At 36.2% G+C, this 144179-nt stretch overlaps 2 protein-coding genes, 1 long non-coding RNA gene and 3 other non-coding genes across 6 annotated transcripts; 1 reads left to right on the plus strand and 5 right to left on the minus strand.

The window, feature by feature from the left end:
• Positions 1 to 24227: 24227 nt before the first annotated feature.
• On the minus strand, positions 24228 to 64435 carry LOC133815916 (uncharacterized). Its single transcript, XR_009884904.1, has 4 exons — positions 64175 to 64435; positions 63645 to 64110; positions 24426 to 24497; positions 24228 to 24293 (listed from the first exon to the last, which is right to left on the minus strand). It is a non-coding gene; the product is annotated as an uncharacterized LOC133815916 (long non-coding RNA).
• On the minus strand, positions 45185 to 45291 carry LOC133820067 (small nucleolar RNA R71). The gene has a single exon (XR_009886501.1). It is a non-coding gene; the product is annotated as a small nucleolar RNA R71 (small nucleolar RNA).
• On the minus strand, positions 56093 to 56199 carry LOC133820757 (small nucleolar RNA R71). The gene has a single exon (XR_009887157.1). It is a non-coding gene; the product is annotated as a small nucleolar RNA R71 (small nucleolar RNA).
• A 16437-nt stretch (positions 64436 to 80872) lies between the features above and the next one.
• LOC133814057 (uncharacterized) lies at positions 80873 to 81535 on the minus strand. Its single transcript, XM_062247071.1, has 2 exons — positions 81460 to 81535; positions 80873 to 81342 (listed from the first exon to the last, which is right to left on the minus strand). The coding sequence occupies exons 1-2, from the start codon at positions 81533 to 81535 to the stop codon at positions 80873 to 80875; spliced, it is 546 nt and encodes a 181-aa protein (XP_062103055.1).
• A 144-nt stretch (positions 81536 to 81679) lies between these two features.
• On the minus strand, positions 81680 to 82750 carry LOC133814058 (uncharacterized). The gene has a single exon (XM_062247072.1). It carries the CDS (start codon positions 82748 to 82750, stop codon positions 81680 to 81682), a length of 1071 nt encoding a protein of 356 aa, XP_062103056.1.
• On the plus strand, positions 82416 to 82522 carry LOC133820427 (small nucleolar RNA R71). The gene has a single exon (XR_009886837.1). It is a non-coding gene; the product is annotated as a small nucleolar RNA R71 (small nucleolar RNA).
• Positions 82751 to 144179: the final 61429 nt, after the last annotated feature.

Genomic DNA, 144179 nt, shown 5'->3' on the forward strand with positions numbered 1-144179 from the left:
TTTTATATCTACAATATGTGTATGTGCCTGGTTATTTTTGTTGGTTTTTATTGATAGGATAGCTCGGGGTTGGCAATGAGAAATGTGGGTTTTTTTCGATATTTTCATGAAACTCGATAGGAATCGATAGGTATTGATAGAGATCGATGGGGAGTCGATGATACAGACTTTCGGACTTTCATAGCATACCTCGATAGGCATCGATATAGATCGATGGGCCTCGATGGCACAAGCTTTTGGGTAGTTTAGGGAATACCTCGATAGGCATCGATAGGGATCGATGGGGCTCGATGGTACAGGCTTTTGGGTGTTTTTAGGGAATACCTCGATAGGCATCGATATAGATCGATGGGGCCTCGATGGCACATGCTTGTGGGTAGTTTAGGGAATACCTCGATATGCATCGATATAGATCGTTGGGGCTCGATGGTACATGCTTTTGGGTAGTTTAGGGAATACCTCGATAGGCATCGATATAGATCGATGGGGCCTCGATGGTACAGGCTTTTGGGTGTTTTTAGGGAATACCTCGATAGGCATCGATATAGATCGATGGGGCCTCGATGGCACATGCTTGTGGGTAGTTTAGGGAATACCTCGATAGGCATCGATATAGATCGATGGGGCTCGATGGTACATGCTTTTGGGTAGTTTAGGGAATACCTCGATAGGCATTGATATAGATCGATGGGCCTCGATGGTACAGGCTTTTGGGTAGTTTAGGGAGTACCTCGATAGGCATCGATAGGGATCGATGGGGCTTGATGGTACAGGCTTTTGGGTGTTTTTAGGGAATACCTTGATAGGCATCGATATAGATCGATGGGGCTCGATGGTACATGCTTTTGGGTATTTTAGGGAATACCTCGATAGGCATTGATATAGATCGATGGGGCCTCGATAGTACGTATTTTTGGGTAGTTTAGGGAGTACCTCGATAGGCATCGATAGAGATCGATTGGGGCCTCGATGGCACAGGCTTTTGGGTAGTTTAGGGAATATCTCGATAGGCATCGATATAGATCGATGGGGCCTCGATGGTACAGCTTTTTGGGTAGTTTAGGGAATACCTCGATAGGCATCGATATAGATCGATGGGGCCTCGATGGTACAACTTTTTGGGTAGTTTAGGGAATACCTCGATAGGCATCGATATAGATCGATGGGGCTCGATGGTACAGGCTTTTGGGTAGCTAAGGGCATACCTCGATATGGATCGATAGATATCGATAGAAATCGATGCGAAAAGGTTTGGGAATTTTAGAATAGTGTATTAATTTTTAATAGACTGATTAATTATTTACACGTTGTTTTCAAAATCAAGCGGTTAATTAATGGTTATTGATTTTTAAGCAGTTAATTAAGTGGTTAATTAATGCAAAAATATAAATTGTAAAATATATATATAAAGGCGTGTTTTATTGATTTTTAATGCATGCTTTTCTCAAATCCAGCTTCTTCGTCTTCCACAAACAACACCAACCAGGGCAGCCAAAGGTCGGACTTCACGATCGGAGAAGGGGAAGGACAAACGTCTAGAAAGCCAACCAGATTTTTAGGAAACGTCGAGAAGGTGAGGGATTTCTTTTTATATCTACAATATGTGTATGTGCCTGGTTATTTTTGTTGGTTTTTATTGATAGGATAGCTCGAGGTTGGCAATGAGAAATGTGGGTTTTTTTTCGATATTTTCATGAAACTCGATAGGAATCGATAGGTATCGATGGGGAGTCGATGATACTGTAATGCCCCAACTCCAGGGACCGTTACGGTGTGCCTTGTAAACAGTGCTAAACTCGCTAATCGAGTCATTTGGCCAAAATCGTGAACTAAGTATGATTAGCGGTTTAGGGATTAAACATTTTGGATAAGTTGTAACGTTTCACTAGAACCTTTAATATATATACATTGGGATCCCGAAAATAAAGTTTCAGAGTTTATTACAGAAAATATATACAACAGGCCGTTCTAAGCGGCAAAACAGGGTTCAACCCTAGTTCCACTTTAAAACCTCGGCTGTGGCGGACGAGCAGCTGCATATGTACACGTCATCACCTAAGCTCTCCAACTCAAGGATGGTCCAACTTCCTCTTGCCTTTACCTGCACCACGTAGCACCCGTGAGCCGAAGCCCAGCAAGAAAACACAGAATAACATGATATAATATCAACAATAACCATAATAACCACTCAAGACTATCAGTCCAAGCAAATAGGTGACAATAGCCAAAAGTCACAATAATGAGCATCGCTCCTTCTAGCCATGTGACGATAGGGTCACCAGGGCTTAGCTGATAAGTGATCTTTTCATAAGTTTGATTAGGACAGGTGCATGATGAATGGTCACCAACATAACCTTCCTCCCGACCCTAGAGTCGTGCAATGGAAAGCGTCCCCTGGCCATGTGACAAACAGTCAGCGGGGTCATATACCTTGGCCATAAACATCTGGTCATAGACCAGGCAAGCGCTTATAAGTTCTCATTGACCTTCCGGTCGGTCCAGCACTAATACCCCATATGAGTCATTCAGTGCCTACCTCGATTAGATCTAATCTTTAATTGGCCCGGCGTTCACAACGTACTGCCACTTCAGACTCCTGGGTCGGTAAAACACGACCAGTGCTCAGCCCGTGGTGAACGTAACTAATAAGTCACAGCTTCACAGACGGATCTGGCACCATTGTCGATTCTGACTAATAAGTCAGCGCCATACACAGGTAAGCCATGCCACCAACATATACCACATGTCCAATATCCAATAACAAGTATTCAGCATGCTTACACAACATATATTAGTACAATTAGGACTATGCATTAACACAGAGGCTCAAGCTCTGAATGGTATCACACCCAATATACAAAGCATGTCCTAATCACATGTTTCTCATGCATCATATGCAATATATCCAGCAATCCAACATGCACCAATAACAGCCATGCATGTCACATTTAACAGTCAACCAACATGCATCAAGAATAGCCATGCATGTCATACATAATAATCAACCAACATGCATCAATAATAACCATGCATGTCCCATATACACAGGGTGCAGTTTTCTTACCTCAAAGCCGAGCTAGAACGATTAAGAGAGCGACCCTTGAGAACGATCAACTTTTAGTCCTTTAGCGGTCACCTAGTCATAACCAAATATAAGGTATCATTAATAAAAATGATAACTGAGTGTTCCCAAACCAAAACCCAGCCCCCGAGACCTCAAATACTACCCAACCGGGTACTAGGTCCAACCCCGAGGCCTATGGTTTGAATCCCTAAGCTAAAAACCACTTTTAGCAAAATTTGGCCTTAAGGGCCGCGGCCCCCAAAAGCTGTGCCGCGGCACGCCCCCAAACAGAGAGGCCCCCATCTGCCATACGCGCATGGGCCGCGGCACGCAAAAGCTGTGCCGCGGCACCCAGCCCAGTTCAGCCTAAAACCAGCACGCGAACTCAGAATTTTCCCCTGCGTTTTCCCTTAGAACCAGCCCCTCAAATTAGCCAAAAACCCCTTCCAAACACTCATTCAAACCTCTAGACACCACCCATAACCTCCCCTCATCAAAACCCAATCTAATCACCCATCAAAACCCCTTTGAATCCAAACTTCCAACAAGAAATTAAAGCTGTAAAACCAAAGAAGAAAACAGAGTATCACCTGAGTTCAAAGACTAAAACTCACCTCAAACACAACTTTGAATCCCCTTTGATGGTTGTTACAGGTTCCCTAGCTGCCACCTTTAATCCCCTAGCTCAACACCTCCATTTGAGCTCTCAAAATCCAAGGAAAGGTGAGGAAGGATGCTTGTACGGGATGGAAGGGAGAAAGAGATGATATGCTCTGTTTTACTCTGCCTTCTACAGCCTACTAAATCTCATGTATATCCAAGCCAAATTACCTAAATGCCCCTAGGTCTTTTAAAGGCTTCTAAACACTCCCAAGGGTAAAATCGTCCTTTACAACCTATACCGTTAATCATAATTAACGCTCTCCAATTCCCGCTATTCTCAATATTCTCAATCATCAATAAATCGTATCTCATTACCCTTTAATTCCCGGTAATGCTCTAATCATTAAATTCACCCCGAGACTCACCCCGAGCCCCGAACTTAAACCCGTTATGACTAGACCGAACGCTTACACTCCATGATCGTCTCATGTCGATAAGCTCGAACCAATCCACCTTATAATGTGGCTATACTAGTCAATCACAATCATGCACCCAAAATATACAATTACGCCCACAGTGGCCAAATTACCAAATTACCCTCATAATTAACATATGAGCCCATATGCATGCATTCACCATCATATAATAATATAATTCACGTAAACATGCATATAATCATTAAATATTATAATAAATCAATTATGGCCCTCCAGCCTCCTAATCAAGGTCCTAAACCTTATTAGGAAATTTGAGGCATTACAGATACAGACTTTCGGACTTTCATAGCATACCTCGATAGGCATCGATATAGATCGATGGGGCCTCGACGGTACGAATTTTTAGGTAGTTTGGGGAATACCTCGATAGGCATCGATATAGATCGATGGGCCTCAATGGCACAGGCTTTTGGGTAGTTTAGGGAATACCTCGATAGGCATCGATAGGGATCGATGGGGCTCGATGGTACAGGCTTTTGGGTGTTTTTAGGGAATACCTCGATAGGCATCGATATAGATCGATGGGGCCTCGATGGCACAGGCTTTTGGGTAGTTTAGGGAATACCTCGATAGGCATCGATATAGATCGATGGGGCCTCGATAGTACGTATTTTTGGGTAGTTTAGGGAGTACCTCGATAGGCATCGATAGAGATCGATTGGGGCCTCGATGGCACAGGCTTTTGGGTAGTTTAGGGAATACCTCGATAGGCATCGATATAGATCGATGGGGCCTCGATGGTACAAATTTTTGGGTAGTTTAGGGAATACCTCGATAGGCATTGATATAGATCGATGGGGCCTCGATGGTACAGCTTTTTGGGTAGTTTAGGGAATACCTCGATAGGCATCGATATAGATCGATGGGGCCTCGATGGTATAGGCTTTTGGGTAGTTTAGGGAATACCTCGATAGGCATCGATATAGATCGATGGGGCCTCGATAGTACGACTTTTTGGGTAGTTTAGGGAGTACCTCGATAGGCATCGACCGAGATCGATTCGGGCCTCGATGGCACAGGCTTTTGGGTAGTTTAGGGAATACCTCGATAGGCATCGATAGGACTCGATAAGGGGCCTCGATGACACTCTGGGAATTTTAGAACATATCTCGATTGGAATCGATAGGACTCGATGATACAAGACTTTTTTTAATTTGATAACACACCTCGATAGGACTCGATAGGGACTTCATAAGACTCGAGCTTACATGGCTTTGGGATTTTTAGGACCCACATCGATAGGACTCGATATGACTAAACTTGGGTTTTTTGCCTTTCCTCGATAGAACTCGATTGTTTCTGCCTCGATAGTAACTGCCTTAGCAGATTGTATTTTTTGTTTTTTTTAACTTTTATTTTGTTTTTTTTAACATATTCTTTGTTATTTATTTTTTTCAGATGCGTGAACTTATTGTGCCTTTGGAGAAGCACTTTCTTGGCCGTGTCACTTACAGGGGTAGTGCATACTTGGATACCCTTGTAGAGCAATTTAAGAGGAATGGTCTTATTGAAAGGGCACAGGCATGCCCGTTGGGGCAATTCTTTAAGGCAAAACAGTTTGGTTTTTCTGGGGTTCTGCTGCATCAGCTAATGTTGCGCAAGGTACAAAGTAAGAAGCCTGAAGAGGGTCAGTTCTACTTGGGCAACACTCTTTGTAGATTTGGTATTGCAGAGTTTGCCCTAGTTACTGGGGTAAATTTTGGGAAATCACTGTCCTCGGATGAATTGAAAGAGCATCTTTCAAGTGATCGGATTATCCAGGAATATTTTAATGGTCATTCGAAGGTTAGTTTTGGTCAATTGGAAGATGCACTGAAGGCCTCCACAAACCCAGAAGATGCATTTAAGCTGGGTTTGTGCTATTTGATAGAGGGGGTACTAAATGCCCCAGAGAAGACAACAATGATATGGGGAGATTCCCTAAGGATGGTTGAGGATATTGATTACTTTTTCAAGTATCCTTGGGGGAAGTTGTCATTTAAGAAGGTTATCAAAGGCCTTCAAAAGGACATGAAGAAGCAATTGAAACACTACGAGGAGAAAACGAAAGAGGGGTCAAGCAAAAAGCAGAAGGAGACGAAGTATACTTTCAATTGCTATGCACCCGCAGTTCTTTACTGGGCTTTTGAGGCCATGCCTTCTTTCGGGAGTAAGTTCGGTGAGAACAGTGGGAATCAGATTCCCAGGATGCTCAGCTGGGCTACGAAGACTGATATCACTTTTTCGACAGCTCTGTTGGCTCCTATATTCGCCAATCGTCGAGTAAGTTCCATTTTCTCTTGTTAAATATCACAAATTAATTGATTAACGATTTACTTTATTAAAGTTTTTCTGACACATGTTATTCAACTATGCAGTTAGTGGTATTTTCCATGCTGAAGCCACGTCCCAATGAGGTAGTCTACTACAATAGCCTCCCAGAAGTTGATTCTAGGTTATTCCCGGAGTTGGAGGCTGGGACTGCAGTGGATGAAGTAGTGGTACCTGAGAAGGAGGCAGCCAAGCTAGCAGAAGTCGCAAAGGAAGCCTCCATTTTTGATGAGGATGTCGAGAGGGTTGATGAGCGCACTTCACAGGCCTGTGCAGCTTCATCTAGTCAGGTTGCCCAGCCTGATTATGAGCAACTTTTGCAGAGGCTGAAGAGGGTTGAGGAGGGCCAGGCAACCTTACTACAGAATCAGACCATGATCCTGGCTCATCAGACCACGATCATGGCTCAGTTGGCGCAGGTGCTCTCACTGGTCTCAGGTCGATCAACCGACGTCAAATCAGATACAGAGTCTGATATGTTGCCTTCAGACTACGAGCGCGGTGATCAACCCTCCACTCCACAGGCCCAGACATCTGTAGCTCACAGTGATGCTGACAGTCTCAGTGTCCGAGTACTGCAGCCCGAGGAGGCAGCTGGCCTTGAAGTTGTCAATAAGAAACGCAGGCCCAAGCGTATTGATGACTTCACCGACCCAACAAAGAAGCTCAGACTAGATAAACAGGGTCTAGTTCCTGAACCACTGAGGAAGTGTGACCCATGACAGGAGAAAACCTTCCATAGGTGGATGGTCGGGAAGATCGACAATAGGAGAGACCGCAACGTGTATACTGGGACGCACGGTGTGGCATGGCTCTTACAGTTGAACACACTCCAGACTTGGCTTTGGGATTCGGTATGTAAATTACATTCATGTTTTCACTTCAATCTTATAATATTTTGATGCTGATAACGATTTTTTATGTTTTTTTAGCATATTGATGCCGCTTTGCACATGCTACGCCGCCGACGCCATTTTTACCGTGATGCATTTCGGCAGGATGCTGCGATAATGAACACCACCTTCCCCCCAGGTGTGCCTAGGTCGTTGGAATCATTTCACAGAGAACAGCTATAAGTATACATGGGACGACAATGTGGTGAGAATGTTGAAGGGCGATGATAATCAATACCTTATATCATGGCAAAATGTGAGTGAAGTATATTTTTCCTTGCACGTCGAGAAAGCCGCACATTGGATCGCCGTTGAAGTCTGCATTCCAACGTGGTGCATCAATGTTTATGATTCCAGCCATAGCACCGTCAGTCCCGCTCTCCTGGAGGAAGCGATCAAGCCTTGGTGCTTACTGATGCCTTCATTGTTATGGTGTTCTGGCTTGTTTGACGACCATGAGGACCTCCAGGTCATACCTGAGCAGAATGCAAGGCCTTTCTCATATTGTCGTATTCCTCCAGAGGAGTGTCCTCAGACTAAGACAAGGTATTCCCCTATTTAATTAGTGCATATTGAAATCTGAAAATTAAAGTTATTTTTATCTTCTATTGACACAAAATTGATTCTATGCAGTGGGGATTGTGGTATGTTTTCCATCAAACATATCGAGCATCTAGTATCCGGGCTACCACTCGATACTGTTATCGACGAGAACATCCAGCATTTCAGGACCAAGTGGTGTGTGGACCTGTTCTATCAGAATTTGGCCCCGTGATGATCAATACATTTTTGTCTTACACATCTTGTCTAAAAAAAGTCAAATGGTACTAACTTGAATTTAAATTAAACTTAGGAACTAGAAGTATGTATGAGTGCTACTTATATAAGCATATATTTTGGTGTTTAACCATCTCAATTTTTCTTGCCTTTACATCTTTCTTATTATTTAAGAAAAAAAATATGAAGTGTTAAAAAGTTTTAAAATTATACTATAACCCCTTAGTCATGTGTAATCTTTATTGATCAGTAATAGTTTTCCTTTGAAAAATATTTATAATTTTTCATTAAGAAAAGTTGTATATAATTTTATCAAGATAACTAAATCAAAATAAACTAATTGGTTCAAAGATGAACTATTATTGGACTCAAACACCAAGACTCTAGTTTCAAGAAGCTAAACAACAAGAGTAGATTAAGCTTCTGTAAAAACTCTTGGATTTCCGTCTACTTCATCAATTTTGTCTATACCAACATTATAAGGTTTCAAACCAATAAAAAACTTTTCTTTAAGAATTAACATTTAAAAGTTAATATGTTTTACGGTAACCTTCTCCTTTCAAAAAAAATAATAAATTATTTTTTTAACTTCTACTTCAAAATTCTTCTAATACCAAGTTTTTACCCAACCATAATATATAAACAAAAAAATTAATCATAAAACAAATATAATCTCACTCCAAAATATGTTGCTCCTAATTATTCTCCAAAATATGATCCCACTCTTCTTCTTCTGTCAGTCACTATCTTCTGTCACTCTCTTATGTCAGTCCAGGTCTGCAAAAGTGCCTCCTTTTCTCTCAGTCTAGGCCGCAAAATTCTTTTACTGCACACGCAGAAAGTAGCCTGAAACACAAATTTCCCCCAACTTTTGTTCATTTGTTCCACAGCTAAGTCACATAATCTCTTGGACACCTGAAACACATAAAAACAAGCGTAAAATAGAACAAAACAAAACTAAACCCCTAACACTTAACCTAAAAACACATAGATAAATGAGTATAAGACTCACTTAACATTTGCTCACCCTCGTGCAGAGAAGAGAAGACTGAAGACAAACTTAACAAATAGGACATACAAATAGGCATGACGACTTGCCAATTTCAGCAATGTCACTTCAATTTCACCAAATATTATATACCCTCTCTGTCAAAATCTCCTTTTTCACTGCACCTGCCCCTATTCTACTCTACTCGACTTTACTATCCTATACTACACTTAATAAATCCAAAAAATCCAATTGTTTTTTATTTTATATATATTTCCCCCTATAATTAATTATAAGGTGGTTTGTTCAAGGATGTCTTTAGCTAAAAAATCATGATGGTATCTACAGGAAGTTACTGTTTATCGACACTTTTTTCGCAGAGACATTAATTCGAGAGTAAACAAATAAAAACCCAGTTTGACTTTGTACAGCGTATCTAAAGATTACTCAATATATAAGCGTGTGTCAGTCGGCTAAAAGTCACAGTAACTATAAAAAAAAAATAATGCCAATAAAGAACTCCATCCGTTCCTCCTCAGACACACTCTATTTTGAGTTGACCATCTTTTAATTTGTATCTCATCATCTTATTTCCAAGCAATGGGTCGAAAAAAAATTTATGTCGTATTTGTGGGCAGATCAACTGGTATTTTTGAGTCATGGGCTGATTGCAGCAAAGAGGTGCTTGGATTTAGTGACAGCTGTTTTAGAGGATAAAACACCATAGAAGAAGCTATAGAAGAATATGAGTCATATTTTGGTCGTATCACAGTGACACCTCACAAGGTAAACCATGATGATGAAGAAACCAAGAATAAAATTCAGTATCAAACAAATGGACCAAAGGCAACTGCCGAAGAAACCTCAACTGCACTTGATGGGAACGAAAAAACCTCAGCAAATGAAGTAAGTTCAGCTTTCGCTGTGGGTTTCCTACTCGGTTCTATGTCCAACCTTCGCATCCGACATGCGTAGTCGATGAACAGGGTCTCCACAAATCCACTTATCCTTAAAGAGTTATTTCTTCCATCAATTTTAATTTTCTTTTCAGTAAGCTTGTACACCTCCTTAACTATGTTTGTATTTTAGCTTTTTACCTTCTCTGTTCTGTCATCTACCTTCTCAAAAGTGTGGTTCTCTGTTCCGATAGTCAAAAAATTACTGTTGAACTTGTAAGGGCAATAGTTAAAAGTGAAGATAACCTTTATTATCCTTTATAATATATAAAGATAAAATTTAATAGTTACATATTAAAGGTGAAGATGTCACCTTGCAGTTACATATTTTAGTGAAGATGTCACCTTGCAGTTACATATTTTAGTAAAAGTATTAATCTCATAGCTACTTCACGCATCAACTGATTTACTAGTGGAGTAGGTGTATATATTGTCACTATTAATCAAAAAAATTTCATCATATTTTCTTATTCTTTTTAATAATCAAAAACCCGACTTTTTTTGCTTGGTTACGGAAAATCTCCACAAAATATATCACAAATATTTAATTATATATAAATTAAATGAATTATAAAAACAGTAAAATAAATATTATGCTCTTATAATAATATCACTTAATTGATGCACTAGTTATGACTTATTTTATTTATTTATATGAGATTAATAATTTCATAGTTTTTTTTTAATATATATAAAAAAGACCCGGTATCATGTAATTTTACTTTTTATTTTTTTAATGTTTTTTTAAAGCTATATAAATTTTGTTATTAAGTTGAACAAAATACGATGTTTAGGTCTTGATTTTAAATAAAAAAAAATAGTTTAATTAACATTTTTATTCTAAATGAATTAGTATTAATTATATTTTTTAAATTAGTATTTATTCTAAATGAATTAGTATTGAGTTTAATGAAGATTTTTATTCTAAATGAGGTTAATCGAGTGAGATATAGCCTTTTATTTGTAATTCTCATACTATACTATGTTTGGTTGGAAGAATGAAAATTTAGACAGTGGATTCAACATTTAATTTCAAAATTATTATAAAATATTTATGTAATTTTTGTAATATTTATTTTTTAGAATTGTGAGAAAAACTTTATCCTTTCATCTGTTTTCTCCCACCATACATTCTTTGTTATGTTAGATATTCATGCAACATCTTATTAATAATTTTGCATACAATTTATAACACTATAAAAATTTAAAGAATACAAAAAATATACCTGATTCACCTATAGAGAAAACGTGAATTGTTAGTGCAATACTGACCAATTAAGCATTCCTCTCTAGGATCAGATTATCAGACTACATAATAGCGATGAGACTTAGCTTATATTAACCTAGTTGGACCAGACCTCCTCATCAAATACTTCAATTAACTAAAAAGTACACACTCATGCGGTTTGAGGTCAATGCGGTGCGGGTTGCGGTTTGGAAAATTATTCAAACTGCATATGCGGTGGGGTCCACAAAATTAGCGAAAACCCCCACCAACCGCACCAGTAGTTACAATATACAGTTAATGATAATCACAATATTATTATTCGTTATAAAAATATTATATATATTTTTTTAAATCATAGCTAGTCAAATCTCAACACTCAACGTTAAACCAAAACCATATTGTAGTCCAAGTTTAAAGTTTTGTTACAAAACCGGAGTTGTCGTCATAAGATCATACCTCCTTAGCTCGAGGTAACCCAAGGGTTCGCCAATATTGCCTAAGAACTGAGTCCGGACTCTGAAGGCCGAAGGTCGAGTTAAGTATCCACCTCCTGGTACGAGGTAGAGTTGTAGGCTATGAACCTTTGTAAAGTCAACACACGCAAGGTAAACGTGCATATATCAGACATCATGTGTCTCATATGCCCCTGACTTCTCCGACATGCAGCAGGAACGTGCGTATTCAGAGACCCACGACTGGGTTCGGCCGTGCGGCCCATTATCTCCTTACCTATTGATTTGACCACACTTATGTATCAGGTTTATGAATTAATCATGAATGTCACAGAGTTGATACGATAGGTAAGAAGGTCATCCCGTCACCTTCTTACCAACTCCCAGGTGCCTTCTCCTATAAATATGCAGACCCTGGGAGTAAATAGGGGTTGGATTCTCTCTTGTAAGAAATACACTGTAATCAAATATCCAGTATATAGCAATAATACTTACTAGTGGAGTAGAAGGATTTTAACTTTTCAACCACTTCAAAAAAGTGTCTTCAGTCACATTTTCATTTCTAAGATCATATATCTGTTTCGGGTCAACATTAGCACTAGTCCCTTTATCTTCTTTTCTTAATTACCTGTTGGCGAAGAACCGCGTCAACAAAATTATTTACAAATTCTTTGATGAAATATATTATTATATTAATTTTACGAGAATATGAAAACTTAACCGATTCCTATGCACAACCAAACACAGAAAGTGACAGATTACCCTCTTCAACTTTCCCACTAATATGAAAACTGTAAACTCCTCATACCAAACGACCCCTAAGAGCACTCCCATCCGGTGCTCTACTCCACCCTTTAAAAAACCTCCTGAAAACACACATTTTTCTATTTTACCTCTAAGTTTTACATTTTACCATACATCTGATTTTCTAATTTTTTTTTCTCTATATCATTTAAATATTATATTTTCACAAATTTTTTATTCATTTCAAATATATGTTTTAATTATCAATAATATCATTATATATTATAATGTTATACAAATTAATAAAATATTCTTTTGCTACATGAATAATTCTCCCTAAATATGGCTTAACACTGTAGATTTATGTAAAATATTTGTAAAGTACAGTAGTAATACAACATCCAATGGATGTTGTTTTAAGAATTTTTATGTATACTTTATAGATATTAGCTATTTTGGTTCTTCCAATGTGAGTGCTCTAATATCTATTGGCATATCGTCTAACAATAATCACAAATCTACTAGCTCATTTAACAACAACAAATGAGGAATATAATTATGCAGTAGATTTGGTGAACATTACTGTTATCCCAAAAAATTGCTCCTCGATGATGTGACAATAGAGGTGACAAGTGGCAGTACATGGTCCGTAAAAGACACATTAATAAGTCAATAAATGTATTGGCTCCTCAGAGTTGTGATAAAGTGACTTGGCTTAGGAGTAGAGCAGTCTACCATGTTAGACCAGATTGTCATGTTAGACCAGAGTGCCATGTTAGACGAGATGTGCCATGTTAGACCAGTGTCCCATGTTAGACAAGATGCGGCATGTTAGACCAGAGTGCCATGTTGGACGAGATGTGGCATGTTAGACCAGAGTGCCATGTTGGACGAGATGTGGCATGTTAGACCAGAGTGCCATGTTGGACGAGATGTGGCATGTTAGACCAGAGTGCCATGTTAGACGAGATGTGGCTTGTTACACCAGTGTGCCATGTTAGACGAGATGTGCCATGTTAGACCAGTGTGCCATGTTAGACCAGAAAGATGACATGCTAGGCCAGAGTGCCATGGTAGACCAGAAGGTGATACTCACCAACTAGCTTGAAGGAGATATGGGTCGACCAGATAGAGGAGGACTAAGTCAAGATTCCCAAAAACGGCTTCAAGAAGAATTGGTCTTGGCATACGCGGGAATATCTCATTCTTCCCACAATTTGGGTGTTCTGTTACATTTTAAATATTTTTGTAATTTAAATATAATAAATATAATGGAATATCCCGATTCTAGGGGATATCAGATGTATGATCCTAAGCCTATAAATATATGGCTTATGGGATTAGAAAATGGGCTTCTTTTTAGACATTCGGGGAAATTTTGGGTCTGAGTTTTCTACAGAGACAAAGTGCTTGTATATGAAAAAATTCTTGTATTCTTGTAATCTGTACTGCAGAAACTCAGTTGGGTCAGTTCATCTGATCTTTAGTACATATCAATAATCATAACTCTAAGTGAATTAGGCTCTTACCAACATATTGGGGCTGAACCACTATAAAAATTGTGTGTGCTATTTACTTTCTGTTCAAAACCGGGTGTGTCGTTTTATTTCTCTTGAAGGTTTCATCGTTTTTGACGTTCTCACGTCGTTGGCCAAAAACGCGCTGAACAATTGCCTTCACTTTAATTTACTAATACATATAAAAATTGATAATTCAATTTTTTTGCATATTTTCCTAAGAGATTTTTTTTAAAACGCCGTAAAAATATATATTGGAATCACTTACTAATATATATAATAAAAATACATGGATAAGATAAATAAAAAATATATGTTCAATTATTTTAATTTATTCAAAATTGTAAAACCTACTCACTATATGAGGGAAAAAAAATCACTACACAATAAAATGTAGCCATTAAATATACCATCACAAATTTTACCACAAATAATATAAAAAAATCTTATTTTTTCCTTTAAGTTTATAATCACAAATTGTGGCCTCGTTAGCTAATGACACAATTCTTTAAGTATATGGTAGAAAAAAGAATTAACTAATTTAATAGAGATATATTTAAGTATCATTACTAACAAGATAATTTTTTTTATAAAAATATTATTATAATTAAAATTAAATGTGCATGCATAAATAAATGAGTTTATACTTTTTTGGACACTGTGTTTTATCTCATTAGCTGTTTGGCGCATGTGTTTTGACAAATTACGTGTTCGACCGTATGTTTTGTAAAATAGTTAAAATAGAATCCTAAATATAACAACACTGTTTTTAAGCAGAATTATTTTATTTTTGTTCTGAATTGTTAGTTTACTAAATTATTTGTGATTTTAGTTGAGAAAACATTGACCAAAATGGAGTTTAGGGTTCTATTTTAATCATTTTACGAAATATAGGGTCCAAAAAGTAATTTTTCAAAACACAGCGTCCAACCAGGTAATGGGGAAAAATCCAAGCTCCAAACAAGTATAAACCCTAAATAAATATATATAAACCCTAAATAAATATATATTTAAATGATTCAAGATATGTTGTGTAGGTTATGTTTACCTTTAAGTTGAGTTGGGATGAATTCAGTGAGCATATTTTTATATAATTAATAATTTATCAAAATTACTCTTTATTTTAATTTATTATTATTTCTTCAATTTGGGTATAAGAAATGTTACACCTACAATTTCGACACATTTTTCGGAATGGATTGCTTGAATAAGAACATCATGTTTATCCTATAATATGTATCAACTAGTAATAAAGGGCATGGAGCAGAGGTCACTTCGTTGAATTTAATAGTACGACATTGATATTGGTATAGTTTGGCCAAGTAGAATCTTATTTCCATAGTATACATTCACATAGAACACATAATTTTGTTTTTGTAAGAAAGTGACATTTAAAACCGTATTATTGATGCTTGGGATTGTCAAAGTATTCAAATAATATATAAATTCATTTAATCAGGGCATTTCACAACCAAGTGGCTATTATTTTCGGTGGGTTCTACAAATTTATAACAATAAAAAATATTAGTTTATTTTAAAATAAAAATATACTATTATTTATTTCTTTGTGAAAATTAATAGAAAATACTGTTATGATGAAACAACTTATCCATCTATACGTGAAAATTAAACGTGGGTCAATAAACTGCACCGAAACCAATGTTGTTTTGTCATATCTTTTAAAAAATCATAATTATCTCTAGCAAATTTGTGAAAAGGTGAGACAGGATTGACTGCGTTTGTCATTGTGTCAGGATACAAAGCATGATACAAAGCAATTAATTGCTGGTAATTAATTGTGCTGGAGAGGAAGATTGATGAAATATTTTGATGGGTTCAATGGGATAATTATATTTAAAGTAGAATCTAAATATTATTAAAAATGGTCCATTGATTTTTAACCATTGAATAACATAACAAAACGCCGTTGGTTAAAACTGGATTGGAGGAGGTGGAGTGAGCGTTTTCTTTGTTGCTTATTCGACGACTGTTTTGTATGCACTGCAAGATCGCCTACGCCTACAGCAGGAGTTCATTTCAATTATAGGTCACAGTTGATGATGCACAATGGAGTACCGGTAAATGAAAAATACTATATGTTATGTTATTATACATGAAGTAGTTGTTAAAGTTAGTTAGGGTTTCATGAGTAATGTCAAAAATACGTGATGGCTATATATTTAGGGTGGGTTGGACAGTAACTAATTTTATATCTGGCGAAATGTTGAGTGAGTGTAAAAATGCATCAGATTCATAAGAATTGTAAAGTTTTGGCTTGGCCCTGTCTGAAATCCTCATGGAGGCCTTAAGTTTGTCACGGATCAAGACGGCGACCCTGTCCTCAAGCTTATTAGAAGAAAAACGATACTGAATGTAATATTGGGCCAAGTAGCATTAAGTGTCAGTCCATTATTTGGCCCAGTACGACGATAGGCCTATACAAATGAACTAGCACATAAGGTGTAACTATTTTATTTTATGGCAGACCTTACACTTCTACAGTAGTATAGTAATAGGGTCACTTGATTGAAACACTGTTACTGAAACAATATTATAACCGAATGTAACGAACACATATTATATAGCAAATATTTCTACCTCAATTAATATGTGAGTTATTTTATGAATTCGTTTTCAACTTTTCGAGTCAAAATGAGACTGAAATTATGATTATGGGGAATAGAAAATATCATAGGAATTAACAGTTAATGAAGACAAATGTCAAGACTGGGATAGTTTGATTTTAATGTAGATTTGCATATGAATATTTGGCTAAAAAATACCATTTAATTTCTAACTGTTGGAGAATTTTATGTTTCAAAAGTCCGAAACAGACATTATCCAAGACAATGATTTGGATTGGTTTGGCTTACGCTTTTGTGAAGAATATGAGGAAGAAGAAGGTGGGGGAGATGACATGGGGAATACGGTTGATGAAGGTGGTGGAGATGCCATGGAGAATACAGTTGATGAAGGTGGGACATCAAGTTTGGAAAAGACGGAAATGGAAACTGACGAAATGAAGGACACCAACCAATTTTCTAAGTATGATTTAAACGAAAACCCATTGTTGTTGAGTAGAGATGGCATGGTTGGGCATGTTTTTCAATCACTGGACATGGCTGAAGAATTCATTCATGAATATGCAAGATTCATTGGGTTCATCCTACGTAAAAGTATCATGCGAAAAAATACTACAGGTGATGTACGTCAACGTCAGTGGGTATGCTCCCGCGAGGGCTGGCGATCTGAAATGCATGTGGGAAGGCTTGATAGAACTAGGGAGCCTAAGCCAATTAGTCGAGTGGGATGCAAGGTTTGCTTTCGAGTGAACTTGGTGAAGGGTAGTACGCATTGGACATGCAAAGAATTCATCCCAATTCATTCTCACAACATTGTAGCAGACAACCATAAACAATTCCTTCGGTCTAATCGGATAATGACACAAGAAACCTTGACGACTGCACAAATAATGAAGGAGTCAGGCATAAGAACTTGCCACATCATGTCATACATGGCAAAGCAAATGGGTGGTTATGAGAAGATTCCATTCACACCAAAAGATCTTTACAATCGAATATCCCATGCTTCAAAAGTTGAGTTTATCGGTTCCAATGCAGGGCGGGCAATCAGATATTTAGAGCATAAAGCTGATGAAGACCCTGGTTTTTTTGGACAGTTTTCGTACAATGAGGATAATCGTCTTCTTAATCTATTTTGGGCAGATGGGAGATGTAGATCAGACTATGAAACATATGGCCATGCAGTAGCTTTTGATTCGACCTACAAGACTAATAGTTATGGGAAGCCGCTGCTGATATGGATAGGAATTAATAACCACTATACCACATGCATTTTGGGCTTTGCCATTCTTGACAATGAGTCTGCTAGCAGCTACAAGTGGGCGACAAGGGCTTTCCTGGAATGCATGGGAGGTGTTCTACCGAAAACAGTAGTGACAGATGGAGACGAAGCTATTGCTAACACGCTACAGGAGTTGATGCCTGATGTACCCCACCGATTGTGTTATTGGAATTTACACAACAAAGCTGTTTTAAAAGTGAAAGATCCATCTTTTGCGAGTAGGTTTACCAAATTGGTATTCTGGTACTACACAAAGGACGAGTTTGAAGATAAATGGTGCGACTTAGTGATAGATTTTGGGATACAAGGCACTGAATATGCTCCAAAGCTTTATGCAGACAAGGAGAAGTGGGCTGAAACATTTATGAGAGGGAATTTCTTCTGTGGAATGACAACTACTCAACGAAGTGAAGGTATTAATGCGGTGTTGAAGAAAAAAGTGAATCAAAAGTTGAAGTTGTACGAGTTCGTCAGGGCGGTCAACATGACCTTATCTTTAATTAGACAACGTGAAGCAAAGGATGAGTACATTACACTTCACACTAGTCCCCAGCTCAGGAAGACAAATTTGCCACAGATAGAGGATGAATTAGCAAATCTTTACACACGGAACATGTTTTACAAGGTACGACACCAGATGTTGAAAGAAGGTAGGTACATGGTGAAAACCCTATTGGAGGAAGAGGATGCAATCATTTTGAAGCTTCACAAGTATGCTGCTGAACAAGTGAAGAGGCATGTATATGTAACACCGGAGCGTGATCTCTTTGTTTGTGAATGCCAATATTTTTTGTCATATGGGATACCATGCCGGCATATATTTGCTTCAATAAAACGCCTACACATTACTTCAATGCCTCGAGCACTAATACTATCTCGGTGGATGGTTGAGACTAAACAGACTCACAATTTTCCAGTTGGCAATATGGACGCTACCTTAGACAAACGAGAGGTGGAGAGTGCAAGATTTGGTGCAATTAGTAGCCAGTTGGGTGAACTTGCGTATCTTGGATCGAGGAATCAGTCGACATACCATATTGCAAAAAGTGAGATTGACAGATTATGCGGTAAGCTTAAAGCAGTTGTGGACATGGGAGACAAGGAGATTAGCCATAACCTGCCTCTACACAGGGAGTTTCAATTCCCAGTGTTGGATCCATACTTCACAAAAAGTAAGGGTACAGCAAAGGTACCTGGCTCGAAAAAAGGTACTCGCCGCAAGTGTAGTATCTGCCAGAAAAGTGGACATAACAAGTTGACTTGTCTGATAAAATGGAAGAAGGATCACCGGATTGGAGAGTCAGATGAATATGAAGATGCAGAAGAAGATGACCAATGCTATGGAATGGGATTGAATGATGAATGGGTTGGGTAAAACTCAATGGACTACACACAACATGAGAATGAGACAGAAAATGATGTTGTTGACGATTTAGGCAGTGAACTGCAGAATGATAAAGTGAATAAAGTGGGAACACAAGTTGAGGAGGGAAACAATTGGTGGAAAAGTCCTTTCTGATTTCGTTATGATATTTTCTTATGATATTTTGTCTGGAGCTTTATTAAGTACTCTTCTATCTCATTTGGTTGCCAATTAAGTTATGAAAAAATGGCAAAGTTTAATGACACGACTAGTTCATTTTTCGAATCTTGTCTTGGATTGTTATCATGTACGAGGGAATGCTTGTAATTGCACTTACTGAATCGGGAGTAATGCCATTAATTTATAAATTTAAATTTACGCAAAAATGGTCATTAGTGTATAAAAGCTTTGCTCGAATATCATTGCATCACATTCATTAATTGCGCGTGCCTCTGGCTTGTGGAGTGGCATCACTCTTTGTTTGTGGTCATTGTTAATGGGTTCCATCCATACTTGTTATTATATACATGGTTGTTCTGCATTGGTTTGTCAGGTCACAACACATGTTATATCTGAGAATGAGTTATATATATCTTGTACAATGAAAACAATATTCTCTGTTACTTATGGGAAGGCTCAATAATTATAATTTTCATATGCTATGTCTCAGCACAATCTATAAAATTGCTTTGCTCCTATTTGGTACGGTATGTAGAACAACTATAGTTTCCACCAAAATAATAAAAAACCTACATTATTTTGAAGACGTTACCTTCATATAGTTGCAGGTGTTATAAGGCAACTCCAACTAGTAATTAAAGTGGGACATCATATACCAAAATTTTCAGAACAACTAACAACCACCACTGCTGTACAAACAGCCACTGCTATGCTATACCATGATTCTTGTCTTCAGTATAAAAACTTGAAATAGGACAGGGTGGTGTTTATAAATGTTTATTCTTAATTAAAGTGGGACAAATATATGAAGCTCTATAATAGAAAATGCTTAATATGCCATGGTAGTTTTTATAATATATTTTATTTGTCTTCAATATATGCAAGTAGGGGCTGATTCATCATTGTTCATTTTAATAATACATCACACCACACCTATATACAAAGAATTCATCACCCCCACACAATAAACACCTTGACATTCACATATAGAAAGGGGCAACAAGATCAAATTAAAAGTATATCACAATACATAAATTAGCCCATGACAATAGACCCACACCCCATTAAACATATTTTTCATGAAACACCTCACTCACAATTACTAATCATCAAACCTATTTCCCTACACATGGAGTGAAATTCGTCTTTGTCCTCGCTGAAGCCATTATTTGATCCCTAACTTTGTTGTGTACTGATGTCACTAAACCAACAGCGACACGAGCCCTTTCATCATCCGAGTTATACTTTAACAAAAATTGTGAATTATGAAAGAAATAAAAAAAAAAATTTCCATTACTTAATATAAACATTATTCAACTACTAAGAAACTCAATAGTTTTAAAAATTAATACAGTACAACATAAAAACTTACACCCTTCGGTTTGAAGTCAGAAGGGTTGCGTTGTGCCATCCAATTTATAACATGAATACCACAGTCATATCCATTTGATTGTTGGACAACTTCATTATTAGTGAAAGCCTTGAAACATGTGAATGACTTCACAGGTCCCTTCCACCGTGATAACTCATCTCGAAGAACTAAATCAAGCTGTTGCAACTACAGTGTGTACAAAACAAGATAACATCAACTGTAATGATAGTCAAATACTACACCTTTAGTTTAGAAATAGAAAACCTTCTCTAGTTAATTAATAACCCACCTTAGTTTTACTCCCAACAATGAAAAAGGTTAAAACATCCCCAAAATATTTAAAAACTCACCACCACTGGAACAAGAGATTGTGATAATGATTCTTTGCGCCCTAGCAGCATCGAATCACATATTTCGACAACCCCATTACCTACATGAACTATAAAGAGAACCCAGTGTTGCATCTCCTCGTTGTGAACTGGAATCTTAATCTGCAAAATAATAAAATATTCAACTAATAAAATAAACCCAAAAATACAAAAAAAATACTACACATAAATATACCTTCCCACATAAATTCAAATCTCCAATAAATAGTTTACGAGCTGAATCAAATCGACCACTTTGAGGAAACAAATTCTGAATACTAATTCCAGTTCACTGTCACTCAAAAATATTCACAATTAATTCCATATCTCTTATATTGAGTTGAATTTTGCTACAGGAACAATACTCACCGTCATTCTAGTATTCAAATACCATGACGAACGACTCTCTGTTGAAACTTGCTGCTCCCTACGTGTGTTCATCTCACACACTACATTCAACACCTGCAGTCAAAACAAGAAAACAACATTGGAAACCTACCCTTACCGTCCATGAATATTAGTTTAGATGAGGAAATATATATAAAGTGAATACTTCTAACTAAACAGTCCAACATTATCAATCCATACCTCTCCATTAATAAAAACCCCAGGACACAATGTTCGAACCAAACCACGCGTGAGATGATTAAATCCCGTGTCTACCAGTGTCTCACTGTGCCACAATTATAAAACAAATTTATAATAATATTGGGTATCAGATAGAAAATTTTTATTGTTAACTAATGGAAAAAAATATACTTACTCATGATTCAAACTATCATCAAATATGTATTCTATTAATTTTCCTATATCATCGTCCATTATGGGGGTGCGAATTTTAAAGGGCCCTATGCTTTGCCTCTGCCCAGTTGTAACATTAGAAACATAAACTCCACGTGGAGGTGTCTGTGATTTAGTCTTCACCTGATTAAATAAACTAGTAAATTATAAAACAAGGTACAATAACAAATAAATATAAAACGTACTCAATTACACATTTACCATTTTTTTTTCCTCCGAACAACAGGCCGACCAATGCTACTAGACACTGACTGGCTTCCTACTTTTACATTCGACAACTTTGAACATTTTTGGTTAATCGTACAAACTGTAGGCTTCTACAATCTCAAAATTAACAACCAATTAGGTTCAACAAGTAAAATAAAAAATACCAAAAATAAAATAATAATCAACTTTTAACCTACCAAAAGATACCATTACTTACTTTCATCGACATTTCACGCTGCAATAATGTTTCTCCAAATTGGGATGAAATCCTGAAAACAGTATCATCAAAGTTCTCGAAGTTTCCCCCCAAACATTTATCCTCTCCATTACCAACACATGTCTTCCTTTTGCATTCTATATTAGTTGAGCTATCATCTAACCCCTGAATATCTCCTACACACTTATTCAACTCGCTGTTACTTAAATCGTCCATTTTGCTTTCAACCCCACTACATTTAACGACACCATCTTTCTCTCTATCAAAATCATTTGCTTTGTCTTTACCTAAAGGATTTACAAAAGCAACATCTTCCTTCCTCCCAATTAATTTTTCAACCATTTTACGCTCAAATATTTTCGCCTCACTATGTCTATGTTTCCCATGTTCAGTTATTGCACGTAATTCATCTTTAATTACTTTCAAATCATCTTTCAACCCAGCATAATCATTATGCAGCCTCTGTATTGATTCCATTATAGAATTCAGCAATAAAACTTCCATCCTAAATCACCAGATCAACAGTAAGATAAAATGGGGAAATATATGAACAACCATACAATAATCATTTTACTACAAATTTCATTCCTTCTAGAAAAAAGAAACATGACATAAACACAAATATTTTTCCTCTAGCTAATAGTACAGAATAAATCAGCCTTCTGCAACATTAACAAAAAATATTAACAAAAAAACTTATCTCAATAAAATTAACAAAACTCAATACTATTGCAACTTTCAATACTACTGAAGTTATATATAGCTAGCCTAAGCCAACTCACACCATTTTGGAAAGAAAAAACTCTCATAATCATTCTTTTAATCATGAAGGGGGTATGAGTTTATTTATGTACAAAACATATATATATATATATCATGTTAATCCCAGACGAAAAGCACACCTCTAAAGTGGTCCAAGTGCAGCTCTAAACAATGTATACACATGATTTTATCTTTCTCACTAATACCCATATTGAAAAGTTATATATATATATATGTATGTAGGATGTGTTATGGGTTAAATGGGTTTATGGTGTTTATCTAAAGGGTGTTTCAATATGGGAGTATGTTTAAAGCAGGCAGGATACTAGCTGGTATTGGAGGAGAATCATTAAGTTGAGCCATCTATGGTCTGGTTCTGTGTTGAATGTTGCGGTTAGGAATGGAAAAATCCATCTGGGCACCCTGTATTCGATTGTGTTTCCTGGTGAGCTAGTGCAGTATGTGCACCCAGTATGTGTATCATTTTTCGTGTTACAACTCACATAGCAATTTCTATAATACTTTATACACATGGTGTAAATTAATCTTATCTTACTCATTAATACCCATATATTCAGATAGCATATATTAATACCCATATATACATCTTATCTTTCTCTATATTAATACCCATATATAGATGATATTATCTGATATCATACAGAGATGGGCAGGTTCATAAGCTAAATTAATGGCAAGAAAATGATAACTTACCCGTCGATGAGAGCTTCAGAACAACCACAGACGAAGATGGAGAGAAGCCGGTAGAGAAGATAAACCGAGATGGATTACAAACAGAGAACTCTGTTTCGGAGTTTCGGAAGAGAGAGAGAGAATAGTTCTCAATGTGTGTGAATGGGTTGTGTCAATGGATTCGGAATTGTGAGGGAATGGGAGAGAGTTAGAACAAGGATAGATCACAGCCGTTAATTTGATCAAATGGTGAAAAAAAAACGTCTCCACCGGTGCAGACGTTTTTATCGTCTCCACATAAAAAATTGCCTATATATATGTGTGGGATAGTATATATAATTATATATAACCTGAAGGATTGAAAAAACATTGCACACTTGGCTGGCCATTTTTTCGGTAAGTCCACTTGAAAGACAGTAATATATTTGAGTTATTTCCTGACATCATCCAAAAAAAAAAAATAGTCAATTTTATGATTCATTTCATATACGACAATAATATTTTGAAATTATTTATGAAAATAGTTTATTTTCGAAATTAAAGCCATATATGAGTCAACTCACACGTACCTTCAGAAGTATAAATACAGTACCATTAGAATTCCACACCATTGGACCCAGGTTTGGATTATTAGCTTTCATCTAAAACAGTAAATTGACAGCTCTTATTACCACTACTTTTTTTTTTCATTCAATAACCAAACTTAAGCAAATAACTTAATATTGTCACATAAATTAAATGTATTTTATTTTATTTGAGACCGAAGTAAATTTGTTGGAGTAAGCGCTAATCATTTGTCTTATTTAGAGTTTCAATTAATTCCGTAAAAGATATAAATGATAATAAACAACAATACATGAAGTACTATCCATCATGTATTTAATTAAGAACGCAATAACACTAAAAGGGGTTAAGTCACTAATGGGTATAGTCTATATATTTTATGATAATACAAAAGTTTTTTTTTAAAAGTAAAATGTAAAAATAAAAATCTCGTTACAATTTAGGCTAGAGTTCTAATCAATCCCAAGTGTAAGAAAAAAAAATCTCGTGCCATTAATTTTTATTATAATACTTCCAAATGTATTTTAGAGTCATAATTTGGTAATCTTTATGTCTGAGAAAAATAATTAAAGAGTAAAACAGATTTGGTAAAAGCAAGTTCTTGGTAAACGTGCTTATCATTGTTATTATTATTATTATAATAAACAAAAGGGAAACACTTTTATATAGACAATAATTATGATATAAGTTTTCTCTCCTCTCTTTTAATATTTTCTGAGATTAATCTTGTTGCCAAAACTTTTTCTCAGCAACCAAACAACAAAACAAGAAGCAAATAGATTATTGTGGCGAAACTAGCAAACTTCTTTTTAGTAGAGAGACAAAATAAAGAGTAAAACAGATTTGGTAAAAGCAAAACAAAAATTAGATCGGGGAAATTATTGAAAAATAATGATCTTTGTAAGGATCTAAAGACAAATAACTACAAATTTAAATCTAAAAGTCGAAATAAAAATTTGTTTGCGGGTGTGTATACATTTATAAAATGGGCTTTTTGGCAAAATGACCTATTTTTTAAAGTCATTTTGCACTCTAGTCTAGTTTTAATAATTCTTTGTAAAATGACCTCTCATAATTTAGACAGGTGGTCGAAAAATTTAGACAGGCGGTCGAAAATTTTGACAGCTGGTCGAAAAATTTAGACAACTGGTCGAAAAATTTTGACAACTGGTCGAATTTTAGACAGAGGCTATTTTGCAAAAAATTATCAAACGTAGGCCAGAGTGCAAAATCACTTAAAAGAAGAAGCTATTTTCACCAATTTCTCTTATAAAATTTATACCTTGCGCAGCAAAAGGAGGACATTTGGTCGAGTAAAATCATCCTTGAGTAAGATAATGACTTCCTCCACAGATAAATTTGTGAGAAGTGGTTTGGGTTTGGAGTGGTGATTACTACTAGAACCAGCTCTTGTAGTACTCATATTCCCACTTGACTTATTTTCCATTGAAGACAATCTTTTACTGCTCTCCATCTTGATAAGATCAAAAACAAAGAAAAGACAATTACGAAGAAGAAGAAGAAGAAGAAGAAGAGGAGAGAAATGACACTTTTGAGAGAACTAGCCTTAGTTATTTTTGTGTCATAATGACTAGGTATATATAGGTAAATCATGAATCCTAATTCAACTTTTTAATTTAATATTTACTGATTTTTTTATTCTGACTTTTATTTTATTTTTTTTGTCAAAAAAGAAAAAAAATACTTTTATTATTCTATTTATATATAATGTATTAGAAATATTGTCATTTTGAAGATACTAAGAAGTTAATTATTATTATTTAATAATAATATTTTTTTATCACTTCATGATTATTCTTCTTCTCTAGATTATACAATATTAATATGATATTTAAAAATATCTAATTTTTTTTATAATTTTTTAAAAGTTTCTTGTTATATATTTATTTATTTTTTGAATGAAAATACTCCTAAATAATCTATAACAATAACCCTATAAGTAATAAAATGATAACAAAGAACAAATTCAGACTAGAAAATTCAAAAGTACTTGAAATTCTTGTCTTTTGGTGAGAGAACATGTAGTTTTTCTAAAAGTTTATCAGGTTTGATTGTAAATGAGTAGAGAAATTTAGTAGCAAAATTATAATAGGTGGTTCTATTGATACTTTTTATTTTCCTTTCTCTAACTCTTTTTTTATCGTCAAAAACACCATATCTTAAAAACAACAAAAACTAAAGCAGAGATATAATAACAAATTTGAAATTGTAACCAAGCATCATATGAATTTGAATACATAATAGTATAATGACTATATTTTGTAGAACACTCTCTCTTTCAAATATTTATAATACTACTTGCATAGAATTAAATTATATATTTAATATTTATAAGCATAAACAAAAAAATGGGAGTCTTGGAAGTTTTTATAATAAAAATAAAGTACAGGGGTGAGAAAGATTTATTTCAAACTTCTGTACTAATGAGATATATGGTTTTTTTTTTAATTTTAATGTTTAAATGAGGAGTTTATATCGAAATAGTGCGAAAAAAAATAATAGAATGAGATTCTTTATCCGTCTCAGTGTTTTAGTGGTTTATTTTAAAATATGAATACTTGACCTTTATGAGTTGGTTATTTATATATTTTTTTTATATCCTACCTTATCAATAGAAAACACATATTATATAATAGAATTTGGCTTGGAGCGAAGTAAATATATTACTTAATCAATAGGGAATGTAAATATGATGAGGTGGAGGCGCCGATTATTCATTTATTACTATCATTCTCACTATTATTCTTATTTATCATATCTAAGCCATTCGTCACTTACTTTTTAAGGAGACAATTTTAAATAACTCTCATTGACTAATAGGTTTTCCATATTGGTATCGAGTTTCTCATTTAAAATTGTCTGTGTATATTAGAAATAATTGTAGCCAAAATTATTAATAATGAATATTATATGAATAAAAAAAATCCAAATTTAAGCTAAATTCATTAAAATATTTAAATTTAAAGTTTTTTTAGGAGAAGAAAGTGTTATGATTGGTTAAATACATGTTGAAATTAGTAGGCATGAAGATGTGCAAAAACTATAACGGTTTCACTAAAGTCAACATGTGCGAGTTGATTTTTGGTATATGCATCTATACATTATTTTTTGGGTCCAAAGTGTTTCTTTGGAGTGTATAAGGAGTACCCAAAAAGTTTGGAGATATTTGGAGATGTTTTGAGGGAAGTTTGGGGCGCCAAGTAAGGTCTACTAGCATTGTGTCGCCTCTGGGAGGTGACGCATCGCCTGGGTGGTCCGTACAGGACCGTACAGTGACGTGTTTTTGGCTCCAAAATTCAAATTAAAATGCTCTTATCTCATTGGTTGTGTCTAATGAGGTTTCCCATATTATTTAAAGGGGTCATTGGTGAATTGATCACTCACATCTCTCTCTCTAAAAGCCCTCTCTCTCTCTAGCTTTTAAGATTACTAGTATTCTCAAAGATCTCCATCAAGAAAGCTTGACTTGCATAAAGATCCAAGACTTGTAAATCTCAATCTCATTCCAATGTAGGAATAGAGAATTTTGGACAAAAAATCTCAATTTGTGTCAAGCCTTATAACATCCATTGATTTACATAGGGAAATATGGATATTTATGCATAATGTAGGTGCATATATGAAAAAAATATCATTATTTAACATCATTCCAAAATAATGCTGCTATTTGTTTGGTTTCCAAAAATACCCTTATCATTTTTTTAGCCTCCATCTCTCTTCTCTCTCTCTCTCTCTCTCTGTACTCCCTCTCTCTCTCGCGGGTCATCTTTATTCTTTGGAGTTATGGCAGCCACCACTAAACCATCATCACCAACAAATTTCTTTGAAAAAAAACGTCTACAACTTTGGCATCCTCCTCCATTTTTTTATTCTCTCTTTCTTCTTCTCTCTTAAAGTGTCAATGGAGACTAAAATAAAATGTCCCATGATAGTTTTTGATGATATAAACTTAAACCTACTAAAAGTTCAATTAAGACACTAATTTATGCATTTCAAATAGATATGCGTATGATTTTTTTTTTCACAATATTTTAGATCTGAAACGTAAAAAATTGTAGAAAACTCGATATACCTCGATGTTCCTCAATGCCCAGCTCGATGGGCCCTTAAAAATCATGATTTTCATGAAGAAAAAAAAACCACTTGCCTCGATAGGCCTCAATGCAAATCAATGCAATTTATAGAAAGTGCAAAACTTTTCACTCGGGTGTCCGTTTGATGTAATTTTTTTTGAATTTGGGTATTTTCTTGAGATCTACACGTCTAGGATGTGTATAAATACATTTGGAAAGTTGAAAGTTTAAAAACATACCCAACTTTGAAAATATAAGGGTATTTTTTTGAACTTTGGTGTGTTTTCAAGCTTTCAAATTTCCAAATGTGTGTGTACACTTCTTAGATGTGTAGATCTCAAGAAAATATCCGAATTTAAAAAAATAATCACCTCAAACGAACACCCGAGTGAAATATTATGCACTTTCTATGAATTGCATCGAGTTGCATTGAGGTGTGTCGAGGCCTATCGAGGTGGCATCGAGGTGTGTTGAGGCATATGGTTTTTTTTCATGAAAATCATGATTTTTAAGATATACCTCGATAAACCTCAATGTACCTCGATGCCTAATTCGATGGGCCCTTAAAAATCATGATTTTCATGAAAAAAACCACTTGCCTCGATAGGTCTCGACATGTCTCGATGCAAATCAATGCAATTAATAGAAAGTGCATAAATTTTCACTCGGGTGTTCGTTTGAGGTGATTTTTTTTAATTTGGGTATTTTCTTGATATCTACACGTTTGAAAAGTTAACAAACACACATTTGGGAAGTTGAAAGCTTGAAAACACACCAAAGTTCAAAACAATACCCTTATATTTTCAAAGTTGTGTATGTTTTCAAACTTTCAACTTCCCAAATGTGTGTGTACACATCCCAGACGTGTAGATCTCAAGAAAATACTCAAATTAAAAAAAAAACATCTCAAACGGACACCCGAGTGAAAAAGTTATGCATTTTCTATTAATTGCATTAATTAGCATCGAGGCATGTCGAGGCATGTCAAGGCCTATCGAGGCAAGTGGTTTTTTTCCATGAAAATCATGACTTTTAAGGGCCCATCGAGCTAGCCATCAAGGTACATCGAGGTCTATCGAGGTATATCGATTTTTCTGCAAATTTTTACATTTCAGATCTAAGAAATTATGAAAAAAATTGCAAAAAAAAAAAAAACCAAAATATCATGCACAGATCTATTCGAAATGCATAAATTAGTATCTTAATTAAAATTTTAGTAGGTTTAAGTTTTATATCATCAAAAACTATCATGGGACATTTTATTTTAGTCTCCATGGACACTTTAAGAGAGAAGAAGGAAGAGAGAATAAAAAAATAGAGGAGGATGCCAAAGTTGTAGACGTTTTTTCAATGAATTTGGTGGTGATGATGGTTTAGTGGTAGCTGCCATAATTCCAAAGAATAAAGGTGACCCAAGAGAGAGAGGGAGTAGAGAGATGGAGGCTAAAAAATGATAAGGGTATTTTTGGAAACCAAACAAATAGTAGCATTATTTTGGAATGATGTTAAAAAAAGATATTTTTTTATATATGTACCTATATTATGCATAAATGCCCAAATTTCCCGTTACATAAAATCATAGACTTGTGATTTTATGTAACTTAGGTTTCACAACTCAAATGTCCACTCTATAACTTGATCTTATTTGTCTTATTTCCCTTGTATTACTCCTCCATTGGAGAGTAAAATATTTTTGGTTTATTCTTTTGAATTATAATATTCAAAATTTTGTGTATAGCTAATATCCCCAATAGAAAGTTACACAAACAAACATATCAAAGGAGTAGGCAAATCATTTGCTAAAGGAGAAGTTGTTATTGGGGAACTTCCTTGTTTCAAGTAGCAGATGCTTGAAGATTCATAGCATTCTTTGCAATACAATGAGCAACCTAGTTGATCTAGGTTTAAGCTTAAAATAAAAGAAGCCATTCCAGTTGCCTTCCTTTATATGATCTTTTCAATGACGATGTCCAAGTTACCGTGAGGTGTTATTTTCCTATTCTACAATATCAATGACAACACTATAGTATGATATAATGAATATGTTAGTCAAAGATGAGTGCATAGCGAACTTAAATCCCTCTCTAATTGCATTGAGTTCAACCACCAATAGGTTGCAAATATCTATTGTGGAAGACCCTTCTTGAAACCACTACTTTTCCAAGCTGCCACCAAATGCTGCTACAAATGCCATTTTTTTAATTCATAATCGCATCCACACTGACGATTGTCCTACCAACTGGAGGAGGTTCCTATCTTGGAGGGGAAGGGTTGCACTTGCAACCTAATTTGCATTTTGAAACTCCATTAGAAACACTGCTGCCAAGTCCATATGCAAATTAGCAAGTGGAGGTTGTTTTCCCAATGATTCATAGTTCCTGATTTGCCACGCTTGTCAAGCTAGAATAGTAAAGAACTCAAATCTATCTTTTGGAATTCTTCTAGCTATATCTGAAAGGAAAGAGATAAAATCCTTCATATTAGTGATTTTTGTCACAGATTTAAAACCACCGACTTTCCAAATTTGTCTTATCTTTGGGCATTTACATGTTGCATGATGCCAATTCTCTTCCACTCCAGTGTTGCTGCAGATGTTACATATTTTGGATTTTTTTCATAAAAAATAATACAGTTAACGGGAAGCCATGTAAGATATAACTTTCATAACAAGTGTTTGATTTTATTTGAAACTCTCAATCTCCACAAGATATTTCCACCACCAAAATCTCTCGCTTATATTAGAGTTCTCTGGGCATTCTCTCATTCTTTCAAAGCATGTTCATACCCACTTCGAATAGAATACTCTTCATTACTACTGAAATACCATATGAATTTATCATGGTCGTCCAAAGAGCACACTGGGATGCTTTGGATTAATCTTGATTCCTTCTGATTAAACACTATTTATGAAATTACAATCCCATTAACATTGGGTGTTCTCAAATCCATTACTCTTATATCATCAACCAGAAACGATTATCATATATTGCAAAATTTATTGGCCTAAACAACCACTTACCCTCCAAAATTTTGACATCTTCACTTCAACCAATCCTCCACCAATATCCATTCATAATAATTTTTCTTCCCCAAAGAAGACTCCCCCAATTATAAGAAGGATTGGTTCTAAATTTAGCACTCAAAATGTCATTGTTTTGGAAATAGCTCACCTTGAGAACCTTAGAAACCAACAAATGAAAATTCTCCACACTTGTTTACTAAGCATGGCTTGATTAAATAGCTCCAACTCCTTAAACCCAAGCCCCTTTTCTCTCCTTTGATTGGAAAACCGTGAACCATTTGCACCAATGTATCATATTCTTCTTTTTTGTTAAACCCCACAAAAACTTGTTATGATTGGTTAAATATATAGTGAAATTGTTTAGGCACGAATATGTGCAAAAACCATAATGGTTTCACTAAAGTCAACATCTGAGAGTTCACTTTTGGTGTATGCATTTATAAATCATCCTTTTGCGTCCAAAGTGTTCTTTGGAGTATATAAGACTACCCAAAAAGTTTGGGAGCATTTGGGGATGTTTTGAGACAAGTTTTGGGGCGCCAAGTCAGAGGGATCGTTGGTCCTTGGAAACACAACACAGGAAACGCATTGTCTGCATGGTGGTGATGCATTGCCTGGGTGCAAGCGACGCGTCACTTGGGCAGTTCAAATGAGACCATACAGTGACGTGTTTTTGGCTCCAAAATTAAAATTAAAATGCTCTAATCTCATTGATTGAGTCTGATGAGAAATCCTATATTATTTAAAGGGGTCATTTAAGTTAATTGGTGAATTAATCACTCACCTTTATCTATCTCTCTCTCTCTAGCTCTAAAAATTGCTAGTTTTCTCCAAGATCTTCATCAAGAAAGCTTGACTTGCATGGAGATTCAAGACTTGTGAATCTCAATCTCATTCCATTGTAGCAGCTTTAAGCAATCTCAATGAGGAGGCTAGGAATAGAGATTTTTGGACAACAAATCTTCATTTGTGTCAAGCCTTTGTTAAATTTTGTGATTCACATAAAATCATAGACTTGTGATTTTATGTATCAAGGTTCTTCAATACCAAAAGTCAATTCTACCATTTTTTTAAATTTCTGTTACGATCTTTGTATTATGCTTCCATTAGAGTATATATTATCATTGTTTGATTCTTTCAGTTGTAATTTACAAAGTTTGGTTTATAGCCTCAATCCCAAAAATAAAAATCTCTAACCCAAACTTAAGTTTTGTATCAAAGATTGTCCATCTCTAAGGTTTTTCTACTAACCAAGATTATGGAAGAAATCTCTGCAATCCCACCCCTCATGTTCATGTCTTAAGATCTAGTGAGACTAGATCGATTCGATGGCTCAAACTTTGTGCGTTGGCAAGACAAGATCAAGTTTCTTCTCACAACATTGAAGGTTCACTACATCCTTGACTAATATTTGAAGACTTGGGAAGCTCCAAAGGATGATTATACTCAAGAAGTGATCAAGGAAAGGAAGAAAAGAGGAAAATATGTGCTTATAAGTAGAGGTGACATACTCAATGCCCTCTCAGGTTGTCTCTATGATCTCTATACCAATACAACTTCGACAATAGAGATTTGGGAAGCTCTTGAGAAGAAGTACAAATTCGAATAAAAAGGTACCAAGAAATTCCTCATAACTCAATACATGAAATTTAAATTCATTGATGGAAAACCCTTACTCCCCCAAGTACATGAGCTACAAGTTATTGTGAATAAGTTATCTACTCTTAGCATAACATTACCGGAGTCCTTCATTATGGGTGGGATCATAGTCAAGTTGCCTCCATCTTGGAGGGGCTATAGAAAAATAAAGATTCTCCATAGGAATGAGGAAATCCTAAAACACTTAAGGATTGAAGATGGTCTCGCTCTAGCAACAAGTGCATGGAAGAGTCCAATGGTGGAACATCCAAGGCTAAAAACATAGAGAAACCCTCTCAATTCAAAGGGAAGGTGTAACGACCCAAATTTACTAATAGGGCTTAAGGGCCTTGATTATTCTGCCAGGAGGGCATAATTGGAATATATGTGATTTAATGATTTAAAGCATGTTATATGACTATTTGAATACTTGAGATGCATGACTATGTGTATTAGAATGCATGTAGGCCCTGATTAGGTTACAAGGGCATAATCGTAATTTTGGCCCGTTGCGGGCATAACTGTATATAAATGCGATAACTGTTGAGACCACAATATTATGTGGGTATATCTGTGATCTGTGACTCGAGACGATCCTAGTGAGCAGATTAGCGAAAAAGTGACGGCGGGGATTTATACCCGGCTCGGGGCGGGCCTGGGGGTATAAATGGGAATTTAGAGAATATATTGAGGTTAATTTTGATAATGAGGAATATAATTGGTGATTAATTAGGTATCAGGAAGTAAGCAGAAAATGTTAGAGACACTTGAGGAATTAGCGGGAATTGGGTAAAATGACTAAAATGCCCCTAAGTGGTTAAAGGATTTATAATTAAAGGGGAGGGCATTATGGTCATTTGGCTTTTAGAGATAGGTATTACTGAGGCTTTATGCTCAGTGGAGTTTGTAGAATATAATAGAAGTCTGAAAAGAAAGAAAAGAAGGAAAGAAAAGAAAGAGAAGGAAGGGAAAGAAGGCAGGGTCGGTTAGGCTTTCTCCACCATTTTTCTTGAGGGTTCTTGGAGGAAAGCTCAGAGAGGAGCTAGATCAAGTTGAGCCATAAGGTTTCTGAGTTAGACTTGGAAAGTTGGCAAGGGATTAGCAAGAACACATCAATATTTGAGGTAAGACTTTGAAGTTTCTTCAGTTCTGGTTTTGATTTCTAACTAAGGTATCTAAGCTGAGTTGATGGGGAATTCTAGGGAAGTTGGAGCTAAGGATTGAGGAAGAGCAAGCTAAGGAGGTCTAGAGGCAACTTAAGGTCGAATTTCCATCAAAGGTATAAAATTATGAGCTTTAAACTTTGAAGGTTTGATTGTCTTTGCTGAGTTTCTGAAGTCTATGAGCAACTATGGTGAATTTTGAGATTAGGGATGCATGTGATTGAGTTTTGAGTATTTGGAATGATTGGGATGAGTGGAGTGTGTTAATAAGCTTGTTTTTAAGTTTGGTGAAGGTTTGGAGAAGTTTTGGTTAAGTTTGGCTCGGGGAAATCACAGGAAGGGAAAATGTGGTGTTGGCAGTCTGTGATTAGCGCTACATCGCTAGCCTTTGGGCGCTGTAGCACTAGGCCAAGCTTGCTGAGGGAATTTTGGTTCTGTTTTTAGCGCTGCAGCGCCCTCCAATGAGCGCTGTAGCGCTACCCTATGTTCAAAAAGGGATTTTAGGGTTATTTTCAAGGGTTTTTGACCAGGGGTTCAGGGTTCGATTCCACCACCTTGTTTGGTGGAATTAGGACTTCCCGGGGGCTCGGGATTGGTCCCGAGGCTAGGTTTTGCACTTGAGGTTTGGAGATGACTTTGACCTATGGTTGTGATTAGGTGAGCGCTAGGGCTCGAGAGGGATCGTGCTCAAGGAGTCAAGTGATCAAAGCTAGCGAATCTAAAGGTAAGAAAACTGCACCCGGTTATATGTTTGTGATGGGACTAAGAGCTCCCAATATTTGTATAATGTCAATGATGGTATTACGCCATGGGACATGTGATAGCGGCCTAAGGGTGCCGTATTCAATATTTGCGCACAAGGCGCGGCTTGGCCACTAGTAGCCGAGGACAGCTTATTATTCATTGAGCTTGGTTTAAGCGGACCGGAGTCAGTAGATAACGGAGGGTGTGGCCTGAGGGCACTAATCCTAGTTATCATTTGTGAATTTATGTATGATATGAGTTGATATGTTTGGTAAGTTGAATACTTGGTTTTTCTCAATGTTTAAATGGTTAAGAACATGTTTATGGAATATGTGTTATTGAATTATCTGTTGATTGCTTATGCTCTGTTGTTGTGTTTTCTTGCTGGGCCTTGGCTCACGGGTGCTACGTGGTGCAGGTAAAGGCAAAGGAAAGTTTGACCAGTCCTGAGATGGAGAGCTGCGGGGCTGAATGTACATAGCCATCTATTCGATCGCCATGACCGAGGTGTGGATCGAGACAGAGATTGCCTAATTGTCTGTTTTGCCTTAATATGGCTAATACTGTATTTAATTCTTGAATCTTTTGTAAATGGTTTTAATCTTAATAATTTTGGGATCCCGTGTAAACAGGAAATGTTTCTTGATAAGAAATGTGACTTTTGAGACCAAAACGTTTTAACCCTAGTTCCATTATAGCTTCAGAAACACGTTTTTAATTAAATGACTTGTTTAGCAAGTCTAGCACTTTTATAAACACACAGTGTAACAGTCTTGGCTATCCAGAGCGTTACAGAAGGCCCACAAGAAACCACAATAAGAAAAGGATACTTACCTAGCCCCTAAGAAGAATGAAGGGCAATTTAAGGGTGTCAGAGGCCCTTGTTTTGTTTGTGGAAAGAGTGGCCACATGGCTAGGGAATGCAAGTTTTGAAAGTCCCACAACCATGGATCCAAGGTCAACACAACTGAAGATGAGTTGGTTGCTACCTTGAGTGAGGTGAATGACATCCAAGGCAAAGTTCAAGGATGGTGGTATGACACTTGTGCCACCATTCATGTAACTTAAGATAGAGAGGTCTTCAAAACCTTTGAAGAGTCAAAGGATGGCCATATGATCTAAATAAGAAATGAGCATAGATCCAAGGTGTTGGGCAAGGGGAATGTTGATCTCTATTTCACATCTGGAAAGAAGGTTCTTTTGACTAATGTGTTGTATGTTCCAAATATGAGTATGAATCTTGTGAGTGGGCACTTGTTGAGCAAACTGGTATCAAAGTGGTGTTTGAATTTGGCAAGCTAATTTTATCCAAGGGAAATTACTTTGTGGGGAAATGGTATGTTTGTGATCGAATGATCAAATTGTGTACCAAAGACTCGTGTTTTGATAATAATGCATGCACATCTTCCTCTTATATGCTTGACTTTGATTATGTTATTTTGTGGCATAATAGACTTGCTCATATAAATTATAGTACAATTAAAATAGTCATCAAATGTGGTTTAACTGTATGCAATGATGTTAAACATGATAAATGTGAATTATGTATAAAATCTAAGATGGTAAAGAAACTTTATCCAAGTTTTGAAAGAGAAACTAACTTGTTAGATTTGATACATAGTGATTTATGTGAATTGAATGGAATAATTACTAGGGGTGGACATAGGTACTTTATTACCTTTATTTATGATTAATCTAGATTCACATATGTATACTTACTCAAGAATAAGGATGGGCCATTTAGCATGTTTAAAATCTATAAAGCCGAAGTTGAAAATCAATTGGAAAATAAAATTAATGCGATTAGAAGTGATAGGGTGGTGAATAATTTTTCAATGAATTCAATGTGTTTTGTGAGATGCATGATATAATACAATATTGTACAACTTCTTATACACCCCAAAAAAATGGTATAGTGGAAAGAAAGAATAGAATATATGTTGAAATGATAACCGCTAGGCTATTACATTCAAATTTGAGTTTTGCGTTATAGGGAGAAGCCGCTTGTTGTCCGCTTGTCATATTCTAAACCAGATTACTCTAAAGAAGAATCAAATTTCACCATATGAGATATATAAATGAAAGAGGCCCAACCTAATGTGTCTCAAAGTGCGGGGGTGCCTTGCTTATTGCAAGGTATCTCAAAGTGTGGGGGTGTCTTGCTTATTCCAATGGCCATTAAAAGTGTATTTGTAGGCTATGACTCAAATAGTAAGGCCTATAAGATATTAGATTTGAAGTCTAATGTGATAATTGAATCAAGAGAAGTTGAGTTCTTTGTGAATTTGTTGTATAGTGACAATAAGCCTCAACAATGATCTCATTAGAAGGAACTCAAGAGGAGTTACCTTCAAGGGTTGTAGAGCAATCGATATTGCCTAGAAGAAGCCAAAAGCTTAAAGAGAGTGGATCACAAAATAAAACCTCTCAAGTTGAGACTCTTTACCTAGCAGAGGGAAATCATAAGGGAGACACTTGAAAGTATCCAATGGTACTTCAAGTGGAGGATGATCCTAAAACTTTCCAAGAAGTTATATCATCAATGGACTCTAACTTTTGAAAAGAGGCAATAAATGATGAGATGAATTCAATTATTTTTAACCACACATGGGAGATTGTTGATCTACCGCAAGGATCAAAGCCAATAGGTTGCAAGTGGGTATTTCGTAAGAAATACAACACTAATGAGACCATTCAAGCCTATAAGGCAAGGTAACTGGCCAAAGGGTTTAGACAAAAGGAAGGCATATATTATTTTGATACCTATACACCAGTAGCAAGAACAACACCTATAAGAATGTTGTTTGCCTTATCATCAATATACAATCTATATGTTCATCAAATGGATGTCAAAACAACATTCCTAAATGGCAACCTCGATGAAGAGGTGTACATGTAACAACCGGAAGTGTTTGTTCTAAAGGGAAATGAACATAATGTGTGCAATCTTATTAAATCATTGTATGGTTTAAAACAAGCACCAAAACAATAACATGAAAATTTTGATGAAGCCATGATTTCGGATGGGTTTCGACACAATACTGCGGACAAGTGCTTAAATTCTAAGACTTGTGATGATTATGTCATCTTAGTGTGTCTATATGTTGATGATATGTTGGTATTAAGTAATGACATGAAAGACATAATAGAAACGAAGAGGTAACCATCTTCTAACTTTCAAGATGAAGCACCTTGGAGAGGTTGATACCATACTAGGTATCAAAGTTAGAAGAAATGTGGATGTTTATGCCTAAGGTCAAGCTCATTATGTTGAGAAAATGCTTGACAAGTTTGTCTATCTTAATATCAAAGAGGCAAACACACCCTTTGATTCAAGTCTAAAGCTTGAAAAGAATGAAGGGAGTGTGGTTGCTCAACTAGAGTACGCAAGTGCAATTGGGGATTTGATGTATGCTGCTCATTGTACTAGAGCAGACATTGCATTTGCGGTTAGTAAACTAAGTATGTTTACTAGCAACCAAAGTATCTTACATTGGAAGGTCGTGGAAAGAGTATTTGGATACCTTAAAAGGACCAAAGAGTTATGCCTCCAATATTCTAAGTTTCCTAAGATACTTGAGGGATATTCCGACTCAAGTTGGATATCCGATGTAGGAGATAATCTCTCCACAGCCAGTTGGGTGTTTACCCTTGGTGGGGTTGTGGTTTCTTGGGGATCTAAGAATCAAACATGTATATACCACTCAACCATGGAGTTCGAGTTTGTAGCTCTAGCGGATACCAGCAAAGGAGTCGAGTGGCTAAGAGATCTTATGTTGGAGAAACCAAAAATCACAGTTGATGTATCAACGATTTCGATACATTGTGATAAAAAATCCACTTTGATTATAGCTTACAAATAGAGATATAATGGGAAGTCTAGACATATAAGTCTAAGACATGACTATGTGAGGGAATTGATTGATAAGAGTATCATATCAATTTCATATGTGGAATATTGTAAGAACTTAACGGATCCATTTACCAAATCTCTTGGGAGAGATTTGGTGAGTTCCATAAATAGAGGGAAGAGACTAAAAATCCTTGACAAAAAGATTCCCCAATGATGGAAATCCAACTCAAAACTTGTATACATCAAGTGTAGAGTTAAATGGGTAAGAACAAGTCATTGATAAGGGAATAGTTTCAACATTAACAACTTAAAGGTTCCATCAAGGAAGAGTTAATGTTTGTTGCTACCGAGCATGAGGGTTAAGCCATAATATTTTAATGAAATTTAGTTGAAGAACAACAAACATCTCCAAAGGTAGCAAAGATGATGTAAGAATTTGACCTATGTGAACCTAGAGGTGGTGCCTCCTCTCAAGAGAGTAGGAGTTTTCTCTCTGGATGGTTCATGAATGGATTAGCACAAGGCCATTAAAAGTGCTAAGTGTGAAAAGTTGAAAATACATGAACATTACTGGTTTTTATCACTAGGAATGTTAGGTTTTTAAGAATACCTTAGCATTTCGGTAGAAGCTTTGTAATGTTTTCACTAAGATAAAGTTCAAACCCAAAAGATACTTTATTTTATGCACTAATATCGTTTTACTAGAGAATTGATGTATTTAACCAAGTGGAGGAATGTTATGATTGGCTAAATACATGGTCAAATTGGTTAGGCACGAAGAGGTGCAAAAACCATAACGATTTCATAAAATTCAACATGTGAGAGTTGACTTTTTGTATAGGCATTAATAAATCATCTTTTTGGGTCCAAAGTATTTCTTTGGAGTATATAAGAGTACCCAAAAAGTTTGTGAGCATTTGGGGATGTTTTGAGACAAGTTTTGGAGCGCCAAGTCAGTGGCATCTATGATGCGTCTCCTTTGGGAGGCGACACATTGCTAGACTTTGAAAGAGTGGACCAGGCGATGTGTCACTTGGGTTTTCCGTACGTACAAAGACATATTTTTTGCTCCAAAATTCAAATTAAAATACTCTAATCTCATTGGTTGAGTCTAATGAGGTTCCTATGTACTATATAAATAGTTCATTTGATTGATGTCTTGATCACTCACATCTCTCTCTCTCTCTCTCTCTATCTTTCAAGATTTCTAGTTTTCTCCAAGAAATTCATCAAGAAAGTTTGAATTGTATGAAGAATCAAGGCTTGTGAATCCCAATCTCATTCCATTGTTTTAACTTCAAGCAATTCTAAGGAGAATGCTAGGAATAGAGATTTAGACAACAAATATTCATTTGGGTCAAACCTTGTAACATTTGCGGTTAACATAAAATCATATACTTATGATTTTATGTTAAAAGATTCTTCTTCAAGAAATGTCAACTCTACACTCATTTATTTGTGTTTATGTACTTTGTGATTATCTTCCATTAGAGTTAGATTACTTGTGATTATTGCTTTGAGTTGTAATGCAAAACCAAAGTTATTGGCCTTATCCCCCAACAGTAGCTTCAAACAATCTCAAGGAGGAGGCTAGGAATAGAGATTTTTGGACAAAAAATCTTCATTTGTGTCAACCTTTGTTACATTTATTCACATGAAATCATAGACTTGTGATTTTATATATCAAGGTTCTTCAATACCAAATGTCAATTCTACCACTTGTTTTATTTGTTATGATCTTTGGATTATTCTTCCATTAGAGTATAGATTATCATTGTTTGATTATTTGAGTTGTAATTTACAAAACTTGGTTTATAGAATCCCAACAAAACCTGACATCAAGTCCATGATTGTTATTAATGAAGGTCTTAGGGAATTTGAAACTCATTATATAATTGGGGATTGCTTGGATGACATCCTTTATAAGAATTTCTTTCAATACTGAAGAAAATAAAGATCTTTTATTGCAATATTTCTGTAACGCCCTAAACTCCAGGGACCGTTACGGTGTGCATTTTAAACAATGCTAAACTCGCTAATCGAGTCATTTGGCCATAATTGTGTAACTAAGTATGATTAGCGGTTTAGGGTTAAATTTTTTTGGTTAAGATATAACATTTCACTAAAACGTTTACCATATATATTGGGATCCCAAAAATATAATTTAAAGGTTAATTACAACAAAATATTTACAACTAGCCGACCTAAGCGGAAAAATAGGGTTTAACCCTAGTTTCTCTTTAAACCCTTGGTCGTGGCGGTTGAGCAGCTGCATGTGTACACATCGTCACCTAAGCTCTTCAACTCAAGGATAGTCCAGCTTTCTTTTGCCTTTACCTGCACCACATAGCACCCGTGAGCCGAAGCTCAGCAAGAAAACTTAATATGCTCGTGAACAAGTAATAACATGTTACTAAGTGATAACAGGCATGCCTAGCAGTAATAACCCTACTCATGCATGTAAGCAAGTACAAATAAATGTTTGTGGAGTCCTGCGCTTTGAGGTAGATGACTAATAAGTCTCTTTGAAGTAAATGACTAATAAGTCTCTCTGAATAGTTGACTAATAAGTCACTCTCTAAATAGATGACTGATAAGTCTATCTCGATTAGATGACTGATAAGTCTATCTCGGTCAAATGACTGATAAGTCCATCTCAATCAGATGACTGATAAGTCCATCTCGATCAGATGACTGATAAGTCTATCTCGGTCAGATGAATGATAAGTCTATCTCGGTCAGATGACTTATATGACTGATAAGTTTATCTCGGTCAGATGACTTATATGATTGATAATTCTTTCTCGCTCAGATGATTGATAAGTCTATCTCGGTCAGATGACTAATAAGTCCATCTCGATCAGATAACTGATAAGTCCATCTCGATTAGATGACTGATAAGTCTATCTCGGTCAGATGACTGATAAGTCTATCTCTGAGGTCCCATACCCTCCTAGCCATGTGACGTGTAGGTCACCTTAGCCTTTCCGGCTCTAGCTCTAAATAACTAGCCTTTAGACTAGACAAGCGCTTTTAGTTTTCATCGAACTTAAGGTCGGTCAAGAATTTCGTGCTTCTGATCATAATGCTTATGTCGATTAGATATAATCTTTTTGTCTTGTGTTAAACACGCTAATACCGTTCTTGACTCATAAGTCAATACCATACGAACAGTGCTCAGTATTGACGAACTTGACTAGTAAGTCACAACTTCATAGTCAATATCGACACCATTGCCGATTCCTGACTAATAAGTCAGCACCATTCACAGATAGCAAATTTCTAATCATTTGATATGCATCCCAAATATACAAATAGAGCATTCAACATGCTACATCAAAAACCATGCATGTCACATATGGGGTTCAATTTTCTTACCTTTGGTCCAAGCACAGGTTACCAATAAATGAGCCATAAGCACGATCCTGATTCCAAGCCCCTAGAGATAACCTAGTCACAACCATAAACGGTGTTTCAATGATTTCAAGTTCCAAAACCCAAATCCCGGACCTATCCCACGCTCTCGTGACCTCCAATTCCACCAACACAAGGTGGTGGAATCATCCCCCGAGCCCTCGGGTCAAAACCAAAGAAAATTACCAAAAAACCACATTCTAAAGGCTATGTAGCACTACAACGCTACCTTTGGGCGCTACAGCGCTACAAATAGTCCAAAAATCCCCCAAAATCAGAGCATCTAGCGCTGTAGCGATACTACCCTAGCACTACAACACCCAACCCAGAATTCTGGGTTCCCAGCTTTGTGTTCTTCGAGCTTCGAAGTTCCAAATCCGACCCCAACCTATCCAAATCTCAAAACTAAAGTTCCCAAACATCCTAATCTCCCAAAATCAATAAAACCCAAGCTTCAATGCATCCAAAAACTCATCAAAACACAAAATCCAATCCAAGCTTAAAAACTTTAAAAACTTAGAATTTAAAACTTGAATTACCTCCGATTATAACGTTTCTCACTATAAATCATCCAACTAATAAGCTCCTAATCTTCCTTAGAATCGCTATGCCTCGATCCGCGCTTGACTCCGAGTCCTAGAACTCAAGTGATAACTCTATGATTTAGAGTTATTTTTATTAACTTTGAACTTGAATTTTGGGTGAAAAGAGTAATGAGTGTGATGTTATTTGTAAGTTTGTTTAGTTTTTTACCTTTCTTTTCTAGTTAGTGTGTTAATTCAAGAGTCTTGTAAATTGTTGGTAGGAATAGTAATTAATTAAGTAATTGTGTGTGCTTTGTTGTTTAGGAAAGGAACTTTTGACTCGCCAAGGGAAACTAAGGAATCCAAGGAAAAAGGGGACAAAAAGCTGGAAATACTGCTCAAATGCTGGAGGCCGAAGTGTTAGCAAATCTAGAAATTGGGGACTGGTGTGGACAAGAGCCAGCTAACCTTTCTTCACTTATCTCAGCGCCTATGTAGCACCCACTTAAAAATTAGGTTAGCTGGTTGAGGTGGCGTGGATTAATGGATCAAGAAAGGAAAATGGGCTTTCTAATTAGGGTAAGGAGAAGAGGAAAGTACCCTAAGGAGAGGACAGCCGAGATCAACTAAGGAAAAGAAAGAAAACACAGTACGGTCTTTACCCAGCAAGAAAGAGGAAAAAGAAAAATTGCAGAGAGATATACACAGTAAAATCAAGTACCCAAAAGAGGAGATCCACGACCAAAGAAGGAGGAGGACGATGGAAACTGATTCTACTTCTTCTATCTCTTCTATATTTTTCTTTTGTGTAGTGTATACTCTTCATTCTACATTGTGTGAAACTGAATATTAGTTATGGATGAACAATATCTAGTTTGGGTTGTAATTTTCAGTTTGAACATGAGCTAATCCTTTTGAGATTTGAATGGCTATGGAACCTGATGTTATGAATTAATGATGAAAATTGCACGAGTTTAGCAGCTTGCCTTTGTTCATTCAAGTGAGATGAATGTTAAATGATTGTTAATTACTGGCCATGACTAACAATTTGCTTAGCTAGATCTGATTCTGGAAAGGTTATTTCTAGTGGAAATAACTTGGAAGATGCAAGAGAATTACCATGTTTAGGTTGTTCTTAGTGAGTAAAATAGGGATATTTTGCTACCTTGTATAACTTGAGAATTGGTGTGTAATTGCTGTTTTGCAACCTGATTAAATATAGGAATGTATTAAATCAAGTTGTAGAATTAATTCGCTGAGTTTTGGGAAAATCTCAAGTGCTTATCTTAGAATTCTGTTAACTCTGTGCAACTTTGCTGAACGAATGCTGTAACAACTGGGCAGATTAACATAGGGGCAAATAGCTATTCAGATCTATTAATCCATAGACACTTTTTCTTGAATTCAATTTTGCTATCATTTCAGTTATATTTTTAAATAGATTTAATTGCAGTCATTTAATTTCAGATTGATAGTACAATCATTCTCATAATTTCTTCCTTTAATTTTAAATTGTTGATTAGTTGGTTTTACATTTGCTTGATTTTGCAATCCCTGTGGAGACGATACTCAACTTACTACTATATAACTTGTTGCCGACTGTGTACACTTGCACATTTTATTTGCTTAAAATTATGCAACAAGTTTTTGGCGCCGTTGCCGGGGATTGAAAATTAAAATTCTGTATTATCAACTATTTTGCAATTTATTTCTGTTTGTTTCTAATTCTTCTTGTTTGGGTTGTGTGTATTTCAGGTTTAATCTAGTGCATGAACGAACAAGAAGAATCTGAACTTGCTCCTATTGACCCCGAAATTGAACGTACTTTTAGACAAAGGAGAAAGACACAAAAGGCTAAAAGCCGCTGCATCATGGCTGAAAATGATGGAGAAGCAGGGGGTGAGCGAAACATGGCTAATCTTATTGTTTTGGCGGATGATAGAGCCAGAACAATAAGGGAATACGCTGCCCCTATGTTCAACGAGCTCAATCCGGGCATTGTGAGGCCCGAAATACAAGCACCCCAGTTTGAGCTCAAACCTGTCATGTTTCAAATGCTCCAAACAGTTGGGCAGTTTAGTGGGATGCCCACGGAAGACCCTCATCTCCATCTTCGCTCATTTTTGGAGGTGAGCGATTCTTTCAAGTTACAAGGAGTAAGTGAAGAGGCGCTAAGATTAAAGTTGTTCCCGTTCTCTTTAAGGGATCGAGCTATATCATGGCTCAACACCCTTCCTCCCGATTCGGTGACAAATTGGAATGACTTGGCTAATTTTTTTTTAAGAAAGTACTTCCCTCCCACGAGAAATGCAAAGTTTAGAAGTGAGATTATGTCGTTTCAGCAGCTGGAAGATGAGTCCACTAGTGATGCGTGGGAAAGATTCAAAGAGCTTTTAAGAAAATGTCCACACCACGGTATCCCACATTGTATACAAATGGAGACATTCTACAATGGTCTCAATGCAGCCTCTCGAATGGTCTTGGACGCTTCAGCCAATGGAGCCATTCTTTCCAAGTCTTACAACGAAGCATTTGAGATTTTGGAAAGGATTGCAAGTAATAACTATCAATGGTCAAACACTAGAGCTCCTACAAGTAGAAATGTGGCGGGAGTTCTTGAAGTAGATGCATTAACGGCTCTAACAGCTCAAATGGCCTCAATGACCAACATCTTGAAGAATCTGAGTTTGGGAGGAAATATTCAGCCAGCCGCTGCCATTCAAAGTGCAGAAATTTCATGTGTTTATTGTGGAGACGGGCATACTTTTGAGAATTTCCCTTCAAATCCAGCCTCGATTTGCTATGCGGGTAATCAGAACTTCAACCGCAACAACAACCCATATTCAAATTCTTATAATCCAGCGTGGAGGCAACATCCAAATCTGTCATTGGGGGGTCAAGGAGCAAGTTCAAGTGGAGCGCCAGCACAAGGGAAATAGTCATGTCCACCAGGTTTTTCTCTACAACCAAGGGCTCAACAACCTCACCAATCTCAAGGCTCTTAATCTAGTTCCTTGGAGAGTTTAATGAGAGATTATATGGCAAAGAATGATGCTGTGATTAAGAGCCAAGCAGCTTCTCTTCTCAATCTGGAAATTCAGTTGGGGCAACTGGCCAATGATCTGAAAAATAGGCCCCAAGGTTCTTTGCCTAGTGATACCGAGAATCCAAGGAGGGATGGTAAAGAACACTGCAAAGAAATTAATCTACGGAGTGGGAAAATTCTGGAAATTAATGATGAGAAAACAAAAGGCAGCAAGGAGCCCACTTCAATCCAAACTGAAGGGGAAACGAGTAAAAAATCAGCTGCTAAATTTAGCCCAGTTGATACAGCATCGGGTCAGCATTCTGCTGCAGAAAAGACTTTACACAAGCCACCTCCACCATTTCCTCAACGTTTTAAAAAACAGCAGCAAGATGGGCAATTCAGGAGGTTTCTGGATGTTTTGAAGCAGCTCCATATCAATATTCCCTTAGTGGAAGCCTTGGAGCAAATTCCCAACTACGTGAAGTTCTTGAAAAATATTTTGACAAAGAAAAGGAGGCTGGGTGAGTTCGAAACAGTTGCTCTAATAGAAGGTTGCAGTGCTATGTTGAAAAGCAAAACTCCTCCTAAATTAAAAGATCCAGGCAGTTTTACAATTCCATGTTCCATTGGTGGGAGAGATGTGGGAAGAGCTTTATGCGATTTGAGTGCTAGTATTAATCTAATGCCTATGTCTATTTTTAAGAAGTTGGGCATTGGTGAAGCTCGGCCAACCACAGTTACATTGCAGTTAGCGGACAGATCAATGGCTCATCTGGAAGGGAAGATTGAGGATGTACTAGTGTAGGTTGACAAGTTCATATTCCCGGCCGATTTCATCATTCTTGACTATGAAGTGGATCGAGAAGTACCCATAATATTGGGGAGGCCATTCCTTGCCACAGGGAGGACTTTGATTGATGTGCAAAATGGAGAACTTACCATGAGGGTGAACGATCAACAAGTGAGCTTTAGTGTTTTCCAAGCCATGAAGTTTCCGGATGACATAGAAGAATGTTCTAGTTTGAGTGTACTTGAAACACTTGTGGCTGAAACCTTTAATAAAGAAATTTGCAAGGCTGATTTGGGGATGAATACCTTTGAGGATGATGAAGAATCTAGCAATGAAGAGGAGTCCCAAGTCACTTGGGTAGAGTCCAGCAAACCATCCATGAAATTCAGCAAGCATTTTGAGTCTTTAAATCTGTCGGAAGGGAATTTTAAGCCTCCAAAGCCCTTTATCCAAGAACCACCAAAACTGGAGTTGAAACCGCTGCCCAGCCATTTAAAATATGCCTACTTGGGGGACAATGAAACGCTGCTTGTGATTGTTTCAGCGTATTTGGGAGCTGAAGCTGAATGTTTACTGCTAGAAATGTTGAAGAAGCATAAGAGGGCAATCAGCTGGACTATGGCAGACATAAAAGGCATTAGCCCGACGTTTTGTATGCATAAAATACTGCTGGAAGCTGGCTGTAATAACTCTATTGAGCAGCAACGAAGGTTGAATCCCATCATGAAGGAGGTAGTTAAGAAAGAAGTGATTAAGTGGCTGGATTATGGCATTATGTACCCGATTTCAGACAGCTCTTGGGTCAGCCCAGTTCAGTGTGTCCCTAAAAAGGGAGGAGTTACAGTAGTGACTAATGATAACAATGAGTTGATTCCCACAAGAACGGTGACTGGTTGGCGAGTTTGCATGGATTATAGGAAGCTTAATAAAGCCACTCGAAAGGACCATTTCCCGCTGCCATTTATTGACCAAATGTTGGATCGGTTGGCTGGAAAGGAATTTTACTGTTTTCTCGACGGATATTCAAGTTATAACCAGATTTCTATAGCTCTGGAAGACCAGGAAAAAACAACATTCACTTGTCCCTACGACACCTTTGCCTTTAGGAGGATGCCGTTTGGCTTATGCAATGCCCCCGCCACCTTTCAGAGGTGTATGATGGCGATTTTCTCAGACATGGCAGAAAATATTCTTGAATTTTTTATGGATGACTTCTCAGTATTTGGGGAGTCTTTTGACAATTTCTTGGCTAATTTGGAGCGAGTTTTAGAGAGATGTGAGGAGACAAACTTGGTTCTCAACTAGGAGAAATGCCATTTTATGGTGAAGGAAGGCATAGTTTTCGGCCATAAAGTCTCTCATAAGGGCATTGAAGTAGACAAGGCAAAGTTGGAAGTGATTGAGAAATTGCCACCACCAACAACCGTAAAAGGCATTAGAAGTTTTTTGGGGCATGCAGGGTTCTATAGGCGGTTCATTAAAGATTTTTCGAAGATCTCAAAACCCCTTTTATCATTGCTGGAACAAAACCGCCAGTTTGAGTTTACTAAAGACTGTCATGAAGCATTTTTGACTTTGAAGAAGGCATTAGTTACTGCTCCAGTCATTGTTGCTCCCGATTGGTCTTTGCCATTTGAACTAATGTGCAACGCTAGTGATTTTGCTATTGGGGCGATACTTGGGCAGCGAAGAGAGAAGATTTTTCACTCTATTTATTATGCAAGCAAGACACTAATCGATGCTCAAATAAATTACTCAACCACCGAGAAGGAGTTGCTGGCTGTGGTGTTTGCTTTTGACAAATTCAGGTCTTATCTTGTGGGAACGAAGGTGATTGTTTACATCGACCATTCAGCAATCAAGTACCTCATTGCCAAGAAAGATGCCAAGCCAAGACTTATCCGTTGGGTTCTTTTGCTGCAAGAATTTGACTTAGAAATTCGAGATCGAAAAGGCACTGAAAACCAAGTGGCTGATCATTTATCTCGGCTGGAAGCAAGTGGTGACAGTAAAGATGAGATGCAAATTCAAGAAACATTTCCTTATGAACAGCTGCTGGTTTTAACTCAAGAGACTGCTCCATGGTATGCCGATGTTGTTAATTATTTGGTGAGTGGATTACAGCCCCCAGATTTTACTAAATAGCAGCTTAAAAAATTCTTCCATGAGGTGAGATTCTACTATTGGGATGAGCCTTACTTGTACAGGCAGTGTGCAGATCGAATGATGCGGCGTTGTGTGCCCGAAGAGGAAGTTGCAAGCATACTAGAACACTGTCATTCTTCTCCCTATGGTGGACATTTTGGGGGACAAAGAACAGCTACCAAAGTCTTTCAATCGGGCTACTATTGGCCTACCATTTTCAAGGATGCTCATGATTTTGCAAGAAGATGTGACCGCTGCCAAAGAGTTGGCAATATTTCAGCAAGGAATGAGATGCCGCTGAATTGCATTCTTGTGGTGGAACTCTTTGACGTTTGGGGAATCGATTTCATGGGACCATTCCCACCATCTTTTGGCAATCTTTACATATTATTGGCGGTAGATTACATCTCTAAATGGGTCGAAGCAGTAGCAAGTCCCACAAATGACTCCAAGGTAGTGATGAAGATTCTCCATAAGCAAGTGTTTACTCGGTTTGGAACCCCACGGGCTTTGATAAGCGATGAAGGTACCCACTTTGTGAACAAGATCTTAGCAGCCTTGTTGGCCAAATACAGTGTGAAACACAAGGTTGCTACTGCCTACCATCCTCAAACTAACGGGCAAGCCGAGTTGTCAAACCGAGAGATAAAAGGGGTTCTTGAAAAAGTTGTAAATCCTAACCGCAAGGATTGGTCGTAGAGATTAGATGATTCGCTGTGGGCGTACCGTACAACATAAAAAACACCTCTCTGAATGTCCCCCTACCGGCTGGTTTATGGGAAGGCCTGTCACTTGCCTGTCGAGCTGGAACATCAGGCATTTTGGGCCCTCAAGAAGCTGAACCTTGATCTTGACGCTGCTGGAGAAGCCCGCATGTTACAGTTGAATGAGCTTGAGGAGATGAGACTGTTTTCGTATGAAAATGCCAAGCTGTATAAAGAGAAGACTAAAAGATGGCATGACAAGCGAATTTAGCATAGAGTGTTTGAAGAAGGCCAGCGAGTATTACTTTTCAACTCGCGGCTGAAGCTGTTCCCAGGCAAGCTCAAGTCCCGTTGGTCGGGACCATTCACCGTAGTTAAGGTGTACCCATACGGAGCTGTTGATGTCAAAGAAGATCAGTCCGGGAGGGTATTCAAGGTGAATGGGTAGCGGCTTAAACAATACCTTGGAGGGGAGGTCGATAGAGCAAAGACCTCCATCATTTTGAAGGATGCTTGAAGGAGAAGGACTATGGGCTGCCATGTATTTAATGTATCACACTTGGGCAACCCATGAGTGAAAGAGACAGATTGTGAATAAATAATATATGTAACTAAGTTTGGGGTGTATCACCCTTTTTAAAGATATATATATAAATAAATAAAAGAAAAAAAAAGAGAAAAATATATACTATGCATATAAACTGTTGTTTTCTGGCTGTTACTAAGGATTTTGTTTGGTTGGAACAATTTTATGCAGGTGTAAGGAAATAAATGTGCAGAGTGGGGAACTTGGTGAAGCTGGTGTTAAAGGTAGAGGAATTTTTAGAAAGGTTGGGAAGTCCCAGTTGTTACAGCAATTCCTCAGCATTTATCAGGGACACATGAGGAAAAATGCTATGCTATGAGCTTTGCTATATCAACTGGGAGCATTTTATTCTGAGAAATTTTGAGGCCTTATATAAAAAAAAAAAAAAAAAAGGGAGAGAAAAGCTATATATATCAGTTTAATATATAATATCGATTTACTATATATATTATTTTTATTTTATCATATATATATTCGTATATTGGCTATATATATCCATATATTCCCATACCCCATACCTCTCTATCTTCCACCACCCACGAAAACCTCCCCCCAGAAATCCCTCAGCCACCGCCCAGTACTGCCTCTAAGCCTCCCAATCACCACAAACCCACAGTCGAGCCACCCTCGTCGAGCCACCACGACACCACGAACCCAGCGAAACCCACAGCACCGAACCCACGCCTCCACCTTCTTTCTTCGTCCCACGCCGCAGAATTCCATTCGACCCCACCACGAACCCATCACAGCCACGACCCACGAACCCACGGCCCATTGCCAGCGCCGCCTAGACCACACGACCCGACACCATACTCAAGCCTCAACGGGACTCACGGCCTCCAGCTTACCCATTCAAGTTTCAGGGCATTCTCTTATTCAGTAAGCTTCTTCTTGGCAGAGCATATTTCTGTAATTTTCATGGAGTAGGTATTTTGAGTTGTTGATATTCTGTTGTATTGCCTGGTGATATACTGTGAAAAATTTCTCTTTGTGGGGAGGCCATTAATTGGGTTGCAGCACTTGAGAATATTAGCTGATTTATTACTGACTGACCGAGGCTCATCACCATAGCCACATTTCGAACACATATCTCGTTCCGTCACAGTCACCATGCCTAAAGTGAAGTACTACGCCCACATAGCCAAGAAGAAGCCATTCTCTGAAGTCCCCAAATTTGCCTCTGAAACAGCAGAGGTAAAATCCTATGCTTCTATCTGCCACAAATATTTCTACATGGAGCGAGGCCTGATAGCCGCGAATGCCAACTTCAGCGACCTGCCCGACTGTTTAATTGATACTGTCACAGAGAGGAATTGGGAGACCCTGTGCTCAACACCGAAACCAGCCGTACCCGAGTTGGTCAAAGAATTCTATTCCAACTTCTTAGCCGAGCAATGGCCTACAGAAATAATTGTTAGAGGAGTAGAAGTGCCATTTTCGGCTGAGGTCATTAACGAGATTTTCTTGTTGGAGCCAGTCGAGTGCGAGTTCACCAAGGGACGTGAACAGATGTCTGACGAACTGATTCAAGATATTATACCCGAGCTGGCCAAACCAGAGGCCGAGTGGGACATTGATGAGAATGGAACGTTTCGTTTTCGAAGAACGGATCTGCAACATGAGATGAAATGCCTCTACAGCTTTGTCCAGTCTACCTTGCTCCCAACCTCCCACGATTCCACAGTGAGCAAGGAGCGCATGTGGATGCTCTATTGCATAATGAAAGGGATGTCGATTGATGTAGGTTTCGTGTTGGCGCAAGAAATTTTTGACTGTGCGCATCGGTCCAAAGGCAAGCTCTTCCTACCTTCCACTATTATCGTTATATGTCGTGAGGCCGGTGTCCCGGTGTGGCCAGAGGAGGGGCTGGTTCCAACAAAGAGGCTCATCAGTTTTGGCCCGGCCCGTGCTCCCAAGACTAATGCTGCTTCATCCTCAACTTCGAGTGATCCCATCCTGGAGCAATTGACCAGGCACGGGCAGATACAAAACCAGATGCAGCTGAGGCAGGAGCAGATATGTGAGCGTCTGCACACCCTGTGGACTTATGAGCAGCAGAGGGATGCAGCAATGAGGAGTGTGCTGCAAAAGGCTCTGCCCAAAGCTGGTCCATAATTTCCAGCGTTCCCAGATCAAATTTTGAATCCTTGGACTGACGATGTTGATGACAAAGAGGAGTCCCATGGCGAGGACTCTGAGTAGAGGGGGTTTCCTTTCCTTGTTATTTTATTTTCTGTTAATTTCTGTTATTTTGTGTTTTGTGACTGTTCTTATTGTGTTTTTAGTTTAGGTTGTTTAAATTGTGTTTTAGCATTGAACTTTAATAGTTGTGATTGTGTGTTGTTTGTATTTGTGCTTGAGAGATACTGTTGTTTGGTTTGGCTTAGCGTAGCGCTCGATGATGATATCATCCACCTTCCTCCATTTGTGTTATGCACTGATTTTATGTATTAAATATGCTAGTTTGGGTGCTATTGCTATCTTTAATGCCATCTATTATTGATTCTTTCAATAGTTGTGTGCTTGTGCTATCCCACCATGCTTTGGATCTCTAGTATAACCAACATCTTGAGAAAGTTTAAGCTTCTAGAATTGGTTAGTGTAATCCTTGAGGCGAAATCCTAGCTAGCTTTACCAATTAGAAATGATCTAGGCCATCCTTGGACGTTTGGGCCTTTCAAGCTTTCCCATTGTATATTAATTCCCCTTAGTCACCCTTAGTTGAGCTAATTTACCTATTCTTTCTTAATACCTATCATTAATGATAACCCACTGCTTAAATTGTTATTTTTAACTTTCATTAACCAAACCTAGCTGCTGAAATTTATCAAGAACAGATTATTTGCAGTAAGTTTGGGGTGAGTGGGGTTAGTTTTTAGCCATGTGGTGAGCTATTCCAAGTTTCATTTGTTAGCCACATTGGGGACAATTATGGGAATTAAGTTTGGGGTGTGTGGGAATAAGATCACATAAATATTCATATTTCTCTTGCTATATATATATATATATCTTTACTGTTACAATGAGTTTAGTAAAAAAAAAAACAAAAAAACAAAAAAACAAAAAAGAGAGAGAAAGAGGCAGTTTTGAAGCTAAGTTTGGGGTGTACAACCCCCTATCCCAAAAAATGTTGGAGGCTACTCTCTATTGTTCTAGTTGAATTTGGAAATAAAAATAGCAAGAGAATTAGAGCTAAATCAAATTATTCATTGTGGGTTAAAAATACATTTTGGGTGAGAGCTTGAGAAAAAAAAAATAATAATAAGAGAGGTTCTTGATAAGTTGAGGTGGTTAGGTTATAAGCCATTAGAAATATTATCTTTTATCCTACCCTAACCTAAGCCTTACACTACAGGCCGAGTAAAGTCCTTTTGATCTAAGGGGGTAAAGCTAGACTACATTAGTGGAGAGGGTTGCACTAATTCAACCTATGGAAGCAGATATTTTTAAACTTGAGGATCAAGGGTAGTTATTAGAGGAATTCAAGGTGTTGGTGGGAAGTATTTGCACACTCTAGTGATTGGGTTACTTTTGGGAGGCATTAGTGATATCAATAGCACTTAAAATGAGTTTGAGACATATAAAGTCAAGGCAAATTCACTACCATCATATCATTCCATTCCACATAATTCTGAGAGCATTTTCTTCGCTAAGCTATGACTGATTGATCAGTACTCTCTCATTTACAAATATATGTTTGTTGTTGTCTTAGTGTTTGTAGTGTTTATTTTGCTTCTGTTTTTCATTACTCGAGGACGAGCAATATGCCAAGTTTGGGGTGTGATAAATCTATGATTTAGAGTTATTTTTATTAACTTTAAACTTGAATTTTGGGTGAAAAGAGTAATGAGTGTGATGTTATTTGTAAGTTTGTTTAGTTTTCACCTTTCTTTTCTAGTTAGTGTGTTAATTCAAGAGTCTTGTAAATTGTTGGTAGGAATTGTAATTAATTAAGTAATTGTGTGTGTTTTGTTGTTTAGGAAAGGAACTTTTGACTCGCCAAGGGAAACTAAGGAATCCAAGGAAAAAGGGGACAAAAAGCTGGAAATGCTGCTCAAATGCTGGAGGCCGAAGTGTTAACGAATCTGGAAATTGGGGACTGGTGTGGACAAGAGCCAGCTAACCTTTCTTCACTTATCTCAGCGCCTATGTAGCACCCAGTTAAAAATTAGGTTAGCTGGTTGAGGTGGCGTGGATTAATGGATCAAGAAAGGAAAATGGGCTTTCTAATTAGGGTAAGGAGAAGAGGAAAGTACCCTAAGGAGAGGACAGCCGAGATCAACTAAGGAAAAGAAAGAAAACACAGTACGGTCTTTACCCAGCAAGAAAGAGGAAAAAGAAAAATTGCAGAGAGATATACACAGTAAAATCAAGTACCCAAAAGAGGAGATCCACGACCAAAGAAGGAGGAGGACGATGGCAACTGATTCTACTTCTTCTATTTCTTCTATATTTTTCTTTTGTGTAGTGTATACTCTTCATTCTACATTGTGTGAAACTGAATATTAGTTATGGATGAACAATATCTAGTTTGGGTTGTAATTTTCAGTTTGAACATGAGCTAATCCTTTTGAGATTTGAATGGCTATGGAACCTGATGTTATGAATTAATGATGAAAATTGCACGAGTTTAGCAGCTTGCCTTTGTTCATTCAAGTGAGATGAATGTTAAATGATTGTTAATTACTGGCCATGACTAACAATTTGCTTAGCTAGATCTGATTCTGGAAAGGTTATTTCTAGTGGAAATAACTTGGAAGATGCAAGAGAATTACCATGTTAGGTTGTTCTTAGTGAGTAAAATAGGGATATTTTGCTACCTTGTATAACTTGAGAATTGGTGTGTAATTGCTGTTTTGCAACCTGATTAAATATAGGAATGTATTAAATCAAGTTGTAGAATTAATTCGCTGAGTTTTGGGAAAATCTCAAGTGCTTATCTTAGAATTCTGTTAACTCTGTGCAACTTTGCTGAACGAATGCTGTAACAACTGGGCAGATTAACATAGGGGCAAATAGCTATTCAGATCTATTAATCCATAGACACTTTTTCTTGAATTCAATTTTGCTATCATTTCAGTTATATTTTTAAATAGATTTAATTGCAGTCATTTAATTTCAGATTGATAGTACAATCATTCTCATAATTTCTTCCTTTAATTTTAAATTGTTGATTAGTTGGTTTTACATTTGCTTGATTTTGCAATCCCTGTGGAGACGATACTCAACTTACTACTATATAACTTGTTGCCGACTGTGTACACTTGCACATTTTATTTGCTTAAAATTATGCAACAAGTTTTTGGCGCCGTTGCCGGGGATTGAAAATTAAAATTCTGTATTATCAACTATTTTGCAATTTATTTCTGTTTGTTTCTAATTCTTCTTGTTTGGGTTGTGTGTATTTCAGGTTTAATCTAGTGCATGAACGAACAAGAAGAATCTGAACTTGCTCCTATTGACCCCGAAATTGAACGTACTTTTAGACAAAGGAGAAAGACACAAAAGGCTAAAAGCCGCTGCATCATGGCTGAAAATGATGGAGAAGCAGGGGGTGCGCGAAACATGGCTAATCCTATTGTTTTGGCGGATGATAGAGCCAGAACAATAAGGGAATACGCTGCCCCTATGTTCAACGAGCTCAATCCGGGCATTGTGAGGCCCGAAATACAAGCACCCCAGTTTGAGCTCAAACCTGTCATGTTTCAAATGCTCCAAACAGTTGGGCAGTTTAGTGGGATGCCCACGGAAGACCCTCATCTCCATCTTCGCTCATTTTTGGAGGTGAGCGATTCTTTCAAGTTACAAGGAGTAAGTGAAGAGGCGCTAAGATTAAAGTTGTTCCCGTTCTCTTTAAGGGATAGAGCTATATCATGGCTCAACACCCTTCCTCCCGATTCGGTGACAAATTGGAATGACTTGGCTAAATTTTTTTTAAGAAAGTACTTCCCTCCCACGAGAAATGCAAAGTTTAGAAGTGAGATTATGTCGTTTCAGCAGCTGGAAGATGAGTCCACTAGTGACGCGTGGGAAAGATTCAAAGAGCTTTTAAGAAAATGTCCACACCATGGTATCCCACATTGTATACAAATGGAGACATTCTACAATGGTCTCAATGCAGCCTCTCGAATGGTCTTGGACGCTTCAGCCAATGGAGCCATTCTTTCCAAGTCTTACAACGAAGCATTTGAGATTTTGGAAAGGATTGCAAGTAATAACTATCAATGGTCAAACACTAGAGCTCCTACAAGTAGAAAGGTGGCGGGAGTTCTTGAAGTAGATGCATTAACGACTCTAACAGCTCAAATGGCCTCAATGACCAACATCTTGAAGAATCTGAGTTTGGGAGGAAATATTCAGCCAGCCGCTGCCATTCAAAGTGCAGAAATTTCATGTGTTTATTGTGGAGACGGGCATACTTTCGAGAATGGCCCTTCAAATCCAGCCTCGATTCTCTCAGTCGGTTTACATTTCCTTCACCTGTTTCTTGAGGATTTCTGAAGTAAAGCTCAGAGGAGAGCTGGGATAATTAAGCATCAAGGATCCTAGTCTAAGATTGAGAAATTGGCAGAGATTTAGCAAGGATTCATCAGCACTTGAGGTAAGACACTAGAGTTCTTCAATTTCTATATCTGGTTTTTGAGTTATGGTGCTTAAGTTGAATTGGATGGAACCTTAGGGAATTCAAGCTTAAGGCTGAGGAGAAGCAAGCCAAGAAGGTCTAGAGACAGCTTGTGGTCGAAATTCTATCAAAGGTATAAAGCCTAAACTCTAACTTTGTTGTTCAGCTGGTTTTTACTGAGTTTTAGAGCTTAGGAGTGGCTATGGTGAATTCTAAGTTTGTGGATGCATGTGCTTGAGTTCTAGGTGTTTGGGGTGCTTGGGATGAGTGGAGTATGGTCATGAGGTTGTTTTTGAGTTTGGGAAAGAGTTGGAAGAGTTTTGGTTGATGTTGGTTCGAGAAAATCGCAGAAGAGAAAAATTGGTGCTGGGCTGTCTGTGACTAGCGCTACAACGCTAGCCTTTGGGCGCTGTAGCACTAGGCCATGGTGCTGAGGGGGTTTTGGCTTCTGTCTGTTGCACTGTAGCGCCCTTCCTTGAGCGTTGTAGCGCTACCCTGCGTTTTGAAGGGGATTTTGGGGTTGTTTGCAAGGGTTTTTGACCTAAGGTTTGGGGTTTGTGTCCACCACCTTGTTTGGTGGAACTAGGACTTACCGGGGGCTCGGGATTGACCCCGAGGCTAGGTTTTGGACTTGAGGTTCGATAATGACTTTAGCCATGATTGTGTTTAGGTGAGAGCTAGGGCTCGAGGGGGATCGTGCTCAAGGAGTCAGGGGATCAAAGCTAGTGAATTGAAAGGTAAGAAAACTGCACCCGATTATATGTTTGTGATGGGACTAAGTGCTCCCGAGAATTGTATCATGTCAATGATGGTATTATGCCATGGGACATGTAAAACGGCTTAAGAGTGCCGTACATAGTATTTACGCACAGGGCGCGGCTTGGCCACTTGTAGCCGAGAATATTCACTGAGCTCGGCGTAAGCGGGCCGGAGTCAGTGGGATAACGGAGGGAGCAGCCTGAGAGTGCTAGCTCTAGTTATAGTTTGAGCAGTGATATGTGATATGAGTTTATATGCTTAGTATGTGGAATACTTGAGTATACTGAATGGTTATATGGCTGAGATTATGTGATGCAATGTGAGATATTGACTTGTTTGCTGATTGCTTATGTTCTGTTGTTGTTGTGTTTTCTTGTTAGGCCTTGGCTCACGGGTGCTACGTGGTGCAGGTAAAGGCAAAGGCAAGCTGGACCAAGCCTGAGATGGAGTGCTCCGAGGTGAAATGTACATAGCCAGCCGTTCGATCATCATGGTCGAGGAGTGGATCAGGACAGGGATTACCTAACCGCTTGTTTTGCCTTAGTATGGCTGACTATTGTATCTGAGTCTTATAACTTTTGTAAACGAACCTTAAACTTGTATTTTTGGGATCCCGTGTAAACAAATAATGTTTCTTAATGAAAATGTGGCTTTCGAGACCAAACCATTTTAAACCCTAGTTCCTTTGCAGTTTTAGTAACACAGTTTTAATTAAATGACTTGATTAGCAAGTCTGACACTTTATAAACACACAGTGTAACGGTCTTGGCTATCCAGGGCGTTACACTCGGGGTCCCGAAAACGCCCATAGGGGTAAAATAGTCAAAACTCCCATAATTTCCCCTGATCTTACTAACTCTCAATTTATCATCAAATATTTATTCCCATTACTGAATATCCCAGTAATGTGCTAAATACCCATTGACTCACTCCGAGTCATGTATAAATCCCGTTGTGACTTTCACATTAGCTTACCTCCTAGGATCGTCTCGTGCTGAGTAACCCTAGCATAACCAAATAATAATGAAGCACCACACACATGCCACATTTATGTCAAATATGTCCGAAATGACCAAAATATGAAAATCACTCAATTAATCAGAAATAGGTTCACATGCATATTCAATACACCTAAACATGTATATCAAGTCATATTATGATATAACTCACATATTCACATAATGATACACATAAATATCACATAATTCCAAGATTTGCCATCTTGGCCCCCTAATCAAGGCCCTAAACCTTATTAGGAAATTTGGGTCATTACACTTTAATTTTATTCCAGATTCTGTTCTTTAGTTTAAATTTATTTGAATTATATATTTTACAAATATATAAATAAGTTAAAAAAACTCAAACAAACTTTATGATATTAAAATAATAAAAAAAACAAAATATTTTTAAATATATTTATATTAAGGGAAGGGTACTAAATATAATTCTCACTCATAATGATTAAATACTAAGTAGAGGATCCATACCTCATGTCTTACGTACAATATTTAGAAGATTATTATTGTGTTGTGATAATCAAAGTGTTATTCAATTGACAAGAAACAAATTCTACTACAAATATAACTTTTTTCATAAGCAAAATGTATTGGCTAAAGATTGATTGATATTTTTGTACATGGAATTGATGCTAAAATTAATTTAATATTTTGAGTTTTGGCATCAATTTTGTACTGACCTTAATACTCAAATTAAGGCGTCAGTGATTTACTGACTCCTATAAGTATAAGTTAAAAAAAATGTCCAGCTTAAAGTAAATATAACATTGATTTAACCTAATTTTTCTCTTTTCCTAACCCTATCTCTATCACTCGGCCACCCATGTAGTTTCTCCTCCCTTTTTCTCTCTCTTACTCCCAGTCTCTCTCTGATTAAGTGCACTTCGACTCACTTAGACCAACTGATGAAGACATTGGATGGGGGATGCGCTCTTTACAGTGAGTGATAGGGACACACTACTACAAAAAAGGCTTTTCTCTGCGGTTTTTTTACTCAATACACTGCGGTTTTCGAGAGTATTGAAAAGCGCAGTGTATTCGACCGCAGAGAAAAGTGGTATGCCAACCGCGGAGAAAAGTGTCACTTTTCTCTGCGGTTGTAGTAAGCCAACCGCAGAGAAAGATGTACTTTTCTCCGCGGTTTTTTTAAAACAACCGCTGAGAAAGAAAGACTTTTCTCCGCGGTTTTATTGAAAAAACCGCAGAGGAAAGTAGTGTAATTTGTCAAAACTTTGACGAAGCATAACTTTGTGCTCAGTTCTCCGTTTTTGGTGTTTTTTTTTAACTTTGGTATTTTTTCGAGATCTATCTAGTTGCATACAGAATAAACCTGAAAACCTGAAGAAGAAAAAAACAAAATTTTCAGGTTTTGTCACCAAAAAATCTGAAGAAAAAAAATTCAGCAACCAAATTAATGATTTATGAAAAACCTCTCAAAATTTTGATTTCTATTTGTCTATTTCACACAAAATAAACTCTAAAAATAATGATGAAAAAAAAACAAAAAACTATACAAACAAAGATATATAGATCATTACCTATTTTGAAGCTCAAGAACACAATGCATGCCCAAAAATACAGTGAAAATGGACAATTTTTCGACCAAATCCTAACCATTTTTACTACCAAAAACCTGAAAATTGACAAATATTAAGCATCAACTTCAGTTTTTAACTAAGATTTAGCTAAAAAAGATGAAAAAAAATAGTAAGATTAAGGTTGAAAGACATACCGCCGCTGTTGAAGAAGTTTTTCATGAAATGAAGTAGGTTTGCGAACCTTGTGGGGAAGAATGAGTTTATATATAGGTCTGGAACCTTTTATTGAAAAAACCGCAGAGAAAAGTAGTGTAATTTTTCAAAACTTTTAACAAGCATAACTTTGTGCTCGGTTGTCCGTTTTGATTGTTTTTTTTTAACTTTGATATTTTTTCGAGATCTATCCAAAGAAAAGACTATTTTCTTTGGATAGATCTCGAAAAAATATCAAAGTTAAAAAAAAAACAATCAAAACGGACAACCGAGCACAAAGTTATGCTTGGTAAAAGTTATGAAAAATTACACTACTTTTCTCTGCGGTTTTTTCAATAAAACCGGGGAGAAAAGTCTTTATTTCTCAGCGGTTTTCTTAAGAAAACCGCAGAGAAAAAATTTTCACTTCCCACTTTTCCTATTTTACATTGCGTTTTTTAAAAAAACCGCAGTAACAAAGTTCCTAAGTGTCCTTCAATCATTTTCTCTGCGATTTTTATTTTAGATTGAAAAAAAGCACAGAGAAACCCTATATTTGTAGTAGTGACAAACGATAGGGGATGATCTATTCAAGGTAGGGCAGCCCTAGATTGGCGAACAAAGAAGATGAAGATTGTGATTTTTTTTTCCTATTTTATTTAAAAAATATTACAAAATATTTTATTGTAAATAACTCTACACTTTTTGTATGATTAATTCTAGTTACAATCTTAAAGTGGTACAATTTTGATGCATCCCTGTATTGTGCTAATTGATTTGAGATAGAGCTAAATTTAAGCTTAAATATTATTTGATTCATGGTATACCAAACACGAATCTCTAAGAGCATCTCCAACCTTAGCACCAAATTTGGTGTCACACCAACATCAAATTTGGTGTCAAATACTATTTTCACTCCAACCACAACACTAAAAACTACAAAAAAAAAATCTTTATTATTATATTATTTTTTAAAATAAATTGAATATTCTTTATATTATTATATTAATTTATCACAATTATTATATCTAATTAATGTTTTAAATAAAACTACTCATTAATTACATGACAATAATACTATATAAATAATTAAAACTCGATAAATTAAAATATCATATGGCATGTAGTAATATAAAGATTACACCACTAGAGAAAAAATATTACATTCATGGAAAAAAAATATTACATTACATTAGATTAAATTAAACCTAAAAGACACACTTGAAAATATATATTTTAATTTTGTGAGTTACCATATTCGTCCCACAAGTGTTCAATAATGCATTTCGATGTATGTTTAAGTTTGTAATGTTTTTATTGTGTAACATTGACTATGATTTAAGTTTATAATGTTTTATTGTATAATTTTGAGTATGTTTCGTATGCATTACTATGATTAATATTAAAAAAAATTGTAATGTGATTGTGAATGTTGAGAATGTGTACTATTGATTATAATGAGAATGTGATGTTTAATGTGTTCAATTTTAATTTTTTTAATGTGTTTTTAAATGTTTGTATTGTGTAATATTAAAAAAAATACAAATATTTAATAATGTTTTATTTAAAAAATAATTAAAAAATACAAATTATAATTAAAAAAAATAATTTGTGGTATATACAATTTAATCTCCACATAATAAACTAAATTCTAAATTATATATAATAATATAAATATATATAAATAATAATATAAATATATATAATAAAATAATAAAAGAAAAAAAAGATGCAATACCGTGTGCTACAGTACACGGCATATATGTTGTGTACTATAGCAAACACAGCAAAATACAGTAGATTATAATGTTACCTTGGAGAGATACATGCACCAAATACAACATTTTGCTGTTACATTGCAGATGCTCTAAAACATTGGTTTTAGCGTCAATAATGCCATTGATGCCTAAATCCCTTTTTCTTGTTGTGAAAATGCATGAGAGAACAAAGCACGTGGATATTATGCTACACTTCATAAGGGAAGGGATTACAAAAGGTTCAATGAAAGTTGAGAAAGCTTCTACTGAATAAAATCCCTTTGCTAAATTAAAATAATAACTTCTAAGAAATAAATTAGAACATTATTTAAAGTTGATTAATGTTAAGAGCAGCTAAGCCGTTAGGGGCTGAAAGAGTAGTTATTAAAGTTTAGTTATTGAACCACGATGAACAATTTTTTGTTATAGGCTCGAATAACTCAATTTTATCCTAGTTTTGAGTATTTTTTTATGAGATTGTAGGCATTGTGACATGCTACATTCAACATCAGCGCCAATCATAGAAACTATGATTGTTCTTGTCAAGTCTTAGGCATCACAACGAGTCTTGTTTAGCATTGTGGACACCCAGTGATGTTCTTGGAGATTTGGTTTGTCATATTGAAAGTGTCACAATGCTGGTCCTTTAACGTCATGACTTCCAGCTATATTTTCAAGAAAATGCATTTTCGCAAGTTAAAACAATTTTTTAGATAGAATTTGAAAATTAACTTCTTCCTTATTGGTTCTTTTCTATTGCAATGCAATTTTTTGTGTGATATATAGTGTAAATGACTTAGTTTTTTCGTACGTAGTTGATTACAATCTTTGAGAGTGTGAAACACTTTAGAGAAAAACATATATAGTGCTTGGAATAGAGGAAATTTTTCTTGAGAGAGAGAAGAGCGACAGAAAGAATAAGAGATAACTTACCTTTGTTGTAACCATCATTGATTGAATAAGGTTCAGCTGATCTTCGAGAACGTAGACCACCTTAATTGAACCTTGTAAATTATGTTGTGGTTTTCCTTCATGCATTGTTGTGTTAGTGCTCATAAAGTTTGGTAAATTTGACAAGTGCACGCTAGGTGTTTGGTTGATTGTCTTATCAATGAGATTTTGCATTGCTCTTTGTTTGTTTGTTTTTTTGCATCAAAGGGGGAACAATGTGCTCTAGACAACTATTTTGTATTGTGCCCCATAATATATAGATTGGTTTAAAACTTGAAGAAAATAATTTGAATTTTAGTGATGAAATTTAAGCTACTAAAATTGAATAAAAATCATTTTACCTAATGGATATTATAATGAAATTAGACTTGTGATCGTACGTCTCTCATATTTTAATATTTACAATAAGTCTTATTTGTTAATTTTTGTAGTTACACTTTTGAACTTTATAAAACATTGAAGAGATCTTTCTTCGTGTCATATGTTTTGGATAATTTTCTCCAAAATACTTTTCTATATCTATATTTTGAAAATGGAGGATCAAGCTCAAGCACTTAGCTAAACTGCAAGGACTAAAATAATATATGGGTTTATATTTTTCAATTTATAATTGATAATTAACCAAAATAAATAATAAGAACAATATATATACTTGATTAAGCAGCAAGCAGCTAGCAGCCAAACCTTGATTATATTGGAATGGTCCCTTTGATCTGTATTTGCAAAATGGGCATACTCTCCATAGGGCACCGTACGTTCTATTCACTGCTTCTTCACTCCTGCAAATTCATAATTAATCAAGACTCTCGTTTATATTATAAATACCGTTTCTTAATTTGTTCAGATTTGTAATTAATTAAGCGTTACCTTCGTGCTTTGCCATTCCAGATGACACTGGGCGGAACCATTTGGCGAAACGACGTCGTCATTAGAGAAATATCTGAAAGGAGCCCGGGCTTGAATATCGTACCTTTTACAGAAAGGAATCCAAAGGCGAGAGAATTGGGAGCAACCATCGTCTGACACGTAGCACGCCACTCCTCCGCCAAGAGTGACAGCATGTACGGTGTTGACTGTCATTATGGGTGGTTCCAAAGCCACACCCGCCGTCGCCACAAACAGGTCCACCGCTGGTAGCTCTGTCTCCGCCCTGTCCGTACACACGTCACATAAGTAGTTATGAATAAAGAATAATAATAATGAAGTATAAGTACCTTTGTAAGAGGATTTGTGGGTGAGTTTTGAAATCCACTGGGGTCCACTTATTGTTGAGATTGAGGAGGAATTCGAAGGTGAACCAAGATTCGCATAAGAAGGCGAAGAGGCAGGGATAGCCATGTTGAGAGAGGTGAAGAAGACGATAGAGGAGAGATCGAAGGAGGAAGGTTGTAAGATCGATTGCTTTGTTTAAATTGTTTTTTTTATGGGAATTTTCTCGCATAGAGGAGGAACTTCATGGTGGTCAATCATGAGAGAATACGGAGTTGGTAGTACTGGTCTTATTTATTTATTCTTTCTTTCTTTCTGAAGAGATGATGTATCAGTTCAGTGGTAGTGGCTACAATGCAGCTATCAATAATAATGTATCTGATTCAATGAATAATCCTAAAAAAGAATTCCAACACCAATCATTGCATGGTACTATATAAATTATTTGACTTTGTGCCATTGCTATTTTTTTTTTGTCTATACCAAACTAATTTTAACCTAATAAATATAAAATTATTTATTTCCAATATAGTTTTCTAATAAACAATTATGGATGCTGCGACGGTAGGTGCTTTTATGAGTAAGAGTGCTAATGAGGCGTATGAGCTATTAGAAGAGATGGCGATGAATAATTATCAATGACCAACTGAAAGGGGACAACCAAAGAAGGTGGCCGAAATGATGGAATTGGATGTCAGATCAATGCTTACTACTCAAGTAGTAGCCTTGACAAAGCAACTACAAAAGACTACACTCCCATCTCAAGCGATGCAAGTTCAAAACCTATGTGAATTGTGTGGTACAACCCATCCACCCAACCAATGCCCTGCTCTAGATATGAATAACATGCCCATGGAAGAAGAACAAGCTATAGGGAATTACCCGAGACAACCCAATAATCCAAATTCCATGTCCTACAACCCAAGTTGGAAGAACCATCCTAATTTTTCCTGGTCCAATAATCAAAATAATCTACAACCTTACCCTCCACCTCAGCCACAATATCAACATGCCCAAAATAAACCACCGTATCCACAGCAATATGCACACCAACACCCTCCACCTGGATATTATCAACCACAAAATAGACCATACCCAATGCCAATGAAACCAGCTGAACCTCAACCTGATGCACTTAACCAATTTATGACTGAAACCAGGACGCCCATAAGGAGTTTGGAGACTTAAATAGGGTAGTTGGCTACTTTAATGTCGAATAGAGCTCAAGAAAATTTGCCTAGCACTGCTGAAGTTAATCCTAAAGAACAGTGTCAAGCTATTACTTTGAGGAGTGGAACAAGGTATGAAGGGCCAAAGAAGAATCAGTCAGAAGAAGAAGGTCAGAAGGGAAATACACAAGGCATAGACAAAGAGAAGTCTAATGATGAAAAGGTTACTGAAGACCTTAGAAAGGAAGAGGGGGTACCACCTGTGAGCATTGAGCATCATGTTAGAATTCCATATCCACAAAGGCTGCACAAGCTTAATTTGGATAAGCAGTTTGTAAAGTTTTTAGAGGTGTTCAAGAAGCTACATATAAATATACCGTTCGTAGAAGCATTAGAACAGATGCCCAGCTATGTGAAGTTTATGAAGGAGATTCTGTCTAATAAGAGAAAGATAGGTGATTATGAAACAGTAGCGTTAACGGAAGAGTGTAGTGCGATTTTGCAAAGGAAACTTCCTCAAAAGTTACGAGATCCTGGTAGTTTTACTATTCCATGCACGATTGTGGAGTTTGAATGTAAGCATGCACTTTGCGATTTGGGGGCAAGTATTAATTTAATGCCTTTGTCAGTATTTCGTAGACTTGGTTTGGGTGAAGCTAGGCCAACCACAGTAACATTGCAACTGGTTGATAGATCTGTGAAGCATCCACGTGGTATTATAGAAGATGTGTTGGTGAAGGTGGATAAGTTTATATTTTCAGTTGATTTTATAGTTCTTGATATGGAGGAGGATGAAAATGTTCCTATTATCTTGGGGAGGCCATTTTTAGCAACTAAGCAAGCATTGATAGATGTGCAAAAAGGAGAGTTAAGGCTAAGAGTGCAAGGGGAAGAAGTAGTATTTAATGTGTTCAATGCTATGACTTATCCTAAAGCAAGTGACAATTGTTTCTCAGTTGATGTGGTAGAAGAAGTAGTAGGGAGAAGACAATTAATTGAGAATCCACTTGAATTAAGGCTTACACTTAATGATGTAGATGGTGAGGATAATGAAGAGGCGTTGAGTTATTTGAAGTGGATAAAATCGTATGAGCCGTGGACGCATAAAAAGTTTGAAGAATTGGGCGAGGGACCAGAAAGACCATTACCATCAATTCTGAAGCCACCTGTGTTAGAACTGAAAGCTTTACCGGAACATCTCTGCTATGCTTATCTTGGAGAAAAAAAGACTCTTCCGGTCATAGTTTCATCATTTCTTTCAGAAGTAGAGGAGGAGAAGTTGTTGAGGGTGTTAAGGTCTCATAAAACTGCTATAGGGTGGACTCTTGCTGATATAAGAGGAATAAGCCCATCGACAGTTATGCATAGAATTCTTATGGAAGATGATGCTAGACCGACTATTGATGCTCAACGAAGACTTAATCTGAAAATGAAAGAAGTGGTCAGGAAAGAGATTTTGAAATGGCTAGATGCTAGAGTGATTTACCCTATTTTTGATAGTGATTGGGTAAGTCCAGTACAAGTAGTACCTAAAAAGGGTGGTATGACCATGGTGAAGAATGAGAGTAACGAACTGATTCCAACAAGGACTGTGACAGGTTGGAGGGATATGTATAGATTACCAAAAGTTGAATAAGGCAACTAGGAAAGATCATTTTCCTTTGCCTTTTATTTATCAGATGTTGGATAGGTTGGCAGGGCATAACTACTATTGTTTTCTAGACAGGTACTCAGGCTATCATCAGATTGTAATTTCACCGGAGGATCAAGAGAAGACAACGTTTACATGTCCTTATGGTACTTTTGCTTTTAAAAGGATGCCATTCGGGCTATGTAATGCACCAGCCACATTTCAATGGTGTATGATGGTGATATTCTTTGACATGGTTGAGAAGGGAGTTGAGATTTTTACAGATGATTTTTTGGTTTATGGGTCTTCTTTTGACAGGTGTTTGACTAATTTGGAGTTGGTTTTTGAGGAGACGTGAAGAGTCACATTTAGTACTTAATTAGGAAAAGTGCCACTTTATGGTGAATGAAGGAATTGTATTGGGGCACAAGATTTCTAAGAAAGGCGTTGAAGTGGATAGGGCCAAGATTTCTACGATAGAGAATTTGCTACCTCCAGTTTCAGATAAAGGAGTAAGGAGTTTCTTGGGTCATGCGGGATTTTATAGGACGTTTATCAAAGATTTCTCCAAGGTCTTGAATCTGCTGTCCACCTTATTAATGAATGGGGTTCCGTTTGATTTTGATGAGAAGTGTAACCACACTTTTAAGATACTTAAGGATAAATTGATTTCGGAACCTATAGTTGTAGCACCTCAATGGGATTTGCCAATTGAATTGATGTGTGATGCCAGTGATTTTGCAGTTGGGGCAGTGTTGGGACAAAGAGTTGACAAGGTATTCAAAATGATTTATTATGCAAGTCGTACCTTGAATGATGCTCAAATTAATTATGCAACTACAGAGAAGGAGTTGTTGGCCATAATGTTTGCCTTTGATAAGTTTAGGCCACACTTGATTGGGAATAAGGTAATTGTTTACACAAATCATTATGCGATAAAATATCTTATGACGAAGAAAGATTCCAAGCCTCGTCTTATTCAGTGGATTTTGTTGTTACAAGAATTTGATGTGGAAATTAAAGATAAGAAAGGCACAGAGAATTTGGTGGCTGATCACTTGTCTAGATTGGAGGTTGATGAGGATTCTCTTGATAAAGAAGTTCAGATTAATGATGCTTTTCCTGATGAGGAGTTGTTTGAAGTAAGTGTTTGTAAAGATGTTCCATGATTTGCAGACTATATAAATTTTTTGGCTGCAAAGGTTATACCTCCTGAGATGATGGTGGTGTAAAATAGATACTAAGTGCAAGTATACACTGTCAACAAGTAATAAGGTGATAAGAACTCAATATCGTATCCACAAGGATTGTTTTTAAGCTTAAAATTGTGAAATTAAAATCTAGCAAAATGATTAAAAATAAAAGAACCAAACTCAAATTAAATTGAGAGTTGTTTTTTTCTTCTCTTCTTTTTTTTTTTATGCAATTAAAAATAACTAACAACTGAATTTAAAATCTAAATTAATGGAATGCAATATGAAAATTAGTTGATAATGAAATGGTAAGCTAGGATAATTAATTCCCCCTATTATGAAATTACTGGAAACAATGTTATGAAAATGTTGTGGCACACTGACAGTTTACTAATCAAGAATTTTAATCAAGTCCATAAGTTTCTGTCGAAATCAAATGGGTTTGACTCTCTAATTAAATTACTTATGTCTAAGCCAATTTAATTTCAAGAATTTCATATCTAGCACCAATTCTATTAGATTATGCAAGGCAAAGATATATGTCTATACCCTCACAAAATTAAAATCAAAGAAATTAATCTTGCACCATTCAAGTCTCTTGTCCAATAATTATAATCCTTTTCAGCAATCTCAACTATTTCAATCATTTATTAAAGGTGATCAAACAATAGTAAATATTAAGCATGAAAATTACTTAAATGAATAAACTTAAATTAGCATTAAGCATCAATAGCAAAGTTCCACAATTGCATAATAAAGTTTCTTAATTATCCTAACTTTAAGAGAATTATTTCATAGCTTTAAACACAAAATAACTCAACTTATAATCATCCATAACTCAAAATAAAATGCAAGAAAGAATTAAGATCTAAGAGAGAATGGGAAGAAAGCAAGCCAAGAATATTATGGAGTGTCCCCCAAATAGCCCTTCTCTTTTTGTCTTCTTCCTTAGAATCCTCTCTCCTTCCTTCTTTCTTCTAAATTGGGTTCTTTTCTTTGTACCAGTCGGCTACCTCCTTTTTTCTGTCCCTTGCCTCCTCCCCAAAAAGGAAGATGATGATAATCTTCACATGAGCTAGGGCTCCTCTCTCACGTGCAAGCCTTTATTTTGTCTCTTTCTCCAGCTTTTTTGGACCACCAATTAATAAAAGCCCAAACTTCAGCCCAAAATATATATTAATGAAATACAAAGGCCTCAATAATTTATGAAGTGGCAGATCAAAACATGTGAAAGTCCTTAATGCTGCCTGATCAAAATTCTTTGAAAATGCTGCAGAAATTCGATCATTTACTTCGCCATTCAAACACCAAATGTTCTCTACAGTTTCCACTAGATTTCTTGCCCAACTTCAAAAACAAACATAGCATTTATGAGCCTCTTTTCATCATTTTACAAGCATTAACATTTAATAGCCCTAATTAGCAAATTAACAAAAACTACATTTAAAATCATTGTAAATCACTCGAGAAACACAATTTTTGCTCAAAATATTAGTTTAACAATGGTAAAATAACTCTATATCCTATAGTTATCACACCCTCAAACTTAATTCATTGCTCGTCCCGAGTGATGGCACTAATGAACCTAAGAACACAACCCAAACAACACAACAAATAAACAAAATTCAAACGGACGCAAACTCAAAAATAGAACAAGACACAACAAACAAATGGAACCAATTCTTTCATGGATCATGCCAAAGTAGGGGAACAAAGCTCTCAAAATTATTATGCAGATGATAACTCCAATGCGCTCACAAGACAAATTTCACAAGTATTAAGACGCTAAAAAAATCAAGATTTGAATGCTATTCTCGTGAGTGTGTGAATAATTCTTTCCAATCAACTCATATTCCCTAGATCAAGCTAAACCACAATCCTAAGGTTCACTTCATGCTCTCATATGTTGGACTTAATAACCACTCTCTACTAATGTAGTTGGCTAAGCAATTTAGATCAATAGGTCTTTCTTAGGTTGCAATGCTAGCTAGGCTAAAGGTACGGATGGAGGTAAAGATTTTTAAGCTAAAACTTTAAACCTAGCTTGCCTTGGACCCCATAAAACACATCACTTTTTACCCCTATGTACAATTAGAATGAGCCCTTAAAATCACCCAACAAGTCCCACTCTCTTTGCTTTGTATACAAAGTATATGCTAAACTAATACAATTACAAATGCAACTATAAAAACTTTTATTTATTTACAACTTCTTTTTTTTTTTAAATACATACAAATATATATATTTTTTCGAAGAATAAAACAACAAATAACACTAAATCAAAAGAACAAAATCATAACTACAATAACTTGAGCATATAAATGTGTATGACTATTAACTGCGAACACCCCAAGAGAGAAATAAACTTCTTCTTTACTCCCCCAAACTTAATCAAGATTATATCCAAGACAAGCTAAGCTTACAGTTTGGAAGAGAAGAAAAATAAAGGATATTCACAAAGGGATGGGCTATTCAATTTCACGATTCATCAACAAAATGTTTAGGCCATTAAGCTCAAAGTGGTTCAACTAGGGATAATTTTCAATAGGGTAGGCTCGAAAAGCTCAAACGGTCCAAGAAAATGCCTAAATCCTATCTAACTTGCTAAGCCTCCTAGGATTTCACCTCAAGAGAATTATTAAGCCAATTCTAAAAGCTTGAACCTTCATGCATGCTTAGTTCTTCTCTAAGGAATTTGGAGTTTTCATAGTTGAATATGTGCATTAAATGGAGTTCACACTCTCACTAAAATTCAGTTAGCATCAAAAAATTTAAGAACTAACAGCTCATTTACATACAAAAGTTACCACATTACATCATTTTTTTTTTAATTTTGAATTTTTATCATCGAGCAACCCCCAAACTTTGGCACAACACTACATTCAATGATTCCATTCAACCCTAGATTCTAGACTCTAAACAAACTACACTTAAACCACACATAGAAATTAAGAAAATAACAAAAAGCAAAACATATAACGGCAAATCAAACACACTCCCCCCCAACTTAGAGGAACGCAATGTCCTCATTGTTGCCAAACACTAACGAAAAAAATAACAATAAACAAGACAGAAACTAAAAGCAAATATCAAAATAAACAAAGCAAAATAACATAAAGAGCATAAACAAAAAGGGTAAAGAGAAACTCCTGCCCACACTAGTTGCTGCCCGCAGCAGCTTCCGCATCAGAATCATCGCTCTCCTGACTGCCAACCTCTTCATGAGGATCCAGAATATACTCGGGGAACGGAAACCAAGTGCGCAAGGCGTCAGGAAATTGTCTCTCTAGCGCACCCTGAAAGGATTCATCTCGCACCTTAGCATACTTCCAATAGGCCTGCTAATTGGCATAGGTTATATGCAGCAGGTCCAACACTTGAGTGTTCAATGGACTAACACTAGGGGTCGAACTAGAGGAGGCTGGTGCGGAAGTAGAGTGACTACTCAGATGAAGGATTTTCTGAATGCAAGCAGGACTAATGTCTTTATAGCGGCTGGGACCAACAGAAGTAGACAAGGGGACCTCTGCTGCCAAACATAAGTTAGAGATCAAGCATGGCAAGTATAATTCTCCAGCACGCTACCGAGAGCGCTCCCTGATTTGTTGCTCAAGTATGCGCCCCACATTGAATGTTTTTCCAGCCAACAAACAGTAAAGGAGCAGAGAGCGCGAGAATGACAAGTGGGAGGTATGGGTTGTAGGCATGAAGCTGTACCGAATGAAATAGAACCATACCACAACAATGGGGATTAAATCGCCATGCTTGCACTTATGAGCTCCTTCTTGAAGAATTTTCCACTTGCTACCAGGGGCAGCGATGACTTTCAGTACTTGGGATCTCAATCCATGGTCCTCGTTATCTAAGAATGCTGAATAGTCATCTTCCATATCTTCTAATTCGAATAGTTGGTTAATGGCGGCAGCAGAGAACGGGACAAGCTTTTTGCACACCATAACAGTTACTTGGTTTGATGAAATAAGATTAGCATAGAACTTGCGAACCACTTCTTCATCGGGATTAGATTGTTGTTGACAAAAAGCTGTCCAATTTGTCTAAGCTATCACATTGGCTACATAATCTGGCAAGGCTTCTGAATTAGAACTAGAAACCCGAAAACCTCTTTCACACATCAACTGTTTAGTGGCAAAGAAAGCATGGAAGCGTTGCTCAACTTCATCAGAGTGGAATTTCTTTGGCGGTCGAGCCTTGGCTGCCTTGGAACCTTTAGTTTTCGGCATGATAACGACAATGAAACACAAGAAAACCCCAAGAAATTATCACCACAGCTCTGGAACTTTATCAATAATGCCACAAAATTTCAACCCCACGTTCCAACAGTAACAAACCAGCCTATAATCTCAAGTAACACTAAACCCAAATAATCTCCTCCCCACAAAGAGAAATTCTTCACAGTAGATCACAATCCACGTTCTTTTCTTAGCATCAATCAATATATATATAGAGTATAACAGAAGATCAGTAGCTCAAAGTAACAAAATCCATGAAAATTACACCATAAGTTTGGTCAAGAAGTCTAGTGTGAGCCAAAATAGAAGGGAAGACACCTGAAATATGTATGGCTGAGTTGTAGGCCTTCAGTCTCTCGAGGTGGATAGACTTGAACAAGGTTAGGCGTGGATGCTCGAATGGGGCTTCGCTGGCCGTCGGGGCTAGGTGGGTGCGAGATGGAACTGGGTGGGTGATGAAATAGGTCACGGTTTGGAGGTTGGGGTCGGGTGTTTGGGTTCGTGGGTTAGGGAGATGGAGATGGCTTTCGGGTTGTGAGATCAGATGGGTTGTGGGTCGGGTTGTGGGCCATGGATTCCGTGGTGGCTAGGTTGGGTTGGCGAGGGGTGGCGAGGTGCAGCCGTGGTTTCCTGGGTCGACTGGGTTGGGTTGGTGAGGTGCGGCCGTGGGTTCATGGGTCGATTGGGTTGGGTTGGCGAGGGGTGGTGAGGCGCGGCCGTGGGTTCGTGGTGGCTGGGAGGCGCGGCTGTGGGTTCATGGGCGTGGGAGGCACAGCTGTGGGGAATCTCTGGTTTGGCTGCTTGGGTTCGTGTGAGACGGAGTCTGGAGACGGGCTTCGGCTGGGGCTGGAAGTGATGGTGAAATTAGGGATAGGTAAAAGGAATAATTTTTTTATTAGGGGGGTAATTTCTAAAATTTTCCTAGATTTTCTTAAAAATTCTCAGAGCTTAAAATTTTCCCAGATTTTCGCCTATCTCCAATGTTGCAGCATTACTTCCAGACTTTCCAAAATTCAAATGATCTGCAAACCAGCCATAAATATCACCAAATACCTACCTGCAACATGTCCAAATACACTACAATTGACCCATAGAACTACCTGAATCCTCACAGCCACCCTATACTTGAATTTATTTAAATCCACAACATAGACAATGAAGGCAAGAGGTGAAAAAACCAAGAACAAAAGAAATGAAACACTAAATATTATATACAATTATATGTATAATTTAGTTGCTCTCCAAATGTAACTTTAAGCATAGCAACTCAAGAACATGACTTCTCAAGGATCAACTAAGGTGAATGAGGTCTTGCTGCGCTCAACATCACCACCCCAATAGTGTTTCAACCTCTGCCCATTGACTTTGAATTCACCTCCTTCATTTCCTCTCAATTCCACAGCCTCATGAGGATACGCCTTGGTAATAGTGAATGACCCAGATCACCTAGACTTGAGCTTCCCAGGAAACAACTTTAGTCTAGAATTGAACAATAAAGCTTGCTGCCCTTCCTCAAATGAACGAGGTTAAATATGCTTGTCATGCCACCTCTTGGTCTTTTCCTTATAAAGCTTTGCATTCTCATATGAAAACAACTACATTTCTTCCAACTCATCAAGTTGTAACATTCTTTTCTCCCTTGCAAGTTGCAAGTCTAGATTGAGTTGTTGGAGTGCCCAATAAGCTCTATGTTCAAGTTCTACTGGCAAGTGACATGCTTTTCCAAACACTAGGCGATAAGGAGACATCCCCAATGGAGTTTTAAATACCGTTTGATAGGCACATAAAGCATCATCCAACCTCTTAGACCAATCCTTGTGATTTGGATTCACCTCCTTTTCAAGCAAACCCTTTATTTCTCTGTTAGACAACTCCGCTTGGCCATTGGTTTAAGGGTGGTATGCCGTAGCCACCTTATGTTTCACACTATACTTAGCCAATAAACTTGCCAACACTTTGTTCACAAAATGGGTTACCTCATCACTTATGATAGCCCTTGGAGTGCCAAATCTAGTGAAAATATGCTTGTGTACGAACTTCATGACCACCTTGGAATCATTAGTCGGATAGGCAGCGACTTCAACCCACTTAGAGACATAATCAAAAGCCACCAAGATATACAAGTTGCCATATGAAGGAGGGAAGGGGCCCATGAAATCAATGCCCCACACGTCAAACAACTCAACCTTAAGGATACTAGTAAGAGGCATCTCGTTTCTCCTTGAGATGTTTCCTACCCTTTGACAATGATCGCATCTTACCACATAAGCATAAGAGTCTTTAAACAAAGAAGGCCAAAAGAAACCTAATTGGAGAACCTTGGCAACAGTGCGTGCTCCCCCAAAATGACCACCACATAGAGATGAATGACAATGGAAAAGAATACCCTCAATTTCATGTTCTGCCACACATCTTCTAATCATCTGATCCGCACATTGCTTATATAGAAAGGGTTCCTCCTAAAAATAAGACTTCACATCATGCAGGAATTTCTTCCTTTGTTGTCTAGTCATCTCTGGCGGCATCAACCCACTAGCCAAATAATTAGCAAAATCAGCAAACCAAGGGAGCTCATGAGAGTGGTTGACCCTAAGCACTTGTTCATCGGGGAATGTTTCTTTGATGGGGACAAGAGAGTTGGAGTCTTCTTCACGTTCCATTCTTGATAAATGGTCAGCCACTGGATTTTCTACCCTTTTTTTTATCTTGAATCTCAACATCAAACTCTTGAAGCAAAAGCACCCACCGAATCAATCTTGGCTTTGCATCCTTCTTGGAAATTTAATACTTTATGGCTGAGTGATCGGTGTAGACAATCACTTTAGTTCCCACAAGATAGGAGCGAAACTTGTCGAAAGCAAAGACAATGGCTGGTAGCTCATTCTCAGTTACAGTGTAATTCAATTGAGCTCCTGTCAAGGTGCGACTGGCATAATAAATAGAGTGAAACACCTTGTTCCTTTGCTGCTCCATCATAGCCCCAACGACATAATCGCTAGCATCACACATCAATTCAAAGGGCAAACTCCAATCCAGTGCAACAATGATAGAGGCTGAAATTAATCTTTCTTTCAACTCTTGAAAAGCCTTCAAACATGCTCCATCAAAATGGAAAGGTGTATCTTTCTCTAAAAAATTGCAAAGTGGTTTGGAGATCTTAGAGAAGTCCTTGATGAACCTTCTATAGAAACTAGCATGCCCAAGAAAGCTCCTAATGTTCTTCACTGAGTTAGGAGGTGGTTGTAGAGTCCAAGAAATTTACTTGGCTAGTTAGATAGTAGTATTATAGTAATTATAGTATTATCTTTATGACTGTGGATTTTTGGTTCAGACCGAGATTTATTTGGACACTCATAGTAGTACTTGTAGATTTTCTAAGTTTAACCTATAGTTTAAGAATATTAATTTTAACCTAAGGTTTGATTAATATGACTGATATTGTGGATAATATTTATTATACTATAAGGTTTAGATAAGAACCAATAGGATTTTAAGCACATGTTATGTATGGGTGATTAATGATTAAGTATTTTGAGGATTAAATTTATTAAAGGAAAAGTTTGAATACCCTAAGGTCACTCAGCAGCTTTGAAAACGTTTAAGGGCTTAGTCAAGGCTGTTTACTCAATTCAAATTAAGCTAAAAATGTGTAATTTCGTGTTTAAATAATTAGCGTATGCTGATATATCGCAGCTATAGGGGGCGATATATCGCAGTACGAGGATACGAAAAACCCGAAACGATGCACGTTTGCCTCGGGCATAATGGTCCATGCGATATATCGCCTACAGGGGGCGATATATCGCCTCCTTCAGCATATTTTGAATGTTTTCAAAATCGTTTCCCATTCAAACCTTCAACCTCTTGATAAGTCCAGCACCTTTCTGAACGAGTCTTCAACCTCTGCTGAACGATAATTCAAATTATTTTCACTTAAAAAGCCATTATTTTTATTCAAGCTAAATTAAGATCCTTTCATTCCTAAACTCTATAAATAGGACCTAGTACCCAGCCATTATTCATCTTTTACTCTAAGTTCAGAGGCTGCAAGTTGCTAGGTGAGTGTGAGAGTGTAAACACTTGGGTTGGGAATCATAAGCTTGATCATTATAAGCTTATCAAAACACTTGGGGAAGTAAGGTGTTATAGTATTTCGGTTCGAGGTTTAGATTGGTCTTACAAGTCTTCAAGGTATTTCCACACCTTAGTTCATTGGTATTATTTTATTTTAAGTTCTCATAGTCTTCTACTCACCCTTCTAACCTTAATCTTTATTTTGGTTAGGAAATCTAAGAACTTGCACATAAGTTTTTGGTAAGTATTTTCTCAATGGTTTAGTCCTTCAATTCCTTTCATTTCTCTTCTTCACTATACTCACTCTTTTTCAAATGGTTCTTAGGAGTGTTCCAAAGTCCCAACTCTGTCCTCTTATCCCGGTAATTTTGGTAAGGAAAATAGGATAGAATTTATATGTTATATGCTTTTTACATGTTATCTTATGTTTTTATGTTATGAAATATGTTATGATATGTTATGTATGTTTGTAGGCTTGGGCATATGACCCATATGACTAATAAGCCCCAAATGGATTATGGGCATATGACCTACCTAGCTAGTAGGACCCCACTAATCTAATGGGCATATGACTTGTTTAGTCTATGGGACCCCAAGTAATAATGACCATTATAGTATGTGTATGATATAAGTGTTATGTTATGTTTTATGTTTCTTATGAAATTTATGTATATGAACTATGTGTTAGATTTTCCTTGCTGGGCATTAGGCTCATTCCTTTTTGTTTATATGTGCAGGAAAATAGACTTAGTGGCGGGAAAGGTTCTTGGTAGCTTGGAGAATGTGTATTGAGGCGGAATGGATTCAAGAGCCGAGCGTTTCGATTCGAGAATGTTGTTTTGTTTTTATGGTTTTTACTTGTATTTTTCTGCACTTATTATGTAACCCTTTTTTTATTTTAAATTATGTTATGTTTTGTTTTTTAAAAACAATGGGATCCCATATCCTACTTGAGATTTTATGTAAGCTTAACTCTTAGTTTTTACAAGTTTCTTAATAAAGTTATGGTATTTTCACTTGTAAGTTTTATTAAGGATTAGTATGTATAGTTTTCGTTAATGGTCCAAAAGTCTAGGGTAGTTGGGTCATTACAGTGGTAGCTTTTCAATAACTTCAATTTTTGCCTTATCAACTTCAATCCCTTGCTTAGATACCTTATGCCCCAAAACAATACCTTCCTTAACCATAAAGTGACACTTTTCCCAGTTAAGGACTAGGTTTGTCTCTTCACGTCTCTCCAAAACCTTTGACAAGTTATTCAGACAATCATCATAAGAATCCCCCAAGACTGAGAAATCATCCATGAACACCTTTAGAAACTACTCAACCATGTCAGTAAAGATAGCCATCATACATCGCTGAAACGTAACAGGAGCATTGCATAAACCGAAGGGCATTCTTTTGAATGCGAAGGCACCATAGTGGCAAGTGAATGTAGTCTTGTGTTGATCTTCTGGGGCCACTGCTATCTGATTGTAATCAGGGTAACCATCAAGGAAGCAATAGTACTCTCTCCCAGCAAGTCTGTCTAGCATCTGATCAATGAAAGGAAGAGGGAAATGATCCTTCCTAGTGACCTTGTTTAGCTTCCTGTAGTCCATGCAAATCCTCCATCCAGTCACAGTTCTAGTAGGAATCAACTCATTGTTTTCATTCTTTACCACTGTGATCCTAACCCTTCTTAGGTACACACTGTACAGGACTCTGATAACTCTACAAAATAGAGTTATTTTACCATATTTTATATGCTAATTGTTGCTTAGTTCTTGAGTTTTTAATTAACTTATTAAGTTTTTAAGTAATTTTGCATTTATTAGTCTTATTGTAATTTTCTAGATTTTTATATGTTTTTACAGATATTTTAGTGTGTTATGTTGTAATTGAATTATTTAAAATTAGTATTGTTAGTTTGAATGCTAAAAATATGATTTTATTGAAATTAAATGTTATGTAAATTAAATTTTAATTAATGTTTTCATGGGAGTTATATGATATATTTTATTAATGAAAATATTTAATTTTAATTTGGTTTATAATTTATTTTGTAGGAAAATGATTTCATTTGTGGCTCTTGAAAAGCAAGGAAATCAAAGAAAATGTGGTAGTTTTGAAAGAAAGTAACAAGAAAAATGGTTTTTCTCCAAATGCCCACTAGGCCCACGCTAGAGCCCAGCAGCCCAGGCCCGTTTCTCTCCTCTTCCTCCCACCTGCCAGGCCCACGGTCTCCTCTTCTCTGCAACCTTCCGAAGCCCAACATCCTACGGTTTCTCCAACCGAGCACAACCCCAAGCAGCATCACATGATGCCTCCAGCAAGTCTTCCCACTGCCGCCACGTGTCCAGCTGCCTTGCCTCCTTCCCAGTGCCAGCCGAAGCACCAATGCCCAGCATGCATCTCACCAATCTCCCAGCCATTCCGCCTGGCCAGGCCCACGAAGCAAGCCCAGCCTGCCTGCCTCCTCAGCCCTCCTGCCTCCTTTCCAACCTTCCAGCCATGGCCCAGCAAGGCCCAATCCACCCCAAAACAGCCAGCGACCTCCTTCCTGCCACACCCACTTCTTGAGCCCTTAAAATTGCCCAAATGTACCATGTGTCCCCTATGACAAAAATGCCAACTTTTTACCCTTTTGTCTACACATTTTCACCACAACATCATCATTACACCCTATAATTTACCTCTACATACCATATTTATTTTATTTAATTAATCTAATAAATTTAATTAATTTAAATTGATTATTTTAATAAGCTCACTTTGACTATAAATATGGACTTTCAAGACCATTTTAGGGTGCTTAATTTTTGGTTACTATCTTCTTTTCTCCCATTTTCTCTCTACCATCCTCTCTTCCATTTTGGGTTTTTCAAGAGCATTTTGCAAGTATGTTTGTCATTTATTTTGTAATTTCTACTCTAGTTATGTGCTTCTAATATTTTTCATAAGATTATTAAGATCATGATTAAACAACTTGTAACTAGGTAATATTTATGTTGTATGTTGATTTCCCTTGTAATGCAACAAAGTTTATGGATTTTTCTTCTTCATATATTTCTTTCATCTTAAATATCTTGTATTTTAGATTGTTAGAACATATTTACACTTTGTTCTTCATTAGTGCATAAACATAATATTCTTTGTGTAAGATGTGTCATTAAATTGTACACATCCATGCTTAGAACAAAAATATTATATTTTGCCTTATAAATAATGTTCATTAATTTATTTGTTATTTCATTAGATTGATTTACACTAAATGCTTTGAAATTATAATTTTGAAAAGTGAAGCAAAATCCTATCTTTTATAAGAAATTTGTGCTTAAAATTATAAATCTTTTTGGAAAATGATAGTTTGAATTAACTATCACTAAAACTTGGGAATCAATATACTAATAAATATTATTAAACTTACACTTTGTGGATTCTAGTATCTTAATAATCTTTTCTTTTAACACTTATTTTCAAATTATTATTGGTTTATTTTTATTCTCTTAAATAGCTTTATTTTTCGATCTTTTATTTTATGTTCATAATATTAAAACTCATCAATCTTTGGAGCTAGGTTAGAATTTATTACTTTTGATTTAAAATAGTTTTCTTTTTTATTTTAGACAACTCCTTTGGATTCGATCTCGTGCTTACACGAACACTATATTCCATATACGATTCGTGCGCTTGCGAGTTATAAATATTTAAAACATACCCGTACTGGGTCCATCAGACTCACCCATGAACTGTTAGAGATAGGATAAATAATGCCAGCATCCAACCACTTGATGATTTCTTTCTTTACTACTTCCTTCATGATAGGATTTAGTCTTCTTTGCCCCTCAACAGAACCTTTTTCACTATTTTCAAGCAAGATCTTATGCATATACAAAGAAGGACTAATACCTCGAATATCTGCAATAGTCCACCCAATGGCCTTTTTGAACTTTCTCAATACTTCGAGCAACTTTTCTTCTTGATCATGGCTCAAATTTGCTGAAATAATGACAGGTAAAGTGGATTACAGACCCAAGTAGGCATATCACAAATGTGATGGCAAGACTTTCAACTCCAACTCAAGTGGCTCTTCAATGGATGGTTTAGGAGCTTGGAACTCCCTAGACGACAACTCCAATGAATCAAATCGGTTTCTTGTTCTTAACCCTTGAGAATTAGCCTCCAACCAAGCTAAGTACTCCTCCTCATCTTCCTCATTGTGTGAATCAAACAGCAATAACCTCTCTAATGGATTGCCAACATTACTAGTCTCAAACTCCCTCGATGCCAAAGAATCTACCACTGAAACCACTGAGCATTCCTCAACCTCATCAGGAAATCTCATAGCTTTAAAAACATTAAAAGTCACATTTTCATCTTGGACCCTCATAGTCAGCTCCCCCTTCTACACATCTATTAAAGTTCTTTTTGTCGCAAGAAATGGCCTCCCCAAGATAATGGGCACCTCTCTATCTGCCTCATAATCTAACGCAATAAAATCAGCAGGGAATATGAATTTGTCTACCCTTACCAATACATCTTCAATCTTCCCATCCGGATGAGCAAGAGATCTATCTGCTAGTTGAAGAGTAACTGTAGTAGGCCTAACTTCTCCAATCCTCAATTGCTTGAAAATAGACATTGGCATCAAGTTAAAGCTTGCACCCAAATCGCATAAAGCCATGCCACAATAAGAATTACCAATGGTGCATAGAATGGTGAAACTCCCAAGATCTTTCATCTTCGGCAGCAGCTTGTTTTGCAAGAATGAGCTACACTCCTTGGTAAGAGCCACCATCTCAAATTCCCCCAATCTTCTCTTCTTTGTAAGGATGTCTTTCATGAACTTCACATAGTTAGGCCTTTTCTCTAAGGCTTCAACAAGGGGAATGTTAATATGTAGCTACCTCAAAATGTGTAGGAAATTTTTAAATTGAGAGTCCAACTTTTGCTTCTAAAAACGTTGGGGAAATGGAGGTGGCTGCCTTGTACTTGAGCTGTCTGGGAACTGATGTTGTGGCATTCCTGCAGCATTCTGGGCAAAGGCAGATTTTTCTACACTAGGCATTTCAGCATCTTTTTAAATTTCCTCATTTATTTGGATTGAAGAGGGCTCACTCTCATGCCTAGAATTTGTCTTGGAATTCTCCAACTCCTTCCCACTTCTCAAAGTGACGGCTTTACAATGTTCTTTGCGCCCATTTCTTGGATTCTAGGTGTCACTTGGTAATGTACCATGGGGTCTATTTCTAAGCTCATTAGCTAGCTGCCCAACTTGGTTTTCTAAGTTTCTCAATGATGCAGCTTGGCTTTGGATCATGGCTTCATTCTTCACTATATATTCCTTCAATATGTTCTCAAGAGAGCTAGATTGCATTGCTTGTTGTTGTGGAGCTTGTGGGGGATAACCCGGCAGGAAATTTGATCTTGGAGGCATAGAAGAATTGCTAGGGCCATCCCCTTGATTACTCCACGAGAAGTTGGGATGTTGCCTCCATGATGGGTTGTATGAATTAGAATAAGGACCATTCCTATTTTGGTTCCTTATGCAACATACAGTTGTCGGATTAGAAGGACAGTTGTCAAAAGTATGACCCTCGCCACAATACACACAAGAAATGTTCTCCATGTGACCCATTTGTGTTCCCATAGGCTGCCCCATTGATTGATTCATCCCCATATTCATTGTCTTGAGCATATTAGAAATAGAGGACACTTGGGATGCCAAAGAAGTGATGGCATCTACATTATGAATATCGGCCACCTTTTTACCTGTAGAAAATCTAGAAGTGGGCCACTGATAGTTTTTGTTGGATATTCTCTCAAGGATTTCATATTCCTCATTATAGGACTTAGCAAGAAGAGCCCCGTTCCCTGAAGCATCAACCACCATCCTAGTATGAGCGTTGAGACCGTTATAGAAGGTCTCCATCTGGATGCAATGAGGAATGCCATGGTGAGGGCAATTGCGCAACAACTCCTTAAACCGCTCCCATGCCTCATATAAATATTCTTCATCAAGTTGTTGGAATGAAGTAATCTCATTGTGGAGCTTGGCATTTTTAGTGGGAGGAAAATACTTCATCAAAAACCGCTCAGCTAACTCTTGCCAAGTAGTCACAGAATTAGATGGCAAAGAGTTCAACCAAGCTCTAGCTCTGTCTCTCAAGGAGTATGGGAACAACTTTAGTCTCAGTGAAACCTCTGTCACTCCAGGAATCTTGAATGAATCACTCACTTCAATGAACAATTGAAGATGAAGGTGAGGATCCTTTGTTGGCATCCCACTAAACTAGCCCACAGTTTGAAGCATCTGGAACATGACTGGCTTTAATTCAAACTGTGCTACCTGAATCTCTGGTCTAACGATGCCCGGATTGAGCTCATTGAAGAAGGGGAGAGCATATTGCCTGATAGCACGATCTCTGTCATTAGCCACAATAACTGCATTTTGCCCATTGTTGGCAGCTACTCCCCCTTGAGCTACTCGATCTCAAGCAACTCCTGCTAGATTTACTGGTGGATCATGAGCGACTCCTGCTAGATTTGTTGCCCTTTGAGTGGCTCCCTATTGAGCCCCTTGCTCAGCATCTATCACTACTACTTCCCTTTTTGACATTTGTATCTTTCGCCTTCTTTTAAAGGTACGCTCGATTTCTAGATCAATGGGAAGTAGTTTAGGGTCTTGATCTCGTTCATACACTGTATAAACCTGAAATTGCACGAGAATCACCCAAGTTAGCAAAAAATAATTTAAACCAAATTGCGAGATACTTAATTTCACAATAAATGATATTAAACAATCCCCAGCAACGACGCCAAAAAGTTGGTGGTGTAAAATAGATACTAATTGCAAGTGTACATTGTCAACAAGTAATAAGGTGATAAGAACCCAATATCGTGTCCACAAGGGTTGTTTTTAAGCTTAAAATTGTGAAATTAAAATCTAGCAAAATGATTAAAAATAAAAGAACCAAACTCATATTAAATTGGGAGTTGTTTTTTTTTTTCTCTTCTTTTTTTTATGCAATTAAAAATAACTAACAGCTTAATTTAAAATCTAAATTAATGGAATGCAATATGAAAATTAGTTGATAATGAAATGGTAAGCTAGGATAATTAATTCCCCCTATTATGCAATTACTAGAAACGATGCTATGAAAATGTTGTGGCACACTGACAGTTTACTAATCAAGAATTTTAATCAAGTCCATATGTTTCTGTCGAAATCAAATGGGTTTAACTCTCTAATTAAATATGTCCAAGCCAATTTAATTTCAAGAATTTCATATCAAGCGCCAATTCTATTAGATTATGCAAGGCAAAGATATATGTCTATACCCTCACAAAATTAAAATTAAAGAAATTAATCTTGCACCATTCAAGTCTTTTGTCCAATAATTATAATCATTTTCAGCAATCTCAACTATTTCAATCATTTACTAAAGGTGATCAAGCAATAGTAAATAATAAGCATAAAAATTACTTGAATGAATAAACCTCAATTAGCATTAAGCATCAATAGCAAAGTTCCACAATTGCATAATAAAGTTTCTTAATTATCCTAACTTTAAGAGAATTAGTTCATAGCTTTAAACACAAAATAACCCAACTTATAATCATCCATAACTCAAAATAAAATGCAAGAAAGAATTAAGATCTAAGAGAGAAGGGGAAGAAAGCAAGCCAAGAATATTATGGAGTGTCCCCCAAATAGCTCTTCTCTTTTTGTCTTCTTCCTTAGAATCCTCTCTCCTTCCTTCTTTCTTCTTTTTTTTTATTCTAAATTGGGTTCTTTTCTTTGTACCAGTCGGCTACCTCCTTTTTTCTGCCCCTTGCCTCCTCCCCAAAAAGGAAGATACTGATAATCTTCACATGAGCTAGGGCTCCTCTCTCATGTGCAAGCCCTCATTTTGTCTCTTTCTCCAGCTTTTTTTGACCACCAATTAATAAAAGCCCAAACTTTAGCCCAAAATATATATTAATGAAATACAAAGGCCTCAATAATTTATGAAGTGGTAGACCAAAACATGTGAAAGTCCTTAATGCTGCCTAATCGAAATTCTGTGAAAATGCTGCAGAAATCTGATCATTTACTTCTCCATTCAAACTCCAAATGTTCTCTACAGTTTCCACTAGATCTCTTGCCCAACTTCAAAAACAAACATAGCATTTATGAGCCTCTTTTCATCACTTTATAAGCATTAACATTTAATAGCTCTAATTAGAAAATTAACAAAACTACATTTAAAATAATTGTAAATCACTCGAGAAACATGCTCAAAATATTAGTTTAACAATGGTAAAATAACTCTATATCCTAGAGTTATCAGATGACAAGGCAACAATTGAAGAAATTTTATACGGAGGTGAAGCACTATTAGTGGGAGGAGCCTATTCTGTATAAACATTGCCCTGATCAAGTTATTAGAAGATGTGTGCCCGAATAGGAGATGTTGTGTAACGCCCAGGTTACCCCAAGACCGTTACGGTGAATGTTGAACCGTGAATTTAACTAGCTAATCGAGTTCTTTGGTTAAAAATGTGCTTCTAGGTGTTATCAATAGGTTAAGGTGGAAAACCAATCAAAAGGAAAGGATATGTTTTACTTAAAACATAAAACTGTTCATGGGCCCATAAAAACGTTTACAAGTTATTAACAATGCAAAATGGTCATTACAGTTTGAAATTTACAACCCGCCGATCTAAGCGGCAAAAATAGGGTAAACCCCCTAGTTCCCCTAAGAACTCCTTGGCCGTGGTGGTCAAGCGGCCGCATATGTACACATCACCACCTAAGCTCTCCACTCAAGGCTGTGTGAACTAGCCCAGCAAGAAAACACAATAATGCAAGTATATAATATCAAATGATGATCATGATAATCATACAGAGCTTATAGCCCTGAACAGATGAGTGAATGTCACTTTGTGGTTACATTAACAATGAAGGAGCTTATAGCTCTAATCAGGTGAGTTATTTAACACTTGAGGTTCTGGTAAACCACAATGAGTGACTAACGAGCAAGTCACTAGCTTAAACAGATGAGTGAATGATGGGTAAGTCACTACGGGGCTCGCTAGCCCCCGCCTCTAAATGACTAGCCTTTGGCTAGACAAGCGCTTATAGTATTCATCGAACTTGAGGTCGGTCCGGCATTAATGCTCATTCGAGTCATTCAATGCAGATGTTGATTAGATCTAATCTTTATTGGCTTGCGTTAACACGCTAAAGAAGTTCTTGACTTATGAGTCAATCCCATGTGACCAGTGCTCAGTACCACTGTCGAACTTGACTAATGAGTCACAGCTTCATAGTTGATACTGAAACCATTGCCAATTCTGACTATTCAGTCAATGCCATACACAAGTGAGCAAGATTTGCTAAGCATTCAATATTCAACCCATGCCTACATTTAAACATTCAACATGCCTCATGAATAACCATGCATGTCACATATGGGGTGCAGTTTTCTTACCTCTGTTTCGAGCGATAATTAATATAAGAACGACCCTTGAGAACAATCTGTCTTTTAGTTCCTTAGCGGTTACCTGGTCATAACCAATTATGGGATTCCATCAATAAAATGAAGAATAAAATGTTCTCGGACCAAGACCTAGCCTCTAGGACATCGAATCCCACTAAACCAAGTAGTAGGATCGATCCCAAGGCCTAACTTTTGAATCTCTAAGTCAAAAACACACTTTGGGCCATAATGGCCCTCAAGCGCCGCGACCCCACCCAAAACTCAGCCAAAAACCTCTGTTTTTCCCCTTCGAATATATTTCAAAACCTTATAAAAACTCTCCCAAAATCACCAAGCAATCCCACAAACTACTTCCACAACTTATCCATCATACAAGCATCAAAACCTAAGCCTTGCACCAATCAAAACCTCATCAAATTCCCCATTTTAATGACCAAATTCCAAACCTTAAAACCAGCACTAAAACAGGGCAAGGTACTAGAAAATGGAACTAAAACCTTACCTCAAGCTTAGGTTGAATCCTCTTCAATGGCTGAACACTAGTCTAAGACCTCAAGCTTCAATCTCCAAATTTGTTTCAAAATTCAAAGGAAGGAGAAGAGGAAGATGAAGATCATGAGGGAGGTAACCAAACTCTCTTTTGGTTCTATTTTCTACAGCCTTCAGCCCATATACCAATCCTAGGGGTAAAAAGACTAAAATGCCCCTACGTCAAATAAAAGTTTCTAAAGACTCCCATGGGTTCCACCTATATCGTTAATCATAATTAATGCTCTCCAATTCCCAATATCCTCAAATACCAATAATTCACAACCCGTTACCCTTTAATTCCCGGTAACACTCTAATCACCAAAACACCCCAAAACTCACCCCGAGCCCCGAGCTTAAGTTTGTTATGACCAAACCGATAGTTTATATTCAAAGATCGTCTCATGTCGAATAGCTCGAGCAAATCCACATTATAATGTGACCTCAACAATTAATCACAAGCATGCACCAAAATATACAAATATACCTTCAACGGGCCAAATTACCGAAATGCCCTTACAATCAAATGTGGACCCACATGCACGCATTTAACATCATATTATAATATAATACACATAGACATGCATATAATCATTTAATGGCACAATAAAACAATTATGGCCCTCTCGGCCTACTAATCCGACCATTAAATCACATTAGCGATTTTGGGGCATTACAACTATCCCCTCCTTACAGAAATTTCGTCCTCGAAATTTACCTGAACAGCTCGGGATACTGACTCTGCATATCAGAATCCAGCTCTTAGGTCGCTTCCTCGACCTTGTTGTTCCTCCACAATACCTTAACCAAAGGTATTGTCTTATTTCTGAGGACCTTGTCCTTTCTGTCAAGTATCTGGACTGGCTGCTCTTCAAAGGAGAGATTTGCCTCAAGATCCAGATCTTCATAGCTCAAAACATGAGTCACATCAGATACATACCTCCAAAGAGCTGAAACATGAAACACGTTATGCACAGCTAACAATGCCGTAGGCATGGCTAATCTATAAGCCACCTGACCAATCCTCTCCAGGATCTCAAATGGACCTACAAATCTAGGGCTCAACTTGCCCTTCTTCCCAAACCTTCTCACCCATTTCCACGGCGAGACTCTAAGGAAGACATAGTCTCCCACTTGGAACTTCACGTTCCTACGCTTGGGGATCTGCATAGCTCTTTTGTCTACTCTGAGAAGCGAGCATCCGAGCTCTAATCTTCTCAATGGCCTCACTAGTCCTCTGAACTGCCTCAGGACCCAAGTATCTCCTTTCACCTATCTCATCCCAATGAATGGGAGATCTACACTTCCTACCATACAACATCTCATAAGGTGCAACCCCAATGGTAGACTGATAACTGTTGTTGTAGGAAAACTCTATCAAAGGTAGATACTCACTCCAAGATCCACCAAAGTCCAGCACACATGCTTGCAGCATGTCTTCCAATATATGGATCCTCCTCTCAGATTGCCCATCTGTCTAAGGATGATAAGCAGTACTAAACTTCAACTGTGTTCCCATGGCCTTCTGTAAACTCCCCCAGAACTTGGAAGTAAAAGTGGGGTCCCAATCAGACACGATCGATCTCGGTGCTCCATGGAGGCGCACGATCTCTCTCACATAGAGATCTGCATACTGATCAACTGTATATGTAGTCCTCACTGGCAAGAAGTAAGCTAACTTGGTATAGCGATCCACTATAACCCAAATAGAATCATGTTGATCAACAGTCCTGGGTAACCCCAGCACGAAATCTATCGTGATGTCCTCCCATTTCCACTCTGGGATATCCAGAGGCTACAATAACCCTGCCGGCCTCCGATGCTCAGCCTTGACCTGCTGACATGTCAAACACTTAGCCACATATTCCACTACATCTCTCTTCATCCCCGGCCACCAATACAACGATCTCACATCCTGATACATCTTCGTGGTGCCTGGATGCAAAGAATAAGGAGTAGTATGAGATTCATCCAGAATCTCTTGCCTCAATGCAGTGTCTAACGGAACACATATCTGACCCTTGTATCTCAACAAGCCCATATCAGACACTGTATAATCTCTGGACACTCTAGCTAAAACATCCTCTCTGATCTTGATTAGTTGTAGATCAGCCAACTGACCCTCTTTTATTCTTTCCAACAGTGTAGACTGTAGCGTAATATTGGCCAACTTACCCACCAACAACTCTATACTAGCTCTGGTCCTATCCTCTGCTAACTCTCTGGCTATCAGCCTCGAACCATAAATCTATCCCGGACCCTTCCGGCTTAAAGCATTAGCTACCACGTTGGCTTTTCCTGGATGATACAAAATCTCACAATCATAATCTTTTACTAACTCCAACCAACGCCTTTGTCTCATATTCGGGTCTTTCTGAGTGAAGAAGTATTTCAGGCTCTTGTGGTCTGTATAGATCTCACACCTTTCCCCATAAAGATAATGCCTCCATATCTTTAAAGCAAAGACCACAACCGCCAACTCCAAATCATGAGTGGGATATCTCTTTTCATACTCCTTCAACTGACGAGAGGCATAAGCAATTACCTTCTCTGACTGCATCAGAACACAGCCCAAACCTTGATGTGCAGCATCACAATAAATCACAAATTTCTCCTGATCTGTTGGAAGACTAAAAATCGGAGTTGTAATCAATCTCTGCTTCAGTTCCTGGAAGTTGTTCTTACATTTTTCTGACCACACAAACTTCTGATTCTTGCGTGTCAGCTCAGTCAATACAGTAGCAATCTTTGAGAACCCTTCCATGAAATGCTTATAATAACCTGCCAATCCAAGGAAACTTCTAACCTTAGAAGCATTCTTTGGCCTTGGCCAATCTCTTACTGCCTCAATCTTCCCTGGATCTACCTTAATCCCCTCCTTACTGACAATGTGCCCAAGAAAAGATACTTGACATAACCAGAACTCGCATTTATTGAACTTAGCAAAATCTCTGTGTTCCCTCAGTCTCTGTAGAACCAACCTCAGATGATGCTCATTCTCTGACTCTGACTGCGAATAAACCAGGATGTCATCGATGAAGACAATCATAAACTGGTCCAGATAATCCTTGAACACTCTGCTCATCAGATCCATAAAAGCAGCAGGGGCATTAGTCAATCCAAAAGACATAACTAAGAACTCATAATGCACATACCTAGTACGAAAAGAAGTCTTTTTAATATCTCCCTCCTTGACCCTTCATTGATGATAACCAGAACGAAGGTCGATCTTTGAGAAAACCTTCTTACCTTGCAACTGATCGAACAGATCATCTATCCTTGGAAAATGATACTTGTTCTTGATTGTTAACTTATTCAGTTCTCTGTAATCAATACACATCCTTAGAGAACCATCTTTATTTTTCACAAACAGATTTGGCGCTCCCCAAGGTGAGAAGCTAGGTCTGATAAAACCCAAATCCAACAGTTCTTGCAACTGTACCTTTAATTCTTTCAACTCAGCTGGGGCTATTCTGTAAGGTGCTCTAGACACTGGCTCCGTCCCTAGTGCCAGTTCTATCACGAACTCAATTTCTATGTGTGGTGGCAACCCTGGCAAATCTTCTGGAAACACATCCAGGAATTCACAAACTAATATGGTATCTTCTGCTCTCACTGGCACAACCTGAGTGGTGTCAACCACACTGGCTAAGAATCCAATGCAACCCCCTTGCAGTAGATTTCTAGCCCTCAAAACAGAAATCAAAGGCATGCGAGGTCCGTGCACAGTACCAACAAACACAAAAGGATCCTCACCTTCAGGCTCAAAGGTGACCATCTTCCTTCTGCATTCAATGGTTGCCCTATACTTCAATAACCAGTCCATACCCAAAATCATATCAAAGTCAGTCATAACTAACTCTATCAAATCCACTGACAAATCTCTGCCCTCCACTATCACTGGCAAAGATCTGACCCATCTTCTGGATACCACTAATTCCCCAGTGGGTAACAAAGTTCCAAACCCCACAACATAAAAATCACAGGGTCTACACAGTCTATCAATAATACTACTAGCAACAAAAGAATGTGTAGCACCAAAATCAATCAAAACATTATAAGGGGTTCCAGCACTAAGAATATGACCTATACCTACTTAGGGAGAAGCCTCAACTTCTGCTTGTGTCAATGCTAACACTCGAGCTGGGGTCGAGCTGTCCGCTTTCCTGGGTTCTTCCTTTCATGCCTTAGGGATATCCTTCTTAAAATGACCTACTGCTCCACACAAATAGCAGGCCTTTGCCCTACATTCTCCCAAATGACGCCTCTTACATCTAGGGCATTTAGGATGAGTTTTCTAGGCTTCACTACCACCTTGACGACCCATTGAAATACCATGGGGCCGCCTATCAAGACCTGGAACTGGGAAGGTGTCAGGAGCCTTCCTCTTCTGATCACTGGGGCCTCCATCCCTACTTGAACCAACAAAAGGAGAACCTATTCTCCTAAACTCCTTTTTGGCTGAATTATCTCGCCAGATCTTGTTCTCTGCACTCTTAGCTGTGAGTGCCATCTCGACCACCTATGCATAGGTAGTAATTCCAGCCACAGTGGTAATGCAAACATCACGGGCTAACCTGGGCTGTAGCTCCTAGAGAAATCTCCTCTCCTGGTCCCATCAGTGGGCACCAGCTCCATGAAAAACTTTGCCAATCGATCAAACTTCAGGACGTACTCAGTCACTGACAAACTCCCCTGAAGCAATCTAACAAATTCATCAACTTTTTCCGCCGTGATGGCATCGTTATAATATTTCTCATTGAACAGAGTCTGAAACTCTTCCCAACTCAGGGCATTGATGTTTCTGGTCTGGGTTATAACTTCCCACCAAATTCGGGCATCCTCCCGAAACATGTATGTGGCACAGGCCACCCTCTCATTACCAGTCACCCTCATGAAGTCTAGGATGGTGGTAATCATACTCATCCACTGTTCAGCCTTGGCAGGATATGCACTACCTTCAAACACTAGAGGTTGCTGCTTTCTGAACTTTTCATAGAGAGGCTCCCATTTATTACCAACCTTAGGCAGCTGCTCAACTGCTGGTACTGACACAGGAGGTGCCTCTGATACACTGGCCACTGCAAGTGCTTGCTGTTGTCTCAGGAGACGAAGTTCTTCTCCCTGTCTCAACACTGTAGCTTGCAGATCACTAAACAAATGCTGCCAATTTGAAGAAGCTGGCTGTGGAATCTGCCCTTGGTCATTCTCTTGACCCTGATTATTATTATTCTGGCATTGATCACTCTGGCTAGCTGATATATCTGTCTGTCCTGGATTTATTCTTATCAACTTATACCTTGCTGAAACAATAGTCAATACGGGTCAGTCAGGTAGTGATAACTAACTTCTTGCCGCCTTATGGTCCAAGAAAAAGCAGATAACTCTCATATTCCACAGTCATACAATTATATGTAAATAGATACATGATTATAGCATTTAGCACTTAAGATGTATCAAATAATAGTTCACAATGAACAATACTAATGAGTATGTTCCAGCAATATCAGCACTATTTAGCACACGGTTGCTGAAGATGCATTATTCAGGGCACAATCTTAACATGGTGTCTCATGCAAACAGGTAAAGCATTTATAATATATTTAAGCAGTTAAATATATAACTACGTAAATAGTTACCAAACCATGAGTCGAGCTTGACTTCAGTGACGAGTGTACATGCCCAGCCAGTCTATAGGAACCCTAAACCTTGACACGCTCTGATACCAAGTTGTAACGCCCTGGTTACCCCAAGACCATTATGGTGAACGTTGAACCGTGAATTTAACTCGCTAATTGCGTTCTTTGGTTAAAAACGTGCTTCTAGGTGTTATTAATAGGTTAAGGTGGAAAACCAATCAAAAGGAAATGATATGTTTTACTTAAAACATAAAACTGTTCATGGGCCCATAAAAACATTTACAAGTTATTTACAATGCAAAATGGTCATTACAGCTTGAAATTTACAACCCGCCGATCTAAGCGGCAAAAATAGGGTAAACCCCATAATTCCCCTAAGAACTCCTTGGTCGTGGTGGTCAAGCGGCCGCATATGTACACATCACCACCTAAGCTCTCCACTCAAGGCTGGGTGAGCTTTTCTTTCCCTTTACCTGCACCACATAGCACCCATGAACCAAAGCCCAACAAGAAAACACAATAATGCAAGTATATAATATCAAATGATGATCATGATAATCATACAGAGCTTATAGCCCTGAACAGATGAGTGAATGTCACTGTGTGGTTACATTAACCATGATGGAGCTTATAGCTCTAATCAGGTGAGTGATTTAACACTTGAGGTTCTGGTAAACCATAATGAGTGACTGACGAGCATGTCACTGGCTTAAACAGATGACTGACTGATGGGTAAGTCACTACGGGGCTCGACACCCATAGCCATGTGACTAAACAGTCACCGGGCTTGCTGGCCCTGCCTCTAAATGACTAGCCTTTGGCTAGACAAGCGCTTCTAGTATTCATCGAACTTGAGGTCGGTCCAGCATTAATGCTCATTCGAGTCATTCAATGCAGATGTCGATTAGATCTAATCTTTATTGGCTTGCATTAACACGCTAAAGCAGTTCTTGACTTATGAGTCAATCCCATGTGACCAGTGCTCAGTACCACTGCCAAACTTGACTAATGAGTCACAGCTTCACAGTTGATACTGACACCAATTCCAATTCTGACTATTCAGTCAGTGCCATACACAAGTGAACAAGATTTTCTAAGCATTCAATATTCAACCCATGTCCACATTTAAACATTCAACATGCCTCATGAATAACCATGCATGTCACATATGGGGTGCAGTTTTCTTACCTCTATTTCGAGCGAGAATTAATATAAGAACAACCCTTGAGAATGATCTGTCTTTTAGTTCCTTAGCGGTTACTTGGTCATAACCAATTATGGGATTCCATCAATAAAATGAAGAATAAAATGTTCCCAGACCAAGACCTAGCCTCTGGGACATTGAATCCCACTAAATCGGGTAGTAGGATCGATCCCGAGGCCTAAGGTTTGAATCCCTAAGTAAAAAAAAAACACACATTTGGCCATAATTGCCCTCAAGTTCCGCGGCCCCACCCAAAACTCAGCCAAAAACCTCTGTTTTTCCCCTGCGAACATATTTCAAAACCTTATAAAAACTCTCCCAATATCACTAAGCAATCCCACAAACTGCTTCCACAACTTATCCATAATACAAGCATCAAAACCTAAGCCTTACACCAATCAAAACCTCATTAAATTCCCCATTTTAATGATCAAATTCCAAACCTTAAAACTAGCACAAAAACAGGGCAAGGTATTAGAAAATGGAACTAAAACCTTACCTTAAGCTTAGGTTGAATCCTCTTCAATGGCTGAACACTAGTCTAAGACCTCAAGCTTCAATCTCCAAACTTGGATCCCCAAATTTGTTTCAAAATTCAAAGGAAGGAGAAGAGGAAGATGAAGATCGTGAGGGAGGTAACCAAACTCTATTTTGGTTATATTTTCTACAGCCTTCAGCCCATTTACCAATCCTAGGGGTAAAAACACTAAAATGCCCCTACGTCAAATAAAAGTTTCTAAAGACTCCCATGGTCAAAACCGTCCTTTTCCACCTATCTCGTTAATCATAATTAATGCTCTCCAATTCCCGATATCCTCAAATACCAATAATTCACAACCTGTTACCCTTTAATTCCTGGTAATGCTCTAATCACCAAAACACCCCGAGACTCACCCCGAGCCCCGAGCTTAAGCCTATTATGACCAAACCGATAGTTTATATTCAAAGATCGTCTCATGCCGAATAGCTCGAACAAATCCACATTATAATGTGGCCTCAACAATTAATCACAAGCATGCACCAAAATATACAAATATGCCCTCAACGGGCCAAATTTCTAAAATACCCTTACAATCAAATGTGGACCCACATGCACGCATTTAACATCATATTATAATATAATTCACATAGACATGCATATAATCATTTAATGGCACAATAAAACAATTATGGCCCTCCCGGCCTACTAATCCGACCATTAAACCACATTAGGGAGTTTGGGGCATTACATGTTGTCAATCTTGACTCAATGTCATACTTTGCATTATGGCGGTCATTTCGGAGGAACAAGAACAGCAACAAAAGTTTTGCAGAGTGGGTTTTTCTGGTTTACATTATTTAAAGATGCTAATGTTTTTGTCAAAATTTGTGATCATTGTCAACAGACTGGGAATATATCAAGAAGAGATCAAATGCCAATGACTAGTATTTTGGAAATTGAGTTGTTTGACGTATGAGGAATAGAATTTATGGGACCTTTCTCGTCATCGTATCATAACTAGTACATTTTTCTTGCGGTGGATTATGTTTCTAAATGGGTAGAAGCTGCAGCAACTCCTACTTGAAATGGGAAAGAGGTACTTAGATTCCTTCACAAAAATATATTTACTCGGTTCGGCACCCCCAGAGCAATTATTAGTGATCGGGGAAGTCATTTTTGCAAAAAGTCGTTCACTGCTCTTTGTGCTCACTACGGTGTTCATCATCGAAAGGCATTGTTTTATCATCCAATTGCAAATGGCCAAGCCGAAGTGTCGAATAGGGAAATAAAAGGTATCTTAGAAAAGACAGTAAATACATCAAGGAAGGATTGGTTGAAGAAGCTCGATGATTCACTTTGGGCTTATCGTACTGCATTTAAAACTTCGATTGGTATGTCACCATATCGATTGGTGTTTAGTAAGGCATGCCATTTACCGGTGGAACTGGAGCATAGATCCTATTGGGCTGTGAAAAAGTTAAATCTTGATCTTTTTATGGCGGGACAAAATAGGCTAATGGAGTTAAATGAGCTTGAAGAATTCTGAACGGAAGCTTATGAGAATGCGAGGATCTGTAAAGAGAAGTCGAAGGCCTTTCATGATAAGCAGATACTGAGGAAGGATTTCCAACCAGGAGATAAAGTGCTGCTATTTAATTCTAGACTTAAGCTTTTTCCTGGTAAATTGAAGTCGAGATGATCAGGACCATACACGGTAGTTGCGTCACTTCCTTATGGAGTAGTGCAAGTTCATAGTGAGAAGACGGGACATTTTAAGGTGAATGGTCAGAGGTTGAAGCATTATTTGGAGGGTCTGGTGGAAAAATGCAAGTCCGTGGTGATTTTGGAACCACTTTGATCTGAATATAAACAAGAGTTCGGCTAAAAGACGTTAAAGACATCACTTTTAGGAGGCATTCCTAAGATTATTTTTTATTTCTTTTGTATTTTAAATTAATGATTTTTGTTTTTATTTGGTTTGGAACAATGTTCAGGGAATTTGTTTTAGTGATTATTTTTAGTTTTAATTAGAACATTTTTGATGTATTAAATGAACCATGAAAAATGTGAAGAAGAAAAAAACGCAAGAGTTTGCAAGAAAAAGGTTAGAAAATGTTAATTTTTCAGGAAGTAGCGCTACAACGCTTGGAAGGAGGCGCCATGGCACTAGTTACAGAGAAGATTGGAGGATTTTATTCGAGCACCATCGCGATGAATAGGGTGCTATGGTGCTTATCTCAGAGCCTTAGGATTTTTTTTTGAACGGAAAGTAGCGCTACAACGTTGGTTTAGTAGCGCTATGGCGCTATTCTCAAAACTAAAGGGCCCAGAAAACTCCGAAGTAGCGCTACAGCACTCTATTACATAATTTTTTTTAAAAAGAGGGGGTTTCGAATTTCCTTTCCCCCAACCCTCATTTTTTTCTTCTCCTTTTGTGTTCTCTCTATCCCAACACCCCAAAGCCTCCATAGATCTTCCATTATAGCCTCTTACCAGAAAATTTCACCATAACTACCACTATTCTTCTTCATTTTCTTTTCTATCTCATCCTTTTGTCATTGTTCAAATTTATACCTCTAAAATCAATTTCACTTTCCAAATTCCATTTTGAGCCCTAAAATTTCAGAGTTTCAAATTTCTTGAAGAAGATTTAAATTTTCAAGGGGCTTTACTCAATCAAGCACAAGGAAGACCATTTCAAGGGTTAGTAAGTGTTTTCAATCCCTTTTATTCTAAGATGTTTTGCTACATTTGGGATTGGGTTCCATTGTTGATTGTCTTTGGTGGATATTGATTTTTGTTGCTATGATTTGGAGAATTTGGGTTTTGTGTTTTGTGAAATTGAATTTATAGGGTGGTTGTGAAGAGGGAAAGTGTTTAATTTTAGGGTAGGTGCTATCAAATTTTTTCTGGATTAGTGTTATTGTGAGTGTAGATAATGGCTCCTAAAAGTAGAGCGGGAAGGAATAAGGATAAGGGGAAAGGCCAAGCTACTACTTCCCAACCAAGGGATGATAGTTCGGAGCAAGATTATGATGAAACTAGGTTTATAAATTTTCAGGCTCAAGAGCGTTATGAAAAGTTTGTTAGAAAAACATTGATTCCTGAACGTGAGGTGGAATATCAATCTGACCCTTTCGATCATCATATTTTTGAATTAGTTAGAGCTAATCTCGCGGCTTGGAAGTGGGACAATTTAGTGACAAAATTGGCACAGGCAAACGTATCATTGGTGTATGAGTTTTATGCCAATCTAAGAAATAAACACAATGATAAAGTTTTTGTTAGAGGGAAGCGAGTCCCTTTCACTGCGGAGTCTTTTAATAAGGTTTTCAATGTCCCACATATAAAAGAGCAAGAAGAAGAATATACAAGATTTTAAAGGGATATATAGATTACAATGTTGTGGCTGAAAAATTATGTTTTGAAGGTGCTCATTGGAACTTATCTAGCACTTTACCTAAAAGTATAGCGTCCGATCAACTGAATATTGAGGGTAGATTTTGGGCTTTCTTTGTTTGTGCTCGATTTATGCCAGTAAGTCATGTATCTGACATGACTAAAGATCGAGTACTACTGATGTATGCGCTCATGACGGGAATGACTATTAATGCGGGTTCATAGATTAAGGAAAATATTGAGTTCATTGAAAAGGGCCATACCACTGGAGGTTTGGGCCATGGATCTGTCATAACAATGTTGTGCTATAAGGCTGGTGTTCCAAAGTTTGTTACTAATATTTATCAGTCGTTGCAACAACCTTTATCGATTACTTTGATGAAGGACTATCCTGAGCCTGCTCTATATGTGCCACAGACGAGAAAAAAGCGTAAACGTTGTGTCGTAACGGAGGTGGAAGAAGAGGCTGATCCGGTGATGCCGGGAGGTAGTAGTGATCAGAGCATGAAGAACGTCAATGATAAGTTGGATTATCTTATCCAGCAAAATCAATATATGGTCCAACAGCAGCACATGATGAATCAATACATGGGCCAATGGTACGAATATGAGGTGAACCATGTGGCTCGCTTAAACAACTTGGTGAGTCGGTGGTCTTTAAATGAATTGGATCAAACTTATTTTGCTCCACCACCACCATATCCGCCGTATTCTCCATTCTACTCTCCGCCTCTGCCTCAGTCATTTGCGGGATTTCAAGAACCACAGCCTCCGCAGTCTCAACCTTTCGAGGGACCTTCATCTCAGGTGCCACAACTGCCATACTGACGTGGCTGGTCAGGTAAGTCACTGCTCTCATTCTTTATGTACTTAACATTGGGGACAATGTTCGGTTTTAAGTTTGGAGGAGAGATTTATTTCTGGTGTTCTTTGATGCATTTGCATTTGTTTTACGGTTTGTTTGTTTTTAATTTTCATTAGTTGTTTGTTTTGAGTCATGTTTTAGAATGTAAATTAAGTTGATAATTATTGCCATTTGAATATGATTTCCATGTGCTTCTAAAACTAATCTGTGTGCTTGGTTAGATTACTTTGTTTTTCACTGTGATTTGTTGACATTAAAGATCTATTGCTCATAAACTTCAAATGTTATAATTAAATTATTTTATGCATGTCAAATTTGGATTATGGATTGAAAAGTTTGAAAAAAATTCTAGAACCTGCTTGCTTACTATTTGAGATGAAATTTGAAACACGCACATTTGGGAAAATGATATAGCCAATTTTTTTGGACTGGTTGTGCCTTTCAAGCTAACCCTATTAAATTTTATCCTTAGTCAACCCTTTTAAGCCTTACAACTGTTTTCTTGTTAACACATTATTTTGAGCCTAACTGTGAAATAAAATACCATTTACTCTTTTTGACCCATACCATGAGCATGAAAATTATTATATAAGGGGAGTGAATGTGTAATGGGATGTTTGTATTATGTGTTATTTAGAAAATTACTTGTGATTGAGAAAAAAATTAAAGAAAGAAAAGGAAAAGAAAGTGAAAAATGATTATGCTCCCAAATAATTATCTATTGAAAAATCAAAGTTTGTGGGAGTGTATTGAAAAAGAAGAAAAAAAAATCTCAATCATTGCACAGAAAAAAAGGGGTAATAAGGGATGAGAGGTGTGAAATTTGAGGAAAAGTTTGTTGAGTTGGATTGCTTGTGGTATGATTAAGCCTAAAAATGTTTTTTTTATCTACCTATACCTAAGCCTTCTATTACAACCTTTGTAAAGTCCTATTGATTCTTATTTGTGCATTTGTTTATATTAATAGAGAATAGTAAGTAGTGCAGGCATATGGAAATATTTGGTTATGTGGTTAGTTGGTGAGAATTTGATGTGCATAAAGTGATTCAATTATTTTATTTGCGAGTAATGAGTAAATGAGCTTTGGTGTTGATAAATTGCAGTGAAAGGGTGAAGTAATTGTGACTAAAAATCTAGATTAATGTTCTAAATAGCATGATAGTTTTTCCTGCGAATTATATATGCATAGCAATCTTGAGTGTTTGAATTGGTTAGTTATGTCAACTTAATTTGTTTAGGTTTAAGCCTAGTTAGATTCTTTACTCGAGGGAGAGTAAAGGTTCAGTTTGGGGGAGTTTGATAAATGAGTTTTAGGCTCGTTTATGGTCTAGTTTGAGGTTGGTTTTTGTTAGTTTAGGATTATTTTATTGCAGAATTATGCTCGTTTGTTCATATTTTAGGTTTTCCATGCTAAGTTGGTGAAAAGAGTGAAAAGGAGTGAAAGTGGAAGAAAATATAGTTAAGTTGGAGAAAATCATATTTTTCGGGGTCGATATGTGCGAGTTTTGATGCTGTCAATAGCGCTACAACGCTATCAAAGGAGCGCCATACACTACAAGAAAATGGGGTCTTTACCTACCAATTGTAAGTGTAGGTAAAACTAGCCTAATGGTGGGTAATATGGTTTACCTACCAATATTGAATTGGTAGAGACTGGTAGGTAAAGGTTAGTGGGCAAAGAGTCTTTACCTACACTTATTAGTACTGGTAGGTAAAAGAATCAGTGGACCCCACTAAGTTATAAATCAATTGATGAGTCATCAGATGAGGTGTCATCCTACGTGTCTGCTGACATGGTTTCCATAGTAGCATACACGTGCATACGTCAATACCGCCACTTGGCATCTTGTGGTTGCTCCACGTGTCAAACAATATCCCCTTTTTATCGGTTATGTGGCACTAAATGATTGGTCCACGTAGCATGTTGTGGTATACCTATTTTTACCTACACTTATTTTTATTGATAAGTAAAGATTTTTAGGTAGGTAATTTTAATTATATATTTAAATTAAATTAATATAAATAATAAATGAAAGTAATTAATTTAAAAAATATTTAACATTGTTTTTCAAATAAATTATTTAACATTAATAATAAAATAAACAAACATATATTATAAAATATTCATTGCTTATCGATGAGTGTTAAACTAATAACATTTCATAAAAAAAAATATCAACAAGTCTATTACAAGTCATTACAAACTCAATAATGTCATTTTATTGATATTCTTCTTTTCTTCACTTTGGGATTATTGCACGAGAGGCTCCTTTTTCTTTAACTGAACTTGTGAATCTCGATGATGGCTTTAGGAGGTGGACACCGACGATGGTTGGAGGTGGGGTTCAGGTTGGCGACAATGGGAAGATTATATAATTAATTTCAACACAATAATTTTCCCCAATTTAATCATCACAAGGATTTCAGAAAACATGACTTATTATTATGGGCATTTATGACACTTGACATACCAACATATATTAAAAAACAAAATATATGAGTACATCAAGTCCCATAATCACCAACATAAAATAAGTTTAATCATTCTTCAACATCACAGGCAAAAAAAAAATCAAAGTAATCCAAATCAGAAAAAAAAAAATATAAGTCAACATTCAAAACTACATTTATTAGGCAATAGGCATCGAAAACTAGAATTCATGTGATAAAACAAAGGAGTTCATATGCAGTATATATGAATTATTTACAAGCATCCAAAATTAGAAATCATGCTTAAAAATCCACACCTATAAATCAAGTGTTCAGAAACAATGATAGACTAAATGAGTGTGACAACCATTTTGAACATTTTTGCAGATAAACAAGCAAGACTCAAAAATCTCAGTTTCAAATTGATTTAGTGACCTCTATATTTCAAATCGATACAAATTCAAAAATAGAATCCAAACCAGAAATACAAGAAATATCCAAAGCCAAAATGTAAAACTAAACACAACAAACCAGAGCAACAAAAAACGATCGATACAAATTATAAAAAATTACCTCAAACAGAGCATAAAAAAAAATTGCCTCCTAACAATCAATCATCATAAACCCTTCAGATTATTAGGGATTTAATCAACATAAATCATACAAAGTTAACTCAAAGCCACCAAGCCAACAATCCAAAACTCATAAAGCCACGAATCTGAAATTAACTCTTAAAGCCACCAGAAGTAAATTTAATCGCACAATAAAATCAAAGAGCATATAAAAAACATACTAAATAAACAAGATCATGAACTAAGACAAAACCAGTCTATGGCCTTAGACAAAAACAAAATAGGAAAATACAACTCATAGCCTCAAAACTGATGACAAGCAGCTTTGGATTAAGAAGTGGTGATGGCTGAATAGGCAGATTAGCTCAATAAATGGAGAGAGCTAGAGGCCAAGGGTGTTACAAAATTCAATTCATAAAATATCCCCAAATTTAATCATCATAAGGGTTTCAGACAAAAGAAAGTAATATGAATTTTTATGGGCATTTACAACACTTGGTTAGCAACATATATTAAAAATACATGAGCACATCAAGTCTCATAATCACCAACATAAACTAATCATACTTATTATTCCAATATCATTGGCAAAATATCTTAAAAAAACACATAAATCTTCAAAATAGATCATAAACCATACTCCAAAGCGATTAAAAAATAGACTAGACACACAAATATCTTACACTTATCCTCATAATACCAACCAACAAGCTAAAAATCAGATTCAAAACATGTTTATATACACATTGTTTATTATTAGAAAGACTCTTCAAATAGATACAAACTAAAGATATTTCAAAACAACATAATAACAAGCTTTTCAAAATATATCATAAATAATACTAAAACAGATTGACAAGTCATAATCAAACTCGTATAAATCTCACAATAACTAAACTGAAAATACCAACTAACAAACTTTAAATGGAACAAAGAAGATAAATACATAATAGTAAGAAACTATATGAGATCGATATAAGATAACTACAACAAAATTAAACCAAATTCAAGCCTTTTCTTAATATCAATATGAAACATAATACCAATTATTAGTTTGTTTGCATAAACTTTAAGCTTCTGTTTCAGTGTGACTAACTTCCAACTCTGAAAAACTACTAATAGTTATACAACTTAGAAAGATTCAAATCATACAAGTTACTGATTTAGAAAGGACATAGAACCCACAATTTTTTTTAAATCAAATCAAAGAAAGAAAATAATACATTGATTAGAAACTATATAAAAAAATTAGCCTATGAATGGTTTCTAGTTTCTAGAATTGAAACAATTTATTTAAAAAAAGAACACAAAAATCCAAATCTAAATAAACAAATTCATTTGAGGTTCAAACACATAAAACTACAAATTCAAATTAAATAACAATAGCCAAAGACTTGTAAACCAAAGGCACACATTTAGATTAGATTCAAACACATAAAATAAAAAACCTAGATTAGAGAACTTTTATGATTCTTTAATTTGTTTGTAGTACTAAATTGTTTAATGTTCATACTAAACCAAATAATCATTTATATTTTAGATTACAAACATGAAATTCTCTTATTTGGATTAAATTAATTGGTTAAATAATTAATCCAAGGATGTAAGTAAAAACACGTTTTAACAGATTGCGGAAATGCTTAAACAGATGTATGATATGTGTAAACAGAATTACTTAATCAGAAACGTAAAAATAAAGGACACACGAATTTTTACGTGGTATCAACAACCTTTGCAGGTTGTTACTAATCCACGGGGCCACGCCCAGAGAATGAAGTTTATTAGATAAGAATTATTCAAATTACAATCACCAATTGACTTATACAATCTTAAAGACTCCCTCTTTAAATTGTCGCAATCCCAGCAATTTGACACTTCCTAATAACACTTCCAAATGACTCAGAAACTTGAACTCCCTTCAACTTCTGGTCCGTGCACTAATCATCTTGAAGAGTGACTCACACTACAAGCTTCTCCCAAAGCTCTTAAACAAGGTGTCCTTGAGAGTTTTACCTGCAAAACAGTTAACAAAACATATGCAAGAAAAACAGAAAACAAAACACAAAGAGCTCTAGAACAAAAGCTCTTTGCACATGAAAACGGCACTTCAACAAAATATGAAATCAATCTCTGAAGTGATAACCTAATCGTCTAGGTCAGAAGCTTTTATAGAGAAACAAAAGCATAAATAAAGAATATTCACCATTGATTACTTGATGCACAAGATAATTCTAAAAAGGGTAAATATCCACCTGTTTAGACAGAACCGGATTCTGCTGGAACCAAAAATACCCAGACTTTCCTAACCGAGACAAAAAGAATAAATGGCAAGAATATTTCCAAGATAATTCCAGATTTATTCTATATACGGAAAGAGACATTACAGCAGAGAATATTACACAATAAACAGGATTTAATCAATAAATACAATAATAATTTTGACTAAAACCAAAAATGCCAATAAACTAAAAATAGAAACAAATCCCTCAAAACTGGGATTTTACAAAACACATCACAAAAGATTTCCTAAAAATAAATCAGAATACATAAATATGATGACCCAAATCTGAAAAAATACAGAACTAAACACAACAAACCAGAGCAACAAAAAATGATCGATACTTTATCTCTACATTTTCAAAAATATATTTTTTTTCTAAGGAAATAACTTGCAAAACTGCCATGCACAAGAAATTCTTTTGATTTTTTAGTATAAACATGGCAATATACAAAACAAAGCAGTATAAGACACTGCAAAATAAACATTGAAAAACACACAAAAAATCTAAATCTAAACCTATAATCAACATAAAAAATAATCTAAAAATCTCAAATCCAAAAATATATCAATAAACAAAACAGAGTAGAAACATAAAATTCCTAACTCTAAATCTATCAATATCAGAAATATATAAACAATATATTATGCAATTCGAAAACCAAAATTTCAAACACATGGCAGTTGATTAGTGCTCAAAAATATCATTTTATTAATCTTAAAGTGTAAAATTAATTAAGTTTTAATTAATATTTTCATGGATTTATTGTCATATATTTTATATTTGAAAATATTAATTTTAATTTAATTTGTGTTTAATTTTCAGGAAATAAAATATATTTTTGACACAAAGAAAAAGAAAGGAGAAAGAAAGAATTAAAATTGAAGAAATCAAGAAGAAAATGACATTTTTAAAGGAGAAATAGGCCCAAAATCAAGCCCAAAATGGAGCCCAAACCCAGCCTATGGCTGTTCTCACGCTGCCATGTGGCAGATCCTCATTCGCCCAGCCGAGCCGCGCCTAAGCCAAGCCGTTCCTCCAGCTTGCGACACGTGTCCACCAGCCGCCAGCCGCCAGACAGCCACCAGCCGCCACTGCCACTCTGACACGATCTGCCCCTGACGCGCGTCTGACGCGCCTGCCATGCTCCCCCGTGCCCGACAGCTTCTCTGACGCTGACGACTGACGCGCTGCCACGCTGACAGCTGCCACCTGACGCGCCTGACGATCCAATCCTAAGCTGCCACCTGTCCCCCTGCGTCAGTCTTTGTCTCCCACGGCTGAGCACCAATTTCCCCACTTTGCACCTATTTTTCAGCCATTTCCCCATTATTTTATACACGATTTTTACACGTTTTTTAGCTCTATTTACACTATAAATAGAGTACCAAATGGGGTAAAAAGACATCAGATTGTGCAAGGGAATAGTAGAGAGTATTGGAGAGAAAAACACTTAGTTTTTCATATTTTTCTTTTACATTTTCTTGAGTGAAAACAATGCCTATTTTAGGCTAAATTTTCTTGTGGAAAGGCTAGAGTGGAGTTCATGTGTTACATTATATTTTTAATATATTGATTCTTTATTTTGTTCTTCATTTCTATATATTTGTTACAATTAAATTTATTTTCTTCTAATTTTTGTTCTAAATTTATTATTATCTTTTACATAAGTCTAGTCATGCTCTTCTTATGTAATTTAGGTTTTTAATTTAATTTAGAATATTTGTTATATTATATGTTTTTTACTGCATTCTGCCAATGGTATTTTGTCGCTCTAAAGTATATAATATGATATGTTTTAAAATTAGAAGTTAGTATAATTTAATTAAAGAACATATTTTAAGGTGAGCTTTAATATATATATTTTCCAACTATAATTAATGGTGTAGAATTATAGTTGAGTATAATGAATCAATTTTATTAAAATATATATATGTTTGCATGAATGAAACTTATGCCTTCCATACTTTCTTTCTGATTCTAATCCCTCGATTTTATTCATTTAATGTTTATATTCTTTTTCAAATTCACATTTTTCCAAAGTTTATTATTTTTAATTTACTAATCTTTCTTTTAGTTTTGTATTTTACCTCTCTGTGGATACGACATAGCCCGATTACTACTGCGACCGCTTAGGAGTTTATTGGGCGATATCAGCAGTACACAACACATGGAAAAAAATATGCCTCAGATTAATGAAACATCACTAATCCTTCAGATTATTGAGGATTTAGTCATTGTGATCATACAAAATACCTCAATCCGAAAACCTCAAATCCACCAGCCAGTCTGAAAAATTCATAGCCTCCAAGCAATCCAAAACCCTCAATGCCTCCAAGCAATTCAAAATCATCAATCCAAAACAGATATTACTAACTACACATATTCTAAACAATAAACTGAAGAAAAAAATTACTTTTCAAAAAAAGCAAAAAGAACAAAGGGCCTCAAGGTCAAAGATCGCTTACAGAGAACAAAGGTTACAAGCGCATACAACACACAATAGAGGCTTAGTCATGGACGCGGTGGCTTAGATCGAACGGCGGCAGTTTGGGTTCAAGATCAAAGAAGAGGTGCCTGAGTTCAAGACCATAGATGAAGGCGTCTGGGAAGATGAGCGGTATCTCGATTCAAGAACAATGAAGAAGGCGTTTGGGTTCAATAACAGAAATAAGGCGCCTGGGTTCAAGAAAAAAGGTGAAGGCATCTCAGTTCAACAACAGAGAAGAAGGCCTCTGGGTTCAACTATGGAGATGAAGGGTCTCGGCTATGCTCAGCCATGGTCTAATGGTGGAGGCGGTGCTCGGAGAAGAGAGAAGAGAGAGGTGCTCGGAGAAGAGAGAGGCGACTGAGTGTTTGGAAGATAGAAGATGATTTGAGAGATATGTTAGGGTTTAGGTTATTATAAGTATATACTTATATTAAATAATAACTTTATTTATGATTTTATTATATTATATGTATTGATAAAATGATGTGTAAATTATAAAATAAGTATGGTCATACACTAGGATAATGTTGTAGACACATCATCATTAATTTTATAAAAAATTTTAAAAATTAAAATAAAATTGGAGGGAAAAATAAGTTCCAAAAGCTGAAAATTTTCCCTCCAATATATATGTAGGTAAAACTCTTTACCTACCAAGTTTATTGGTAGCGAAAAATAAATCTGAAATAGTTTATATATTTTGCAATATTTACCTATGAATAGTTCTTACCATTAAATATTGGTAGGTAAAACTCATCTTTACCTACAAATAAATATAAGTAGGTAAGAAATTGGTAGGTAAATGTCAGATTTCTTGTAGTAATAGTGCTAGGAAGAATATGAAGGGGCTACTGAATATGTATGTAGCGCCTTAGTGCTACAAAGGCAGCGCTACAACGCTATCAAGACCAAAGCATAAGCGCCCCAACGCTGCAAGAAGGACGCTACAACGCTAGTGCACTAATTCTTGAGGAAATTTGATTCTGACTATAGCGCTACAACGCTCAATACATAGCGCTACAGCGCTGTAAACACGTTTTTTTATATTTTTATCCACTTATTGAAGGACAAAATGGTCTTTTCACTTGGGAGCATTGGAGGGCTATTTAAGGAACATCATTCTGCGATTTTGGGAGAGAGTTCAGAATTTTGAAAAAACCCTAGATCTAGAAAAGACTGCTGCTTCAGATTGTTTTTTTTTTTTCTGGTTTTAACTTTCTAGATTTTTCCTTTCATCTGAATTCTTTAGGTTAATTTTTATGAACAATTATTTGAAGTTTATTTTCATCATGTTATCTGTGAACTAATTTTTTTATCTAGGGATTAATGTAGTCACTGAGATTTCTATTTAATTTTATTATGATATTCTATTGATATTCCTTCTCTATTCTAATCTATATGATGTTTGTTTAATGCTAGTAAATACTTGATCACTATTTACTTGATTTAATGGTTTTGATTCAAAATTCAAAAGATGATTGAATATGCTATCATTGTATAGGTATAGGTTGCATATTGGACGAAAGTACTTGTATGACTTGTGTAGTAATTAGGTTTCCATGTTTAATGCCTTCTGTATGTTCAAGTTTATCACAGAAATGTAGAAAACCTACATATAGATTGAGATTTTATATTTTGAAAAAGAATAGGAATCGATTATATTAACCTGCTATTAGAATAGAAAGAAGAGATTTAGAATTGATTATTAAAATTAATAGAGTGAACAGTTGATGAAATTAATTCCTAGGTTTTTTTTTTATAATTGATTTTTGATTAGTTGATTCATTGTTTTGTTTCCAGTTATTTAAATTATGTTCATAAGTTAGAGTATTCACTTTAATTTTATTCTTTTCATCATAATTTTAATTCACCAAATAGAAAGTTAAAGAACAATTAGTGGTATTTGGAAATCAGTCTTCGTGGGATCAACACTCTACTTATCATATATTACTTGATTCGACCATGTATACTTGCGTGTTAATTTTCACAGATTAGCATTCTATCAAATATTCATGTAGTGCACAAATTTTTTTTTATTATTTAAATTTTGTGCTTTATTGTATTTAAATTGTTAAGTGTTGTGAATTATTTTATTTATTTGTTTAAATTAATTGTTAGAATTGTTTGGTATAATTTTTGTGAATTTAATTGTAAATTGTTTATTTGTTTTATTTATTTTAATTTTGTGAATAATTGAGTTTTGGTTGAATGCACCAAGGTGCATGGTAGGTAGTGTTGCACTCTAGTGATTGAGTGTGTGCATGTGCATGGCTTCATGGTGCACTTAAATGGAATTTTCTACACACTTTATTTTTTTTTCCTTTTATTAAATATATTTAGTCTATATAATTAAAAAAAAAAAGGGTAACAAGGACTAGAGTGGACAACAAGTGGGAAAAGGAGGGCAAGTGAGTTGTCTCATTTTTTTTTCCTTCCATCAAATAAATCAAAATAAAAGAAAATAGACACAGATAGGAAACTTAACAATTTTTTTCCCTTAGGCTATTTTGGCTAGGTTAGAATAAAGAGGGAAGGAAAAAGGGAAGAGAGCATTATGCTCATTGGAACCATCGGCTAGGACAAGAAGGAGAGAGAGTGTGTGCTTGAAAGCTAGAGAAAGAGAGAAGGAAAGGAAGAAGAGAAGAGGAAGAAGGGTAGGGTTTTCCAAAAGACCCCTAGGTATGTGTTCATGTTTTTATTTTGTTTTATTTTCTTTAGTCTTGAATTCCCTTCATCTTGAAAGAATCTAAGAGAATATTGGTGGTTTTTCTTTTCTTGATGTTCGAAACCCTAGGGAAGTATTTCAAGGGTGGTGGCCAAATTTGGGTTCTTTGATTCCTATCAAAGGTGGTAAAGGAACCTCTATTCTTGATTTGGTTCTTATATTTGCAAGTTTTTGATATATATATTCAAGGTATGTGAGTTTTGGAATGATTGCTGATGTTATGTTGCCTAAGGTTTTTCCTATAATTTGATGCTATGTATGTTTTGGCTTAAAATTTCTATGTGTAAGCATGCTAGGGATTTGTCTATTTTGGCTTGTGGAATTTCAGCCTAGGGGTAGTTATTTAAGCATGTTAATTCACCTTTATGTGTTCACATCAATATACTCTTAGAAGCATGATATGTTTGTAAGATCTTAAATAAAATCTTTTAAAATGTTAATAGATGCATGCTAGGGTTTAAGTGTTGTCTTGATCTATTTTATGCCATTGTAATTCCCCCCAATATTTTGTAATCATGCAAAAAGGAAACATGAAATATAGATGATGAGGGTTTCGACCATAGGTGTGATATATGATGAGATTGTTTTATTTTTTTGTGTCACCCATGTATATTAAGAACATGCTAGGTTAATTGGTTATATGAAAGATTTGCCTTAAATTGTTGATAAATTGATGTACTGGTGGAACATGAATATTCGTAATTGAGTTTTGAAAAGCATGAGTTTGAAATGAAATTTTATGATAAATATGCTTGCTGATTTTGTGTTTAAGTGATGAGAAATATGATGAAATTAATGATTTTGCATGCTTAAATAATTTTGCAAATGCTATGATGTTTTTAAGAAATTTAAGATAATTTTAATATACATTAAAATGATGTTTTTACTCAAATAAATACCTACAGATTTTTTTATATATTTTAGAGAAAATAAGAGATTTTAAATTCAAGATGGTGATTTTTGAGAGTGTATATTATTGCTGAAATTTTTGGTAAAAAAAAATATTGGAAAGTCTTTTAAATGAAAGAAAAATTTGTGTGTTTGTGAAATAATATAACCCTAAACTATGTAAATATTAAAAATGGCATTTTAAATCTAACCATGAGTGTTCCTTTTAATAGATATGATTGTTTTCATTTTAACGTTGAGATTAATTCACTTGTGATATTTAAATAAATTAAATAGTGGCTGAAAGTTTAGTTTAATAATTTAAAAATAATTATTTGATTATCACTTATGAATTTATACTACATAAGATTAAGTCTTAAAATAATATAAGTAAAATATATTTTTCTCACACCTAAAATTTATATTTTTTCTCACATCAATTTTTGTAATTTTGTTAATTTAAATAAAATCGATATTTTCTAAAGGAAACATGATAATTATAAGTATTTTAAATAATTTCAAGCTTTATTATTTCTATGTAATTTAAAATAATAAATGGATTTATTTTGTTTAAATGGCTAAATAAATTATTTTTATGAAATAAAAATAATGTTTTAGAGGTTTAATCAACTTAGTGATTTTAAAGAGATAAATAATGGTAAGAAAAGTATATGTTGCTATATCCTTATTTTGAAAACGATAGAAATAAGCGCGTATGAATTATCGTTTTTTACGTCACTTTTTAACAACGTTCCCACGTATGCATGTTGCATGCAAATGCACTTTTACGTTAAAAAATATGTCTAATATTCAACCCTATGATTTTTTACTTAAAAACCATGCATGTAAAATAGGTATAAGTTGCATTATTCTTTTGGTTATTTTATGTGTAAATATGCATGTTTGGAAATTATGAGTAGTTTTCACCATGTGTGCATGTGGTATATGAGTTGGGCACAAGAAAGTCTTATATGATGCTAAAGAATGATATTTGAATATGGTTATAGGCTCATTGTGAAGTTTGTCAGTTTTTGCTTTGCTTGGACTTGAGGTAAGGAAGCACTACTAGAAATTTAGGTTTTTACTTTGGTTTTTATACTCAGCATACAAAAAAATAGAAGTAAAAGCCTTTTTAAACTCTTTTACTTCGCTTTTGAATTTGGCGCTTCAAAAAAATTAGATACTACTTCGCTTTTTTAAAAAAACGAAGTTAAAAATTCAATTGAAAGAGGGCCATGTTTGGTTGCACAGGCCCGTGACTTCTGTTTAGAGAGAATAAAGATGTAAAAAAAGAGACAAGCCAAACGCGTCCCTTATGCACTTTCTACTGCGGTTTTTATGTAAAAACCGAAGTAGAAAGTGCAATTTCCACTTCGGTTTTTACATAAAAACCGCAATATAAAGTGCACATCCCAACCCACTTAAAACCTTTCTACTGCGGTTTTTATATAAAAACTGAAGTAGAAAGCCTACTTTCTACTGCAGTTTTTATATAAAAACCGAAGTAGAAGGGTTATATAACCCTCTTCTTCCACCTGAATGGTCATATACCATCTTTCTCCTCTGTTGAAAAAACTCCAAAACTAATATAACTTTATTAAATCTCGAAATATTGTATCAAATACATAATAATAAAAAATATGGCATGGGTACCCATTGTTTAAAACATAAAACATAATTTTAAACTAAAGAAAATTGTTTTAAAAAAAAAATATGCAAAAACATGGTTTAAAAGACTAAAAATAAATAACTTCATCCTCGATCGACACGCAGTCCACACATTCCATCCATCCTCAACACACATGCCAAGCTTCCAAGAATCCTTCCGCCCACCATATTTAATTTCCTGCATCACACTAAAAATAAAGGAATGAGCCTAATGCCCAGCAAGGAAAACCTACTAAAAACATACATCACATACATGAGCATAAAACTACATCATGTACTATAAAACATAATACTATCTAAAGCATACATAATAAATCATAAGCATACACTAAAAACATATGACCATAAGAACATATATCATAAACATAAACATAAACTATGAACATATGACTATAAAGACGTATACCATATAGGACTACACTATTAATGGCCATTAAGACATGTGATAAACCATCTACGTCCCATGTCTAATATTTGAGGTAGGTTAGATCACATGATAGTATATGATAACTCATCTAGGTCCCCTGTCTAATATCTGAGGTAGGGTAGATCACATGATAGTATATGATAACCCATCTAGGTCCCCTGTCTAATATCTGAGGTAGGGTAAATCATAACTACAAACATAAAAATGATAAACACTAGGGCAATAAGCAACTATGAGCCCCAGATAAACATAGCATAGCGTACTATAACATAAACATATTATACATAAACATACACATAAGCATATAGAAACTATCATATTTTCCTTACCAAAACCGAGATATGAGAACAAATGCGAGACTTGGAACACTCCTAAAACCAACAATAAAAATGATGAGTATTTCTATAGGAAAGAGATGAAAGGAATAAAACTAAACCACCAAGAGAAACTTACCGAAAAGACACCTTAAGTTTAAAGAACTTAAAAACCTAACCACAAAACCATAACAAAAGTTAGATACTGAATGAAAACTAAAGAAACTAAGGAATCAAAGAGAATTGAACTTAAGAATAAGACTACCTTAGTTGACCTTATGGATTGCTCTAACTCCAATACCAAAAGGCACTAATCCTCACTTCCCAAAGTGTTTTATAAAGCTTAAGAATGACAAAGCTTTTTTCCTTTCCCACCCAAGTGTATCACTCTTATGTTCTCACTGACACCTTGGAGTATGATCACAGCTGAAGAGTGAGGAGAAGGGCTGGGTTCTAAGTCCTATTTATAGAGTTCTAGGAATAAAAATCTTATTTTTGGCTTTGAATAAAAATAATGAATTTAATTGAAAATATTTGAATATTCTTCAGTCAAAGGCTTAGGACTTGGTAAAATTTTTCAGAGAGAGGTTGAAGGAGTCAAAGCTTGATTTTTAAAATTAAAAAATAAAAATAATAAAAACAAATAGAATCCTAACTTCTAACTCCCTAAATCTCGTAACTCTAAACTCACCTGCAGTAAAATCAACATAACTGGAGCTGTAGAACTTCGATTTATACCATCTTTATACCGTTAGAAATCTAATTCAATTATCTACAACTTTCTAGAAATACTATTTTTCGAAATTCATAACATAACTAGGTCAAAAATAGGTCGGAAGTTACAGTACCATAAAGTTACGGGAAAATCTATTTAATTATCTAAATAACAACCTAATCCACAAATTAACAAGATTGTGAAAAATGTCATGCTCCTAATGGTCTTAGAAGATTCTAGAGCTTTCTTGAACTTTATTTTATTTAAACTATAATTAAATTCTTAAATAAACATGCACACGACAAGTGTCATGATCTTATTAATTCTATCTAAACCTTAGGAATAACCATGCACATGACAAGTGTCACATTCTTATTGGCTCTATCTAAACCTTAGGTTATAATAATTATCATATTAATAACCAGCAATATTAATCAAACTTTATGTTATAATTAATATTCTTAAACTATAGGTTAAACTTATAAAATCCATAACTATTGCTAGGAGTTTCCAACTAAATCCCGGTTTGAACCAAAATCCACGAAATCTAACATACTACAAACTAATACTAGATATTGCTACTACTACTACTACTACTATCTAACTAGCTAAGTAAAATTCAGGGACTCAACAATTGTGACATGAAATTTAGGGCTGAGATTGAATAGCTATCTTCCATGACTTTATCAAGCACAAAAAACTTTCGAAACACAAGAACTTTGACACAAAACAAAGGTTTAGAGATAGAGATTTTTGAATGTTGGGAATTAGGCTTTTGAAACCTTTGTTTGTATTACAACTCGAGACAAATCTTACAAGTAAATCAATCTCAATGAATAGTTAAACACAAATTACATAAACACAATAGAATAAAAATTTAGAGTAAGCCTTCCTTGAAGAACAAACCCTTGGGACAGAGCTGTTATGACACTCCAAGAAGTGTCTCAAAACATCTCCAAATGTTCTCCAACTTCTTGGGTACTCTTATATACTCCAAATAAACATTTTGGACCTTGAAATTAATTATGTAGTCATTATCTAGAAAAGTATAATTTGTAGAACTAAACATTTTCTTGTCTACTGGACTATAAAACAGACCACCCTGAGTATCTTTAGAATAGCCAACAAATAAGCAAACCTCAATTCGTTGTTCTAGCTTTCCTAACTTTTTCCTCATAACATAAACAAGACACCCCCAAATTCCATAATGACGTAAACCAAGTTCACGACCATTCCATAATTCTAGTGGTGTCTTGGAGACAGCTTTGAGACGACACAACATTTAAAAAATGTCACATGCGGTCTAGGTAGTATGTGTCTAGAAAATATATGGGTGAGAAGTCTGTAGAGTTGAATAGCTGATCATAGAACACATATTTTCAAAAACGTTTTATTCACGCCGCTCAGCAACATGGTTTTGTTGCGGAGGAAATTGCTTTAGACAATTCTCCAAGTTCAATTGAATGATCTTGGTTCTGATTATCCAAATATCCTCCACCCCAATCAGATCGCAAGATCTTTAACGTTTTACCTATTATGTTTTTAAAGTCATAGCAATGAATTCTTTGAACTTCTTAACAAATCCTCAAAATTCCTATGCTTTAGGTACTTACATTAGTCTCTAGAGCAATCGTCATTGAAGATGATGAAATACTCATAACCACCCCTCGCTTGAACATTCATTTGTCCCCAGACATCTGAATATACTAGCCTTAGTGGTTCTTTTGCCCATTTCTCCTATCATAGAGAGTGGACGCTTTGTCATTTTGCCCTGAGACTAGATTCTCAAACAGGTAGGTCACCCTTGGTGAGTTCCCTCAAAAGCCCAGCCTTTGTAAGTTTTTGAATCCTATCATAGCAAATATGACCAAAGCAAAGATGCCAAAGGTATGCCATTTCTCACGTTATTGACATTTTTTCATTTAACGGTCCTAGAATTAGCAATCTTAAACAACTCATTATTTTTCCTTGTCATAGACTTTTATTAACTTCTTATCCATCCGATCAAAGTAACGGAAACTCATCTATCTTGGTAGGCGAGAGTCACAAATATTTCTTACTTTATGAGTTTGACCCACAGTTTCAATTATTATAGACTTAATTCCTATAGTCACAGTAGAAATGAGTCTATAGAAGGTCCATCTATCCAAAGAAATTTAACAATGTTAAGAAGTCCAGTGAACACCTTTCGTGGGGAGACGAAATCAAAGCACTATGAGGCCCCACTGAACTCTAACCTTGTTAAATCAACGGTGGAGATTGAATTCAAAATTTTAAAATCCTTAAATAATCTTTTATTATTTTTGAAAAATATCAACTTAGGTTCGCCAAATTATTAAAATAATTAATAAACCAACTTAGGTTTGCCAAATTATAAAAATAATCAATAAACACACTTAGGTTTGCCAAATTATTAAAATAATTAATAAACCAACTTAGGTTTGTCAAATTATTAAAATAATAAATTAACCATAGTTTATAATTTTCCCATTAATTATAACATTACCATTGAAAATTAATTCAAAAAATAGAATTAATTTGTTTCTAATCAATTATTAGGTCTAACTAAAAAAATAACTTAATACAATTAAGTCCAACTTAGGTAAATGGGTCTTAACAATTCGAGCTTGTATGGAGGAGAGTTAGGTTCAATATGTCGGATCCACTACTAAGGCTCCCTAACTTCCACACAAAGCCCAAAAAAGACAGGAATTCGAACCTTCGTTTCATTAATTGTTATTCAATTGATTCAGCCCAATCTAGTAATGCAAAGCAAATGAGCCTTCACAAGTTGAACCACCCACAAGAGAGGAAATTAAACTTTACATGTTCGATTGGACCCAAATAAAACCTGACATTTTATGAAAATTTTATTTGACTTTTCCTACATTTTTTAAACACAAAAATTGGGTCATCATTATACTTATATTTAAAACCTAAATGCAAAAAAAATAACATAATAATGATGTCTGATATGTTAATAATTAGATGTGCCTAACATGTTACTCTATAAGCATGTATTATTAAATTATGCAAATATACCACAGCAATATACTACTTTGCAAAATATCATAATTAATCAACATAGAATTCATCAGACAAAATTCAATATAATTAATTAAAAAAGTTGCAAAATATTAAATTAATTAAAATAGAATTTATCAAACAAAATTCAATTTCAAATAATTAATTTAAACTAGGTTGTTAAGAATGACAAGACAAACTATTTTAACCAATTTTAAAATATCAAAATATCTTTTACCCAAATTTAAAATATCTAGAATTATCTGATAACCAATTTGAAATATTTTAAACAATAATTTTTTTTTGAATAATGAGATAACTAATTTTAATATTTCATTTATAACAAAATAAAAAAATATCTTGATTATCAGATAATCAATTAAAAATTCTAAAATATCTAAAATAATCATATAATTAATTTAAATATTTTAAACTTAACTGCACAAAATATCCAATTTTAAAAAAAAAGTAATTTCTTTTTTGTGAAAAAGCCCACTATGGGCTCGCGCGGGACCATCGTACAAACGTCGTACGACCTCGGGCTCCAGACGACTTTTTCATGCATTCCCGGCACGCATACTACCTAATCAGTTCAAAAAAAAATCTGTGCTGTTTTTCAATCCCAAAACAAGTCAAAACCAACCAAATTATTGCTAAATTTATATAACAAAACATAAACATGCACCAATAAAAGGTATCATCCAATTAACACCCTAACATATCAATCAATTTCATACATGTCCATTCATGAAAATAAACTAGCAACCTATGGCTCTGAGTAGGGGTGGCAATTTTGGTCACGACACAATAACACAACACGACACAAAAATAAATGTGTTTGGGTGACACGTTTAATAATCGTGTCGTTTACCTTAACCGTGTCATGTCATAATCGTGTTGACCCGTTTAATAATCGTGTCATGTCATAATCGTGTCAGACACGATAACACGAATAATTTTCATAGGTTTTATGATTTTTTTTCATATAGTTATGATTAATCGTGTCATAATCGTGTTATCGTGTCGTGTTCGTGTCGTGTTGACTCGTTTAGTAATCGTGTCATCTTCGTATTTGTATTTTTGACATGTTTAATAATCGTGCCGTGTTCGTGTTTACCTTAATTGTATCGTGTCCTAATCGTGTCGACACAAATCTAACACGTTTACACAAATTGCCAGCCTTAGCTCTGAGGCCAATTGTAGGAAATACATATTACAGGATCTTTGTTTATTTTCATGCAATTTACATATTATCAAGTAAACATGAAAATTCCTAGAACATGCTCCTATGAAATTAATACAAATACAGAATAAAGTAAAAACTTACATTATGCAGTGGAACTGGAACAACTCCATCATTCAATCTCTCTAGCCCTTGATTCATTTCTGTAGTAGAGTATTATCTAGAGATTGAACTAGATCAGCAATACTGTAAAGTCCAAGAACTTTACTTAGCTAAGTTAGATAGTAGTATTATAGTATGTATAGTATTATCTTTGTTACTGTGGATTTTTTGTTCAGACCGGGTATTATTTGGACACTCATAGTAGTACTTATAGACCTTCTAAGTTTAACCTATAGTTTAAGAATATTAAGTATAACCTAAGGTTTGATTATATGACTGATATTAAGGATATTATTTGTTATATTATAAGGTTTAGATATCAACCAATAGGATTTTAAGCACATGTTATGAATGGGTAATTAAAGATTAAGTATTTTAGAGGATTAAATTAAATAAGGGTAAAGTTTGAATGTTATAGGGTCAGTCAGCAGCTTTGAATACGTTGAGGGCTTAGTCAAGGCTGTTTACCCCATTCAAACTTAGCTAAAAATGTGTAATTTCGTGTTTAATTAATCAGCGTGTGCCGATATATCGCAGCTATAGGGGGCGATATATCGCAGCACGTAGATAAGGAAAACACGAGACGATGCACGGTCGCCTCGGGCATACTGGCCCAGGCGATATATCGCCTCCTCCAGCATGTTTTCAAACATTTTTGAATTCTTTTCCTTTCAGCCATTCAAACTCCTTCATAAGTCCAGCATCTTTTGAACGAGTCTTCAGCCTCTGCTGAACGATTATTCAAATTATTTTCACCTAAAAAGCCATTATTTTTATTCAAGTAAAATCAAGATACTTTCATTCCCAAACTCTATAAATAGGACCTAGTACCCAGCCATTATTCACCTTTTGCTCTAAGTTCAGAAGCTGCTAGTGTTAAGTGGGTGTGAGAGTGTAAACACTTGGTTTGGGAAAATCATAAGTTTAAACATCATAAGCTTATCAAACACTTTGGGAAGTGAGGGTCTATAGTATTTCGGTTGTGGTGTAGATTAGTCTTTCAAGTCTTTGAGGTAAACCAAAACTCTAGCTCATTGTTTTATGTTATTTTCTTTCTCATAGCCTTCTATTCAGTTCCCTAACCTCATTCTTATTTTGGTTAGGAAAACTAAGTTCTTGAGCACATAAGTTTCGGTAAGCATGTTTTTCAAATGGTTTAGTCTTTCCATCCCTTTCATTTCATCTCTTTTCTTCTTTAGACTCACTCTTTCTAATGGTTATTAGGAGTGTTCCAAAAAGTCCCAACTCAGTCCACATATCCCGGTAACTTTGGTAAGGAAAATAGGCTAGAATCAATATGTTATATGCTTATGTTATCTTATGTTTTATGTTGTTAAACGTGTTATGATATGTACATGTATATATGTTTGTAGGCTTGGGCATATGACCCATTTGACTAACAAGACCCCAATTGGGTTATGAGCATATGACCTACTTAGCTAGTAGGACCCCACTAACCCCATGGGCATATGACTTGTTTAGTCTATGGGACCCCAAGTAATAATGGCCATTATAATAAGTGTATGTTATATGTATTATGTTAAGTCTTTATGTTTCTTATGAAATTATGTTTATGACTATGTGTTAGAATTTTCCTTGCTGGGCATTAGGCTCATTCCTTTTGTTTTATGTGCAGGAAAATAGTTTTAAGAGGCGGTAAGATTCGTGGACACTTAGAGGATGTGTATTGATGGTGAATGGAGTCAAGGAGTCGAGCGTTATTCGATTCGAGGATGTAGGTTCTGTTTTATGTCTTTTACATGTATTTTCCGCACTATTTATGTAATGTCTTTTTATTTTAAATTATGTTTTGTTTTTAAGACAATGGGATCCCATATCCTACTTATTTTATGTAAGTAACTCTATTTCTACAAGTTTCCAATAAAGTATGGTATTTTCGCAAAAATGTAAGTTTTATGTATAGTTTCGTTAATGGTCCAAAAGTCTAGATTAGTGAGCCATTACAAATACAGTCTTCCTCACCAAGCCTTTGATCAACCTAGAACTAGTGTGGACTGGTTCTCAACACATGAGATAGAGATCTAGAAGAAAAGAAAAGATAGTGGCTAAGAAAGGATTAGATTGTCTAGGTTTTCACTTACCTAATGAATCAATTGAGAGTGATATTTTTAAAACCCTAGATATCATATTCCTTATATAGGCAACTTAATGGGCTTTATTTAAATTTAAATTTAAATTAATTAAAAATAATAAACAAAAAATAAAAGCCTTGGGCTCCCACAAATGGAATTGGGCCCAATCTCTTTATTTTGAATTTAAATCCCAATTGGGCCTAAATTCAAAACATTTTATTTATTTATTTTAATTAATTAATTAATTAAATCCTTATTCAAATTAACTAATTATAATTTGAAACTTGATTTAATATTATTTATTTATATTAACACCAATTTATCAATATTAATAAATTTGCCCAAAGATTCTCTTTTATTCTCTAAATCTCATATCTTTGTAAGATTTTCCAAAATTGACCTAGTCAACTTCAAAAATCCTAATTGATAATTAAATAAATTAATTGAGACATTCTAGATGATTTACTCAAAGGTGTCGCAGAGACCATGGATCCATGAAATCAAGCTTCAATAAGTTACTGTGAATTTATTTACGAATAATTTCCCTACCTTATTAATTCCTCGTGACTCCACTATAGACTCAGAATTGAACTCTTGAATTCATAGAACGTATTTTCTAAACCATAAATACAGTATCCATTGTTATAACCATTACAGTCAGTCAATCCTCTATCAATGACTTACTAATGAGCCGGGTGTATATTACTATTTTACCCATCATTTGTATTTTATCCTTAACTCCCACTAAGTCCCTTGTAAATGATAAATCTATGAATTTAATCACAAATATGAGCGCTCAATCATTTACCCTTTTTGAATAAGCTATTAAGGAAGACATCTTTTCACCTCTCATACAGAAGCTATAGATTTCATATCTATGATTAAAACTCCCACTCAATTGCACTACTAATTCTCCAAGATGCAAGTATGGGCTAGACCGTAGGGTAAGCTGGTAACGAACAAGTCAAAAGATTTAAATAATATAATTAGCAGAATATTATCACTAAGAATTAAGATCAACTTGACCTATGGTCAACGTTGTGACATTGATTAGATTTGATAACAACAATACTTATTTATCTATCATTAATCAATATCGGTCCTAGTCTAATGTACCCATATACATTCGATCTTATCTACTTGGTCAATGCATTGGATAAGACATCACACCCTGAATGTGTAAGCAGATCATATCGTAGATTACCAGATCAGTGAAAATCCAATGCACTGACTTAATATTAGACTCGACCTTTTGAACATATAATTACAATTATAATCCACTGTGACTTAGTCACTATAATTGTAACTATTTATATGTTTGGGATTTTATAAATATTTCTATTATTCCAATAATTATGTAATAAAACAAGCAAGTGACACGATTGTCAAGCTAAATGATTTCTACTACTTTTACTGACAATATAAAATTGTGTTACATGTCCGACATGGTTTTATAAGGGAATAAAACCCAACATGAACTCCAACGGAGAGGATGCCATAGGCTCAACGACTTCATTCATCGAGCACAAGAGTATATTAACTGGGAAGATGCCCAGAACGGAGCATTTGGTGGGCCCGTCCAATTTTCCGCTCCGATGACGCCAAGCCTCATGGCCTTGCGGACCCAATATCCATCCTACACTTCTATCCAACTGAGTGTAGCAAGTGCCCAGTTCAGTCCAATTGTCCTGCCAGCTGGCTTTAGTGTCGTGCCAACCACTAGTTTTAGTACTGCTCCAATGGGATGTGGAGTAGCGCCCATTGGATACAGTGTTTATCAGTCTACATTGAGTGTTGGAGTTGCTACTCCATCCTAGTCAGCCGTACCCAGCCAGGAAATGGGACGATGCATACAAGACAAGAAGAGCCCCAAACAAGAAGTATGCCTCGCAGTACACCGAGTACACTGACTTAGTGGACTCTCGGGAGAACATCTTTGTGGCTACAAAACAACACATCCATTATTGGAAGCCAAAACCCATTCGGAGAGACAGGGAAAGGCGAGATTCCAAAAAATCTTTTCGTTTACATAACGATGTGGGGCAACACACCAATGAGTGTCGCCAACTCAGGATGAGATCGAAAAACTCATCAAACTGGAACACTCCACCAGTATGCTCCGAATGGAGCACGCCAGGCTTAGGCCCCAACCGCAATAGCACCCACACAGCTCACAACTCCCCAAGCTTCGATTATAGTGCCCGCAACTCTGCAGTAACAGATAGTCCATGGACCTCCCCCAGTGAATGGGCGAGTGGGGACTTTCTCTAGAGGACCTCACTTGGTTGGCACATCCCGAGGCTCATAGAATAGGTATGCGCGAGCCTTGAACCATGACGATGAGGTGTTGGCATTATTGTCAGCCCATATGCCAAGGATGACCGACCAAGTCATCATGTTCTCCGAGGATGATGCTCGGAGAGTGCACTTTCCACACCACGATCCTTTGGTGATTGAGAGCCAGGTTTCCAATAAGAATGTGGCTCGGATCCTGGTGGACAACGTGAGTTCAGTGAACATCCTGTTCAAGTCAGCTTACTAGAAGATCAGGTTGACCACAAACGAGTTGTCCCCGTGCACCTCGACTCTATATGGGTTCTCGAGGAAGGTCTCATATCGATGGGCCAAATCAAGCTGCTTGTGACACATGGAGAAGTGCCTCTCCATGCTTTTAAGTACTACACCTTCATGGTGGTGGATTTCTCCTCAGCGTATAACACCATCTTGGGGCGTCCGACCTTAGTTGAGTTCAAGGCAATCACCTCCACTCGACACCTACGCATGAAGTTCCCCACGGATTTGGGGATCGGCATAGTCCTAGGGGACCAAAAAGAGGTGAGGCAATGCTACAATGTGTCCCCCAAGCAACCAGTAATGGAAGTTGAGGAGTTGGCCCCCGAAGAGCCTCTTCCTGAGGATGTGGAGGTGCAGGTTGTTCGGGTTGATGAAACTAACAAGTTGGACCTACGGTTTCAAGAGGAGAGGGCTATCGAGCCTATAAAGGAAGTCAAGGAAGTGGACCTCAATGCCTCCGTCCCCAAAAGGAAGAAAAAGGTTGGGAAGAATGCTGGGAATTGTGCCCTGAAAGCATATGTAGTAGACATTGTTTTAAGAAATAAATAAATAAATTGAATTTGTTATGCATATATTTTATGGACTATATTATTCTGTGATAATATTATGTAAATATCAGAAAAATTCATAAGTTCATATATGTAATCTCAAACACGTATTGGTATGGGAGGATTGTGTTTGAGGTAAATGAACTTGAATAGTTCGCACTAAAATAAAGTTATGGAATCTTTAGATTAATTACTGCAAGTATGGTCCACTAGTATTATGAATACATGTGATCTAGATCCGGATCACTAGTGTAGTAGGATACTTTAGTGGAGGTACTTTATATATTAGAGAATAACTTGACCAGATATGTTTATAAATACTTAGTTAAATACCGTTTCGAAGTATTAATTAAATATATCAACTAATGATCATATACAAATAGATCTTAATCCTTAAGTTACTATGAACTCTGTTTATGTTATATGAGTTCTTTGATTCACTCGTTAGGGTCTGTTAGAATGATCAGGCTAGAAACTTTTGTTTTGGGAACTCATTAATGTAAATGGCTGGGGACATAGTATACATAAATGGAATCTAAACTTTCTCGTAAGAGATTGAATAATGGTTCTCTTAAGGGTTGACTTTTGGGACTGAAAGGTTATTGAGCTTAAATTCATAATTTAGTTATGAATTAACCTTCACTAGCAAAGTCAATGGTACTTAAGGAAACAAGATATAATTAAAAGGGTAAAACGATAATTTTATTCTTGATTAATTATGAACCATTATTAGAGGGTTAATCTGTATGTAATTATTATATCAATGGATGCTTTATTTTATAAAGTACTCAATAAATGAAGTGTCTATAATTACAAGAGTGCAGTCTCATATTTATAGTGGAATAATCATGAGATTAATAAATTAAGATTATTTCATTAAAGAGTTTAATTAATAATCTCAAATTTATTGGAGCTTGGAATTATAGGTCCATAGGTCCTCATAGCGGCTCTATCAACACTATTCAAGGCAAGAGTTGATTTAAAGAGAAAAATGGTTGAAAGACATATATAAGAAGAAATTTGTTCTTCGGGCCAAATATGCAATTATGTGATAATAGTGATTAATTAATTAATGACAAATTAGTTGTAATTAACAAAATTAATTAATATTTAATTATTATGTATTTTTTGAAATTATATTAAATAATTAAATTAATTTCAAAATTATATTAAATAATTAATTAATTATAATTTTCAAAATTATAATAATTTAATATTTAATTTCAAAATTTATATTGGTTTTAATTAATTAGTAGAATTAATTAAATATCTTTATTTAAGTGGGAGATAATAATCTGATAAGTTCAAATTGGATTTGAATTTAAAAGATTGATATTTATTCAAATAATTAATTATATTTGATAATTAGTTAAAAAGATGTTTAATTTAAATTTGAATTAATTATCAGGTTATTAGATTTTTAAGGTAGTTTGAATAAATAATTAAATAAAAATAGAAAAATTAAATATTCCTAAAATATAGGGTGGTACATGACCACACACAGTCCATGGACTGTGTGTGGCATGTACTGCATAATTTTCAAGGATAGATTTTTCAATTTTATTTAATTAATTAATTAATTAATTAATGGATAATTCAAAATTTTGTTTTTGGATACTTTCATTGATAAGATAATTAATTAATTAAAAGATAAATTGTAAATTAGATACAGATTTATTTTTTAAATTTGAATATTTTTTTTAAGACTTATCAGAAAATATACATATGATTGAAGACACTCAAGCCATTCGCTCTGTGAAAAAAACCGATACTTTTCTATCTCTCCCTGAAAAGATACCGAACCAATCTTAGGTCTTATTCTCTTGATCTCATGTGTTAAGTACATCAAGTAGAATCAGAAATTAACCACCCTTTATTCTCTAAGTGCCCACATACTTCTTGAGGTGTAGAGAACATTGTGGGAGATCTTGGTGTGAGTACCTGGGAGCAGCTTGGATAGGAAGTTCGTTCAAATTACGAAAAGATAGCAAGGACACTTGATAGCCATCAAGAGATATGTTTTCGATTCTTTTCTTGCTTATGATTAATGTATGTATATTAATGGATCCGCATATTTAAAGGTAGTTTAAATATGTTACAAATTTTTTGTTGTACACTGGGCCAACCCACCAGCATTCCGCTGCGTATTAGGAAACTCGTTCCTAAAAAAGAATCTAAAGGCAGAAGTCCAAGAAGGCACTGGACTTCGTCATCAAGAACACCCGAGGAAGACAGTCTCCGACAACGGTCTGCAGTTTGATAGTGAGGTGTTCACAGGCTTCTGTTAGGAGCACAAAGTTATGAAGAGATTTTCCCCCATGGCCCACCCGCAGGAAAATGGGCAGGTGGAAGCAATCAACAAGACGCTCAAATCCACCTTTAAGAAAAATCTTGAACAAGCGAAAGGCGTTTGTCCCGAGGAGTTGCCTAGGCCATTGTGGAGTTACTACACCACTGGCCACTCTCCATTCTCTATGGCTTATGGGTATGAGGCCATGCTTCCGGTTGAGGTAGCAATCTCCACGCCACGACTGGATCCATATGATCCGACCATAAACCACAGTTTACTCCAAGAGTCCCTGGACCTTGTGGAGGAGCTCCGTGAAGCTTCTCAACTTCGAGCATCCTACTAGCAGAAAGTAGCCAGATATTTCAACTCTAAATTGAATGATAGAAAGTTTTGGGTTGGAAATCAGGTGTTTCGAAGAGTCTTCTTAGCCACCTGGGACCTCGGTGCAGGAGTGTTGGGACCTAACTAGGAGGGCCCATACCAAGTTGAGAGCATTGTATGTCTGGGGACATACAAATTAGCTTGACTGAATGGGGAATCGATACCCCGTGCCTAGAATGCTGAGCATCTTTGCAGGTATTACTAGTGATATGAGTAGTAAATTTATTAATTTTTGTAATTTCCTTGTAGCCTCCGAGCATAGTTAATGGAAACCGTGTAGACAAAACATGGGAAAAAATTTAAGAGATTCTGCTTATATTTTTTAGTTTCATTTATTTTGTATGTACTACTCGTAGAGCACCCGCTTTTGGGCCTGGACAAGTGAACGCAGACTAGTCTCCGATCACTTAGAGGGAATGAAGTTAGGGCAGCCTTGCAGAGTACCACGCCTTGCGGAGGATGACCTAGGAAACTAAGCTTGTCAAAAGTAGAGTAAGCCTAGTGTCAATCCCCCGATAATAGAAAAACCTAGGAAACTAAGAAGTCTTGAGTCTGCGACCTAAAAAACCAAGTGTGTTCTGAGCGAAATAGGCTTAGCATCTAGAAAGTGAAGACTAAGAATCCTAGTAGCAAGAGAATGGACTTAGGTCACCTCTCGAGGAGGAGTAATAACAAAATCCAAATCATCGAGATGTGAATGGAGGCCCGAGTTGTCCATACTCGAGCATGAGCCTAAGTCGCCTAAGACTTAAGCAGGGTACTCTATGGTACCTTGGCACTAATTGCCCCAAATAGCGCGAGAATGGACTTAGGGTTACCATCTGTGAATGCCTGAGAAGTAATGACCAAGTCCCTCGATCCCGAGATGCGAATAGGGGCTTGAGTCATTTGCACTCGGAGTCAGGAATCAACCCTAGAAGTAAAAAAAAAAACAAGTAGCGCGAGTACGGACTGGGGTTACCTCCCGAGGACACCATGCCCGAGGAGTAATGACCTAGTCCTAAGATCTCGAGATGCGAATGGAAGCCTGAGTCATTGGAACTTGGAGCTAGACCTTGAGTGCTAAAACTTGAGTATCATGAAAAACCTAGTCTAAGGGCGTGAATTCGATTACGTGAACCTAGGATGACGAGTTCACGACTTCCACATGATTAGGACCCGAGTTGTGCACTCAAGGGGCAAATCAAAAGGCCCGAGCTGTGATTGACCCAATATGGGTATGTTTTAAATATTTTAACTTGCAAGCGCACGAATCGTATATGAAGTATAGTGTTCGTGTAAGCTCGAGGTCGAACCCAAAGGAGTTGTCTAAAATAAAAAAGAAAACTATTTTAAATCAAAATTAATAAATTATAACCTAGCTCCAAAGATTGATGAGAATTTGTGACAAGAAAATCAAATAAGAGACAATAATAAAGAAATTAAAGACAATATGTAAAAATAAATTAATTGTAGAAATCAAGATGGTAAAAGAAGATTATTAAGGTATTAGAATCCACAAAATATAAGTTCAATAATATTTATAAGTACATTTGATTCCCAAGTTTCATTAATAGTAGAAATTAATCAACTATCACTTATTCAAATTAGATATTCTATTTAAGCACATTAGTAATACATTACTCACTGGACACAATTTCTTTTCCTTTTTCTTTTCTTGGTTGATTCACAATCTACCCATATTCTGTCTCTAATATCATTTCTAATGTATTCCCCATCATCATCATCTTCATTGAAATCATGGATTTGCTCAACTTGCTCATGTATTGGTTGTCCAACAATAAAATTATCATGAAACAAATCATCATTTTCTTCGTCATTTTCATCTTCTATAAACTGCCTTTCCGGGGTTCGTAAAACAACTGACCATTTATCATCAGCAGGATCAGTTATGTAAAATACTTGTTTTGCTTGGGTAACCATGATGAAAGGATCATTATTGCGACTTTTCTTACTTAAATCAACCAAAGTGAATCCAAGTTCATCAATTCTAACCCCAACATTGTTGTCCACCCAAGAACACTTGAGAAGGGGAATTTGAAATAAGGAATAATCAAGCTCCCATATTTCTTCAACAACACCATAATATGTCATAGTACCAGCTACTGGATTATTGTCTTTTGCACTAGCGAAATGCATTGCTTCTGCAACAATACTTACTCCACTATTTTGAACCATTCGAGCATCATCTCTTGACTTTGTGTGAAATATTTTTCCTCCAACAATGTAAGCATGGTGCTTTATTACATGAACACTTGCTCCAAATGATATGCGTTTTAACTCTGTCGACACTCCATGGTTTTCTTCTCCCAACCTTGCTAGAATAGTATTTTTCAACCATCGACTAAATGTTTTATGATGCTCATTTATAATCCATTTCTGTTTATTTTTAACCTTGTTTGGAATCATTGATTGTAATAACTCCATGTTCTCACTGCAAATACAAAGTACAATATTAAAATTTCAATTATACATAAAAATGAGCATAATGTTTATTAAATTTATAACTTACGTTATATATGGTTGAACCTCGGGATTGTTTTCCAACACAACTAAATGAGCTTGATCTAATTCTGCATGAGATATGGTCACTACTGTTCCTTTCCCTCGTAATCCTTTATCAACTCCATCCGAGTTATTTCATGGTTTGCTAATTCCGATTGTGTCGACTCCAACCATGTACTCTGAACAAAATTCCACCACTTCTTCTACTAAATAACACTCAACCATACAAGCTTCAGGGCGATGGTGATTACGTACATATCCTTTCAACACCTTCATATTCCTTTCAAATGGATAGATCCATCTCGCCCAAACTAGCCCACACAACTTCGCTTCTCTTCCTAAATGGACCATCAAATGTATCATGATGTCAAAAAAAGATGGTGGTAAATATTTTTCAAGCTTGCATAAAGTTTCAACTACTTCATCATGCAATGCATTCAACTTCTTCATCTCCAATTCTTTTCCGCATAGTTGATTAAAGAAGATGCACACACTTGTCACACTATCTCGAACTCTTTTTGGTAAAACTGACCGAATGGCAATTAGAAGTAATTGCTGCATTAATACATGACAATCATGTGATTTCATTCCAATTAACTTCAAATCTTCCATAGACACCAAGTTCCGAACATTCGATGAATAACTATCAGGCATTTTCATCCCCCCCCCCAATGATTTACATACGACTTGCTTCTCTTCTTTAGACAATGTAAAACAAGCAGGAGGCAAATATGTGTGTTTACCTTTTTCTTCAGGTGCCAAGCGGTGTCTTATACCCATCTCAACAAGATCTAAACGTCTAGAAAAACCATCTTTGGTTTTACCTGGGATATCAAGTAATGTACCGATTATACTTTCACACATATTTTTTTCTATGTGCATGACATCCAAGCAATGTCTAACGAGTAAATCTTTCCAGTAAGGAAGTTGAAAGAAAATTGATTTTCTTTGAAAACATCCATTGACTTTTTTGATTTTATTCTTCTTCCCATACCTAAAGTCAACTTTTTCTACTTCCTTAAGAATTTTCTCACCTGACAATGGCAAAGAAGCAAGGTCTTGTTCCACAGTACCGTTAAATGATTTTTCTTTATTTTTGTTAGGATGACTTAAATGCAAATATCGTCTATGACCCATATAACACATTTTGCGCCCATTTGACAAGCGACGGGCCCTTGTGTTGGTGCAACAAATTGGACAAGCTTGGTAACCTTTTGTGCTCAACCATGATAGGTTACCATATGCTGGAAAATCATTAACAGTCCATAACAACACCGCTTTCAAATTAAATACTTCTTTTTTAAAACCATCATATGTCTCAACACCATTTTCATACAACTCTTTCAAATCATCAATTAATGGTGCCAAATAAACATCGATATCGTGTCCTGGTTGTTTTGGGCCTGAAATCATTAATGAGATCATCATAAACTTTCTTTTCATGACCAACCAAGGAGGAAGATTGTACATAACCAGGAAGACAGGCCATGAACTATGCTTACTACTAAGAGATCTATGCGGGTTTACTCCATTAGCAGCTAAACCGAGACGAAGATGTCTTGGTTCATTTTTTAATTTTGGATTGATATAATCTACTTCCAGGCCTGTGAATCTGTAGGATGCCAGAGTTTACCATCTTTCACTCGTCCAGTCTCGTGCCATATTAAGTTCTTAGAGTGTTATGCGCTTCGATATAATCGCTTCAACGCGAAATCAAAGGTAAGTACCATAGCACTTTTTGAGGAATAAGTTTCCTAATCTCCTTACTTTTGTTAGGTTTGTACCGTGATAAACCATATTGTGGGCAAGTGTCCATGTCTGCATACTCCCTACGATATAAAATACAATCATTCAGACATGCATGAATCTTCTCATACTTCAACCCTATCAAACTTAATGTTTTCTTTACTTTATATGTAGACTCCAGAAAATAATTTTATAGCGGCAAAATCTCCTTAAAAGCAGCTAAAAATTGACTAAAACACTTATCACTAACTCCATTTTCTGCTTTTATATTATAAAATTTAACCATTGTTGGCAATCTTAGTTTATTGCAACCACTGAACAATTGTCTATTTGCATCTCTAACCATACTATAAAATTTTTCTGGATTATGAAAAAACTCTTCTTGTGCTTCATCAAGAAATTCTATAGGATGATCATCAAAATCATTACTCTTAAAATCATCTACACCTCGCCTACCTAATGGATATGGGTCGTCATTTAATAATCATCCAGGCCAATACCATTTACTATAACTTATATCAAATTCCTGAAAAAATACGTGATCCTTTATCATGGTAATATTCCCCTTTACTCCATTGCCACAATCGATACAAGGACAACGAATTTTTTGTGGATCACTACAATTCTTTAGGCAAAACTCTAAAAATTTGTTGAATCTATCTTGAAATTGTGATTTTTCTCTCCTCTCAAGCATCCATGATTTATCCATACTAATAACAATATTAAATTCCTAATAAGTTAGAAAAAAACTTATATTAGGTTCTAGTCTTATAAATTTTTTTAAAAAATCGACAGAGTTTCCTTTGTTTCTATAGCATACCGTAATTTCATAATTACCTATAAAACCAATACAAACAAACACAATAATCAAGCATAGATGAATCCATCATTATTTGGTTCTAGTCTTATAAAAATTTTTAAAAATTCGGCAGAGTATCCTCTGTTTCTATAGCATACCGCAATTTCATAATTTCCTATAAAAACAACACAAACAAACACAATAATCAAGCATAAATGAATCCATCCTTATATCACCACACCACACAAATTTCCCAGAGCCTACTTCACTAATTTTCAAACATAACTTTCACTAAATCCAATATGCATGATTTCATTAACCTTATATTTATACATAAATCTTGTAGTAATATAAATAAAAATAAAAAATAACTAACCTTCAATATTACTCTTCAATTCACCCGAAATGAACAACAAAGTCACCACTCAATCGACGACCCTACTAAAACATTACTTACATATAATTAGTAAACTACATAATTAATTATCATACCAATACATAAATAAAAACAAATCAAACTAGTTATAGAAACTAATGAACAACACTTTGATCATCTTCAAGCTATTTATTTTTTCAAATATTTAAAAAGAAAATTTATCTTGTCACAATTTCTAAAATTTACTAATATACATTATGTATCTTTCCCAAAATAGTAGTTATGTATAGTAGATCTAATGGTCCAAGGTCTTAGAAATAGTTGGGTCATTACATCAATATCTAGTTAGACTAAATAGATTTGATGGTTCTAACTTTGTAAGGTGGCACGACAAGATCAATTTCTCCTCACAACATCGAAAGTTCACTACATTATTGACAAAGACTTGAAGACTTTGGAGCCTCCAAAGGGTGATGATTCTCAAGAAGTGATTAGAGAAAGAAAGAAAATGGAAGAAGATGAACTCATTTGTAAAGGCCACATTCTCAATGCATTGTCAGATCGTCTCTATGATCTCTACACAAATACAACATGGGCAAAGGAGATATGGGAAACTCTTGAGAAGAAATACAAAACTGAAGAAGAAGGCACAAAGAAATTCCTTATCACTCAATACATGGAATTTAAATTCTTTGATGCTAAACCCTTGCTTCCCCAAATTCATGAGCTTCAAGTTATTGTGAAGAAATTGTCTGCACTCAAGATAACATTGTTGGAACCCTTCATTGTGGGAGGGATTATAGCTAAGTTACCTCCATCTTGGAGAGGCTATAGAAAGAATATTCTCCATAAGAATGAAGAGATATCTTTGGAAGAAATCTTAAAACACCTAACGATTGAATAAGAGTTTCTATCTAGAGACAGAGTATGGAAGAGTCACCATAGAGAAGCCCTCTCAATCCAAAGGATATACTCACAAGAAACCCCAATCAAAGAAGAATGCTTATTTAGCCCCAAGAAATAATGAAGGGAAACTTAAGGGTGTGAGAGGCCCTTGTTTTGTTTGTGGCAAGAGTGGTCACTTAGCTAGAGAATGTAAGTATTGAAAGCCCCATAACAATGGATCCAAAATCAACACAACTCAAGAGGAGTTGGATGCACCTTTGAGTGAGGTGAATGCCATCCAAGGAAAGGTGCACGGGTGGTGGTATGATACTTGTGCCACCATTCATGTAACCTATGATAGAGGAGTCTTTAAGACTTTTGAGGAATCAAAGATTGGGCATGAGATCCAAATGGGGAATGAACAAAGGTCCAAGGTATTGGGCAAGGGGGATGTTGATCTTTACTTCACATCTGGAAGGAATGTTCTTTTGACCAATGTGTTGTATGTTCCGGATATGAGTAAGAATCTTGAGAGTGGGCATATGTCGAGCAAACCGGGCATCAAAGAGGTGTTTGAGGTTGGTAAGCTAATTTTATCCAAGGGAAATTATTTGTGGGAAAGGGTTATGCTTGTGATGGGGTGATAAAGTTGTGTACCAAAGACAATGGTTTTGATAATATTGCATGCTCATCTTCCTCTTATGTGCTTGGTTTTGATTCTATTATGCATAATAGACTTGCTCATATAGGATTTTGTACAATTAAAAGAGTTATTAAATGTGGTTTAATTGTATGCAATGATGTTGAGCATGATAAATGTGAATTATGTGTTAAATCTAAGATGGTAAAGAGACATTTTCCTAGTGTTGAAATGAAAACTAATTTGTTGGATTTAATACATAGTGATTTATGTGAATTGAATGGAATAATTACTAGAGGAGGACATATGTATTTGATTACCTTTATAATAGATTCACATATGTATATTTGCTTAAAAATAAGGATGATGGTCTTAGCATGTTTAATATCTATAAAGTCGAAGTTGAAAATCTACTAGAAAAGAACATTAAAGTGATTAGGGCGATGAATACTTCTCCAATGAGTTTACGTGTTTTATGAGATGCATAGTATAATACATGAATATACAGCCCCCTATACTCCCCAACAAAATGGTATAGTGGAAAGAAAGAATATAACATATGTTGAAATGATTAATGATATGTTATTACATGCGAATTTAAGTTTTGTTTATGGGGAGACGCCTTGCTTACCGTTTGTTATATTCTAAATCAGATTCCTCTTAACAATAATCAAATTTCACCTTATAAGATATGGAAGGGAAAGAGGCACAACCTATGGTATCTCAAAGTGTGGGGGTGCCTTGCTTATTGCAAGAGTACAGAGCCTGAAAGGACCAAGTTGGATCCAAGGGCCATCAAATGTGTGTTTGTAGGCTATGCCTCAGATAGCAAGGCCTACAGGTGTTGGTAACTGATTTACCATATGCACAACGAAAAGTATAGAATATAGGGCCTAGAGATTTCAAAAAATTTATTTAAACAAACTTTAAATAATCAGATCCATTAATATGTAATACATTAATCATAAAGAAATACAAAGATGAGGAATAACCCACTACTACAAAATATATATATATATATATTTAGGGCACGCTCCCCTCGATCCCTCTATTTGAAAGCCTTAAATAGTGAAGTTCTTTAGGGCTTGCGTAGTGAGCCCTAAATGAATGTTTTTATGACGTGCATTACGAGCCCTAAAATTTTTAGGTCCTGCACTGTGTGTCTTAAATGATCTCATTGAGTGTCTTTTAATAAATTTTTTAGGACTTTTTTCGTATGCCCTAAAAGAACTTTTTTAGGGCGCACAGTGAGTGCCCCAAAAATTTTATTTTGAATTTTTAAAAAGTTAATTAATATTTATTTTTAATAAAAAATTGTGATTTAAATGAAACATTTATATACGTACAAATCTCAAAACTTATAAATTAAAATAAAAAATATTGTACATTCAATGAGATAATTACAAATCTAAAACAAAAACAAATTTTGGAACAAATATTAATAATAAATTTTATCACATTTATAATACAAAACTAGAAAATCTAATAATAATAACTTGAGTTAAATATGGAACCCATAATATCATTATTTGATTCTAAAGACCTCAAGGATCATTTTTAGCAAGTTGGATCACATATTCAAAAGTCATCATAATACTAGATTCCACCTCACCAACTACTTTTTAGTTTTGACCCCAGGTGCAGCCAGCTCCACAAACCCCTTCTCAGATGTCTAGTCCATGTTCATATCTTCATGGTACACACATAAGTAGACAAACACAACTTATTGTAAGTTAAACTTACAAGATATATTTGGCAAGCTAAAAGTATTCCCCCGATCCATTCAATAATAATGAATAAATAAAAGCCCTTAATATTAAAGTGTGGCTCAATTACTAGTCCCTAGTTCTAATCCATTCCAAAGTGCCTAGTAAATTTTTCAAACATCAAACAACAAGGATTTCTGATTCTTTGGACAGCTCTTATTACCCTCTTTCTATACTATACTAGACATAATATATTATGTAGAAACAATTGAGGCTCAGATTGAAATCAATGCACATATCATCACCAAAAAGGACTCATCAGGCACGCATTAAGTGTCTAAATATAATGATTATCTATGCCTAAAAATTTCATATTTAAAAAGGATACATCTTCAGATTAGGAGTAATGGTACTTCCACAGTGTACATAAGGATACAACTATAGGACAAAAATTTACGTTAGTTGAGAGCTTCTTCAAAAAGTAAAGTGAATAAATTATAATGATACACAATCATATATAATTCAAAGAAGTTGTTAAATAACGGTTTACTTTTTTCTCCTTTTCATTCATCTTTTCGTTCATAGTAATAATAGCCACAATTTTAAAGTACTTTAAAACACTGCATTCAGCTTTCATTAATTAGTGTTTTCAGTTTTTTTAGTTTTCTTCTTCAAACTTGATTATTTTTTTAAAAGAAGCAGTGAGCTATATTAGGAAATGATTAAACTACTAGAGTGAATCGAAAAATATCAACAATCTCTTTATTTAGACTGTTTATTTTAAGCAAACTAAAGAGATTAACATCATATAAGCTACAGAGACAATGGACAATTATAACAAAGTAGGGGCAAAACTATAAGGAACTAGAATTAAGTATAGCTCTTTTTTTTTCTCACTGCCATACCAAATCGCTCACTGAAGTCTAGATTTTCACGGTTGATGCCATGAGGCAGTTTCTAATCAAAATTGTACAGAAGTTGTGCTAGAGGAAGTTCAATATTTCTATAGCAAAAGAAATTACAGGACATATCCTTCTACCAGCACCAAATGGAATGTGCTCAAAAAATATCAAACAAGAATAGATCTCATTAATTGTTATTGATATGCTATTAGCTGATCACAGTAGTCTCTTTAAGTATTCAAAATAAATAAAAAATAAACAAAATTCAAGGGAAAGAAATGGTAGAAACATAATTAAGACTCAACAATATATTTCTTTGTTGGAATCAACTCTTAATACATAACTCTGAATAAAAAGTTCATAAAGTTACTTCAACTCAAACTCCATATTACTCTTTAAAAACAATCTATGGATTCGTAAAAATCATCTTTAGAGCAACCTCAAATGAGAAAAACTTGTGTTGATCATATATATATAGGTACTAGGGAACTCAAAATTTTCCACTACCAATATATAAAAATAATCAATTATGATGGATGAGCATCATGAACGGAGGCAGAGGTTGTAGACACTTAAGCCAAAACAGAAAAGCAACCTATCATAATTCTCATGGGCTAAATCAATATATCATATTGTTCCTGAATCAATTAAGTTAGTTTAAAGCTTTTTTATTTCTTCAAAACAGAAAAACAAAGATTGAATGACATAAACGGACCTTAGCAGTTTCTAAAAGACACTCAAATCAAGATCTTCAAATACGTGTGTGGGCACATACAGTTACAATATGGAAACTTTTCTGATTTACAAGAAGTTCTCAACACATGACACATTGGAATAATTAGGTTTGAAACTATCTCTATATTTTTCTCTCTTGAATATTCTCTAATAATTTGATAGATTTGTAAAAGAATTACTTAAATTCAAAATTTAAAATTCTAATTATAAATCTATTATTATTAAATAAATAAATTAAAAAAATCAAGATTCATTCTTGATTGTTACATGATGTAACTTACTTATTTTTAGGGATGTATTACAACCAATTTTCTTTTAGTTATCTTTAATACTTTATTTATTCTAAAATATCAAAACCTGATAATTTACCTTATCAAATTGAAGAATAAATATTAATTCAAATTCAAAACTAATTTAAATTATCAAAAATATATTTTTCATGCTTATTTTAAAAAATAAAATCAATTAATTTAAAATTGTTATTCTAATTATTTAAAAAGCTATTTCCGATATTCCCATTTTATTTCAAAATTTTCTTTAATTAATTATGCCAATTTCGAAAATTGCATATTAATTAAATAATTTGTCTCAATTACATATTTGACCCTAAATAATAATTTTTTTCTAAATATGTTCTAATATTGATTTTTCCCAATTTCAACTCTTATCTAGAATAGTGTTGATAGAGCTATCTTAGGGACCTATGAACCTATAATTTCAACCTCCAATAAATTTAGATTACTAATTAAAAATATTTAATATAATAACATTAATTTATTAATCTCAATATTATTCCACTAAGAATATGATACTACACTCTTGTAATTATAGACATATATTTATAGAGTACTTTTAATCATAAAAGCATCCATTAATTTAATCACTACATACAATTCGATCATCTATTAATGATTCATAATTAAAGCTGGAATTAGTTACCGCTTACCTCTTTAGTTATATATTGTTTCCTTAAGTACCATTGACTTTACTAGTTAAGGTTAATTCATAAATCGATTTATGAATTTGAGCTCAATAACCGTTCAGTCCCAAAAGTCAACCCTTAAGAGAACCATTATTCAATTTCTCTCGGAAATGTATAGATTCCATATATGTATATTATGTCCCCAGCCATCTACATTAATGAGTTCCCAAAAACAAAAGATTTTGGCCTGATCATTCTGACAAATCATAACGAGTGAATCAAAGAACTTATATAACATAAACAAGAGTTCATAACAACCTCAGGATTAAGATCAATTTGTATATGATCATCTATTGATATGTTTAATTAACACTTATAAAGTAAGCGGTATTTATTAAGTATTAATAACATATCGGGTCTTGTTCATGTATAACACTTTATACAAAACAACTCCACTAAGATGTCCTACCACATCAGTACTCCGAATCTAGATTACATGTATTCATAATACTAGTGAACCATACTTGCAGTATTTAATCCAAATTTTCCATATAACTTTATTTTTTGCGAACTGTTTAAATCCATTCCCTACAATCTTAATCATCTCGTACCAATACATGATTTTAGTCACAATAACGAACTTGAGAATTTTCTGACATTCATATAATATTATTCTAATAATAATAAACAACCAATATATGTGCTAAAATTCATTTCATTTATTTATTTGATAATACATTGTTCAATACATGTGCTGTAAAGGGCAATAATCCCAACATTCTACCACTTTCCCTAAATAAAATGAGGCATCTCCCTCAAACCCATATTGCTAACATGATCTTTAAAAGACTTGGTAGACAAAGTCTTCTTGAAAGGAGCGACAAGGTTATGTACTGAAGCTATCTTCATAACTGCTACATCTCCTCTGTGAACAATCTCCCTGATCAAGTGATATTTCCTCTCAATATGCTTTCCCCTCTTGTGTTTCCTTAGTTCCTTCGAGTTAGCTACCCCACTATTGTCACAGTATAGGACTAGCGGCTTATCCATATCTGTGATGATTTCTATATCTAAATATAACTTCTTTTGCCACACAGCCTCCTTAGCTACTTCACAAGCCGCTATGTACTCAGCTTCCATGGTAGAATCTGCGATAATGGTTTGTTTAACACTATGCCATACCACAGCTCCTCCACCAAGTGTGAACATTGATCAAGAAGTCAATTTTCGACTATCTCTGTCTGATTGAAAATCAAAATCAGTGTATCCAGCAGGGTTCATGTCTCCACCTAAATAAACAAGCATGTATTCTCTAGTTTTCCGAAGATACTTGATAATATTCTTTACTGCAACCCAATGACTCAATCCAGGATTGTATTGATAATGATTGACTATCCTTACTGCATAACAAATGTCAGGTCTTGTACACAACATGGTGTATATCAGGCTGCCTATCGCTGAGGCGTAGGGATACTGTCTCATACCATCTTCTTCTTGAGGTGTTTTAGGACACTGCTCTTTAGAAAGGATAATGCCTTGACGGGTTGGCATATCACCCTTCTTGGGATTCTACATACCGAATCTCTCCAGTACCTTATCTATATAAATAGCTTGAGACCAGAGCCACAACTTTGTTCTGTCAATCCCGAAGGATCTGAATATCTAAAACATAGTTTGCATCTTCCAAATCATTCATTTGGAATTGCTCGGCTAGCTATTTCTTTGCTTTCGTTAATGTTCCTACGTCATTTCCCATCAGTAGGATGTCATCAACATAAAGAACCAGGAATACCACGATGCCATCTTTGATTTGTTTTGTAGACACAAGGTTCATCAACATTTTTTTCAAAACCGTACGTCTTTATTGTGTCATCAAATCTCAGATTCCAAGATCTTGAAGCTTGTTTAAGTCCATAAATGGATATAAGAAGCTTGCAAACCTTTTTCTCTTGATCTTTTACTATGAACCCTTCTGGTTGAGACATATAAATGGTTTCGTCATGATAGTCATTCAGAAAAGCTGCCTTAATGTCCATTTGCCATATCTCGTAATCCATGCAAGTAGCTATGGACAAGAGTATGCGGATGGATTTAAGCATAGCTACAGGAGAAAAGGTGTAACAACCTGAATTTGCTAATCAGGCTTAGGGGCCTTGATTAGTGTGCCTGGAGGGCAATAAGTGGGTTAATGTGCTTATATGTGAATTTATGTGTATATATGATTATGATGCATGTTTAATTGAGTTAAATGTGCATGTGGGCCCTGTCTGGATATTAGGGGCATAAGTGTGATAAATGTTGTATATATGTGATATGTCTGTACAGCACGATCCGAGACAGTCCTGGGGAGCGGTTAGCCGGAGTGTCACAACGGGGTTGAGATTCGGACTCGGGGCGAGTCGACAGGTAACTTGGGTATTAGATGAGTTATGGGGTTATTGGGACATGAAAATAAATATTTGGAGATATATTTGAGGATAGAATGTCTAGGCGAGAATATTAGGGAAATTTGCCATTTTTCCCTCGGGGACATTTTGGTACCCCGAGCCTTAAGGTAACCCTTTAGACTTAAGTCAAATAAAACAAAAAAAGGGAAGTGTTTAGAAACTTGAGAAACCGACCCATATCTCCTTCTTACTGAAGATAGCTCTTGTTTCTCTCTCTCCCTCACTCTCTAAGACAAAACTCAAGAAGAAACTCAAAGGAATTGCGTAGGAATCAAAGGGATTTCAGCTGGGATACTCTAGGAACTTGAAACTTGGGGATTGAGGATCAAATTTAGGGACAAAGCTCTGTAAGGTAAGCTCTAATTACTAAGGTTTAGTCTTAAATTTCTGCTGGTTTTAGGGGATTGCATGTTAGCTAAGCTTGAGTTATCTTTGGGTGTTCTAGGTGAGTTTTGGAGCATATTTTAATGAGGTTCTGATGTTGTTTCTATGCTGGAATAATTGTGCTGGATATCTAGGAATGTTAGCCAAGTTTTAGGATGAATTGGCTTGAGGAAAGGTTTAGAAAATGGTGTGAAAATCTGGGTTCGGTGTAGAGCGTCGCAGCCCTAGGAGGGGTGCGCCGCGACCCGCGTGCGCGCACGGCCATGGAAGGCCGAGACGCTCATGCGCGTCGTGGCCCGTGTGGGGGTCAGTGAGGTGCTAGCCTCGCGGCTTTTGTGGGTGGGGCCGTGGCCCTTAGTGCTAGTTTGAGTTTTTAGGGTATTTTAGGCTTGGGAACTCAAGGGGTAAGGCTCAGGATGGATTTTGTCACCCAGATTGATAGAATTCAAGGACCTGGAGGTTAGGGTTATGGCTCGAAGTTATTTATTGGATTAGAATTTAATGGATGGACATTTTTAATGTGTTGTGACTAGGGTTTCGGCGAGGCTCACGTTAGAGGACTGTGCTCAGGGCATCGGTGCTCAGAAAGCTCGGAACTCAGGTAAGAAAACCCATGTTCCCATAGAGCTTGTGTGCAGGGCTGAGCCCAGTGTGTTTTAATGGAATTGATATGCAGGGCCGAGCCCAACATGTTAGAATTGCAGGGCATAGCCCTTTATCTGTTTATGCTAGAATTATGTACTTGTTGCTATATCATGTATGATATTATGTGAGTGATCGGCAAGAGCTGGGAACGGTGCAGACCGAGAACGGCGAGGGGTCGGGAACGGCGAAAGGCACGTTGAGTGCAAGGCCGAGAATGGCAAAGGGCCGGGAGCAGCGTTGAGCACGTGGAGTGCGATTTTCCAGGGCGAGTCCCTAGAAGGATACCTGGGATATCCTTACGGCATGGTCCGTGAACCCAGGGCTTGGTAAACGCCTGGGACGGCTAGGCCGTATGTGTTTAGCCATTGGTGGCCTGTTTTTATGCCTGACTTATGTGTTGCATATGTTATCTGCTTGTGGGTTTTCTTGCTGGGCTTTGGCTCACAGATGCTTTGTGATGCAGGTAAGGGTAAGGAGAAGATCAACCAACCATGAGTACAGCAGGCGTGAGGCGGTGTGTACATGTTTGGCCAGCCTGGCTGCCACGGCCAGAGGATTTTGGGAGATGCTTGTAAATGAACTTAGATTTTGTCGTTTAGCCGACTTAGTACAGTTTTTATGTTGTAAATGTTTCTAAGCTGTATTTTGGGATCCCAAGTGTAAACTTTTTACATTTATCTATGGAAACTACTATTTCTCGAGTCTTTTCTTTGTTTATGGCCTAGTTACACTATTTGATTTTAAACCTCGATTAGCGAGTTAAAAGCACGTTTTTAAACTCACTTAGTAACGGCTCTAAGGAAGTAGGGTATTACAACTTGGTATCAGAGCCTTGACCCAGCGGAAGTGTGGCCGACGGGGACGTCGGGCCCGTAAGTGGGGTGATTGTGACAGTCAGAATCCCGTGATCCGTAAGGGGAAAGACCGGGTAAGCTGTGCAATCCCACACCGCCTGGGGAAGGTTAAGTGTGGTGATTCTAAGACTGTGTAGGTATGGGACTACACAGTTGAAGAGGGCTTAAATGGATTGATGGGTATTACCTATATCAACAAGATGCATCTTCTTTTTGGTAGCCCATCACTTGAGAACTCCAAAGTTAAGCATGCTTGACCTGGGGTAATCTAGGGATGGGTGACCTCCTGGGAAGTTTTCCTAGGAAGCATGTGAGTGAGGAGAAAGCATGCTGAAAAGACTCGTGTTGGTTTGTAAGGCCAGTCGTCATTCTAGAAAGCAGCCATAGTGACGTGGGGCGTCACAAAAGGTTTCTTCATATTCCACCCCTTCTTTCTGAGTGTAACTTTTGGCTACAAGCCTAGCTTTGAAAGTTTCCACTTTCCCATTTGCTCTTCTTTTTCTCTTGAATATCCACTTACAACCAATAGGTTTAACATTTTCAGGAAGGTCTTCAAGAGTCCATATGGAATTAAAATACATCGATTCCATTTCCAGGTTCATGGCATCTTGCCATTTTTCTTTGTCAGAATCTTCCATTGCATCCTTGTATGTCAATGGATCATCTTTGTTTGTGTCAGACACAAGGATTTGAACTTCATGTTCATAGCGAGTTGGCTTTCTGACAACCCTCCACTATGACTAAGCTCTTTATTGTCCTAACTAGAACTTGTGGTTTCCTCTTGCCACTGTTCATTGGAAACATTTGGCGATCTTATTACTTGATCTGAGACCATCTCCTCCAGTACAACCTTACTGCGAGCTTTGTGGTTGTTAATATAGTCATATTCAAGAAAAGTAGCATTTGTCGATACAAATGTTTTATTTTCTTTAGGGCTATAAAATATACCACCCCTAGTCTCTTTGGAATATCCCACAAACATGCACAGTTCAGTGTGATATTCCAGCTTTCCAGTCTTTCCTTTCAGCACGTTTGTTGGACACCCCCAAATATGAAAATAGTGTAAACTAGGTTTTCCATAATTCCAATGGTGTCTTCTTGAAAGACTTGAAGGAACGACATTCAATATGTACATTGAACATTGAATGGCATAGCCCCAGAATGACAGTGGCAGTGACAAGTAACTCATCATTAATCTAACCATATCTAATAACATCATGTTTCATCTTTCAGAAACACCATTTTACTGTGGCGTTCTTGGTGTAGTGAGTTGGGATTGAATTCCATGCTAACGCATGTGGTCCTTGAATTCATAATCTAGGTACTCTCCTCCTCGATCAGATCGAAGAACTTTTAGTGATTTACCTAATTGCTTTTCAGCTTCAGCTGAAATTCTTTAAACTTTCCAAAATTTTCAGATTTCTTTTGCATCAAATATAGGTAACCGTATCTTGAATAATCGTCAATAAAGGTGACAAAATGTAACACCTTGGATAGCCAAGACCATTACACTGTGTACTTTAAATAGTGCTAGACTTACTAATCAAGTCCCTTGGTTATAAACGTTGACTTTTCATTAAAAGTTTAGTTTATACATGGGATCCCAAAATAACAGAAACATGTGTTTAAAAGGGTATTTACAAATCAAAATACAAGCCAAGCCAACCTAGGTGGCAAAATAGGGAATACAACCCTAGTTCCTTCAAGATAACCCTGGCTGTCGTGGTTGAGCAACCGCATATGTACATGACGTCATCAAAGCTCTCCAACTCAGGGTTGGTCACACTTTTTCCTTTCCCTTACCTGCACCACATAGCACCCGTGAGCCAAGGCTCAGCAAGAAAACTTTGAACATGTACACGAACAGTAAATACAGATTTCAGATGTATATCTAGCATGCCCAACAGTAATAACCTACTCATGCATGCATACAATTACAAATAAATGATTATAGGATCATTCCGGGGCTCGTTGCTCTAATAGGTGACCATAGAGTCATCCTGGGGCCCTATGCCCTAGCTAGGTGATCGTAGAGTCACTCGGGGCCCTTTTCCCTAGCTCTGTATAACTAGCCATAGAGTTAGTCAAGTGCTTTGTTTTCCAAGCGACCATAGGGTCGGTTAACGTAATAGTACATTCCAAATTAGGCCTAAGCCCTTCGACCAGTGCATAGCGCGCTATTTCTTCCCTTGACTAATAAGTCAATGCCTTAACCAGATAACCAGATACAAATAAGCATACTTCAGGTAATACAAGTATGCATACACATTACTCATATATCCCAGCCAATTAAATATATACACAGTAATAACCATGTTCCTTAATGGGGCCAAGCTCTAATCAAACAAATAATCACATTTAGCGCGTACTGGGTGCAATTTTCTTACCTCATGTCCAAATGCAAAGTTTATAAGAATGACTCTCGAGCAAGATCCTAGCTCCGAACCCCTAGCGGTAACCTAGTCACAACCAGAATAGAGAATCCCATCAATCATAAGCAAACAAAGGCTTCCGGACCGAATCCTAGCCTCCGCAACTTCCAATTCTACTAAACTAAGTCTTAGAATAAGTCTTGAACCCTTAGGGTTGAATCCCCACAAATCTAAAACCCTTTTTGGCCAATTTCCCCAATAAAGGCTGCGACTCAAGCCCCTTAGGGCCGCGGGCTGCCCCAAGTCAGAGAGCCCCGAGGATCTTCCTTACTGAACACGCATCGCGGTGCACTCTACCCAGCTCTGTGGCGCTAAGGCAGTTTCAGGGACCTTCTCGTCCCTGATGTTCATACGAGTCGCGGCACCTCAAAAACAGTGTCGTAGTGCGAGCCCCACAACCCATAAATTCCATGATTTTTCCGAGCGAAACTCATCCCAATCACCACCAAAACTCAGAACTGAACCCAAGAACCAATATGTCTTACTCAGGGTAACATTAAAACACCAAAAACGCAGCCAAAAACCTCAACCAACCATAAAATTCAAACCTTGAGCCATAAAGCTCAAGAACGCTAAAAACCAACCAAAAATCCACAAATTAAAGCTTTAAAGCATACCTTAGTAATCAAGAATGACTCTAGACTATCCTCAAGCAAATCCCAACTTCAATTCCAGCCTTTTCCCTTTAGAGTAATGATAGACACACTCCCATTTTACACACAAAATTTACATACTATGATGTGTCAATGATTTTAAGCACACAATTTAAAGTGTGAGGGGCCCACCTAAAAATATTAAATGGTTGATATTAGTGACACATCATAGTGTGTAAAATGGGAGTATATATCATTACTCTTCCCTTTAAATTCCCAAGCTTAACTTCAAGAATTCTAGAGTTTAGGTGAGAGAGAGAGAGTTATGGGAAAGAGAGTGTTTGAGAGTTTTGTTTTTTTCTGACTAAGTGTTTATGGTTAGGTTGCTTAAAGTTACTTGCTATTCCAAGGCTTGGGGTACCAAGAACGTCCCCAAGGGTAATATGGTCATTTATCCCAAACCTCCCATAAATCCTCGAATAATACCATTATTCCCACCTAATCTCACTATCTCCAAGTATATCACCAAATATTCACTCTCATTACCCAATACCACGGTAATATACTAAATACCCAAAATACCCCTTGACTCACCCCGAGTCGGGTATTTGGTCATGTTGTGACTTTTTTGCTAACTTGCTCACTAGGATCGCCTCGTGCCGAGTAACCCAAATATATCCACATAATAATGTGGTATCACACATATATGCACATATATACTTCCCATAACGGGCCACAATTACGAAAATGCCTCTTCTAATCAGAAACGGACCTAG

The sequence above is a fragment of the Humulus lupulus genome, chromosome 2, assembly GCF_963169125.1.
Source record: "Humulus lupulus chromosome 2, drHumLupu1.1, whole genome shotgun sequence".
Classification (NCBI taxonomy): Eukaryota; Viridiplantae; Streptophyta; class Magnoliopsida; order Rosales; family Cannabaceae; genus Humulus; species Humulus lupulus.

Coding starts and splice junctions, on each gene's coding strand:
- LOC133814058 (XM_062247072.1), bottom strand. CDS start 82,750: ATGCCAACAAAGGATCCTCACCTTCATCTTCAATTGTTCATTGAAGTG.
- LOC133814057 (XM_062247071.1), bottom strand. CDS start 81,535: ATGCCTAGTGTAGAAAAATCTGCCTTTGCCCAGAATGCTGCAGGAATG. Junction 81,343..81,459: donor TCAGTTCCCAGACAGCTCAA/GTACAAGGCAGC, acceptor CCCTTGTTGAAG/CCTTAGAGAAAAGGCCTAAC.